Source organism: Engystomops pustulosus, chromosome 8, assembly GCF_040894005.1.
Source record: "Engystomops pustulosus chromosome 8, aEngPut4.maternal, whole genome shotgun sequence".
Classification (NCBI taxonomy): Eukaryota; Metazoa; Chordata; class Amphibia; order Anura; family Leptodactylidae; genus Engystomops; species Engystomops pustulosus.
The window spans coordinates 67,161,385-67,305,563 of NC_092418.1; the positions used below are offsets into that span (position 1 = coordinate 67,161,385).

The 144,179-nt window shown below is 41.4% G+C and overlaps 3 protein-coding genes and 1 long non-coding RNA gene across 10 annotated transcripts; 1 reads left to right on the forward strand and 3 right to left on the reverse strand.

Moving 5' to 3' along the window:
* Positions 1–2,109: 2,109 nt before the first annotated feature.
* CCNYL1 (cyclin Y like 1) lies at positions 2,110–40,020 on the reverse strand. Its single transcript, XM_072121042.1, has 10 exons — positions 39,545–40,020; positions 27,864–27,938; positions 22,677–22,711; positions 21,641–21,741; positions 18,656–18,691; positions 17,328–17,379; positions 16,467–16,586; positions 15,151–15,317; positions 3,382–3,544; positions 2,110–2,962 (listed from the first exon to the last, which is right to left on the reverse strand). The coding sequence occupies exons 1-10, from the start codon at positions 39,708–39,710 to the stop codon at positions 2,846–2,848; spliced, it is 1,032 nt and encodes a 343-aa protein (XP_071977143.1). The 5' UTR covers positions 39,711–40,020; the 3' UTR covers positions 2,110–2,845.
* A 131-nt stretch (positions 40,021–40,151) lies between these two features.
* METTL21A (methyltransferase 21A, HSPA lysine) lies at positions 40,152–52,455 on the forward strand. Of its 5 annotated transcripts, none has more exons than XM_072121048.1 (4): positions 40,152–40,313; positions 50,652–50,823; positions 50,971–51,082; positions 51,896–52,455. In XM_072121048.1, the coding sequence occupies exons 2-4, from the start codon at positions 50,677–50,679 to the stop codon at positions 52,282–52,284; spliced, it is 648 nt and encodes a 215-aa protein (XP_071977149.1). In that variant the 5' UTR covers positions 40,152–40,313; positions 50,652–50,676; the 3' UTR covers positions 52,285–52,455. The 5 variants fall into 5 exon arrangements, with proteins under 5 accessions (XP_071977149.1, XP_071977145.1, XP_071977148.1 ...); XM_072121044.1 differs by lacking the exon at positions 40,152–40,313 and adding an exon at positions 40,565–40,767; XM_072121047.1 differs by lacking the exon at positions 40,152–40,313 and adding an exon at positions 42,003–42,070.
* On the reverse strand, positions 43,233–70,472 carry LOC140075331 (uncharacterized). Of its 2 annotated transcripts, none has more exons than XR_011849394.1 (3): positions 67,998–70,472; positions 51,228–51,309; positions 43,233–43,441 (listed from the first exon to the last, which is right to left on the reverse strand). It is a non-coding gene; the product is annotated as an uncharacterized lncRNA (long non-coding RNA). The 2 variants fall into 2 exon arrangements; XR_011849393.1 differs by having other exon boundaries at positions 67,993–70,472.
* An 832-nt stretch (positions 70,473–71,304) lies between these two features.
* On the reverse strand, positions 71,305–117,699 carry CREB1 (cAMP responsive element binding protein 1). 2 transcript variants are annotated; one of them, XM_072121049.1, is made up of 8 exons: positions 117,522–117,698; positions 89,750–89,871; positions 88,014–88,160; positions 79,897–79,997; positions 79,279–79,421; positions 78,841–79,017; positions 74,581–74,731; positions 71,305–72,636 (listed from the first exon to the last, which is right to left on the reverse strand). In XM_072121049.1, exons 2-8 carry the CDS (start codon positions 89,861–89,863, stop codon positions 72,492–72,494), a joined length of 978 nt encoding a protein of 325 aa, XP_071977150.1. In that variant the 5' UTR covers positions 89,864–89,871; positions 117,522–117,698; the 3' UTR covers positions 71,305–72,491. The 2 variants fall into 2 exon arrangements, with proteins under 2 accessions (XP_071977150.1, XP_071977151.1); XM_072121050.1 differs by lacking the exon at positions 89,750–89,871 and having other exon boundaries at positions 117,522–117,699.
* Between the last annotated feature and the right edge of the window lie 26,480 nt (positions 117,700–144,179).

Genomic DNA, 144,179 nt, shown 5'->3' on the forward strand with positions numbered 1-144,179 from the left:
CTAAGGCTGTTACACTTGCCCCTACATCCATGTGCTTGTGCTATCTCAAGACATGCTCCTTGCAAAAGTGTAAGCCTGTGAAGATACAGTAACACCCCCAAAGCCCTTCTGGCTCATTTGGATAGTTATAAAAGATGATTTTAGAAGGAAGGAGGCCATAAAGAAATTACCAGGGCATGGTGCCTGGATCTACGAGTACTGGTTCCTGGTTTATCATAATGGATTTTGATTTCCTTTAAAACTGTATTTAAGACCACCACGAGGCACATTTATAAACCCCCTCAGTTTTTCTTTCCCTCATATTGAGTGGAAGATGGCACAAGAATATGGTTGCCATCTCTGAAACAACTTTAACCTCTAGCTTTCTTTTTTATAGCATTCTTAAGATGTACACCATATCGTTTACACCAAAAAAGGTGTAAAATAGTAACCAATACTTTATAGAAAGGGTACTGTAAAGTGCATTATATGCACCAATATCACATTCATCAGTAAGACACATTTAGAAACTTTGGTAGATATTGGAACTTTTTTACAAAAAGACAAAAGAAAAAAAAGTGTCTGTGTGTGTGTGTGTGGGGAGGGGGGGGGGGGAGACTTGTCTTTTTAAAGTTACACATTTATAAATGAGCCCCTACATTTATTAACACTGACAAGTGGCAAGTGCAAAAGTATTAAAGTAGACCAAGCCCTTTGAAAACCAGGACTAAATATACAGCGTTAGGCCTCTTGCCCACAAGAGAGACTGATGCTTCAAACTTACATCCCAAGCTTGATGGAACATCTGGTCAGACAGAAAGAAACCGGAACTGAAATGACATGCGGAGTTCAGTTGCGATGAGAGTTTGATGCATCAAGAAATAAAATCTTAAAGATCACTTTGCTCAGACAGACAAACGAGGACCTGTCACCCAAAAAAAAAAACAAAAAAAAAACAACACACTAATAGCTGTGTTAGACTGCTAGCTTTATTGGAACCTTCAGTTAAAGCTAGCAAACACATCACTGCCATAGCCTCAGAATATTCATGAGTACACCGGATCGCTGTAAGCTTGGTCCAGTGTTCTGAGGCTATGGCCGTGCAGTATTAAACTGCCATTACTGAGGTAGGGCTAGGAGCTGCTTACTCTAGCAAGCAGCTCCTATAGTTTTTTTTTTTCTTTAGGGCAACAGGTCTCCTTTAAGATGAGATGCAGAAAGTGTGCATCTTGCTTGTATGGACAGCAAGAAAGCAGCATCCAAAAAAGGATCCTAGTGTTTTATTAAATCCCCAATCCAAAAGAAAACAAAAAGTAGGAACTGAGCATATAACACTGGCCATAGATTATGCTTTTTAGGATTAAATGACGAAGCAGTTCCTTATTTTGGCTTTTCAGCGGATTTAAAAGGGAATCAGTCATCAGTTCTGACCACAAACTGTAGACTGTGCTAGGTATAGGCCCTCGTGAGCTGTGAAACAATAACTAAGTAGTAAATAGCAGCAGGAATGTGAAAAGTGAACGTTTACTCCAGGTTCGCAGCTCCTGCAAGTGCTCTGGATGGGTCTTTCTCCCCTATGCAATAAGATGTTCCATGGCCCCTCCCTTTTAAGAGTATCCAAACAAAATCCTGATTCAGCTCGTATTCTTACAAGAGAGGGGTTACGGAGCACCACAATGCAGACAGCTCGCTAGAGCTCCAGACCAGAAGTATAACTTTACTTTTCACAGTGCTGTTAATTACTAACATACACAAAGGTATGGCTACACAGTGCTCTAAGGCCCAAGGTCTTATTTGGCAGATCTGATCATACGATTTACGATAATGAAATTTAAATATTCTTTTTGCACATTTTGTTCACATATCATACTTTTTCCATATGCTTTTCTTGAAATTTTAAGGACATTTAGAAACAATTATGCTACAGATTTGGAGTCCATACCAATAGGATTAGGACCTGAGAACATACAGCTTAACTTACAGTAGGGAGGGGGGGGGGACAGAAAATAAAAACATTTAGAGATCTGCTGAAATCTGTAGACTTTACACAAAGGTGAATGTATTCCCAGGAAAGCTCATCAGTAGTGGGATTGGAGTGCATTTTAATATCACTATAAGCTGAGGCAATGGTGTAAAAACATAATAGAATTCCAAATTTATTTAACTTTCTTGCATCATTTCTGGAGGAGCACCAAGAATTACAATAGTACACACCAGATCCACTTTCACATGAAAATGCACATTCTTCTTTGGGCAGTCTCCATCCTAATCAAACCATTATGTAGTTGCTGTGCAGGTAGATACATTGCACTGGCCTATTACAGTTTGGAACAGAGGACATGACCGCCTCTGCGTACACCCAGTCATTACTAAGGTGTGGTGTAGTGTGGTTAGGAAAGAACTGCATTAACACTTAGGGATAATTGTAGCAAACAATAATAATAAAAAAAAATGGGTAAGGGAACCAAAAAGACAATAAAATTGAAATTAATTGCGATTAGTGTTTTAGATTCTAAAATGTCAAACTAAATAGTGTTAAAAAGTCTGAGTTCACAGCTATAGGCCTACATAGTAAGCATACAAATGTAGGTGGTAGAGGGATATCAGAGAAGGACTTTACTTGTGATGCATCACCGACTGTGCTGCTCTGTTACCGCCTCTTCTCTGGATTCATGATGTACGCCCCTTAGTCATGAAGGGCTTTCAGCGTCCCTAGAGTCGCAATCCCTTGCCCCCCACAACCCTCATGCTGGAAGACACTGCTGGCTTGAAATAGTGTGTAAGAGTGTGTGGGAAGCTTGGTAGTGCCTGGGGATCCGTGTCGCTGATACACTGATCATATGCAAGCTGCTCCTGCTGCACTCTCTCAGGAAATGATGGCATTAGAGCGCCGAATGCCCACTAGGTTATCAGCACTGATGGAGCGTCTCATAGCAGCTTTAGAAAGGTCCTTGTACTTATCTTCACAAAGCCTGGAAATAGCCTGCGCAAAAGAAAAAGAAATCACATTATTAGGCCCATTTACAATCCTTATATGACCAATTATTACCAAATTTACATTCCAGTCAATGATTTTAGAATAAATTAGCAACAATGAGCACTCCACTATAGTGGATAGAAACAATGGATATAAAAAGTCTACATAACCCTGTTAGAAAGGCAGTTTCTGTCTGGTAAGAAAAATATTCATACCAAGACAAATTTCCACCTTCAGTCTGACCCAAAATCTGTAAAATTCCATTAAAAATAAATGTGAAATACATGTATTTGGTAAGAAATCTGAGCTTGTGTAACCTCGGCCTAAAGCCAACATACATATCATGTACAGGAGACTCAGGTGAAGAAGAATAGGGTACGATCACATATAGGAGAGGCAAACAATAGTCAACGCAAGAACCTTACCTCTAGTTTTTGTGCTCTCTCTTTACTAAGTGGTTCTAGCAAAAAACTGAGATTGTTGTCATCCGCTAGAGAACGCAGATCAAAGTAGTATTTGGCATATACACTGGCGGGAACATTAATGTTAAACTGCAGCAACTCCAGAAAATGTCTCTCCATTTCATTCCTAAAAAGAATTCAACACATGTTAAAAAGGGACTCTCCAGCCAGTCTAGCATCTGTTCTTTTTGATTGCTGTTCCTACAGGAGTAATATTAGCACACACCTTCTAATCTCAAGTCTATGGACATCTATGTGTCACCCATCACAGGCATAAGTACTTAAAGGGGTATTCCAGAAATACAAAAACCCAAGACGCTATAAATAAACGATTGTAACAAAACTCATTGTCATTAGTCACAAAACGGAGCTTCATTAGCTTAATTTGATTCACAAAATTTTATGGCCTCTCTAAAGTATTAGGAGTTATCACTATGATGGCCGCCACTGGAAACTACAAGTCCCATGATCCTTTAGTTCTCAGTAACTCCTCCTCCCTCTTAGGCTCCCAGCGATGATCTTAAAGGTTTGCTTGCTGTTACCATAGTAATTATGTGTAACTGCCATTCCTCCACATCACCACAACACGTTGTGCATCATGCTGGATGCACTGCAACCAACTGACTACAGCCAAGCATAGTGGAGATCACATGACCTGCCCAGGCAAGTGCAGCGGCCATCTTCTGTCCCCTCTCTTCTCTGCACGGAGGAAATTAATGGACTGATTAAAGGGCCAGTAGCAGTGTAGGACCACAGCAATTTTATGCTAAGGGGAACAAAATTTTAAATAACTAATTACATATAAGCTTATTTGTAAGGACCCATTTGTATATGAATTATGCCGATTGCTCGAATACCCCTTTAAGTATTTTAATGCCTGGCAATCCAAGCTGAAACATTCAACTAATAGTCCAACAGGTAGAGTAGCTTTATTTCATACATTAAAAATTTACTTTCACACCTGTTTTCCCACCTATTTCACCAGGCTATTTCTTAGTTTTGCCGTCTACAAGATCTTATTTATTTATTTTAGGTCACTATAATTGTATGAGGTCTTTATGTATCCTACTGATTAACTTGTATTAACACTTTCTATAAAAGTTTTATTTAAAAACAATTTGCATTTCTCTTATTTTTTAATTACCTTCATTTGCATAATGTAATTCTTTTGGGGATTGGGCAAGGGCTAATTTTTTGTTTTATGATTTTTTTTTCTATCTGTTGTTCGACAGAAAAAAATACTACAAGAGCTTTCTAACTAGGTACAGTTGTGGAAGTACAAAATGTGTGCGATTTTACCTTTAACCCCACAGCTCATTCTCACCTTTAGGACACAGCATGATTTTTCACATCTACAGTTAAAATTTTGGAACGCTTTATCTTAAAGAGGTTATTTTCTGACTTTTTAACGACTTGTTGTACTTCACATTAATACTATATTTTAGTTGAAATTTCTTTGCACTAATTAAAAAAAAAAAAAAAAAGGAAAGTGGTGAAAATGTGGGCAGTTAAACCAACATTAACCATATACCTGCTTTATGCTGACCATTTAATTTTTTATTTTATTAGGAATTTTAGGTGGCTTACAGTTTGAACAGCGATTTTTCAAATTATGTAAATTTCAGATCCAATTTTTGAGGACAATTCATTTTCATAAGGGTTTTCAAAGTTATATTTATTAGAATAGAAACTCCACACAAACTGCACCACTCAAACTATTCAAAACTGTCTTTGTGAGATGCTTTAATCCCTTAGCGCTCAGCGTCCGATATATCGGACGCAGAGCTGATTCCGCTTCAGCCCAAGATCTGAACCGACCCGGCATCGGGAAACACGGGTTGCTGGCTGTAACATATAGCCGACACCCAAGTGTAAAACCCGCGGTTGGAGTGCCGCGGTCAGTGCAACAGCGGCATTTAACTTGACTTTGGGGGGGTTCTTTTCCCCACAATCCCCCCCCCCCCACACTCCCCGTGCAGTTTTCAGGGGCGCCGATCGTTGCTATGGCAACTCTGGGGTCCGATAAGGACCCCAGAGTTGCCTGTAAGAACTGCCTGAAAGATTACGTCTGACGTCCTCTTAAAAGGCACAGTGTCAGCCTAAGCAGAGTATTACCATGAACATGCAATCAGATGAATGCTTGTTCATGTCCCATGGTGGAACTAGCAAGTAAAGTTAAAAAAAAAAGTTCTTCAATAAAAAAAAAAGTAAGAAATCAATAAAAATTGCCCATATAAAGAGATCTATAATGCAAAAAAAAGTCTAAATCATAACACAAACCCCACACAAATAGTATCACCGCGTCCGTAACAACCTGTAGAATAACTGTAAATAATTATTGAACCCACATGATGAACGCCGTTAAAAACAACTGTTATAAACCCTCCAAAAATTATGAAAAAGTTCCCAAATTTTCAACAATAGGAGATACCAACCTCAAAATGGTAACACTGGAAAAAGCATCTCATCCCGCAAAAAAAAAAAAAAAAAAAAAAAAGGCCGTCACATGGTCCCAATAACAAGAAAGCTAAAATGTTATAGCCTACAAAAGGGGCCAATGAGGAAACTAAAATCCTGGCAGCTGCAGGGTGCTCCTTCCCTTCTGCGCCTTGCTGTGCACCCATAAAACAAGTAACAGCCACATGGATGGGGTGGGCGTCTCTGTACTCGGGAGATATTACAGAACAAATTGTACGATGGGTTTTCTTTTGGAAACGTGTAAATTTTAGGGCAAAATGAACATATAACCGTCTAAATATGACCTCCATTTTGATTCAATTACAAACAATCTTCCTAAAAGCCGTTTTGGATAGTTTGAGGGGTGCAGATTTGAAAATGGGTCGATTATATAGGTAGTCTTGATGTTAAATATGTAAAATTTTCATTCAAAACTGTATTTATCCCCAAAATAGTCAATTCTGAAAATCCCGAAAGGCGATATTCGATTTGTAAGCCGTGTGACATCAAAATAAATTATCCAGACATTTCAAAAATTATGAAAATGTAAAGTAGACAAATGGGAAATCTTATTCAGCAACTTATTTAGGTGGTAAATCTATTTGCCTGAAAACGCAAAGATTTCAAACATTGCAAATTTTTAAAAAAATTATCCTTTTTTCTTTTTTTTTGTAAATAAAACAAAACGTATCAGCCAACATTTGGCACTAAAATTAAGAACAACATGTGGGGGAAAAAACAAATCTTAGAATCACTTTGATAAGTGTTTAAAAGTTATAACCATATAAAGTGACGCAAGTCAGAATCAAAAAGATGGGGCTGAGCCTTAAGCTACAAAATTTTGGTCCTGCTAGTCAATGAAATGTATTCTTATGGGATGAGACAGTCTCTTCTTCCCTCTCAAGCCGGCGCTCTACACTGCAGCAGATGAAAGGAATGATACTTGCTGTTTATTAGCTACGATGAACTCGGCAACATTTTCGCGAGATTGATAACAGGAAAGGGCTCTTTTTTATTATTACTAAAGTACAGACGTATCAACAAAAGTGGTGGGCACATCACCAAGGCAACAAATGGATGAGCGCAGAGCCGAAGCTATTATCTCGGTGAAAAAGGGCTCTTGAAGCAATGTGGACTCATCGCATAATAAATAAATAAATGGCACTACTATGGAACAAGGAATTCCCCTGCCCCCTTCCTGCTCGCTCCTCAAATATACAAAAGACAAACTCATCCAAGTTCAGGATCAATAAACAGCAAACAATGGACAACAAAAATAAGACAAGCGTCATATCTTCTGTTCTCTGCTCCACCACTTCCATACACTGTAATATTGTTGTATTTTTTAACCTTTTCACCAAGTCTCCTTGCAACAGAAATCTCAGCATATTCTCAGTTTAGGAGTCCAGAGAACAGTGTTGCCGATGTATACATAGGAAAAGCAGTTACCCCAGTAACAACGCCCACTGGACTCCCAGAGTAAACAGATAAATCACATAATTTTGTGGAGACCTTTGCCACAAAACTATACATCAATCTTCTTATATCCAGGGGCGGACTGGATAGAACTTTAAAAGTGGACTCATTCTATGGGCGGAGTCAAAACAAGTAGGCATGGTCATGTGATGTGGTTGGAGTTACTAAACTCCACACAAACTGTTGATAGATGCTCTAAATCAACATGTACAGCGCAGAGAAAAAGACTCATACTGCCTCGCTTATACAGGAATAAAGCTTCTATTTTTAATATTTTTTTTAATAAGAAAAATTGTAAAAAACAAATATGACAAAAACACATAATCCTGAATGTTCAAGATCCATGGGGCATTTACAGACCGAACTTAAGTAGGTAGCAGGAATGCTGGATCGCTTCTTGATTTAAATAACTGAAGACCGATTAATAGGAGGGGACTGCAGCAGGAGATCATGACTCCGCCTGCTCCCTCCTCCCTGGCTGGCAGTGAGATGGATTGTGAGTGTAAGAGGCACAGTGAGTGAAACATAACGTGCAAAAATTGATAATTATAATATAAAGTGGTATTTTGTCATTATTAATGGAATACTATTGGATTTTGTTCAACTTACTAGTACATAGCAGGGGATAATAAATATTGATACTACTAGGAAACAAAAAAAAAAAACTAATCACAAAAAGGGTCATTGGTGACAAGTGGTGAAAATAAATCTACCACCTTCTGTAAATAGTTTAACTATTGATGTTCAATAGGAGTTCCGGGGAGGAGTGTTATAGCCAAAGCCACCACAGCTTAGAGGGTGGAATGAATGAGGGAGCTGATTTCTCTTCAGTGAATGACACAGACAGCATCTCGATCAACTCATTCACCCCTTCAGAGAGTCACTCAGACGCTACACCTTTTTGATTTTCTTTTAAAATTTCAACATTTCAGTTATCAATTATGGTATGAGAAATCACATTTAAAAAAACCCCCTTCACAAATATAGTTGAAGACATACTACACAATAGAATACCCGCAAATGTAAGGTTTGTCTGATGTGTAATTGGAGAACGTCATAGCTAAAATTAATTTCCTTTCTGTGCTTGGTACACAGGTCTATAGAGATGGAAATCAGCTGCTTGGGCTCTAATGAAATCACTTTCTGCTTTTGTTCCTGTTGTCCTAATACAATTTAAATGCACATTAACAAAAAGCTTCAAGGACCAACACCGGATCACTAGGATGCTAAAAATGCTGCCTAGATAATGAAGGTGCGACCCCATGAGCGGCATGTCACTGGGCAAATAGAATAATGATAGAGGCAGAGAATAAAGTGAGAAGACCTGGAAAAGACCCCTTCATCAATGGAATACAATTTGTGAATTGCGGAGGTGATTGTTTATGTCACTACATTTAGGTGTCCCTGCAATAAAAACAATATTATTTACATCACAATGATATCCTCTAGTTTTTCATGTATATACTTTGTGTAATATTGCAATATGCATGTAAAACATTTATATGTAAAACCTATTGTACTATGAACTAACTTTTTGGGGGAGCAATTTAAAGGGATATTCTGGTACTTTTTTAAACTATTTCAGACCCTCTAGGCCAGTGATGGCGAACCTTTTAGAGATTGAGTGCCCAAAAGGAGACCCAAAAAACCTCTCAAAGTGCCAACACGGCAATTTGGGCTGTAACAAACTTATTGATACCAGAATTTTGGAGCTCCAATCCAACCCTGTCCACACATTTTCACTCTTTGGACAAGACCAAGCAGCACAGGATGGGTCACTTTACAATAGCAGGGCACTACTTGGACTGCCTAAGACTGCAGGAAGATTCCATGTCTGGCAAACTCTGTGTGCCTTGGAGACAGCCCGTGTGCCCACAGAGAGGACTCAGAGTGCCATCTCCGGCACCAGTGCCATAGGTTCGCCACCACTGCTCTAGGGTACTCTAACCCTCGTGGGTCTGATCACTACTGCCGATTTCTAATGCCATCGGCAGGCTATTGGAGATCAGTATAGTACATTGTGGTGGGCAAAGGGGTTAAAGAGACTTCCAGAAGCTTTGATCATCCAAAGCTGTAAACAGTTCTAGGCTGCAGCTCTGCAGATTTAATGTAAAAAACTGTTTATATTCTAGAATTGGAAGCTGAACTTCACTCTTGTTGGTTATTAGCCCATTATAGGAGGGGAGGGGCTGGGTAGAAGGTAGAATGCAGAGATCAAAGAAAATAGCAGTGTGAGGTGACTTCCCCAGTGGTCAAAGACCAGCTACAATCCTTGAATAAAAATCAATTGTTCACAGTATGGCGAGGTATGGTTACACAAATTTCCAGGGCCAACAACTAACAGTATCTGCAGCTTTGTATGATCAAAACTGCTAGGAACAATTGATCAGTAGGGGTGGTGGATATCAAACCCCACTAATCTCATGCTGATCTATTCTATGGTTCAATACCATAGGCCAAGAAACTCCCATTTTTACATGTCAGTTCAAGGATACACAAACACTTCAGTCAGTCAAACACTCTCCTTGCAGCCACCTTCTAATCAAATTTTAATTGCAAACCACCTCCAATAAGCAAGGGAAAAGAATCTGAAACATGACTGTCTTTCAGCATGACAATGATCCCAAGCACCAGGGCAACAAAGGAGTGCCTTTATAATAAGCATTCGAGGTCCTGGATTCTCCAGGTCTATCCAGTTTCCAGATCTGAACCCTATAATTCCTAAAACCTTTGGAGAGACTTAAAAGTCCATGTTGCTCAGTGGCATCCCAAAAACATCACAGAGAAGATCTGCCTGGAGGAATGAGTCAAGATACAAACATGCCAAAATCCTCACAAACAAAATAGAGGAACTGGAATTCTTGATGTTGGAGCGGAAATATGATATACTGGGTATCAGCGAGACATGGCTGGACAGTAGCTATGACTGGGATGTTACTATAGATGGTTATAGTCTTTTTAGAAATTATCGTACAAATAAAAAAGGGGGAGGGGTTTGTTTATATGCGAAATCTTGCCTCAAGCCTGTCCTGCGAGCATCAGTAACGCAAATGTGGAGTCCCTGTGGGTGGAGATAAGGGTAGGGAAAAAGAATAATAAAATATTACTAGGGGTTTGTTATAAGGCTCCAAATATAATGGAGGCAGCAGAGGAAATGCTGATAAGTGAAATGGATGCGGCTTCAAAGCATGGTGAAGTACTTATCATGGGGGACTTCAATTACCCAGATATTGACTGGGGGGCAGAAACCTGCAGGTCCTTTAGAGGGAGCAGGTTCTTGTCAACAACAAAAACAATTACCTGTGGTAACTAGTCCTGGAGCCAACAAGTAGGGGGCACTGCTGGACCTTACAGGGTATCAACACTACAGGTTGGGGGAAACCTGGGTAATAGTGATCATAATATCATTGATTTTGTATTACGCTTTACTAAGAGCGTTAGTGTAGGGGCAACAAACACTAAAAATCAGGAGGGCAAATTTTTAGCAGCTAAGGCATATAGGCATTAACTGGGACAATGTTCTCGAAGACAAAACCACCCCCCAAAATATGAAACTTTTAGGCCTTTTTTTTTTTTTTTTTTTAGAATATTTGTGAAAAAACACATACCGTATGGGAAAAAGCATAAGAGAAACAAGAGAAAGCCAATGTGGCTAACTAGTCTTGTAAGGAGAGCAATAAGCGAGAAAGATAAGGTGTTTACAGGATAAGAGACCGCAGATAAAGTTGAAAAAAAATAGAGAAATATTGCCAGTGAGAGCAGAAATAATCAAATTATTTTTCAAATATATAAATGATAAGAAACTAAGAACTGAGCATGTGGGCCCTCTGAAGAATAACATGGGGGTCATGGTGGAAGGAGATGAGAAAAGGGCCAATCTACTAAATGTCACCTTCTCGACTGTCTTTACCCAGAAAATCCCCTGGTGGAAGGCATGATGCGGAACAATTTAAATGGACACAATGTTATTTTTAATATTTGATGATTCCCTGAGGACTGGTTCTATTCCACAGGACTGGCACATAGCAAATGTGGTACCAATATACAAAAAAGGATCAAAAAGTGATCCTGGAAACTACAGATCTGCGAGTCTAACTTCTGTTGTGGGGAAAATATTTGAGGGGTTTGTTAGAGATGCTATCCTGCAGCATCTCAGGCAGCTGCTGCTAAAGAAAATACAATTATCTTGATTATGTATCAAGAGAGGAATAGATTCTCATGATAAAAGACATAGTTTTGCCCTTATACAAATCACTGGTCAGACCATTCGTGGAATATCGTGTACAGTTTTGGGCGCTGGTGACATTACAAAATTTGTGATTATTCAGTTTAGAAAAACACAACTGAGTGAAGACCTCATTACAATATACAAATATCTGAACAGGCAGTTCAAGAGACAGACCATCGCCATAGACATTGGTTCTTTACTGTAAGAGCAGTGAGACTATGGAACTCTGCCGCAGGAGGTTGTTATGGCGGACCCTATGTACATCTTCAAGAGCGGCCTCCATGAGTTTCTGTAGTGCAAATTAGAAATTATATAATATATATTTTCATTTAAAAAAAATGTATTGCATTTTTTTCCCATGTTCAGGGCGAATATTCAACTTAATTTTGGGCACTTGCTTTTAAAGATTCAGGTACATCTTTCACTTCCATTAGTTGTAAAAACATTAAGCATTTTGGAACATTTGCCAACACCAAGGACTAACCTTTTGCTAGTCATGTTTACACTTCATTAGCCTCCTCAGCTGGGGCCAGCATACAGAAGAAAGCAGCGTTCACCCCTTTCCTCTCCATAGAGAAGCGAGTGGCCGGCAGCGTAATACAGCAAAATATATGCCATAGAACAGAGACCATGTGCAATAAGGGACCAACATCCGTCCGCAAACAGATATCAGTCATGTTTGTGTGCAAGTGGTCCTACTTTTTATCTTTCGGTACAAATCTTCTGCAAAGACGTATGCAAATGTACAGAGACGAGTACCATCTAGAGCCTGAAGGGGCATCACTTCATACACCCCTCTCTCTGGCTGTAAACCATAGGAGAAAAGATTTATAGCCTACCAAATTGGGGAGGCGGGGGGGGAGAAAAAGAGGCAACATTGTCCCTTTAAAGTGTAACCTTCCTTCTGAGCAAAAAAACTAAAAAAATTGTGTATTCTGTTCAATCATGAGGCAGGAAATATTACTCATAGTTATGTGACAACCATAATTCAGGCCAGAGACTTGCCAGGTAATTGGAGAAGATTTCTTCACCCACTTATAAATGCAGCTTGCTGTGGGTGTGCCATTTCTCCCATAGAAAATCATTACCCAAGACTGCAAAAATGCCCGTACAAGATGTCACAAAATAAGATGACCATTATAAACACTTGGAAGGTGAATGCGATAAAAGCACTATGGTATGAAGGAGCCCATGAGGCACAGCATAAGACTCTATATAAAGATCTTCAAAGTTAAAGAATTTTGAGGCATCACAGGAAATGGAAAGTTTCCCTTCATCTCGCTTCAAATTGTACGAAAACACATCACCTATTAACTGTGTCATTCCATTGAATGAGTCGTGTTTATTGTGCATCTGATTTTGGCAGAAGCTGCGCATTATCTATATCTATTCCAATTATTGGGAAAGTATCAGGAATTTCTTTGATCCGTTTAACACCTTAAGGATAAGGACTATTTTAGCTAATTTTTGCTAAATTGTTTTTTTTTTTTACATTTTATTCACAGGCATAAGAAGGCTAATTTTTTTTGGAAAGAGTAACATTTTCTAATGGCAATAACTTTTGAGAAAAAGCCTAATTGTAAAAATGCATGAACCCTTTCCCCCAGGAAAGAGAATAAAACACTTACCTTATATACTCGAGTATAAGCCTAGTTTTTCAACACAAAATTTGTGCTCAAAACCCCTAATTCGGCTTATACTCGAGTCAACTAAAAAATAAAGTCGAAACTCACCTTTCTGACATCACCTGTAGGTCCTCTTCTGTCTGAGACAGTCTGAGACAGAAGAGGACCTATGGGGGACGTCGGAAAAATGAGTACAGTGTTATTTTTTTTCCTACTACAGGGGCTGAGCAGGCTGTATGCTACAGGGGCTGGCAGACTATATACTGGGAGGCTGTAACCAATGCATTTCCCACCCTCGGCTTATACTCGAGTCAATAGGTTTTCCCAGTTTTTTGTGTTGAAATTAGGGGTTTCGGCTTATACTCGGGTATATACGGTATTCTTCTACTTGTCTGTTTATTAAACCAATTAAGCTTAACATTTTTTTTTTTTTTTAACAACATGTAAGACCAACTTGATAGAATAAATATTTTAATAAGTGGTAGAATTGTATAAACCTTTATGTAATTAATATGTACAGTGTCAATCGGTAACCATTTTCCAAGTTAGGAGATGGAGGCAGAGGATGCATGTACTTTTGCAAAGTGTCTTCTGCAGCTCCTCCTGCTCTCCGCCTTCAGCTGACAGGCTGGACGGGACTCACTTCAAACCGTTATATCTCCTGAACCATGGCAGCTTGAAACACAATCTGTACCATTTAATAGGAGAATCTTCTATAGGCTTGTGTTTCTATGTGATACAGAACTGGTTATATCCACTCTTAAATATGCAGTTAGGAATCAAGTTCTGTATTTGTGTTTCTAGGTGAAACTGAACTAGAGATCTTCACTATTAAATGGGAGATTTACCTCTTTAATATGACACCAAAATGTATGTTTCTAGGTGATATGGTTCAGGAGATATTTAAAGTTTGACACTGTCAACATCTTTATATATGTATATGTGCAAATAGGAGAAATATAGCCATATGTTAGTCATGAAGGGGTTAAGACTACACCAAATGTGTACAGGTTTTACTATTTTAGCAAATAAATACATTCCTTTTTGCAGAAAACGTACAGCTTCTGATTGAGTATTGAAAAGCATAGCAGATCAAACATTTACTGCAGAACAAAATAATGTTTTAATTGGTATGATTTTGGGGTACATCTGACTTTTTGATCTCTTTTTTTTATCGAGTTATTTTAAGGGGAGCCAGGAAACCCTAAAAAAATGTTTTGAAATAGTTTATTTTTTATACCCTTCACAGTACAGGCGTGTTAATATCTGATCATCCAAAGTCACTATTCACTATAGAGTTACTAATGGGGAAATATTAATTTATTGAAATTATATTATAAAACTGTTTATACAAGTGGCTGCCATGGCAACCCCTCAATATCCTGTGATCGCGTTGCCTGGGGGAGACATATCCGTGCAGGGCAGACACAGCAGGGAGCAGGCCCGTATCCTGCTGCTGATCGGGCGGATACTCTTCACAGTGCCAGCCCGATCATCAGGACAGGTATGCACGTCCCAGTGCGGCAAGTCATTCGAATACTTGTTCTGGACGGCAAGCTGTGAAAAAAACAACTAAAATTGTCAATTTCTGCACTGCTTTGACTCTATAGCAACTAGCATGATGGTCCTGGTGTCACACCTGGTATTATAGCCTCAGGTATCTGTAGCATGAGCAGAATTAGTCCAGCAAGGAGCACCTTGGCTCAAGCACTCTGTACAGGCACCTTTTCACATAATTGAATTACACACCATGAAAAATATGCAGCAAAATTCAAGTGTGAACACATGGAATTGGTTGTGGATTTGCAAAGCTTCAAATAAGCTGCACATTAAAGTGGCCGATTATCTGTGTCATTACATTAATAACAGCAGCAAGCCACCAATATCAGCTGAATGCTTTATACCTTTTCATTGAAGAAACACCAAAGGAAGATTTATACAACTTACATGTCTTCTACTGTAATGTCCTTCAAAATCTGACAGTAGTCCACATTCCACACAGCCTGATCATCCCACACCTTAGACGCCAGCAAGATCGCTCCCAATACAATTCTTTTCCAGTTACTGGGGCAAATATCAATTTCAGCATAAGTCAAAAGTCTTTCCAGATAAACCTACATGTGCAGAAAAGTCACAGCACTTTACTACAGCCAACACGCAGAAAGGGAAAGAACAGAATGACTGCACAGACAGGACAACACTGACATCTAGTGGCCAAACTGTACAAACACAGGAGAAAGATTTAACACAAAGCCTTTATAACTTTCCATTGTGGAAAGGAAAAACACCACAATACGTAGAGGCTATAGTGGAAAGGCTGGAAATTCCTACTATGTTTAAAAATGTGCTAATATGACACCTGTGATGAGGCCTGGATTAAGTTCCAATACTATTTTAATGCTTGTATGTCAATATAAATGGTGCCAAGGAAAAGAGCTGTAACCCAAGTTGCAAAAAACTAAAAATACACCAAAATGTTAGTGTACACAAGGGAAACTAATAGGTGGTGTAAACTTCAACTAGGTAATCACTAAGTGCACACATGCTTTCACCAAACTTGGGCTTATATATACACACGAGGAGCTTGATGATCATTACATTTTAAGTTGGATTTTCCAGTCTGGATCTGAGGTTTGCTCTCCTCTACAAGCTGCTGGATGGAGACCTACCACTGCCCACCCGCAAAGTTCCATGTCCATAAAGCTTTTATGTAATCCAACACTGTGGGGGGTGATAAGAGTCAAAGGAAGCAGAGAAAGTAGGTCTCTGATAAGATAAGTTCCAAAGTATCTTGAGATAAGTTGTTCTGATTAATTTATGCCAAGTTTGCAGTTATTTCTATGGCAAACGGTTATGGCTACATGTTAATTTTTACTGGACTCAACTAGGTTTTCTACTTGGGAAGAATTTAAAAACAACTATTCAGCAAAGGTTGCTCCAATGCTTAATGTCAACCTACCATTAAAATCCAGCATGATGAACCAGGGACTGACTGTGGTAATACTGTGGATACGTTACCAGAGCCCCTTCACAGCAGGAGCACTTCCCCCCACTGTGTGAGATTACAAAATGTAGAGGAGGGGGAGGGGGGGGGGGGGGGGAGTTAAGAGTGCTTGTGCACTTCCTTCTAAAATTTTAAAAGTTGATTTTAGAACGACGGAAGCCATAGATAACACATAATAATATTATAAGTCTCATTTGATGGTAAATTATTTAATACAGTTAATAAATTTCCATAAAAGCCTCTCCATCTTAATACTTACTAAAGTGACAATCGCACACTCGGCTGTCAGTTGAGCAGCACTGAAAAGGGTCCTCACGAAACGGTAGATGTGCTTATGATCAGGATCATGCTTAAAGTAATCATCAGACACTTCTTCACGCTGCAGAACGATAAAGAATTAGAAGTAGTGGAACCAAAGCAAGGTGGGGGACGAAACCGATGGAGAGAGAATGGGGGCATAAAGAGAATAGTGGAATGATTGATAAATAGGGGGAAAGGGGCTGGAGCGCAGAGAGATAACAAAATGCAACAGAGAAATTATAACCATTAGGATTAGGGGAAGGAAACCTAGAGAGATTAGAACCATACTGCAGATGATTTTTGTAATCCTTGTTTCTCCATCTGAGTGTGTGCGTGCTTTATATCTAGAATCTAGATGATTGGCACTTTGCAAGTGATACCACTAGGTGGCACTGTAGAATACATGAAGTTAACATGACCACTGGTTCACCATCGCTCTGTAGTGATGTCACTACGATGATGTGGCCCATTGTAGTGACAGGTACAGGCAGCAGCCTTGTTCCCGGGTGATGGGCGGTTGAAAAGGTTACATGGCTGAGAAAGTGGCAATTTCCTATAAATGTTACCATGTTGTCCCAGATACGACCAACACCGCTCCCTGGTAGCGGTGGCCAGACATACGCTATTGAGCACTGTCTGACCACCTAGGACGGCTGTGGGACATGCAGAAACACCCAGACATTTCAAATGCAAAAACTATAAGTTACTTAGTGTAATCACTTGAGCAGGGGTGGCCATATCCAAGGACAACCATCTTGATTCTAAGGGACAACATGACTACACAAAACTAAAGCTCATCAATCGCTGGAAAGTATCTTACCGTTAAAGGATGCAATTTTTCATCAAATATGTCCAAGGATCTGTCTGAATCTCTGGAAAACAGTAAAGCAAGGCTTAGATTTGTATAAAACTAAATGTAATTTGTGGAAATATTTTGGAGCAAATATTAAAGAAACATTATACAGATTTTCATATATAGGTCAAGTGTTCTACATATACAGGGAGATCTTGGTCTTCTTATCTGTTCCCTGTATTGTTTAAAGAAATCTACCATCACAATCCATCATGATAAACCAGTGAATCAAGGTAATCTTCTTATATTTGTTATCAATGGCTTCCTTCCTTCTAAAATCAACTTCTACAATTGTTCTAATGAGCCAGAAGGGATGTGTGGCCTAACAAGAATCTGCTTGCTGTAGCTTCACAGGCTGTTACAAACATTATATATAGATACAGTATATCTGATGGTAATGTCCTTTTAAACGTCTTTCCCATAGAGTCTTAAACTAATAGAAAGCAAAGATAAAGCTCACACTTATATAGGTTTATATTCCTGTTATCTTTGTTTTTTGTCATCTTCCAGGAAACCTTTATTTTTTATTTATTTAATTTATTTTTTAAAGCAAGACTTCTACCCACAAACTTCACGCTCAGTGGTCAGGGTGGCATACCCTATTATCAGGCGGTGAAGCAAGAGGCGATGTAGACCAGAGAGCCTCTGGCTCATTTGAACATTTTTAGAAAGTCTTTTTAAAAGGCATAAGGCTGTTTCTGGAGAGAACAAAACTGAGGTCACCCCCTGACATCTTGAGCAAGTAAGTTTTACCCTCAGTAAATTTGGTATCCTTTAACGTTAAAATATTAAATCTGTTCATAGTGCCATCAAATAGAAATCATTGCTCCTATAAAATTCCTTTTTCTAATCCTTTGCTGGATCAGAAACAAGAGTGGATTCACATTGTCCGTGATCACAGAATGTGAAAAGGTGCTTCATGGACTGACCACACTGCCGGAGAAATGATGCAGTACCTGTACTGCAGTAAAGTACCTGTTTCTCCGATATGCAGCAGAGGAGACACAGTAGGCTCAGCTGCAAATTGCGGAAATCAGGACATTGATGCACAGCGTTCTGTCCCTGGCAATGTGGTCACTTTGTGATGCCGCGCTTTTCATGTTCCAGGATCACGGACAATATGAAGACACCCTTCTTGAAAACAATTAATATGCATCATTAAAATATGTACAGGCGTAAATAGACCCTTAATGGCAACTAAATGTAACAGTATCAGAATAGTTAAATTTATAGATATTTCAAAATAAACATTGTCAGCAAGGCCTTTAAAGTTAAAATAATTGCTTCTTCCATACCTGTTTTTTATGTGGTAATATATTGCTAAGGTAACACTGAAAACAAAAAGACAGAAAGAATTAAACAGGGTCAAAATACATTCTATGTATTACACAAATACATTCTACAGGAAAGCTAAATTATTCGCCAGTCCAAGAACACGGTTAATGTGGGGGCTGCATTTTGCAGAGTGCCCCAGACAGTGTGGACTGCTCACCGATTGATGGTTAGAACCGCTGTGCACCTTTATGGCACCAGTAGCATGTGGGATCAGTATAATAGCTCCCAAAGCTCAATGCAGTGGAATGAATGAGTGATTCACAAGGCCGCGGTGGCTCTAGGAAATTGGAAACAAACAGACTTCAAGCACACGGGTGTAGTATGAGCGAGCCGGAGCAATCCTCTCCCTAACCCTCTCCATAGGGAGTCGTGCCATATTTCCAGCATGGATGTGCACGCCGTGCACAATGCACTTCTATGGCGGTCATACGCTAGTGGCCATTCATACGGCTGCTATGTACATTTGCGTGCGTGGGGCCTGAGTCAGCTGTTACACTGCTGTCTTCAGTCCGTGAATCATTGAACAAGCAGGGTCCAAACACAGTACAGAGGACAGAACTCCATGCATCATAGTGATACATGATGTGATTATACAAAGAGTCCCTCCTTCCCTGCTGACCTAACTACAGTTCAGCGCTGCTGCTCTGCTGCCAAATAGGTACTCCATGCATCATATATAACTGTATATCACCATGTTCTGTAAAGGAAGCCGATGGGTCTTAACCCCTTCGTGACTGTGGGGGTCAATGGTGCCTTACAGTCCAGGTCAACTATTGCATTTATGTTTTGCTCTTCTTTAAAAGATGCTACAGCTTTAAATATCATACATATAACTTAACCTTTTTCCCCCACATGACCAGCTCCATTTTATTCATAAAATATATATATTATATATATTTTGTAAACAAGTAACGAAAAATGAAAAAAATATGCTGTCATTCTTCCCATTACTTTTGTGCTCCGTGCCCACATGCTGAGGAAGTAGCATATTCACCATTTTAATCGCAAATTTGTGCACATTTTAATCACAGGAATTTGTGATTATCTCACTGCTTCTACATCAGAAAAATGGCGTAGAAGAAGTGATTAATCTCCCCCAGAGGTTGCATATATAAGTTTGGCAAGTCTTCTTGAGCTCTTTCACCATTCTACCTACAGCTGATAGAAGAGACTCCCTTCAAACTGTCATATCCTGAACCCTGGCACCTGCAAATACAATTCTCCCCTTTATTATAAAAATATCAGATTAGGAATCAGAACCAGAGATAACAACTGTTAATAAGTTAGTTGGGAATAGAGATCTGCATTTAAAAATGGTGGGTTTTTTTACTGTATTTTAAACAGTGTATTTCTCTGGTTCTCTTTTACCTAGGAACAGAATCTTTATATTAAAGGGGATCTATAGGTGCCAAAGTTTAGGATATACTACAGTTTAAAGTTTGGCACGGTCATAACATGTATATATGTGCGATCTGCACGGGTCATGTGCAAACAGCATGTATATAGTCGCATGGCAGTTATGATGGGGGTAAAACAGGACAATGTACAGTCTGATTCACAGACTGGTCACAGTAGCTGTTGAGTGTCCCTAAAATAATCAGGATAATGATGGCTTATACCAAAGGATAAATTATGAGTCTCGCATTGGAGGGGGGCCTGACTTTTAGCATCTGCTCTGGTCAGTTATTTGAAAGGACAATAGAACTTGGGCAAGTATTGCAACCCTTTTCCATGCTTACCTTGTATTTGAATGCATGTTTTCAGAGGAAAAAGGCTGTAAACTGAACCAAGATAAAGCCGACAAAACCAACACTAAATGTGGACCACTGGCATGTAAGACATTATGAGAATGCAGATGGCAGTTACTGAAGGAGGCACTTAGTGAACACAGATGATAAAATGGCTCCATTTCATTATGCCGATTCTGGCGCTGAAGGTCAACACCAAATATCAACAACACATTCTACAAATAGGTTTAATCAATATAAATGCAGTGGAAAATGTATTGAGGGAATGTCCAAACTGATACATTTTTTTGGGGAGAGAATACAGAAGTCTCATATTAATTTTTAAGGTAGTACAGATGATGTGTTTTTATGACCTAGTTCATACAAAACATGGCCATGTCATCTTTTCTTTGGTTTCTACTTTGGTGATCACACGTTAACAAGCTCCACTGGATGAGGCCAATAGCTATGTGGGCCAATGGTTTTAAACACTGGCGAAAACGACCATTTGTTTGTTTGGGTTTATAAAATCAAATAAAAATTTATCTGATTTAAAAAAAATAAATAAATAAACACTGGCGAAAACTAAAGGCTCAGCTTTTGGGTTGAGATGAGTTTTTCCAACAAAAAACAACAAATGTGAGTACATCCTTATGAATTGCACTATAAGGGTATCATCCTATGCTTGACTGGTGGCCAAGAACTGAATATTTTTTTACTATTTGTGTGGCCAGGTTTACCAAAAATGCTGTGTTAACCAAAATCACTGCATTATGGTATGCAAAGTACTGAATGGGGTGGGGGGTTACTATACTAACAGCATAAATTGATGTGGGACCAGAATTGTAGCTCCAATTCACTATAATACAGTGATCGTGGTTCCTAAGGCCTTGGTCAATCTTTAAGGCCAGGAAGAGCTCGGACAGGTTTTTTTCAGTTCCCATTTCTAAGCAAACAGAGCTGTTATTGCCTGGCCCAAGGCCAGGACTACCCTCTACATATTAGAGAGCCTAAAATGGATGCCCACTGCTCAAAAATAATGGGGGTGCAAAAAAAAAAAAATATTCCAACTTTAACTGCAAATCATGAGATTAAAGGATTCAGAGGGTGGGTTCTAGAGTGGTCTTGTATCAGATAAAGTGGTCTAAGTATCTAAAACTGCAGCAAATAAATACAATTTCTTAAAGTTTGGAAGCAGATGCAGTTTAATCCACTCACCACTTTATTGTGCTTCTGAGGTTAGGCTGACTGACTGTGCTGTCATCTAAAAATATGGTGGAACATGAACTGTACTTCTTTGTAAGTTGCCCAGGAGAGACCTGTATAAAATACAAAACTGCTTATACACAGTATCTCAGGATAAAAGAAAAAAATACTTTAAAAATCACCTGTCACCAGATTTTGACCACCCTGACTAACAATGCCTGATGAGAAAGGGTTGCAGGTCCTTACCGTATCACCTAAAATTAGCTGCCACTGGAGTCCTGTACCGTAATTACAGATGGTTTTGTGAGATGCAAATTAGCTCTTCTGACTCAAGTCTGGTACTGGACTCTTCTCTCTCAGGTTGGCAGTGAACCACGCCCCATTATTTTGACTGATAGCTCTGCCTCCTTGTACTAAGGGACCGTCTACTAACTTTCAACTACAGACAAAGCTCTAAATACAGGTGGGAAATAGTGCAAAAAATTTTTTACATTGTGCCTTGTGTTACATTCATGACGCGACAAGAGTGACATTGTTGCAGGTCTTTTAGCCTACTGTACACCATGCATGTGATTACATGAAATCACAGCAGCCTGCATGGAAGATGAGAGGAGTAGAAATCCATGGAGGCTGCTGTGACTTCATGTGGTCAGATACAGTACAGTTTGCTATTGTTAAGAGGCTAAAAGGACCTGTGACCAGTAAGGCATGGGGAGGATTAGATGGGACGGGCTGCATGTGCAGGACACGCCCCCCTCTGATGCCAGGTAATACAAGATAAAAGGTGACTAATGTGTATGCAAGTGAAAACTATTTTTAGCTAAAAGAAGTGTGGCAGTAAGAGAATAGGGCTCTTTAGGAACCAGTGACTGGCTGTATATGTGCAAATGTGGTGACAGGTTCCCTTTAAACACAAATAAAAAGGAGTGCTACAATTAGCAGACAGATAGCGCTAGAGTACAAAGAATCCAATAATGGCACTAGGAAGACAATGAGGAACAAATAGATCATTGAGGTGTCAATATATCACTAGGTTAGATTTACTTACATGATTTATATGGTTACTCTTCCTCTTTTCTCTCACTGTGGATAAACAAACACATATTACAAATCTTGCTGTAAAACAAAACTTCAGAACATGGCCACAGCTCCAATCAGTGAGATTCACAACTCCTTGATATTTTACATGGATGTAGCATTCATCAGAGTAGCCATTGCTCTATTCAATTGCTTCAGCCTTATGCCATTTCCTTGTATGGCCAGGGAGTAGCATACAGCCATGATGTATGACTACAGATCAAACCATATACAGGCAGTCCCCAAGTTACGTATGTGATGACGCATGTTTTTTTTTGTAGTACTGTTTTTCTGTAACTCTGGTTGTAGTACATTAGTTTCCTGGTTTGGTAAACTGTGTGAATGAGTGTGAATGAATTCTTATTCTACTTCTCTCATTAGGCCGGCCACCTAATGCTCTATTCTCTTCTGTCTAGTATTACCACCTGGGAGCCATGTACCAAAACCAGGGAAAGTGCCAAGAAGCCGACATTGGCCAAGTAGAATGGGCCTTCAGATTTGTAGGAACCTCTTTCACTTGTTCCACATAGAAAGTGGCGATAGCAGTTCTCAGCCATCTTGCTATTAATGTTTTGAACGCCTTCTTCCCTTTATTCTTCCCCTGAAACTGAATAAATAGATTATGGTCTATACGCCAAGAGTCTGTGGCCTGTAGATAGGCCAAGACAGCACACTTTACATCTAGAGAATGCCACAAGGATTCTCTGTCCGAAAAGAGGCTTCTCGTAGATGGATGGGTGATCTCCTTTTCCTTGTGGAACTTAGATCCAAGTTTCACCCCCAAAGTCGTGTCTTAGGTGATAATGATCCGGTCAGACAGTATCCGCATACATGGTTCTTTAATGGAGATAGCCTGAAGCTCCACCAATCTCCTAGCTGAAGTCACAGCTATCAGGAATGTAATCTTTAGAGTTAGATTTTTAATACTTACTAGCGCCTTCCAAGGATTCAAAGGGAGACTTGGAGAGGGCATCTAGTACTAAGGTAAGATCCCAGGATGGAACCCACTTGAGGATCTGAGGTCGGATCCTAGAAGCGGCCATGATAAACCTTTTGACCCACCTGTGATCCACGGGGGGATGGTCAAAAAAGGCGCTGAGAGCGGAAACCTGGACCTTCAGGGTGCTGGTAGATAATCCAAGTTGCAGGCCTTTCTGCAGGAAGTCCAGAACCTGAAAGATATTTGGGTTCGCCTGAGGTGGAGGGGTTTGCCCCGCAAAAAGTCACAATCCTTTTCCATATTTTATGGTATGTGGCGAAGGTAACCCTTTTCCTACTTGCCTTGAGAGTAGAAACTACTCTCTGGAGAGACCCTGAGATCTCAGGAATTCGGACTCAGGATCCACACAGAAAGTTAAAGTTTCCCCAGGTCTGGATGAAGGATGGGACCCTGGTACAGTAGATCCTTCAGTAAGGGAAGAATTATTGGCTACTGCAGAGACCAGGATGTTAGAAGGCTACCAGCTCTTCTTTAGCCAGTTTGGGTAGATAAGGAACACCTTTGCCTGATCGAGAAGGATCTTTTTGAGGAACCTCGCGATTAAGGGAATAGGGGGAAGGTGTAGGAGAGTGGCTCTTTCCATGGGTGACTGAAGGCATCCAGGTGTTCTCTGGTCTCATAAGACTAAGGAGAAGTACAGACGACTCTTTGAATTTCCACTTGTGTCAATTCGAGGATTGCCCCAGATGCTGGTTAGCTGAAGAAAGACCTCCTGATTGAGGCATCACTTGTTGGTAGGAAATCTCTCCTGCTGAGGTAGTCTGCCTCCCTGTTTAGAACACCCCTAAGGTGGGTGGCCGAGATGGAGAGGATGTTTGCTGCTGGCCAGGAGAATATGGTACGGGCTAAGTTGGAGAGGAACGGGGATTTTGTTCCAGCCCTTAACTCCAGGTAATTTGAAGGCCTTTTGGATTGGGATGGGGGTGAATTGAGAAGGGAAGACACCTCCCCAACCCGTACTGCTTGCGTTGGTCATTACAGTGACACGGACTCCAAGGGACTCCTTTTCCCAGATTTTCTGACTTCAGTGATAAGTCTGATTTCTGTGTGTTGACTAACCACCCTAGGTCTGAGAGTTTTTCCAGGGTAAGCGCTTTTGCAGCTGTTAGACCTGGTTTGTTCTTCCCTACTCTAAGGAGATCGTCCAAGTAGGGGACAATAAAGACATTCTGCAGCATTAAGAAGGCCACCACCTCTACCATGATTTTGGTAAAACTCTTGGAGCTGAAGAAATGCCAAAAAGAAGGGCACGAAATAGGAAATGAAGAACAGGGCCCTCCGGAGAGAAGACAGAAAATCTGAGATTTTTTTTGAAAAGAGGGGTGAATTGGGACATGATAGTAGGCATCCCGGAGATCTATAGTGCAAAAACAGTAATTGGAGCGAAGTTGGGTGGCAGATCTTATGGACTCCGTACAAAATTTCCGTTAGGTGATGATAAATCTAAAGGTGCTGAACAACTTCATCAGCAGATTTGAACCATTGGGCTTCTTGAACAGGAACAGAGGAGAATAGAATCCCGACTTCTCTTGTTCTTGGGGACTGGAACCACCACACCCGAATCGATGAGATGAGACTTCCTGCCAGATAAGAGAGTGAGTGGAGGGGGAACAAACCTGGATGATGTTCAGGACCCATGGGTTAATCGTTTTAGAGGACCACTGGTATGCAAGTCCGAGGAGTCGCATACCCCCCCCCCCCCACCCCCAACACACTGGCATCACTGCTTCTTCCCGGGACCCTCAGGTGGGTTAGCAAAGAAGAAGCCCCTTCCTCTTCCTCCCCGTTTACCTTTCCCACGAAAGGAGTCCTTGGGGTCCTTAAAGGGACAAAAGGAAGCCTTCTTAGAAACTTCCTTGTTCTTTTTGTCAGATGCCTTCTCCAGGATGGCGTCTAATTCAGGACCAAATACAAAAGTTCCAGACAAGGGGACACTGCAGAGCTTGGTTTTTTGGATCAAATATCACCGCCCCATTGCTTTTGCCAAAGAGCCCGTCTTGTAGCATTAGTTAGGGTACCCTCTTTGGCTGCAAATCGAATACCTTCAGCTGCTGTATCCGCCAGGAAGACAGTGACATACTTCTAAAAAGCGTGCCTTTGTTGAAGAGCATCCCTATGGGTGCCTTCCCTGATGTGGGACTTGAGCTCTTTTAACTAGATGAGTGTTCTTGCCACAGATGTAGCAAAAAGATTTGACTTTAGGCTGAGCATGGAGGTTTCCCAGTGTTTCTTCAGGAGAGCGTCAGACTTCCTATACATAGGATCCTTTAGCTGCGCAGAATCCTCAAAGGGGAGGTCTGTCTTCTTAACCACCTTAGTCACCTGAACATCCAACTTGGAGAATGAATCCCAATGCTTGGAAACCTGTAGATCAAAGACGAGACATGTTCTGAAAATTTTGGAAATTACAATCTTTTTCTCTGGGTCCTTCCACTTCTCCATGATCAACCCCATCAAGGTATCGTTTACAGGAAACACGCGTTGCTTTTTGGCTTTAATACCGCCAAACAGCCCGTCTTCCCGAGACACAGTGGGAACCTCATACATTTTTAGAGTCTCCCACATGAGTCACAATCCTCATCATCCGAGGAGGAATCTAAAACAAGTCTGGCCTTTTTCTGATGGAGGATCTTTTGGCGTGGCAGAGGCAACAGAAGAGACCACCTTTTTCTTCAATAAAGGACTTTAGCTCATCCATAAAGGAAGTCTTCTTCTCCCATATGAAGTTCTCAATAAAAGACCTGCAGATAGGTTTCTTATACGAGTCCGGCACGGAATGGAGACACATGTTGCCTCTTCAAGCAGTGACCTTACACTTCACAGACTTGCTAGATTTCTCAGATCTTTCCAATCTATCTTCTCTACCTTTCCCCTTAAACCCTTGATCCTTCTCCTAGGGAGGGGGAAACATTAAAGGAGAACTTGGGGTTCTAATAGAACATGCCATACAGCACCAATTACATGACCAGGAGGCTGGAGTAGGCCCAAGTCTGCCTCATCAGCCATAATGTCTGGGCAGGCAAGGAACACAGGATACTGTGTATATAGGAAGAACACTGGCAGGAGAATGCGGGTGGGAGGCATTTAGACTCTTTTTGCTGTCCCTAGTGAGGTTAAGGGGCATCCTCCAAGTGGGCCGTCATGGAAATAGTTTTTGTTATTACATTTGATCATTTTAATGGGAGGTGGGTTAAACCCTAACAAAGTATGGAACAGTTTTTCAATTTTTTACTGCAAGCAGGGTTTGGGTGAAATAGCTCAGGTTGATCTGAAGAAATTTTTGTTCAAATTTCAGGCTAAGCTCACTCCATATTCCTGTTTTGAGTACTCAGTTTCCCTAACTAGGGAAATCTGATTTTAGGGGATGCCATTGTTCTTGTGTATCCATGTAGCTTTGGTCTGGAGCAGTTATGGTCACAGGCTATGTGACTAGAGAATTTTTGGGCTTCATCCAGGATAGGTGTCTGGCCTCAATCTACCAGTTTGTTTTTGTAGAAGGGTTTAAGAAAGCACCAAAATTCTCTCAAAGAACTTTTATGTCAGTATAGCCCTATAAGTTCTGTATTTTGTTCTTCATTCTTCACCCCATCACCAATACTTCCAACATTGTAGCTTAAAGTGAACTGTAAAAGTAAAAAAAAAAAAAAAAAACTTTTACCTTGCTCTGCACCAAGCCAAAATAATAAATCCTCTAATTTGCACTCATTAGCCATCTGCAGCCATTTGTCAGCTAACAGACAGGAAGGTAGCAGTACCTTATCCCTGACTGTTTGGTTGTCATATGAAATTTTTGTCAAAGGTTCTCTCGAGCTGTGCTATTTTTTGTCAAGTAAATTTACAGTTATGTTTTAAAGGAAATCTACCATGAAAATCAAGCAAGATAAACCAGGGTACCGTGATTGTGGTAATCTCATATTTGTTATCCATGGCCTCCGCCCTTATAAACTTTTAAAATTATTCTGATGAGGCAGAAGGGCAACCATAGCCTGCTGTGATTTGCCTTTACAGACTATTACATGGGGTCAGCCTTTAAAGCCAGATCACAGAGTAGATTTCCTTTAAGAGTTCTTGCTACCAGGACATCTCCAGCTGTGTTTAGAGCAATAATAAATAGGACCAGATACTACAGAAATTCATGGAAGGATATGTATAACTCACCATCAGTCTGGGATTTACTGAGGAATATTGTGCTTGCTCTTGCGTGATCAGACGGGTTAGATTGAGAAGCCAAGTCTAAAATTGAAAAAAAAAAAAAAAAAAAATTGAGGGTTGTAAAATAATCAGAAAATGTATTATATACATAGAAATTCTACAAGGATTTTACTACATGCTGCAAATCTCCTTTAAGTCAATGACATTCCTGTCCTCTCCTTATAGGTATATATTCACCTTGTGATAACAATGTGTACAGTAGTACATATCAGTTACCACTGCAAACATGGCCTGGCATATACAAGCAAAATAAGGCACATATTGCACAGAGAAACTACATTACACAACGCTTTACAAACCTACAGCAAGCAGACACACCCTAGTACCAAAAGTCAAATGGGTGAAAAAAAAAAAAAAAAAAAATGGGGGCTCCATTTTCTACTCATTTTCGCACTTCATTCATCACAAAAGCAGCAAAATGCCAAGCTCTCCAGAAAAGCTTTTAGGACAGGGAATTTTACAGGCGTCAAATGCATTATGGGGCATTTACAACAGACAATAACCTTAGTCTCCAGTCCAGTGTAACCAAATCATTTATGTTAATGGAATGTTTGATGGACAAACAGAAGGAAAAATAAAATGCAAAAAATAAAAAAATAAATATTACCAGGTAATTCCCCTCTGTGACGGAATCTTGAAGTCACAGTGTCAGCCTATGCATGTATGCAACAGTATATTGAACCCACGCGATGTTAAAGGTGTACAAAAAAAATAAAAAAAAATAAATAAAAAATTTGGTCGGAACAGTGCAGGGAGTGCTGGACTCAACGCACTCGAGTCAATGTGGGGATTTTCTTTTGTAATTAGGGTGGAGTAATATGTTATTTTTATTATTGTTTGTGACACTTGGGTGCTGGGTATTCATCAGCTCTTATGGGATCCTTCTGAATTTCATTGATAAATATGTACACCTTGTGCTTAGCTGGTGACAGACCACCAGCTCATCTATAAGTAACATACGAAGGTTTAAGAGTAACGTTAACGCTGAATCATGTTGATTATTTTGTATGCTTTTATCGATTGTATGATCTGTGCTATCGAATAAAGCTGGAATCTATTGAAGTGGAGCGTAATGCTGGATTTCCTTCCATGCAATACCATGTAAGAATAACTTTGCCATATACTTGTGTCATTTTACTTCTGAATACTGTGCTGTACTTTCCCAAGCTGTAGATGGGGATAACCTTAGCGAAGGTTATCACCAGTCACATGTTCTTGGTATTTGATAAATTACACATTTTGTCACAATTTTCACCTGTCCTTCACATCCCAGTCATGGTGACATTTTATTTGCTCAGTGCAGCTTGTGTGGGACCATAGTGGAAAAAAAAATACATGGGTACAGACAGGTACATTGTTGAGCAGCTGCATACAGGATACAAAGAATCTTACATGACACGTTTAAGGTTTTTTTTTTTTATACACTTGGGTTTGTCTAGTTTCAGCAAATATTATTATTGATCTATTGAATAGTACCACCATAGTTTTAATATACTTTCAGTGCAAGTTATTGATGCTCTGTCTTAGGCCTCATGCAGATGTGGCCAAATCACGGCACCCATAGAGGTCTATAGCACCCACTCACAGTGCAGTGAGCATGTGGTGTCGACACACAGTGAGTACCTACACAGCAAAATATAGAACGTGTTCTATATTTTGACGTTTTTCTGGCACAGCCCATCCTCCCTCATGCAACGCCTGTATGTCCACCCTGGGTGAGCGTATGTTTGTGTGCATGATGTCTGAAGCCTTCTGCATACAAATGTTGTTCTTGGATGTGTACTACTGGTTGTCTCAACAGTTAACACACATCCCCATTTCTTAATATGAGCTCATACACATGGCTGCGGTTTTCAAAGTGCCATGTGTGCCATTTTTAAGCTTCAAAGTAAAAATGTTTACATGTGTTTGGATGAGATCACACAGTATGGGCACTTAATGTCTTGGGGTAAATAGCCTTTGCCAGCAATCACAGAAAAGGAAATCCTGAAGATTCCAGCCCATTACAAACCTCTTGAGGAACAAATCCTGTACTGTCCAAGAGCATATTCACATACCATAATATACTCTAGTATAAGCCCACCAGAGTATAAGCAGAGGCACCTAATTTTACCATGAGAGTCTGGGATAATGTATTGACTAGAGTCGACTATAAGCCCAAGGTGGGAAATGTAGACGCAACTCTCGAAAAAAATGTCCAGTAGCCTTCCCCCCCCCCCCCCTCCATCAATAAAATGTCCAGTAGAGAGACTCCTTAAAAATACACTTATACTAATGGGGGCACTTCCCAAAGCAGAGTGGTGCTTTTTCAGCACAAAAGCGGCTTCTATGGGGTCCTGGAGTTGCAGGGGGGCCACAGCACAATCAATGTCTGACAATCTGCCTAATGTCACCTCCGCAGTGCCCCCGTACTACAATCCTGGCCTGGGCCCTGGCACCTGCTATACAGCGCAACAGGGGCCACGCTGGGCTTAAACAACCATTCCTTCCCCTCTGTCCCCCCTCCAAATTCCCATCACTACCCTCCGGAGTGCGAGAAGGAGAGAATAGACAGGGAAGACCCGATCTCTACTTACGTTTATATATAGGTTTATCATGTGTAAAAGGGAGGCCGCTGCTGGACATGTTATCAGTGAGGGGAGGCCACTGTTGGATATTTTATTTGTAAAAGATGAACAGTTACTTCCTGGGTAAAAGTTTGCTATGGGGCCCACTCATTCCTAGTTACGCCACTGATCTGCATTCAACATCTGTATTCGTCAAAGATGTCTTACACCTGTGGCTTACATCTTTTTAAGTGGTGTCCAAAATGTAATTGTTATAACCTTGTTGTCGCGGAGCTATGGCACTTCTCTGTAGGCACATGGACTGTTGCCCCAGCACAGAGTTTGCCAGACAGGACTCAAGACCTCCTCTGGTCATCCCACCACCCCAAATGGTGTCACTCACCACTATTTTAATGTGCCATTTCCTGGGATGCCTGGGAAGAATGACACTGTGGACAGGGTCAGGTCATCATTGTAGAAGTTAGAGCTGCATCTCTATAGACCCAGTGATAAGGCAGGGTTCACATGTTTTGTGCCATAGGTTGTCCTAATCCCCCTGACGTGTCCTCATAATGTATGACAGACGTATCCCACCATATTCTGATACACCGGGTTACGTCGCCTGGCGACGACTCCTGCCCCCTGTATGCAGGGGAAAGAGTGCAAAACGGCAGCAGCCAGCGTTCCCCCAGTGCTGTTGCATCCGCTCCCTATAGGCTACCATTTCCTTCGCTAAACGTTTATGTTGCTCAGCAGGAGGGAGCAGGATGAGAAGACTTATCTTACTACAGCTTTCAATCTTGCCTTTTTGAGTGGAAGTGACGTATACATAAGGAGCTTTCATGACAAATCAAGATTTGAACCCAGCCCAAGGCTTTTAAATTGCAGTTTGAGCACTTAGTCTCTAAAAGATGTCAACACACTTATGACCAATTTTGAGGATGGTGGGAGACCGATTGCTGGGACCCCCAGACTCAAGAGGGCAGGTGTCAATACCTGAAGGAGTTTCATGTCAAAGCCCCAGATACAGTGGAGTGTTACGTGCTAAACAGCAGTGAAAAGAAATCTAACATCAAAATCCATCAAGAAAAACCTTCTAAAAATCAACTTTTGCTAATGAGCCTGAAGTGCTATGGGGGAGTTACTGGAGCCCCTCAGTAATGTATCTTCACAGGCTGTTAAAATGAGCAGAGCGTGGCTTACAAGGGTAATTTTAAAAGATGATTTTAGAAGGAAAGAGGCCATGGATAACAAATATAGCAAGACTACCACAGTCACTGGTGCCTGGATCCATGAGTAAGGCTCCCGGATTTACCATGACAGATTTTGATGGTAGATTTTGTTTAATACATTGGCCATTTTGAATGCAAAATATCCAATAGGTTTATGACACTGTTTGCAATACTGAATATATAGTATTCTACCTCCTAAAAATATTTCTCAAAGATAGCAGGAAAATATTGTAGGGTGACCTCTGACATACAAGTTTCTACAACAAGACCTTCAAACCCAACAACAAGCAAGTGTGAATTCCGTCTTGAAACAGCATATCAAAAACCACAGTGTGAACTAGGTGCAACAAGCTTTTGATGGCTCCTCCACATGTAAAACTGAAGTATAGATTTTAGGGGTTGTCCAAGGTCATCTCACTCAGGCTAAGCATCCTGTTCATCAACTAGTGCGGAATAAAACCCATTGTGAAGGCAATCTATAAATCAGCTGGATTATTTATATTTTTATGCAGCCCACCTATTTTTTTACTTCGTTTGAAGTTGTCAAACCAACCTTATCTGCTTCTACGAAGAGGTGAGCAGGTGCCTGGATGGAGGAGCAGCTGTGGATATTGTGTTCTTGGACTTTGCAAAGGCATTTGACACTGTCCCTCAGATGCCTGATGGGTAAAATTAACCTGAGTGAAGTTGCCCCCCCCCCCCCTCCTTGTTCAAATCAAACAAAATTGGTGTCAAACGTTTGTGCCGCTATCGTTTTTAATGAAAGTTTCCGGAGGTCAACCAGCCCCCCCACATTGCCCAAACCAAACAAAGCTGATGCCAATCAATTCTGCTACGTTTGTGCTGCTCAAATTTTTGCTTGTGCTGCTTTTGTTTTGAATACGTGAACAAAAAATGACTGGTCTCAAATATTAGTGCCATGTTTGTGCAGCAAAAATTTTCGTTTGTGCCGCTATCATTTTTAATATATTCCTACTTTTTTTTTCCAGAAGTCATCAGAGTTCATTTCTTCCAAAGTACAATGTGTTTGCTAGCTCTCCCTGGTGATCAAACAAGGGAAGTGTCACTAGGTTTTTTTTTTTTTTACCAGTTCATCCTAAACACCTTTAACCTATGTAAACACCTGAACATACCTTAAAAATGATAGCGGCACAAATGAAAATTTTTGCTGCACAAACCATCGCAAACGTAGCACTAAGTTTGACACCAGATTTGTTTGATACGGTTAATGTGGGGGGGCTAGATGAACTTTTGACCTTTAATTTTTTGTTCATTTATTCAAAACAAAAGTAGCACAAACTAAAATTTGAGCAGCACAAACTTAGCAGAATTGTTCGGCACCAGTTTGGTTTGGGCAATGTGGAGGGGCTGGTTGACCTCTGGAAACTTTCATGAATATCTTAAAAACAATAGCGGCACAAATGAAAATTTCTGCTGCACAAACGTTTGACACCAATTTTGTTTGATTTGGACAAGGTGGGGGGGGGGGGCCCAACTTCACTATAAAATTAGGGCTATTGGTTTGGAAGAAATCATTTGCAATTGGATTAAGAACTGGCTGAAGGATCGTATCCAGAGAGTTGTGGTCAATGATTCCTACTCTGAATGGTCACCAGTTAGAAGTGGTGTACCCCAGGGTTCTGTGCTTGGCCCACTACTATTTAATATACTGTATATACTTTAGTATAAGCCGACCCAAGTATAAGCCGAGGCCCCTAATTTTACCACAAAAACTTGGTAAAACCTACATTTTTTTTTACTCGAGTATAAGTCAAGTTTGGGTTTTCAGCACATTTTTTTGTGCTGAAAAACTAGGCTTATACTCGAGTACCTAGAGGTAGGAGTTAATAGCACTGTGTATTTTTGCAGATGACACCAAACTGTGTAGTGTAGTACAGTCTATGGAGGATGTTCATAGGCTGCAGGGTGACTTGGACAAACTGAATGTTTGGTCATCCACTTGGCAAATTAGGTTTAATGTGGATAAATGTAAGGTTATGCACCTGGGGGCCAATAATCCAAAGGCAAATTATATCCTTGGGGGAGTAAATCTGGGAGAGTCCCTTGTTGAGAAGGACTTGGGGGTACTAGTAAATCATAAATTGAATAACAGCATGCAATGTCAAGCAGCTGCCTCTAAAGCTAGAAGGATCTTGTCATGTATCAAAAGTGGTATGGACTCTCGTGATAGGGATGTAATATTACCACTGTACAAGGCATTGGTTCGGCCTCACCTGGAATATGCTGTTCTGGGCACCAGTCCATAAAAAGGATGCCTTGGAGTTGGAGAGGGTCTTGGTTATGAGGAAAGATTACAACAACCAGATTTATTTAGTCTGGAAAAGAGACGACTACGAGGGGACATGATTAATTTATATAAATATATGAATGGTCCATACAAAAAAATATGGTGGTACGTTGTTTCAGATTAAATCAAAAGACGAAGGGGCACTGTCTCCGTTTGGAGAAAACAAGGTTTAATCACCGGAGGCGACAGGACTTTTTTACTATGCGAACTGTCAATCTGTGGAATAGCCTGCCTCAGGCGCTGGTCACAGCAGGGACAGTGGAGAGCTTCAAGAAGGTTCTAGATGCCTTTTTACACCTAAAAAACATTGATAGTTATGTTATATAGAATAGTTTCCCCTAAACCCTTCCTCATCCAATTCCTTCCCTTCCTTGGTTGAACTTGATGGACAAGTGTCTTTATTCAACCGTATAAACTATGAAATATGATTTTACGGTACAAGAGCTCTGAATATTGGCCAAAATCCAATGCAGTCCTTAGCCTTCTGCAGATTCTCGCAACCTGGTCATATCCACATATTAGCAGATTTCTTCTTTTTCTGCTGGCTTCCTCCCATGAGCTAGCCGGAATTCCAGCACATCCCTAGCTGTAACATCTGCATGCGGATATGAAGTAATGGCATAGTGTGCTTTGCATGGTAAAAACCTAACACACTGTGGTAATTCATACAGATTATGACTTGAGGTAACCTATATTTGTATTCCATCATACACAACACTTTAAAAGGACTAAAATTGTAATCTTACATATTTAGTTATAATATGATTTCGCTGTGTGTAGAGACAATCGCTCAGTGGTCCGCAATTTTAACCACCCAGCTGACGTCTATGAACTAAAGGAATACAATTTTTATCCAGATATCTCCTGAACGCCTGCAAGTTATTCAAGGCCAAACAGCAGTTACATGGGTGAGAAATAAAATCTCCAAATTATAGGCTTTACTAAAAAGTTCCCATAGTGGTTTAAAATTTTTCTTTATTAAAAACAAAAACTACTCCTGACTTTTTAGTAAATAAACTAATGACAGTCCTCTAGAATCAATGACTTTCAGGGGTCCAGCACCATTGGATGATAGAAGATGCTTTGGCTACTGACCAGAAATAACATAACCTGGCCACCGTGCAGTGGCCTGCCTGGAATGATACAATGGTACAAATTACCATTACATTGCTACTTCTCCCGCATCTAGCCCAGTGACGTGAGAAGTTCTGTCCTTAGCCTGACCTGCACAAGGTGCCCAGTGCTGCTGGAGATGAAGTCTATAGTAACACACAAGTTATATTAGGCTTCTTTGACAAGGTAATGAGTGGAAAACTATATACCACATGCCATTTGTTTGTTGACCAGTTCCCTTTAAATGAGGTTCTCCTAAGACTAGAAGATATAACACATACGAGGTCAGCTATAAACTACATTATTGATGGAGAACCAAAGGTTTGGTGACCTCGCCCTGCAGCTGTCTCAGAAAATGAATAGCAGGGGAAGTAACGCATTCTTCATGCTCAGGGCCACCTTCCTGTTTAACGCTGTTCCTGGGAAAATATAACAAAGGGTGTGTGCCTGGACATCCAGGACAGCCAAAAGTTTAGCATACTGCGGTACTAACCAGCTCCACTTTCCTACACTTTGTCTATTGAACGGCTGCCTTGAAGGACAAATGAATGCGGCAATTGATAATTCAGCAGTGAGCCGGGCAACACAAGTCACAGGAGTCTGATCAGATTACCTCTATTATAATCCTGTCCTCTAATGAGTCTGAATGTGATGCCGGCACTCATCTACACAGCACATGAATGCTTGACCAAGAGGTCTACAAAATAGGAACATCTGCTGGTTGTGCTTCATGTTCCAAAACTCAAATAGAAACCAGAAATCCACAAATGTAGTGGTCAAACCACTGAAAATTGCAATAAGGATATAATACAATAAAAAAATCTTCTGAATTATTCTACGAAACGAGGACCACATATTAGAGGTGTACAGAATAACATGGCCAAGTACGATGTAGCTCACAGACTTGGAGTATGAAGAGTTCTCTGGAGGCATGCAAGACGTCAATGGAGGAGTGACTGGAAAAGCTGGATTCAGCAGGGATGTCTGTTACATCTAGATAAGGCTTTTATACCTATCATGTCATGGATACGTTTGTAGCAAACCCATACATACATAAGTGCTTTGATATTCACTCTGGTATCTGGAATTAAAGACCACTTCTTGAAAATGCTCAGCTTTTCTCATGTCACCGATCCTTTGCATCCTTTACATTGTCTATCAGGCCAATCACTAACTGAGGCAAGTGACTACAGCAACCAACTATTGTATCACAGGGTACCAGGAAGTACAGCCAGGAGCGTTGGGAGGTCCTTGAGGAAAGAACCAAGGAACCATGTCTGTTTTGTATTTCAGTTCTATTCATTATAAAATTGGCAAATTAAATCATTTTTTTAAATAAAAAATAAAACTTAAAGATACGCAAGAATATAACAGCCAGGAAAAAAGCCCAGTCCCCAAGGCAAGCATGAGACTCCTGTCCAGTAATAGAGACCCACATTTTGACCCAATTATTACAGTCTTGCCCATGTTGTACAGATGTCACCAGATGCAGAGTCATGTATATTATACACCAAAAAGTAGTCAAACTGGTATGACATATGGCATACATCACATTACCATCAGCTTGCACTGCATAAATAACACTGGGAACAAAGTGACACAGACCCAGAATATGTACATTGGCTTGAGGCCTAAAGGAAACAACGCATTGGAAATCACCCTATGGGGGGTGGGGGGGATCGAACTCTTACAAATAGTGATCCAGTAAATAACAATGAGGCATACAGATAGAAGCTACTCCGATAGAACAGAAGACATTCTGAAGAAATGTCTTCTCTGGTGTAGCAAGATGGTGTATGCCTGAACTTGTGACTTCACAACCAGAAACCGATGTAAAATATGTAACGGAACTCCTCCCCATCTCACCAAATCCATTTATAACTTTAAACACATCTATTTAAGGCCTTGTTCACACGAACATAATGCCAACCCATATGCGGCCACATATTGGTCCCCAACGATGTCTATGGCACCCTGTCACTGTGAAATACAGGACATGTCCTTCATCTCCAGCGTGGTGACGTTCCCACTGTATAGGATACTGTAGAAGATATCTAATCTTCAAAGCGCTTCTCACTGGTTGGAATTTATTTGATGCTAGTTTGGTCATATATTGTAAAGGAAAATTCTCCAATTATTGACACTATGCTCTCCCGGTTCAAAATATAACTTTGCTCTATACTTTTAATATGCCAATTTGAAAAAAAAAAAAATTTGAAGGGGTCTATGAGCATAGCGTACCTAATTTTTTACTGGTGCTAGCAAAAGAAAAACATTTGAGATTCACCACAGGCTTGCTGGTGGAGATGTTTTCATGACATGGTGCATAGGAAATAAATGAGGAGGCAGCAAAGAGACAGAGGCTGGTGTGCGAAATGTTATTTTCACAAATGTCCCCAAGGAGGTTCGGCCAACATATTATCAGAGCATTGCTCGTACAAACCATGACTGCATGTGAAAGGCCTACAGTGCAAAAAAACAAAAACAAAACACTACAAACAAACAGAAGTTTTCAAAAAGTTGTAATCTTTGCACAAGTCAAATGAAAAAGCCAATGGTGAAATAACTTTTTTTCCTTCTGTTTTTCAATTTACATCAAAGGAGGATCTATAATAAAACGTAAATCTTTCCCTGCTCTTCCATTTCTGGTGCCGGCATTGTTCCCGCTAAGTTTACTTTGCCCCAATGCCTGTCTAGGGAACGCTCACTTTAGGCCCGGTTATTGCTCCAGCAAATCGTAAACCTAAGAGATGACCACACTGCATAAAGCTTGTGACTAGTTTAAATTTTATGCCCATTTCAACAACCCTTTTCTTAAAGCTAATAAGATACATGCACCCAAAACAATCCCACTGAAAAGTACACCTCATCTTGCAAAAAGTAAACCCTCATGAATTAAAAATTATGGCTGCTATAATACTTTATTGAAAAAATATATAAAACGCAGCTTAGTCTCTGTAATAAGAAAATAGTGTTCCAGTTTTCTATTCAAGATGCACAGTAATTTTGCCTAAATCTACCATCAAAACCCAGGGACTGTGGTAAACTTCTTATATTTTGTATCCATGTCCTCCTTCCTTCTAAAATCAACTTTTAAAATTATGCTTATGAGCCAGAGGGCTCTGGGGATATTACCTGATCCCCTCCATCCTGCAGCTTCACAGGCTGTCACTGGCTTCCCAATCCCTTTGCCTGATTTAATTTCACAGCAGGGGAGGAGGTCTCAGCACACAGTGTGGGGAGACTGGGAAGGCTCCTACACAGCATAACAGCCTGTGAAGCTACAGCACTGACTGACTCTAATTACACCTCCAGTAGCCCCACAATTTTAAGAGTTGATTGCAGAAGGGAGGGGGCCATGAATAACAAATATAAGATTACCATAGTAATGGTGCCTGGATCTATGAGCAAGTGTCCCTGGTTTATCAGGCCCAATTTTGATGGTAGATTTCCTGTAAGGCTTATTTTACATATATCACTTACCAAGATATTGTGGTAAACCGTTCTGTACAGATTTGCATCTGGTGTAATCAGAAGCAGTATATATAGTAAATATATGCAAACTAGCTTATCTGTGCACCGTCAGATTCATGATAGAAGGTGCACCAGTTTTCTTCAGTAAGGGTGCTAATACACTGTGCACTATGACACTGCCAGACGCATCAAATTAACATATTAGGGGACAGTGTCCTTACCTCCGCCTGCTTGGTTTCCACCTAGCTGTTGGTAAAGAGGTACATATTTAATATTTGTGTCTCTGGGACACTTTTCTATCCCAAGCGCCAGATTCTATGCTGGCAGAACACTCTTCAGAGTGGAGTCAGATGATGCGGGAAATCAAATATTTATTCTGATGCCGACCACTAATAAATGGGTCAAAACAGAGAAAAGGCAATGGGAACACCACAAAAATGGCGCAGTTTGTACAAAATTATTAGTGACTGCTTTAAGAACACCAAAGTGTCACTAAAAAAATCATTTTGCAAAGAATTATCTGCACAATGTGTTAAATGTATGCGATTGGCCACACTGTTACCACCCAATCAGTTATTGTGAGGCAGATACAGATTATTCAAGGACTTGCCACTGTCCTGCATCACAGTAACCGATGCAAATGTGAACTGGCCCTATGGCAGCTATTCCTTGCTACTCCCCATACATAAGACATGTAGAGGCAAGAGATTTATCCACAATATTTACAATGAATTAGAAACATGTGACATGGCCATTAATAGACAATTACAACCATGAATAAGAAGTGTCCTCTACATGGGCAGGTCCTGTCTTTCCTACTTATGGGGGGGGGGGGGCATTTACACATGGTGACCCTCCCTGTACCGCACAGAGGAGCTCTGGTGACATGGTCCAGTGCATGGTACATCACTACAGCAGGCATGTGCCACCCATGGCCCGTGCCGCGGCTCTTACCATCCGGGAACTCCCGGTCGCTGATGTGCTGTAGATTAGGCCCGGGCTCGGTTTTCTCCAGCTCCACTTCCACCTGGTACGGATCCGCCCGCTCCAGCACTCCGCGGGCACGGCCCGGCTTAGGACTGGCGTCCGGGGACACACAACAAGTCACCGTATTGCCCATGCTGGCTTCCCGGAGCGGCGGCAGAGAGCGGCAGCTGGACCGGGCAGACTCCCCTCCTAGTGCAGGGAGGCCTCCTGCTATCCGTCAGGGCCAGTCACAGCACACACATGGAGAGCCGGCACAGCACACTACAGGGAGAGCCGGGCCGGACACCGCATCCTCTTCTCCCAGCCGGTCCCACGGGAGCTGAGGGCGGCAGTGACTCCGTGACGCAGCGCACACCCCTCCGCCGACGTCACGCCTTCCTCACTACCTCCGGAGCTACTTTCCGCTATCTCCACATTCCACCAATAGTAGCCACAGTGGGCGGAGACATCAAGCGAGATTTGGATTCCAGTACAGCCAATCACAGGGCAGTTTTCGGCTGGGATGGGCGTGTCGCTGTATGTAATGTAGTGTGAGTTTTCGCCTCCCCGCAGGTGTCGGCGCTTCTTTTCCAAGGCTGTAAAACTCACCAATAAGCGTAGGCCTGGGCGGGGCTTCTTCAGAGCGAGGCTCGGAACGCGTGACTTCCTGTCATTTCACGTTCTGTGGTTGTAATGCGTTTTGTGAATGAGAGAGAACTAGCGCTTACTACTGCCACAGCCACGAGAGCGCAGCCCGGTAACTACAGGGGGTGGTCTGGGGCGGGGCTGCTGGGAGGACCTCCACCTATATTGTTTATGGCAGTAACCATATAGTAAAGGACATCTACCATCACTGTGACTGATCCTGTACTTATTATGTCCGGGAACAGCGCAATATTAAAGAAAAAGAGGTTTTAAAATATGTAAATTAGTGTGAGGCGCTCAGGAAGACGTCACACAAGCGCCTCTCGGCACCGCTGTATCCTAATTTATGCACGCCCACACTGTCATAGTCCCGGCTGCTCTCGCCCAAAGAGCTTGCAGAAAATGCACTCCGGATCTCTCCAAGCTCTTTGGGTGGGAGCAGGTGGGACTATGATGCTACACCCCCAACTTTCTGTACATTTTTTAAAACTCTTTTTCTTGAATATTGCGCGGTTTCTGAACATTGTAAGAACACTTCCAGGACCAGCGAAAAAGATGACAAGCATGTGAGTTTACATATCCACCATCAGTCCAACTAATGGTATATGTCCTTTAACCCCTTAAAGGGAACCTCTTAGCAGCAATGGACCTAATAAACCACGACCAGTATGTTGTCAAGCAGCTGAACACCATCTAGATTGTTTCTTTCATGGTCCAGTGTGGTGGCATCATCCAGGAAATCAACTTTGACTTTATACAACCAATTCATACAATCAACTTCAATGAGTCAATAACACTGAAGTCAAGCTCTCTCTCTCTCTCTCTCTCAGAAAGCCCTCTACACTGTAATTGATGGCCTTGCATCCAGAGACATCACTAACCAGATCTCCTGAAGTCTGATGCATGATGTCAATTACACAGGAGGAGGCGTTCAGAGCTTCCCACCTTGACTTCAGTGTCAAACTCTCCACCTCCTTGACTTCATACAACCAATTTACATCTCACTTCAAAGTTGATTTCTAGATGATGTCATCACACTGCACCATGAAAGAAACAAAAACTAGAAGGTGTTACACTGTTTGACAATATACTGGTAGTGGTTTATTAGGCCAATTGCTGAAGACAGATCCCCTTTAATGCATTATGACGTACATGTACGGTGTAAAGTGTTAAGGATGTATGAAGAGGGCTCAAGGGCTGCATTATGCATCCAACACCCACCCCTGACGTACGCAGTCTGTGCGAAAAATGTGGGTTAAACATTGACTTGCCATTGCCAGCAACATTTACCTGCCATCTTTGGTTGAATCATCACTCACTGTGACATCATTGAGGAGCGAAGATCCGTTCCCATGTCTGTATGAGACTCCAGGACCTGTCATTGAGCTGGATCTTTAACAGTGTGCGGAAGCCACAGTGTTGTAGATCCCTTGCAAATTGCTTGGTTCTTAAAGGGGTTGTCCGATAGTTTTTAAAATTTTGGTGGTGGGCTGGGGAGTAATTAAAAAAAAAAAATGATGCTGTACTCCTCTCCTCCGGGTGTGCCGCACCGTTGTTTAGCCGTTCCATGCCACTAAAAACAAAGAGCTTCCGGACATGAGATATGAGGACAACTTTCATAATTTTCACAAAATGTTATGGGCTTTCTAAAGTAGGTGGACTTATCACCAAGATGGGGCCACTCCCATTTCCCATGATCCTTTAGTTCTCAGTAACCCCTCCAAGTGATGATCTAACAGACTGCCCTGGTCTGTTACCATAGTAATGATGTGTATAACTGCCATCACAGCACATTTCCCCACTAAGATGGGTCTCACCACAACACTGGCCATACTGGATGCGCTGCAACCGACTACAGCCAAACACCAGGCAGGTGCAGGACATGTGATGTGGACATGTGACCAGCGGCCATCTTCTGTCCTGTGTCACAGCCTCCCAGTGTATAGCCAGCCCCCTGAAGTAGTAGCCAGCCAGCCCCCCCCCCCCCCTGCTAGACCTCTGTGGGGTATAGCTTGCTAGTTAAATAAACTGACTACTCGGCATTCCGAAGGTCCGTGCAGCGCCTCTTCTTTCTTCACGTGGGCTGGCAGCGGCTGACACCACAGTTGTGCACCGGCCGTGTCATGCGCACGGAGCTGTCACAGATCTGCAGCTTGCATGAAGAAAGAAGAGGCGTTGCCCACATAGCTGTCGAGGACCTGCGAGTATAAGCCGAGTAGGGAATTTTCAGCACAAAAATTGTGCTTAAAAACTCGGCTTATACTCGAGTGTATACGGTACATAAATTGGCAGTCAAACCTAGCAATAATGCAAGGACGAAAGTTGTGAAATGAAATTATTTTTTTGACACTAAATTTTGCACATCAACACGGGTGCCTCCATCAGGAGTACGTATTCATCAGAAAACATGGGTTTGAGCGGGAAAATACCATAAGCAGGAAGTCTAATGGAAGCCAGTGATAGCAGGTACATGCTGTGATTGGCACCCCCTGTTGTTACCCCACACTGGGTCTCTGCAGCATGTCACTGCAGTGAGGCTGTTTTATTTCAGCTATGTGCATTAGCGCTTTTGATGTGTCCCGGCTCTTTCGTGTGAACCAAAGGAGTCGGCTCCATGCAGTGAGTAGATGGCGCACTTAACCAAACCCCTAATCAGGTAATCATATCCCCTTTAACACTATAAAAGCGTATTAAAAGTTGATTGGGGAGAGGTGATTCACTGCACTGAGGGGCCCATCATACATAATATAGGGAGCCATTCAAGAGCCAGAAGAGACGGCTCTTTTTAGTGAGTGGAGCCTAATAATCTAGATCACAAAAAAACAGCCGGACTTACCATCACTAATAAGGACTCCTGTTCAGCCGGTTCTATCCAAGTGTAATGATACAGTGTTAGGTGAGCCGGTTTTCTCTGCTAGCTTTTTTTTTCTACTAAAAGCCCAATTATCTCAGGTATAAGGAGCATAGATGTCATCCACTAGCGATAGACAGGGCATTAGTATTAGCTATTATGCTATGTGGATCATCCAGAGATCAGTGTTCACACTGGGAAGGAGCAGCAGCTATGCTTTCATTACAATTTATTGATGTGGGATGTACTTAGTATTTCACATTTTGTGGCTCTTCCATTTTGGCATTATTTTATCTATAGAAGGACCTGGTGGAATCTGTTGTAGTTACCTAATGCATATGGTGTCAGCTTGGGGGCCAGTGAAGGCGGAGGCCTGTCCTAATAGATGCCTATTAGAAGAGATATAATGCATCACATTACATAAGTAACAATATCTCTTTAGTGTAAAAAAAAAACCTATGCCAGAATTTACTTTTTTTTCTAATCATCCATCACACAAAAAAATTATATTAATTGCAAGAAGACTTTATTTGTAAAACCATACATTTTAAGCAGGGTGGGAGGTATCATCATATTTTTAGAGGTTTTATGTTCAGGACCCGTTTTTTTTTTTTTTAAGTTGATATTATTTATGCAGATAATACTATTTATCTTTATTTTTTTGTCGGTGACATCTCAGTCTCCTTCCAGTGTCATCTTGTTCATGTTCTTGGTTGGCACGCTGACTGTGACAATAGTGCAATAGTTCCCTAGTGAATGAGGCCTTTTCATTTCATAACAGGGTGCTGGTCTGAGTAGAGATGTTAGGAAATTCTACTTTCTTTGCCAATATCAGAAAATTTGATTACTGTGCAGATCTATAAATGCCTACATTTATGTATTATTTCCTCCAAATATTTAACTTCAAACAAAGGCATTGTGAAGAAAATATAATCCCATTCTCATAATAATATATGGTTTATACTTGAGTATTAGTCGACCTGAGTATAAGACGAGGGCCCTAATTTTACCACAAATAGCTGGGAAAACTTATTGACTCCAATATAAGCCTAGGGTGAAAAATGCATTGATCCCAGCCTCCGTGAGTAATGTGATGCCCAACAGCCTACCCCAGTAATGAAATGCCCCATGCAACCCCCCCCCCCCCTTAATAATAAAATGCCCAGCATCAGCCCCCCCAAATTTATGAAATGCCCGATATAGACCCCAAGTAATAAAGTGCCCCGCAGCCGCCTATTAATGAAACTCCCTGCAGCCCGCCCATTATTGAAATGCCCTGAACCTCCGTGGTGTATAGAAAAAAGATAAACTTACATACTCACCTTCCGGCGCTCCCGTGCCCCCTCTTCCCTCGTAGCAGCGTGGACAGAGAAGCGTCCATGCGCTCTGCCTGCCCGCTTACACTATGATCCGGCGTAGTTGCCGCAGATGACTTCATAGTGTGAGCTGGAGGGCAGAGAGCATGGACCCCTCTCTCCCTGCTCTGCTGCGAGTGAAGAGAAGAAGGAAGGGAAGCCGTATTATTATTTTATTCTATAGAATAAATTATTATTCTTTTGTAAAATTGAGCTATTACTGTGTTGATCTTCTTAGAATCTTTTGAATAAATTGCCAACTGGGTGTTACCGTTACCCTGTGTGTCAAGGTAGTGCCTGACACTGAGTACTGGTTGGAGAGTGATAGAATGTGCAGGAACACACCGCAACTGGTATTGTCTAGCTATCACTTCATATAGCATGTGCACACAGTACGTAAAAAAGTAGCTTTCTATCCTCTACAGTATATACATATATTACTGTAACTTGCTTGTTTTGGCACATCCTGCTCTTGTTCTCTATCCCTCCCAGAATGTCTACCCCATAGAGAGTATTTATTATCATTATATTGATGTAGAACAAAAAACATTTTCAATAAGAATGTGCAACTTTGTACCTTAGGCAGGTCTTCAAAGCCAGACAAATGTACTATTGTCTATGGGGCTTAGATGGAGAGTGTTTTACTTTTTACAGTGGTCACCCATTGGCATCCCGCACTTATGATCACGGGGTGGTGATGGTGTCGCAGTGTAGCTTGGGGTCCAATGAAGGACTCCATGACTGCCTGTGATAATTATCTATTAGGCCATGTTGGAGACCTAATAGATACTTCTTAGGAGAGATATGTTGCATCACATTACAGAAGTAACAATCTCATTTTAGTGTCACTTTGTGGTTTATCCAATGCAGCATCTGGGGAGGTCGGCTGCCTCGGTCTGGTCTGTTGGGTGGAGGCAGCCTTGGAGCTTGTCAGCTATAGTCTAGGGATATCAGATAAACTCAGTGGGGCAGATTTGCTTACCCGGCCCATTCGCGATCCAGCAGCGCGTTCTGTGCGGTGGATTTGGGTCTTCCGGCGATTCACTAAGGCAGTTCCTCCGACGTCCACCAGATGTCGCTGCTGCGCTGAAGTCCGCCGAGGCCCGCCAGAGTGCTCCATCCTATACTTGGTGAAGGTAAGCGCATATCCCACGACACTTTTTTTTCTTTAAATGCGGCGGTTTCTCCGAATCCGACGGGTTTTCGTTCGGCCACGCCCCCCGATTTCTGTCGTGTGCATGCCGGCGCCTATGCGCCACAATCCGATCGCGTGCACCAAAAACCTGGGGCAATACAGGGGAAATCGGCGCAAATCGGAAATATTCGGGTAACACGTCGGGAAACCGCGAATTGGGCCCTTAGTAAACGACCCCCAGTATGTTGAAGTTTCTGAAGAGGTGATAAAAGGTTGTCCCTACAGTGCTAAAGGTTTAAAAAATATGTATGCCACAAATAGCTATTATATCTTAATATACAACACTATCATGCTGCTGCAGTCTACTTACCCATAATCTGCTGCGGAAACATATGGGGGCACATCTACTTACCTGCTCCAGTCGTGATCCCGCGTTGTGTTGTCCGACGCTGATTCGAGTCTGCCGGGATTCACTAAGGTCATGCGCTCGATATCCAGCACGTGTCGCTGCTGCGCTGAGGTCTGCCGGAGTTCACCTTCTTCTTCCCAGTGCATGTAACTGCTGATCTTGCAACACAATTCTTTTTTTAAATTCCGCAGTCTTTCCGAATCCGTCGGGTTGTCCGACGGCCACGCCCCTTCCAATTTCTGTCACGTGAAAGCCGACGCTGATGCGACATATTCCGATCGCGTGCGCCAAAATCCTGGGGCATTACGGCGCAAATCGGAAATATTTGGGAAACCTGACGAAAGTGCGGCGTTCGGACCTTTAGTAAATGAGCCCCATGGTGTTCATCACCGCTTCCAGCAGCTACAAACACATGTCTTCCAGTCAATGTGCTGTTACTATTTATAAAAGAAGGTAGAACCCGCTGGCAAGCAGTGTCTCGTCAGGTGACCTATTAGAGGAATATGCAATAATTGTCATTTTTCAGTTTAAAAATATATCTATATAATTTGCTGTATCTATTCCCTTGTCTTTGCTTCTCTCTGTTTCCCATTCCTTCCCCCACTGCTTTCCATAGATTGCTGTAGGGAGCTATATTTTAATGCTTCAGTGTGGACAATTCAGGGTGTCCCAAGGTGGATTTAGTAGATTTCCGAATGAATGTCGGTTTAGGTTAACGGCTGGATAAGTGGAGAAAGAGGCTAGTGACTGTTTAAAGGAAATCTAGCATCAAAATGAAGCATGATAAACCAGGAACTCTTATTTATGGATCCAGGCATTGTTACTCGGGTAGTCTTCTTATATTTGTTATCCCTATCTCCTTCTTTCTAATATCAAATTTTAAAATGATGCAAATGAGCCAGAAGGGCTCTGGGGGCATTATCATAGACCCACACATTGTGAGATTATAGAAGGCAAAGGGAGGGAGAAATGGCAAGGGACCAGGTGGGAGGGTGACAGTGTAACAGCCTGTGAAGCAGCAGCACGGCGAGCATTTTAGAATAAAGAAGCCATAAATAACATGTATAAGAAGATTACCACAGTCACAGTGCCTGGATATACGAGTAGGTGTCCCTGGTTTATCATTGTTTATTTGCATGAGGTAAGGTACTTTTCTATAAACATAAAAGTAGATATCCTGCTCCCCCATCTGTGCGTCCCTCTCACACACTTAGGCTGCATTCACACAAACGTATGGGGGTGTATTTACACCACAAATTTTCAAATGGATATATATGTCTCCCATAGTAGTCTATGGCACTCGGGCTCACCGTACCGTGATGTGGCGCAAAAAAGATAGAACATGCTCTATGTTTGGCCGAAACAGCGGCAATGTGGCTCTATCTTCTATGGAGTGGGAGGGGTGAGCAGCTCTCATCCCTCCTCTCCAGCGCACCCGACATGTGCCCGCCCGGCTGTAGCCATGTGGACACACGTTCACGTAAATGCAGCCTTCCACATAGAGCATGCAGGGTACAGTAATTGCCTCTCTCCTCCTATCTCTCCCTTCTCCATAAACAGTTTCCCTCAAAGTAAATTTAAAGGAAACCTACCACTTGTAGTGGCAGGTTTCCGATAGCAATACCGGGCACCAGCTCAGGGTGAGCTGGTGCCGGAGCTTATTTTAGTTAGTGTTTTAAACCGCGGTATCGCGGTTTAAAACACTTTTTAAACGTTATAGCCGGCGCAGGCAGGTACGTGCTCGGCGCTTACCATGCACGCGGCTACATAGGAAGTGAATGAGAGCCGCGCGCATGGTAAGCGCCGAGCGCGTACCTCCCTGCGCCGGCTATAACGTTTAAAAAGTGTTTTAAACCGCGATACCGCGGTTTAAAACACTAACTAAAATAAGCTCCGGCACCAGCTCACCCTGAGCTGGTGCCCGGTATTTCCATCAGAAACCTGCCACTACAAGTGGTAGGTTTCCTTTAAATCCATCTCACTTTTCCTCCAGGACAGACTTTAGCACTGAATCGAGAAGGGGGGTGATAGGAGGAGGAGAGTCATAGCAAAGTTTCTTATCTTTAGTTTGTATTATTCATTTATGCAAAGTTTGTTGATAAGTGTGAGTCTTGGAAAATCAATCCCCTAAGCCTGAATCATTCTTTTATCATTATTTTAACAAATAACGTTCTCATGTATTTATGGCAAAGTGTCTATCTTCAGGTATAGAGTGCTATATACCTATATTTATGACAGCTGTATTATGTAAATATATACAGACACCTGTGTTGTTCTTTAGGTAAAGGAATAAGCATAATTCATATACAAATGTGTCATTAAAATATAAGCTTATATGTAATTAGTTGTCATTTAAAAATTTTGCTCTCCTCAGCAGAAAAATGCTGTGGACATGCATTTTAATTCTCCATCATAATGTTACTGGCCCTTTAATCAGTCTATTGATTTTCTCCATACGGAGCAGACACAGGACAGAAGATGGCCACTGGTCACATGTCCACATCGTGTCCTGCACCTGCCTGGGCAGGGTCATGTGATCACTACTCTTTTGGCTGTAGTCGGTTGGTAGCAGTGCATCCAGTATGGCCAGTGTTGTGGTGTGATGTCATCTCAGTGAGGTGATGTGCAGTGATGGCAGTAACACATCATTACTATGGTAACAGAGCAGGACAGTCTGTTACATCATCCCTGGGACCAGAGCATTAGAGGGAGGAGGAGTTACTGAGAACTAAAGGATCGTGGGTCTTACAGTTTCCAGTGGCAGCCAATTTGGTGATAACTCCACTTACTAAAATCAAACTATTTAAGCTATTGCTGCCCACAGGGAAAAGATAAGACACGTGCTATCCTTTCCTCATGCACAGCCGTGCGCATGTATCTCTAAGGAGGGGTCACCCCTACTCCTCTCCAGTGCGCTAGATGTAGCTGGCGGGCACACATTTGTGTGAATGTAGCCTAATACAATTATGAATCTGTGCAGGCGGAACCTGAGAAACATTGTTAAATTCCCTGAATTGTACTTTATGTTAGTTGCTTATACTCGAGTCAATAAGTTTTGCCATTTTTTGTGGTAATATTAGGGGCCTCAGCTTATAATCGGGTCGGCTTATACTCGAGTATATTCGGTAGTTAAGAAAAAGATTGGAAGTTTGGCGAAATTATGGAAAATTATGCCATTTTCAAATTCAAGGTTTGTTACTGTTAAGACATATAGTTATACCACCCTAATTACTTTATAATAAATTTTTTAAATATGTCAGCTTTATGATGACAATATTTTAAAACATACTTTCATATTTTTTAAAGGTTATAAAATTGGGAACTATCATCAAAACATTACTTTTTGATGGATCAGTTCAAGAAGAAGTGAATTTGAGATGCTTATGTAATAGAAGAATAGAAGACTATAGTGGCAATTTTGACCCCACAAAGGCTGGTGAAAATTAAAAATGACACTTTAAAAAAAAAAAATATCAATATGTTGAGACTAGCACATGCTCCTATGAAAAATCATTTTTCTAGTACGGTATTTATTCTGTGTTTATGGATTTAATAAACACGCTATGAATGCACAGTGGCTTGTGCCAATACACCATGTTATTTCTCAATATGTTGTACCCACCTTATGCCAATGTGTACAGTCAACTCTCTGCTACTGTGCAGAGTTTCCAGATTTACCCCTAATTGTGGCCCTAATCATATGTCTGTAAATAAAAAGGGATCAGAAATAAAAGACCAATAATACCAACATGATGCCTTGAGGTTAGATCATTAGACCCGAAGCCGGGTCGGAATTAACTGCTAGCTATATGCTAGGGGGCTGGCTGGCTATATACTGGTGGGCAGAGGCTGGCTGCCGTTCGACTAGGGACTTGTTGGTTGAGGGAATGGCTGGCTATATACTAGGGGGCTTTGGCTGTCTATATAGTGAGGGCATGGATTGGCAATATACTAGGGGGCATGGGCTGGCTATATACTAGGAACAAGAGGCAGGCTATATACTTTAGGCACTGGCTGGCCATCTATATACTGGTGGGGGCAGGGCAGAAGGATAGCTAGCTATATATTGGGGGGGTTGGGCTGGCACCAATGCACTTCAAACCCTAGGCTTATACTTTAGTCCAGCGATGGTGAACCTTTTAGCCACCGAGTGCCCAAAAAGCAACCCAAACCCCCCCTTATTTTTCGCGAGGTACCAACCAAAACTTAAAGCAGTAACTTATTGCTCCCTGCTCTTCAACTTTCTATCATATTGCCCTTCTGAGGACAGCAACACAGTGGAAAGATGGAAAATTTTAGCTTCTTTCCAGTGTCCCTCTGTACACAGAGAAAATCGTGGAGCCAGCAGATAATAATAAAGATAATTTTGCCCTGTCTATTCATTCTCCCTATTCCTACAGTCCCAAGTAGCGAAGTAAGTTTCAAAATATGACAGAAAGCAGCATCTTTTAAGTTGCTTGGAACTGCAGGAAGATTCTTTGAGTCTTGTCTGGTGCGCTGAGGTGATGGCCCGGGTGCCCACAGAAAGGGCTCCGAGTGCCGCCTCTGGCACCAGTGCCATAGGTTCGCCACCACTGCTTTAGTCAATAGGTTTTCCCAGTTTTTTGTGGCAAAATTAGGTGCCTAGGCTTATAATCGGGTCAGCTTATACTCAAGTATATATGGTAATTAATTCAAGCTGATAATATGCTGTTTTGTAGGTCACTTTTATATGAATTTACCAAAATGGCTTTGGTACCTTATGATGGCCAAGTACTGAGCGGCCTTAAGAGATTTCACAATTCCAGCACCACTTACACCTTCTCCAACCACACCATAAGGATCAAACAGGACTGGAAAGAGCTGGGAGTGGCAGCAGTCGTCTGGGATGCAGTATGTACCAATGCAAAAACAATTCTCTCTCTTTTAAACTACATAATATCAGGGCTTATTTCTCTTTTCATCTACATTAATATTAATAGCTGAACACAATATTATTAACACTGTAAACAACATTAATATTCTGCCTTCTGATTCCAGGCCGTTGTTCTTTGTATGTACCTAGAGGCTGGCGGAGTTAACTTGCAGGGACGTTCTGTAATTGAGTTGGGTGCAGGGACCGGATTGGTGGGAATTGTGGCTGCATTACTAGGTAAGTGTTAGTTAATTAAGTGTTTATTAATCTAAGTATTATGGTGAGAGCATTCAGATGCATGATTTTATAGCCAAATGCATTTATTGAGAATATCTCCCACATCACTAGGTCCTATTTACTTCTGATACCTCCAAATCTTTACCTTATATATATGATAGAAGCATAACGTAAATGGCTGGGTAGATGTCCAAGAGATATTCTAACAATCCACCTCTCCAGATTTTCTTTAAAAAAAAAAAAAGAAACATTTATCGCAGATTTATTTGAAACTTAGGAATGCTTGTCAGACTCCATTCTATTTATTTAGTTGTTCAACAATTAACTTATTTTTCCCCAACAACACACATCTGTACACAGTACATAAAAAAAACAAAAAAAAAACAACGTATATACTTATAGAGTGTAAGCCGAGTTTATCAGCACAATTTTTCACTGGAAAATCCCCACTCGGCTTATACTCGAGTGTGTGTATATAAATATATATAAAATAAAGTTAAAGCTACGTGCACACTGACGTAAGCCAGTTCGGCTACGGCTTGGTGGGCATACGTCAGCCGCGATGGAGAGAAGGAGGGCTGACCCCTCCCCTCTCCATAGCGATTCATTGAGCACAGCCCGTAACACAGGGAAAGATTGGACATGTCCTATCTTTTTCCAGTGTACGAAGCGGTACAGTGCCACAATATAGTATATTCCCAATTATTATACAGTTGTAGGGATTTTGGAGTGCCTAGGTGTAGATGGAATTTGGTTTTGTTCAGAGGATGTTCTTCCTCTGCTGACTCACATCAGATATTATTTCTTTCATAGGTGGCGATGTAACTGTGACTGATCGAGACATGGCAATGGAATTTCTCAAATCAAATGTTTACGATAACCTTCCCAAAGAACTAGAGCATAGAATGTCTGTGAAACCACTGAACTGGGGAGTTGGACTTGAGAATTATTCTCCTTTTGATGTGATTCTGGGAGCAGATATAATTTATCTTGAAGAAACATTCCAAGACCTTTTGAAGACATTGATCCACTTGAGTTCAGAGCACACAGTGATTTTGTTGTCATGTAGACTCCGTTACCAGCGTGACCACAATTTTTTAGATATGATGAGAAAACATTTTACTGTAGATCAAGTCCATTATGACAAAAATCTAGATGTCTACATCTTCAAGGCTTGGAAGCGTCTGAGAGAAGAGTTTTAAAAGACAACAGGGTTACTAACCGCGATGTGCACCATGACATTACGGTATGCTGTGGTCCCCGTTATCAAAATGTACCATGATGTACCGTCATGCCAGGGTGTCACAGTGTTAATTTCTACAAAAAAATTATTCTTTTTTGTGTTTACGTTCAAATAAAGTATTACAGTTGTTTTTTGCTTTGATCATTTTGTTACATAATGGGGAACATTTACTTACCCGGTCCGCAAAGTTCCCCGAAAGTGCATTGTCCAACCGGAATGCACTGTGCCGCGATTCACTAAGATTGTGCGCCCGATATCCTGCACGTGTCGCTTCCCCGCTCACCTTCTTCTTCCTGGTGTATGTAAGTGCTTGATCTTGCGACACAATTTGAATCTCAAATCCCGCACTCAGTCCAAAACAGTCAGAGCGTCCGATGGCCCGACACCCCCCCCCCCCATTTTAGTCGCACGAAAGCCAGCGCAGCTGCGCCACAATCTGATTGCGTGTGGCACAACCCCCAGTTAAATACCTGTTCCAGCGGCGCAAATCCCGAAAAACATCGGAAAAAACTACGAAAGTACGTCTGCGCTCTCCAGCACCCTCTAGGTTCACACCCTTACAGTACCTATATACACAATGTGGGTACAGTATGGCTGTATTTTCCCTGTGGTTACAACATGGATGGAGAGCACCCTCCTATTTTGTATCTGACAGTTCAGTAGCTATAAGCCAAACTACCTCATGGTCACTGCTGACACACAGACATAAGAGGACTAGCTTGGCTACTGCACTCAGCCTTAGGCCTCATGCATACGTTTATTTGCATCTTGTTGGCTGAAAATGGGCTGCTAGCCATAGCTTGCAGCCCATTTGACATTGGCAGATGAGCCCCACTCACCCTGGTGATGTCTATTGGAAATGATTGATGGTATCATAGTTTATACCAGTGGTGGCGAACCTATGGCACGCGTGCCAGACTGGGCACACAGAGCCCTCTCTGCTGGCACGCACGCCATCGTCCTCCACCGCGTGTGTTTTATTAATGGAGCTTCGGCCAGGCTACAAGCTGCTGCTACATGCCGGTGCTCTGCTACACACAGCAGCCCTCCGGAGACCAGCTACACATTGCAGGCTGCAGCTGACCTGTTCTGATGGGTCACTGCCTCCCTCTTTGCTCCCTCCTCCTGAATGACCTTTAGCCTGGGAAGACAGAAGAGACGGAGCAGACTGCAGGCCAGGAGTGCACAGCAGCTAGCTGTCTGCCTAATGAAGATAAGAGGATGCAGTCCCTCACTACGGGGAGGGAAAGTCAGGTACTTTATTATAGGCAGCAGCTAAAGTGTTAAACAGTTGCCTTTAGTGTTTTAGTTTGCCCTCCACCCCACAACACCCACTTTGCCCCAGATCTTGCCAAACAGGATTCCCCAATCCCTTCAGTGCCCTGCTACTTTGTTTTATTTTACCAGATGTGACATAGACCTCATTTAATCACCTTTCTTGTCACATTCAGTCCCTGCCCCTGTTTCCCTCTCCCACTGCTCCCCTGCAGCGCGGCTTTCACCTACTATATCTCCTAAATTAAACCTAAATTCTTGTGATCGAGAATAATCACCACATGTTTGACATATAAACAACGGAAAACATGTGCTGTTCATTCATGGATGTAGTGTTGAGGGCGTGTTCACACGTAGCAGTAACGCATGTGTTTGTTAATGCTGCGTTAACACATGCATTGCTGCATGCATTTTGTAAATGCATTGTTAACAGCTATGCTAATCTCCACTTCTCAGCTGTTCTGATGCGTTTGAAAACGCATGTGTTATTGCCACAATAGAACACACTCTGAGGTCCAATGGTGCAGTCGCATGTACAGCTTTGATTTAGTTTAGAAACAGAATAAAAGTGCCTGGGAAGCGCCACGGCTCTATTGTATATGAGCAGCAGCAGAATTGGTATCTCTTACGTTATGCCACAAATATTTATAACTATATGGCAATAATGTTCAATATTAGCAATAAAATCAATTACTGTATGGTGGTATTATTAAGCATGATGTTGTTGTAATAGTGGTGGTAAACATGTGGCAGTATTATTTGGCCATGTTGGCACTTTGCGGTAAATAAGTGGGTTTTCGTTTGCAGTTTGGGCACTCGATCTCTAAAAGGTTCACTGGTTTATACGGTTGAAAAAAGACATGTCCATTAAGTTCAACAAAGGAAGGGAAGGGATTGGATGAGGAAGAGATTTAGAGGAAACAATTCCATATAACTTAACTGTCAATGTTATTTAGAAGTAAAAAGGCATCTAGACCCTTCTTGAAGCTCTCTGCTGTCCCTGCTGTGACCAGCGCCTGAGGCAGGCTACTCCACAGATTAAGAAACTTGTATTCAAATATTTAAAGAACATGAGTGGAACACCACAGCAAATTTGGATGAAATAAAATGTCTTCTATTATTGCATGTTTATTAAAATTCGTTCTGAAAGACATCACAGAGGTGAAACACAAGGCAGGCATTGCCTGACATAACACGTGACAAAACACACACATTTATAAAACCAAATAGCCTATCAGGAGACACCCTGGTGCTGACATGACATCTTAATAATTAAATAAAAAAAAAAAGAGGAAGGGAATGAATCATTGTATTCATCCTAAAAGAACAAGTAATCGTCATATTTAGCAAAGATCCCAAATATTGTATTTGAGGGGTTCCGAATCATGTTTATTTTTTTTACCATTATGACATGTAAATAATTTGTACAAATTGTATCGTATTTCAGTAAATATAAGCTAAATCCTTTTTTTCAAATTAATCCATTAGGGCAGCGATGGCGAACCTTTTGGAGACCGAGTGCCCAAACTACAGCCAAAATCCACTTATTCACTGTGAAGTGCAACAGGTCATTTTTAGCAGTAACTACCTGTTCCTTCCTCATCTTTCAATCGTATCGGCCCCCTAAGGCCACCAACGAGAGCAACAACTCTTAAGTTGCCTGGGACTGCAGTTGGATTTTGTCCTATTTGGTGAACTCTGTACTGGAGTGCCCACAAAAATGGCTCTGAGTGCCACCTCTGGCACCAGTGCCATAGGTTCGCCACCACTGCATTAGGGTGCCGGGTATTTAATTTAAAGATCCAGTGCGCCTCACGCATCAGCGGATCTTTTTTGCGATCACCTCCCCTGCTATGATGAGAGATTTTTTTTTCCAATGCAGCGTTTTTGTTGTGTATATCAATAAAGTGTTTCACAACCCACAATTCCACAGATTGACAGATCTCATAGTAAAAAAAAAAACCCTGTCGTCTCTTGTTTTCTCCAAACGGAGACAGTGCCCCATCTTCTTTTGATTTGATTTAATCTGAAACAATTTACCACCATATTTTTTGTATGGACCATTCATATATTTATATAAATTAATCATGTCCCCTCTTAGTCGTCTCTTTTCCAGACTAAATAAATTTAGTTGTTTTAATCTTTCCTCATCACTAAGACCCTCCATACTTATTTTTGTGGCTCTACGTTGAACCTTCTCCAGGTCCAGGGCATCCTTTTTATGGACTGGTGCCCAGAACTGGAAAGCATATTCCAGATGAGGCCGAACCAATGCCTTGTACATTGGTAATGTGACATCCCTATCCCGAGAGTCCATACCACTTCTGATACATGACAAGATCCTACTGGCTTTAGAGGCAGCTGATTGACATTGCATGCTGTTATTCAATTTATGATCAACTAGTACGCCCCGTCCTTCTCAACAAAAGACTCCCCTGAGGACGTATGTTGCATGTGGATTATTAGTCCCAGGTGCATAACTTTTTATTTATCCACATTGAACCTCATTTGCCAAGCGGACGACCAAACACTCAAGTTTGTCCAAGTAAGCTATAAATATTCTCCATAGACTGTATTACTCTACACAGCTTGGTGTCATCTGCAAAAATAGACACAGTGCTATTAATTCATACCTCTATATCATTAATAAATAAATTAAATAGTAGTGGGCCAAGCACAGAACCCTGGGGTACACCACTTCTAACTGGTGACCATTCCGAGTAGGAATCATTGACCACAACTCTCTGGATACGATCCTTCAGCCAGTTTTCAATCTGGCCAAACCAATAGACCATTCCTGCCAAACTAATAGACCTTATTTTACCCATCAGGTGTCTATGAGAGACAGTGTCAAATGCCTTTGCAAAGTCCATGAACATAATGGGGCACATTTACTTACCCGGTCTGGTCGTGATCCTCGCTGTGCGTTGTCCGCGGACCCTTAGTAAATGAGCTCCAATATCCACAGCGGCTCCTCTATTCAGGCATCTGCTCACCTCCCCTTCACAGAAGCAGATCAGGTTAGTCTATCCTCAGTAAACCCAAGCTGGATGGCTGGAATAGGACCTCTATAATTTGCAGCTAATTGGCACATTCACAATGGGGTGAGACACAGTGCATGAACTTAAATGTTCATTTTTATTTAGTTTCTCATGTTTATGCAGTCCATGGGAACTCCATAAGATAAAACCAATGCGTTTTTGCCCAAGTGTCCTTCTTTTAAGGTGACCACAAAATTGTACTTCAAAACCTACACAAGGTTCATGACCAACCAACCATATGACTTTTAGCCTAGGTTATCAAGTAGTTTCAAAAGGGGATATTTATCAGGACTTCTACACCAGAAAACGGACATGGAAGCCCTGAAAAATCACAATGCCTTGCGAACCACAAAGACATTGTGATCATTATCGCCTTTATACCGGCTTTGCTTCAACACTCCACGGGTGTTGCCAGAAGAGTGGGCTGGTGCGGGGCATTCTTGTCCTGTATCTGTGCACTACTTAGACCATACAAAATGTTCACTTTGACACAGACTACATTAACACCAGGGACTACAGTCAAAGCTTTGTCTGAGTGTCCTGAAACTCAGCTCGGAGACACATAGACCTGACTATTAAACAATAGTCTACTGGCGGATGTGGTGTGCTTAGCAGACCTAAAACAAGAAATTGAGTCATTCTTTCAATCGGCTGATCACACCCTTTACACCCCCCTTTATACTGGGAAGCACTTAGATGTGACCTTAGGGGGTGTTTTATCAATCCCTGGAGGCCCAACAAAAAAAATTCTCATTCTCCTGGGGTTCTGGCAGACATGAAACTGGCTATAGACTATAGAAATTAATTAATGGATCAATAAATTAGATTTAAGAATCACTTATATGGACATTCAGAAAAATATGGACGGCCTTTGCCAAGTCGTCTTCTCTGACAAGATAGTATAACATATATCCCTCAATTCAAAACTCAGACCGGTAATGATACTTAGATTCCTGCTGAAATCGGCACAGGCTTTTAAGCCTATTACTTTGAATTGTATAATATCCGAAGCCAGTTTTTAGATCTACACCCTGACTCCTTAGCGGAGTGTATGGGCTAATATATAGCACATGACTTGGAGATAAGTTAGACACAGAGTCCATTAAAAAGTAAGATCCCCAGCCCAGATTTATACAAGCTCTTTCGCAATCGCTAGAAGCACACATTCACGTCATACTACAACCTGACAAGGACCGCTTGGTCTCATAATTTTATAGGCGCATCTCCAATTTAAACATGTTCCTAAAGTGATCAGTAATGACCAGCTGGACCCGTCCGGTGGAAGGGTAGGCGTTCTGTGACGCTTTTGTTCTGTCAAGCAAGTTTGATGTTCAATATATTATCATTTAGTTCATGAATAAAGTCTGTACATTCTTGTTCCGAACCCTTGTTGAAAAGAAAGTAATTATGGCTCAATGCAAATTCCAGAAGCTGCAAGATGAATGAATCATGTATGTGATTTGAATTAGGCTGTCCATCCTAGAAGTATGCTACAACAGATATACCGATCTCATGGGCCATATTGGTATATAACTATTCGACATCCATCATAACCAAAATGATCCTGGGTTCACGTCTAGATACTCCAACTGTTCAATTCGATGGCAAGAGTCCAAATTGACAACAAAAGGCTGGTGGCGATTCCAGACTTGTGAACACAGATTTCAAACGATCCAGTGGAATTTCTGGATTTAAAACTCAGTATGGTGCACAACAAAATTAAGACATCTTAATACCGGAAAAAAAATGCAAAAATAATATTTTATATTTTGATAGCTTTCCTCCTAAACATCTAAAAAAAGAATACCTTCTGGACAGTTCCTCAGATTGAAAAAGAACTGTAATGTTCTGCAAGATTTCAAAACACATGCTGGAGAAGTTATAACTAGATTGAAAGCAAAAGGTTACCCTAGAAAAATAATCTCTCAAGCCTATATGAGGGTCACACATCACAATCGTAAAACAATTGTGGTCCCAAAAAGATAACTGAGACCCAATAATCATGTTAGATTGAAAACCACCTACAACAACCAATGGACAGACTTATATAGAATTATGAATAAGAACTGGATTATACTTTTGAGTGAGCCAAAATTGGAGGTGTTCATCCATAACCGACCTACACTGACAGCAAGAAAGATCAGCTTACACCTAGCCATTTTGTACACCTCAGTTTAGGTACAACAGGAGGACATTGGATCATTGGCACCCTTGCATGTGGTGAATGCAATGTGTGCCAATACATGACAAACAGTTATACTTTCAGAAATCCCTGGAACAGCAAAAGTTACAAATTGAGAAACTATACCAACTGTAAACCCCCAAATGCCATTCAATGTCCTTGCTCAAAGGTTTATGTTGGACAGATGAGCCAACAACTTAGGAAACGTATACAACAGCACATGTCCACAGTAGGGACGGCACGCCAACACTACAAACAAGAGAAAAGCTTAACTTCTGTGGCACAGTTAAAGTGGATTGAAGGTCACGACTCTGGAAAAAGTCACTATGAACATACGAGGAGGCAATATAGTACCCAAGCTTCTGCACAAGGAATCCAGATGGATTTATGAATTACAAGCGATGGCTCCAAAAGGATTAAATGGTGAACTATATTATTTATAGGTTTCTACAGCACCCTGTATATTTGATTCACACTGGATATTTCACTTGAATACATTCTTTGGAGAAAATCACTGATCCATATTCCCATGCGATACAAATGGTGGACACCAGACATACAATTCAATTTTTAGGAGCCAGGGATCACAAATTATTATTATTTTTTTTTTTTTAAAGAAATCGACACTGACACTCTGGACATTGTCAGGTTCTAGCTATACCAGGTCATAATAGGAAAGGGGTAGTTCAGTAACCATTGAATATTTAGGCACATATATACTTTGGTGTTCTGAACGAATATGTACACTTGTTTGTGTTTTACGTGATATTAACAACTTTTGATATTTAGTATATGGATTTAAATAAAGATACATGAACTTCTTACATGTCATGGCATTCATTGGGACCTTTGCATATTACACTGTTGCTTTTCTATAGTGAATGTGTTTTTTGAAGTGTGGTCCATTATTCGGTCGCGTTTTTACATCATAGATTTATATATACCACATCATATAAGCGCTTATCCTGTCAAATATTATTTATTTTTAATTAACAGACTACATTGGGGCAAAATGCAAAAATTACATAAAAATTCAAAATTTCTACTAAAATTTGTACAGATCCAGGCTACTTATATAAAGAAAAAATAAAGTTTCCTAAAAACAGCAAGATGTGAGAAGTTCATACATACCGCACACTAACTATTCACCAAAATATGCAGCAAGGGGAACTTAAAATCCACAGGTTGTGCCAAACAACTTTTGCACGCCCCCTGCACATATCATTTATACCTCTTTATGTGTGTATTGTACTGTATATAGGGATTTTCCTCATCATTCATTACAATGTGAAACCGACCCATGGCAGAACCTAGGCTGCCAAGGCAACCAATTGCCCCCCTCCCCCTGTTGACCTCACAGGGAGCGGTGATCATATCTAAACCTTGGCAGGATTGGCAGCTTTGCCACAGGCATTTACAGGGTTAACACCCACGATTGGTGCAAGCACAGACTCCAGGTAATAAGCAGCAAATGCTCACCTTGTATGCAGAGGGCTCAGCCCGCAGCCGGCATGTGTTGTGGCAGTAGGGGTTAAAAAGTGACAGTGGAAATATGCTCTGAATGGTGTACCTTCCCTTAAGTGCCATGGGGTGTGCGCACTTATTGTTATACTCAGGAGAAATTGGGTAACAATTTTTATCTACTGAGAATGTGTATTTTTTTTTTTAAAAAATACATTCAATTAGCAAAAAAAAAAAAATTTTATTTCAAAATTGTACCCGGTTTTGTTTCAAAACAATTAGAGGCTAAACAGACTTAATCAAAGTTGTTTTACATACATTGAGGGGTTGTAGGTTGTGTTTTTTTCCTATGTCACTATCAATAATTAATCATTGAATTATAACTCTGGAAAGCATGCTTAATAATAGACCGATTCTGGAGGGGATTTTGGTGCAACAGTTGCAATATCCCCCCACAGGGACATAGCATTTTAGGCTTGGGGGCAGCTGGATTCCCTTTGTTACTTGAGTGGCTGGCAGAGAGGAACAGGCCTCATCCACGCTGGGTAGGTATGGGGAAGGTAGACTTGCAAGGAAGGAGGGAGATGCTGCAAATATTCAATATTTCCCCCTGGGCACTCCCGGTATAGGCATAGGGATCCTATGATGTCCTTGATGTTATGCAGCTTTAATAAGGGATCACATGGAGACAAGGGATGACAACCACCAAACTCACAGTTTGTTTATTCTGGAACACGGCTACTGGTGTAAGGTTCCTGGTTAGATGGTGTCCGGCAGAGGTTGCCCACAGCTTGGTATAGGTAGTTTCAGGCTAGAGGTGAGTGGCTGCTTCAACAGCAGAATAATGCAGACTCTTGAAGGTGGAGGATCTGTAGAGGCCTGATATCCACGCAGGCCATGTGTTGAGATGTGTGCTCTTCCTCAGCACTCCCAGAAAGAGCCCATAACTTCCACTCCAAGGGTTTTTATAACCTTCCCTTGGGAGTGTCACATTCATTATCCAACCAGCACCTTTCTTACATAGGCGATTAACAATAGATTTTATTGGTCAATAACAACATTCCTTCCCAGGCAGATATTTACCAGTTACATTACCATTTATAGACACTTGAAGTCTCACTGAGGTGATAAGACTCATTGATTACATCTATGGGATTTTAGTTTGGTAAAATACACTGCATTGGCAGGGGTGCTGCACAGTCACTTCATTTACATCACAATCAAAACTAGTAGAGGAAATAATGATGTTTTCTATAGTATTGCAATACTACTAATACAGATAGCCCCCGGGTTACGTAGGTTTGTTCTTTGGTGGAATTTGTATGCAAGTCAGAACTGTATATTTTATGATTGTAACCAAAGCCAAATTTTTCTGACAATTGGATTTTAAAAATGTTACATTTTCATAACAACCAAGATTAACAATAAAGCTTAATTGCAGACAACTGTTATAGTTATTTATTGTAGCCTAGGGCTAAAGTACAGTAAATTACCAATATCCAGAGGTCCGTTTGTAACTAAGGGTGGTCTGTAAGTCTGGTGTTCTTAAGTACGGGACCGCCTGTACATGTCTTGTCTCAGCTTATCTACTGTTATCTGCACAGATCCTTGGAAAACTGACCCTCAACCTTGCACAGAGTTACCTTCAGTCTATTGCTGCCTATGGCCATGAGGCTGTTGTAAGGCTGCATACATACTGCCGTAATCTGGCCGTACGAATTGTGCCCAGTTAACGCACACCATTGTAGTCAATGGTTGCCAGATACTGTACGGTGAGAACATTGTGTCTCATGACGCAGTGTCCAAGTCAGGTGGACATGCCGCAAAAGATAAAGCAGCACCCATTCCTGCCCTGTTTTGGGGCACAACCACTCAGTTTCCTATAGAGGGAAGGGGGTAAGCAGTGGCCTCTCCTCGCGGCTTTCTAGCCTTAGGCACAACACAAAATGCTGTTACGAGAGCCACTTGTCAGCTGTGATTATCATAGGTAGAAGGAAAAAAAAATAAAAAAATCATAGTACAGGAAACAAACATTTCCCGAATAACCACTAAATTAAATCCTTATTTGGCCAAAGAAATAAAAGATTTCCAAAAGGTAAAGATAGAAGTTAAAAAGTAAAACTTGGGGCGCTGCTGTATTATATAATGGTGACAATTTACTTTATGAAGGTAAAATATCACTTGATATACTGAGAGTTATTTAAATGTAGTTACGGTATATACAATAGCTTCTAACTCCAAACAATGTAACAATCCTACTGATGCTCTACATACACGTAACTCCGAGCGCTGAAGGATGCTCCAGACTCCTGATATATGTGATTAATATTGGATTTTAAAAGACCAATGTATTACAGCGCGTTTCGGTCCGGTACTCGGACCTTCGTCAGGCAATCCATTACGTGTATGTAGAGCATCAGTAGGATTGTTGCGTTGGAAAACCTTCCCCGGGGGACCCTGGAACACGGAGGACGGGACATTCACACACGTCGAGCTGCCGACAATCGTGATTTTAATTCTATATGCTGACACTGATCATCGAGTCCTACTGGACAAAAATCCTCTTGTTATACCAAGTGTCGTTGTTAATGCACTAGGAGAGCGTTCCCCTTTGTTTTCTCTCTGTCTCTTTACTATTCACTCTGGAGGAAGATTGCACTACTGTGCATCACTTCCTCCAATCCCAGGTCTTTTATTTATAACTCCAAACAATGGGTTCAGTCTTTACCTTCTACAAAGGTTTTATTTTTTAGCCAAGGGTTTAATTTAGTGGATTATTCATAAAATGTTTGTTAAAAAGTAAAACTTGGGGGGCTGCTGTATTATAAAATGGTGACACTTTAATACTTTATTAATTACACCTACAATGGTTGTTCCTAGATCAATACAACATACATTACCAGTCTGTAGCTGTAAATGTATATTGAGTGGAAGATCCAAACAATCTGTTATTGATATTACACTGTAGAGAAACTTGTATTTAATGAGAACTTGTCACCAGGGATCTCATTTTCACAGGTTCACATGACCATTACAGCTGGATTGCAAAAATGACTTTCTGCCTTTTCAGTGCATTTGCATTACAATATAATTGTGTGTTTTAAGTTACCTTGAACCATGTCAGAATTCTGTTCCTGTCCCCAGTTTACTTTGGATAGAATGCATTTAAGGAAAAAAAAAAAAAACATGCGACTTCTCTGTGCTGCTCAATCCCTCCTCAGCTCTCAGCCCTCACCTTTGTGCTCTTGTACAACTCCTCCCTCCCCCATTGGGAGTTCAGCTCTGTCCCTGCGTGGGTGAAAGAGCAGGAGGCGCTTCTACAGGAGCAGAAAGGTGAGAGCTGAGGAGTGAGTGAGCAGCACAAGTCAAACAAACCTACGACTCAGAACAGAACAAGGGAAGTTTTATTGTAAACATTTTGACAAATCCAGCTTTAACCCCTTAACGCCGAAGCCACTTTTCACATTCCTGACACGGCCCATTTTTTCAAATCTGCCCTGTGTCACTATAAGTGGTTATAACTAGAGATAGCATACTCGGACCGGCTCGTTACTCGGACGAGTATCTCGCCGGCTCGAGATCGAGCATTAAATTAAGTGAAGAACAGTATTTTTATTACATAATAAAATAACCCAGAAGTTTACTGATGTTTTGCTTGTAAGAACACATTGAAATAACACTATTCTTCACTTTCCAGGTGTTCGCGCGTGTCTCCCGCTAAGTTCGGAGATGTTCGGAACATCTGGAATGTGAAGAATAGTGTTCTTTCAATGTGTCCTGCACTTAAATGTTCGTGTTTTCACTGTTTTTAATGTTTTAATTCTATTCTTCACTTTGCAGCTGTGCGCGCGTATCTCCGAACCTATCGGGAGACACGCGCGCACACCTGCAAAATAGAATTAAAACATTCTACTGCAGAATAGAATTAAAACATTAAAAACAGTGAAAACACGAACATTTAAGGGCAGAACACATTTAAATAACACTATTCTTCACTTTGCAGCTGTGCGCGCGTATCTCCGACATTATCGGAAGACACGCGCTAACATCTGCAAAGTGAAGAATAGAATTAAAACATTAAAAACAGTGAACACAGGACCATTTAAGTGCAGAACACATTGAAAGAACACTATTTTTCATGTTCCAGATGTTCTGAACATCTCCTAACTTAGCGGGAGACACGCGCGAACACCTGGATAGTGAAGAATAGTGTTATTTAATTTTTTTCTTACAAGTAAAACATCAGTAAACATCTGGGATATTTTATTATGCACTGTTCTTTTAATGTTCTCTTTTACTAAAAAAATGCTCGAGTCTCCCATTGACTTCAATGGGGTTCGTTATTCGATACGAGCACCCGAGCATCGGGAAAAGCTTGTATCGAATAACGAGCACCCGAGCATTTTAGTGCTCGCTCATCTCTAGTTGTAACTTCATAACACTTTAACTTAGCCAAGTGATTTTAACCCCATAGCGCAATAAGACTTACCCTTACGTCTTGCTGCGCATGGGGGAGTATGAAGAGGGCTCACGGGCTGAGCCCTCTTCATACTCACCGGGCATTTGCTTCATAATGAAGCAAACGCCCGTCTGCAAGCACCGATCGCGGGTGTTAACCCTTTGATTGCCGCCGGCAAAGCCACCATCTTGGATCCGATCGTTACTCCCCGTGACGTCACCGGGGAGCGGCGATCCGTTGTCATGACAGCCTCGGATCACATAAAGATCCGAGGCTATCATGATCTAGGCCATCTATTACAATGTACGATCTGCACATTGTAATAGATGGTATGCAAAATCCCCATATATTGCCATACTGTAGTATGGCAGTATATGATAGGATCAATCAGACAACCTGGGGTTAAAGTACCCTAGGGAGTCTGAAAAATAGTAAAAATTGTAAAAAAAAAAAAAATTATATTAAAAAAACATAAAAATTCAAATCACCCCCCTTTCCCTAGAACTGATATAAATACAATTAAACAGTAAAAATCCTAAACACATTAGATATTGCCGCGTCCGAAAATGCCCGATCTATCAAAATATAATAACAGTTTTTCACTGCGTTTTACCCTGTAGCGGAAAATAGCGCCCAAAGTCGCAAATTGCTTTTTTTTGCCATTTTGAAAAATAGAAAAAATTCTATAAAAAGTGATCAAAAGGTCGCACAGTCCTAAAAATTAAAGGGTTGAAAACGTCATCAGAAGTTGCAAAAAATGACACCACCCACAGCTCTGTACACTAAAGTATGAAAAACTTATTAGCGCAAGAACACTGTAAAATGAAGAATTTTTCTGTACAGGAGGTTTTAATTTTTGTAAATGTATGAAAACATTATAAAACCTATACAAATTTGGTATCCATGTAATCGTATTGAATGAAAGAAGTAGACCTGTCATTTGCGGTGCACAGTGAAAGCTGTAAAAACCAAGCCCACAAGAAATGGCGCAAAAACGAAAAAGGGTCCTGGTCCTTAAGGGGTTAAAATTGTTTTCTCGTGACACATTGTACTTCATTTTAGTTGAAAAATTTTGGTGGTATATTTTGCATTTATTTATGAGAAAATTAGATATTTGGTGAAAATTTGGAAAAATCCTTGATTTTAGAACTTCAAAATGTTCTACTTTTTCCACACATAGTCATAACAGCAGGTGCGATTTTTCACATTTTCATAAAAACCGCGAAAACCTGCTCACTTTGAGAGGCCTAAATAAAAGAAAAACCCCATAAATTACCCCATTATAGAAACTACACCCCTCAATGTATGTAAAACAACTTTTATGAAGTTTGTTAACCCTTTAATTGTTTTACAGGGGTTAAAACAAAATCAGATACAATTTTGAAAGTACATTTTTTTGGCTAAATTAATGTGTTTTTAAAAAAATGTACAAATTCTCAGTGGATAAAATACCAAAACGCTCCACAAAATTTGATACCCAATCCCTCCCTCGTATAACAATACCCCACATGTGGTGGTAACCTGCTGTATGGGCACACGCCAGGGCATTGAGGGGAAGCTGCGCCATTCAGAGCAGATTATGCATTGTCACTTTTTATTAGCTATACAATCTTTATTTTTTTGGCAATTTGGACATATAAGGGCTTATTTTTTGCGACATGAGATGCACTTTACAAATACTTCATTTTCGTGGGTCATTAGCTTATTGATGAGATTTTATTAACTCTTGAATGTATGGGTGAAAAGAAAATTGTCAATTTTGGTTTCTTTTTGGGGGTCGTACACCTTACACTAAAAATACTATATTATCTTTATTCTATAGGTCACTACAATTACGGTGATACCTCATTTATATAGTTTTTCATTAATTTTTACAATTTTACTGGACAAAAACTAATATAGAGGAAATCTCATTTGTTTTTGCATCGCCATCTTTTCGGAGACGTAACTTTAATATTTTTTGCTTGACAGAGCTGGTTTAGGGCTTATTTTTTACATGTGGAGTTCTTTCCAGTGGTACCATTTTGGCGCACATAACTTTTTTTGATCACATTTTAGAACATTTTTGTGAAGAGATTTTATGAAAAATTAACATTTTTGTCAAGTTTTTCAGGTTTTTTTTACGGCGTTCACCAAGCGGGTCCAATAATGTTTCTGAGTTATTGTAAAGATTGTTACAGACACGACAATACCAAATGTGTTTTTTTTTGGCGATTTTGTGTTTTTTTCACTTTATTGCAGGTGTATAGGGAATATTTGTGTTTAGGGGACTTTATTTAATTCTTTTTATTAAAAAATGTTTTAATGAAATGTTTTTAACTGTTGTTTATGACTTTTACAGGTTAGCTTGAACAAGTGATCCACTGATCGCTTGTTCAAGCTATTCTTCACATTACACAGTGTAATACAGATGTAATGTAACACACTGAGCATGCTGCGCCAGAAGGCAGGGACCCGGCACCCGGAAGGAGATCGCGCAGCCCCGGCCACTGGCAGTCCCGGGGCGCTTACGGGGGGGGGGGTTTAGGGTTAATGTGCTTCTGCAAGCCATCTTTAGTGTAAATGAGGTCCCTGGTGACAGGCTCCCGTTCAATCAAGCATGAAAAACAAAGAACAATTCCTCATAGATTCAGGCATTTTCTTATATTTATTATCCATGGTCTAATTCCTTCTAAAATAATGCTAATAATTAGCCTGTATTACACTTGTTGACACTTGCCTTTAAAGGGGTATACTGAGAATACGAATATTTGATACAAAAACTCATAATGCTATAAATGAATCAAATCCTGATGTCATTAACCCCTTCCCATCAGGGCCCTTTTTCATTTTTGCGTTTTCATTTTTCACTCCCCCACCTTCAAAAATCTATAACTTTTTTATATTTCCATGTAAAGAGCTCTGTGACAGCTTGTTTTCTGCGTAACAAATTGCACGTCATAGTGATAATATTCCATGCCTTGTACTGGGAAGAGGGAAAAAATTCCATGAGCCCTCTCCATTCACCCACAGCCGTTGAGTGACGTACTATTACATCACGCGTCGGTAAGGGGTTAATCACATAAAAGAAATTAAATAGATTGATTTTATGGGCTTTCTAAAGTAGGTGCATTTATCTCCAACTTGTCCACCACTTACAACTCCCCTCAGTAACTCCTCCTCCATCTTATGCTCTGCTCCTAGTGATGATTTAACAGTCCTGCGCTGTTACCATAGTAATGATGTGTAACTGCCATCAGTGCACATTACCTCACCTACAGCCGGCTCCTCATTGCTCCTGCACTCTTCTCTAGGACCCAGGTGTCGCCACCCTCGTTCCTTGGGCGACGACGCCTGGGTCATAGAGAGGATTGGACACTAGTGTTCACTCCTCTCTATGACCCAGGCGGCGTCACCTAAGCAACAATAGCGGCGGATAGGTCGCACAAAGGATACAGCCAGTGATAATATTGCTATCTGTGGTCGGTCATCAGCGCCGAGTACGTCTTAGACGCACACAGCGCCAAAAGTTATTAAACCCTCAAAAGAGCTTGATAAAGACACACAATACGATCAAACGTTGCATCTGGATGGAATAAAGCACTCCTTGTGAGTTTAACTGTTCCTGTGCTGCAATGCTTTTTATTTGGCCATCAAAAGAGCTATTTCTAGTTTGTGAACCATAGGAGCTAAGGGGAGCAAATTTTTAAATAACTAATTACATATTAGATTATGTTTTAATATCTATTTCAATAGGAATTATGCTTATTCCTGCAATACTCCTTTCACTACAATAACTGGTGCTGCACAAAGGGGACACCATCTTGGAATGCCGATTTGAGACCCCTGTGACGTCATTCATTGAAGGGCGCCTCTGCAGTGATCAGCAGTAAATTTACAAAACACTGCAATACAGTTGTACTGCTGTATATTGTAATAACTATCAGACACTTTAGGGCAGTGATGGAGAACATTTTAGAGACAAAATGTGCCAAAATTACAACCAACACAGTAATTTAAGCAGTAACTCCTTGCTCCCTGTTCTTCCACAGCTTTCAATCATATCGGCCAACACAATCATAAAGGACACCAACACAGACTAAAGGAAGGGGCAAATTTTAAATATCATTGTAGTTTCTCTCCAGGGTCCCCCACGTACAAGAAGAATCATGGGGCCAGCAAGAGGACCTCCAAAAGATAATCCGGCCTTGTACACACATTTGCACTCATCCTGCAGCGTCATGTAACCAATGTGTTGTTTTAAAATAACATTAAAATACATATAATAAAACACATTAGATGACTGACCCAAACAATGGTAGGTTGTCATTTTAAATGCACAGTGAAAGCTGTAAAAACAGAGCGCAAAAGAAAATTTGTTCTTTTGTCAATTTCATCACATTTAGATTTTTTTTCCAGCTTCCCAGTACAAAGCATTTAATATTAAATGCTGGCACTAGGAAGTACAATTGTTACTTGGAACTGCAGCTGAGCCGATAAGAGACCCTTCCTCTTTATCCATCACCAAAAACAAGCCGCTTTCTTTATCGCAATGTGATTCACCTGCACATTAACTATTATATGGAAACGTTATCTATATCAGCCTTTAGAACCACTTACTAGAGCTCTGGTGTCAATTCAAACAGCTCTCACTGTTATGTAGCACATCAATATTGTAACTGAAAGTATTGTATTGTATTGTAAAGTATTGTAAGACAACATGTACCACGCTGTGCTCCGCACATGGAGAATTGTGACTGTTTTGTCTCCTAGGCTTCCTGTTTCAATATAGAAGCATCTACAGCAAAGCCTCTATTATAGGAGCCCAGTGCGAGGCTGCTGTAATGAACACAGGAACCTAAACAATAGTAGCTGCTCATCTCCTTGTCTTTATTTAATGTGCGGTGCACAGAAAGGACACAAGCAGGACCTTCCCAACAAGAAGGATGCGGTTAGACACTTTTTGGACAAACTGCAGTCCTGCAAGATATAAGTGTGTTACTGAAGAAACTTCATCCAATACACTCAAAATAGTAAAGATTACAGATTATTCTGTATTAAAATTCCATTTCAGCAATGAAGTTAAATAGAATTTTTTGTCCAGGTTTTATTTATTTCCGGTTTAAGGCTACATTCACACAGCTGTATGGGGGACGTATATACGCCCCATAGATGGCAATGGGCACAAGGCGCCTTATGGGAGCTCGGAGAAAGATAGGACATGTCCCATCTTTCCTCATAATAAGGCGCCGTGCGCCAAACATCGCAGTGAAGGAGGGTGGGTGTGAGCAGCACCCTCCTCCTCTCCCGGGCACCACCATGCTACGGTATGGTGGGCACATCGTCGTGTGAATGTAGCCTTAGGGCGAATGCACAAGTCCGTAAGTAGACAGCAGCTAGTTCACAGCCGCCATAGATGTCACTTGGTATCTCACAGCATTGTGTCTGAGCTGTGCGCATCTGCACGGCTCTGTAAGGAAAATAGAGGGGTGAGGTGCGCCAACCCCTCCCCTCTCGGCTTACTACTGCAGACATGTGCATGTAGACGTATATAGGATAATTAGGTGGCAGCCCAGTCATTTCCTTTGTTAACTGTGTCCGTATTCCCTAAATAAATTACATTAGTTATCTTGCTTTTGCGGGTTGAATCATGTCTCATGGCAAGTGTGGATGTCATGTCTTACAGTCATCTCAATGAGGTTACCGTCTACCACAGGGGCCACAACCCGGGCGTAGCACATAGTCAAGTGCAGAAGAATGGGGGGGGGGGGGGGGGGGGGGGGGGGGGGGAGAGGAGGAAAAACTTCTCACCCTTTCCCTCTCCATAGAAAGCTGAGAAAATATAGGACATACACTACCAAAAAAGAAATATAATGAGCATATAGTACTAAAAAATACAAAGTTTATTGAGTACACTTAAAAATAGAACATTAGACAAACAAAGGTGATTTCATGGCAGAACTATACAGGTGCCCGGCAGCGAGCACATAAAGAAGGGATATAATACATAGTTTTATAAAGTGCATAGTGCAAAGCCTAAAGTGCAACACATCAATGAATAAGGCGCACACATATTATAAAGTAACAGAATATACCAGAAGACAGGATGTGATGAGGCGCATGGAGGGGGGCGCTGCCCAGCAGCTTCACGACTCGTGTTTTGTTATTTTTGACTTTTCTATGAAGTGTTGCACTTTAGGCTTTGCAGTATGCACTTTATAAAACTATGCCTATTTTATGTGCTCGCTGCCGGGCACCTGTATGGTTCTGCCAAGAAACCACCTTTGTTTGTCTAATGTTCTATTTTTAACTGTACTCAATAAACTTTTTATTTTTTAGTACTATATTGGTGCCCTGCCCAACTCGAGCACTTTGCTCATACAATTCTTACTTTTTGGCTCATTTTTTAAATAGGATTTAAATATAGGACATATCCATGTATGAATTTTTAGAAATTCAATTTATATAGTAATATATGTGTGTAAAAAGTTAAAATATAGAGTATATACAATAGCACATAAGCACAAAGAATTTTTGCACACACAAAGTAAAAAAAAAAATTCTGATGCAAACAATACATCATAAGTTTTAAAATACAAAATGTATTTCAAATAGTACATGATAACTCTACTCAACATAAAATATTTTACAAGACCAACAAATCCCAAAACACAAAGTAAGCGGATTTCAAATGCTGCAATGAGCAGAGGCTAACAGTAAACCAATGGGGTGCTGCCCAATGTATACATTTCTTTTTTGTAATTTTTTTTCTCCAAAATTGGGCACAGGGATGGACTGAAAAAAAAAAATCCAATTCATAAATACAAATGTGGCGTCAAATATCCCACAATAGGTTGCTGGTGATAGGGATTTGAGTTTAGAGGTACAGTACATAAAGAAATGATTGCAGGTTTAAAATTGCCCAGAGTGTTGCCGTTCAATGAATTTTTAGACATTTTCTTTTCTGTCTGTGACAAGGTGTGGAAAATCGTAACAATAGTTTTAATATTTCTTTGTGCACTGAGGAGTGCTTTTTTTTTTAAATGTCCTTTAAAACTTATCGAATCAATGTACCTAATGTGCTTAGAACAAACCTTTCTTTAGTGCTTTGCACGGTTGCTTGAAGAGTAGTATGCGTTAACGTGACAAACAATTGGTGTGGCTGTCTAACCTGCCGGTCCAATTGTCCCCAGGGTGCAATGCATCTACTCCACAGGACTGTAACATGGTTCTCTTCCACGTGTGGTCAGCTGGACACATCAATGATTAAATCTTGTCATATATGCTTGGGCCAGGCGTAGTGGAGTAAGTACATGGGCGAAGCAAGGCAGTGTCTGTAATCAGCTCCGATAATACAGTATATAATTGTACTAAGAGCCACATCAGTCATAGACGCCTGAATGCGTTGTATATATACAGAAACCTTCCCTGCACTAACAATATGGAGCAAACACAGGAAGGGCAAAGCAGAAATGCAGTTGAACAAAATCTGGTAAAAAAAAATAAAAATAAAATAAGTCTTTTTCTTGATCTTGAAAGATGTTAACTCTGTTTTGGAGGCAGGAGTTAGGAGCATTCACAGTTTAATGCAAAAAGCACAGATGAATGAAATCCTGTAGTTGCTGTCAGGCAGTTTTGCGCAAAAGGGGGATATAGAAAATGAAATTCATTTAAAAAAAGAACAAAAAAAACAAACAAAAACATAACACAGTTCCTCTGGTTACATGTAACCAGTCTCTCCTCATTAAACCTAGAAAAATCTGTCCTGCTTAGTCAGATTTGTGGCAATAGAGGTCCTTAAGTGCTTTCAGTTCTTCGATCAAAGTCTTGTTTTGATTTTCGAGGACAGCTACTCTGTTCTCTAGGCATTTTACATATTCTTTCTTTTTCCGGCGACACTCCCGGGCAGCTTCCCTGCAATGGCAAAAGCAGGTTATTGTCATTTGTCTAATAAATTCGCATTGCACATAAAAATTACATGTTCACGACTACACAAAGCTTCATGGGGGGTTATTTTGTATTATTGAATCATTGAATCACTAAAAGTTTAGCGCAACAAAACTTTCAGCAAAATTGCACTAACGCATAACTGTATTATATATTTTTATATAGCTGCAGTAGTAGAAAACTAACATATTTCCAATATTCATTCATTACTTTATTGCATTTGTGTTCTCAGGCCCTCTCTATTCAGCCCTGCAATCTGGTTGACATGATGAAACCATACTGTGCTACAGGAGATGCAAACTACGGACTACATGATCACCAAAGAATGGAAAGGGAATCTGCTAACCAGCCTTGCATCTATCTTAGGGTGCGGTCACACGTCGCGTTTAACGCATGCGTTTAAAAACGCATTGCAATAGCTGGAGAGTGATTTGCCTAATTAAACAGCTGCTAACACCTGTGTTTACAAAACACAACCGTTAACACATTGTTAACGCATGCGTTAACATCGCGGTTAACACATGCGGTTGTTAACACATGCGTTAACATCGCGGTTAACGCATGCGTTTTGTAAACACAAGTGTTAATAGGTGTTTAATTAGGCAAATCACTCTTCAGCTATTCCAATGCGTTTTTAAACGCATGTGTTAAACGCGAAGTGTGACTGCACCCTTAGTAGGTAGTGCTAGTCACAAGGCTGTATGAGATTATAGGTTTGTCTGTCACTTTATTAGGTACACCTGTCCAACTGCTCGTTAACACTTAATTTCTAATCAGCCAATCACATGGCGGCAACTCTATGTAGACATGGTCAAGACAATCTCCTGCAGTTCAAACCAAGCATCAGTATGGGGAAGAGAGGTGATTTGAGTGCCTTTGAACGTGGCATGGTTGTTGATGCCAGAAGGGCTGGTCTGAGTATTTCAGAAACTGCTGATCTACTGGGATTTTCACGCACAACCATCTCTAGGGTTTACAGAGAATGGTCCGAAAAAGAAACAACGTCCAGTGAGTGGCAGTTCTGTGGACGGAAATGCCTTGTTGATGCCAGAGGTCAGAGGAGAATAGGCAGACCGGTTCGAGCTGATAGAAAGGCAACAGTGACTCAAATCGCCATCCGTTACAACCAAGGTAGGCAGAAGAGCATCTCTGAACGCACAGTACGTCGAACTTTGAGGCAGATGGGCTACAGCAGCAGAAGACCACACCGGGTGCCACTCCTTTCAGGTAAGAACAGGAAACTGAGGCTACAATTTGCACAAGCTCATCGAAATTGGACAGTAGAAGATTGGAAAAACGTTGCCTGGTCTGATGAGTCTCGATTTCTGCTGCAACATTCGGATGGTAGGGTCAGAATTTGGCGTCAACAACATGAAAGCATGGATCCATCCTGCCTTGTATCAACGATTCAGGCTGGTGGTGGTGGTGTCATGGTGTGGGGAATATTTTCTTGGCAGTCTTTGGGCCCCTTGGTACCAATTGAGCATCGTTCCAATGCCACAGCCTACCTGAGTATTGTTGCTGACCATGTTCATCCCTTTATGACCACAATGAAAATGGCCCAAAACGCTTTCCTTTAACTCTATATCAGAACTATGGAACCAGCTGAAAATATGAATCCTCATCTGCTCATTTTCATGTGACTTTGGATATTTATTTTTATAGGTAAATAGGCGAAATTTCACATAAAAGTTGCAATGCTAGAGAGGGTATTTCATCCCCTACCTGAGGGGGATTCAAGTTTTATGTGGAAGAAGCTGGTGTCAGGTTCCCTCTAATATTTTCTATCCCTTGATGTAGTAATGCAACAATATTATGAATGTTTTTTAACTGCAACAGTCAATGGTTATTGGCAATTAGTGTAAACATTAATGATAGAAACTTATGTGCTAATCTATGAAGGAATCATACCTGTTTTTCATAAGTCGGACTTCCCTCTTCCGCGCAGCTTCCTCAGCCGGCTGTGCAGGGATTGCCGGGGAAGATGCCATGACCACTCCTGGTGCAATCGTGCTTGTGGGAGCTGTCCGTATCTGATAAGTCTGTACATCCCCTGAGGCAGCTATAAGCAAAAAATAGTCTTTCATTAGATCTCCCCCCAAATAAAATTATCTTTTTTTGAGTGGATGAGGCTTAAAAAAACCTTGATAGATGTATCTGTACTCTAAGCCATTGCATCTTTCAGAGCTAAATAAAGGGCAGCACGTTATAACAGGGTGTTAGCTGCAGAAAGTTAACCAAGGGGTTAAGAGTAATACTAGTTATCAAAAATGGCATCAGCGTTGGCAAGTTCCCCATACCTATAATGAATGAATGAACTGTTAATGCATAAATTGTTACATTTTCTGTGCTCACATTACCCCATTCTTCTGAAGCAGCTAAACATCTGGGATGGAGGTGGAACTTAAAGAGGACCTGTCACCCATAAAATGGACCTGTCACCCGCAAGCAGCTCCTAGCACTATCTCAGATGGAGCAGTATTACACAGCTAGCATTATCGGAACCTTCCGATAACTCTAGCAGACACTGCTGCGAAGTACAATAGGGACTCAGGATCGCGCTCAAAAGGGGAGCAGTCCGAGGCTCTTCCCCGGTCCGCCCACTCCATAGGCCGGTGGTGACTGTTGAGCTTCCTAGCCCCGCCCCTTCATGAATACGACGGACCACTTTGAGCGTGGACCGGCGTTTCTATTGTACTCTGCAGCAGTGTCTGCTAGCGTTATTGGAGGTTTGCGATAACGCTAGCAGTGTACCACTGTTGCATCGGAGGTAGTGCAAGGAGCTGCTTACTTTAGTAAACAGCTCACAGTGATATTTATTTTAACCCTAGAATGCATGACCATAGAAATCTACACTATTACATACCTGGGGCCTTTTAGGCCCGTGTGCAAATAACATGGAATAACTCAAATAAAAATACTTTGCATTTTTAAAATAAACTTTAAAAAGTAAGGATGCATTCCCACTAGCGCTGGTGTCTGCCAGGAGGGGATCTGTAATGGATCTGACCTCCTGGTGTCCCCAGCTAAGGCTGGTAGAATCCGGACATTCTGGGCTTAAAACGCCCAATATACTCATTCAATATAACTCTTTATAATAACGACCATACGGGGGACATATATACTGCCGACGTATATACACGTCCGATACACGGCAATGGGCGCATGGCGCCCTACGGGAGCGGTACAGCGCAGCACACATGCGGCACCGTACCGCTCCGTACCCGGGAAAAAGATAGGACATGTCCTATCTTTTCCCGTAATACGCCGCCGTGCGCCATGTATCCCTATGAGAGGGGCACGGGTGAGCTGCGCTCACCTCCTCCTCATCTCCCCGCGTCCTGCCGTTGCCTGCTACGGTACGGCGGGCAACGGCAGTGTGAATGCAGCCTAAGTCACAGTTTTCCCCAGCAACAGAAAAGACAAAAAGACTTAGGATCACATGTAAACCTAGTACGGGCCTAAAAGGCCCCAGGTATGTAGATATGGGGTATTCACAAAAAAGAGTTATTATACCGAAATGCCTGTAACATAAAAATATATGAACAACTGGGAATGACTAACAACTATATAATCGAGGAATACCTAGAGTTTCAGAATTCTAACTAATGTAATCTTGCAGTAAAAAGAAAAAAAAAAATCAACAGAGCGGGCCTGCGAGGCCCCAGGTATGCATTCTAGGGTTAATGGGTGACAGGTCCTCTTAAAATCACAAAGCACATATACTGATCCTTAGCATCCTCATGCCCTCTTCCTCCAAAATCCATACCATTTGGCTCAGGATGATCACCTAAAAGCAAAGGGCTGTAAATCACAAATAATAAATACCTACAAAAAATACCCACCAAAAAAATACAACGGAAGCAGTACAAATTCACTACAAATATGTATATTTTATAATGTATACAAACAATTGAATTGTCATCATGACTTATAAACACCCATTAAAAACAGTATCTCAAAAGGTGGTAAAGACAAGGTGGTGCACAACATGATCCAACATAGAGTCAAAGTATCTACTATCCACATAAATCATCTACATAAATATCATCGGCTGATCACTCCAAAATAACACAGTATCAAATATATAAATGCATGTACATATTCAAAAAGCATACCAACCAGACTGCATTCTGTATTGGACCAGAGGTGCCACCTGTGGATATAATATTTTAAGAGACACACTGCACAAACTCATAACTACATCCTTGCTTGTTAACCATCCCATCAACTATATAATTAACCCCTTCTGGTCCAAGCCATTTTAGGGCCTCAGGATCAGGCCTGATTTTTTAAAATTTGCCCTGTGTCATTATAGGAGGTCATAACTGTGTAAAGCTGTACATTTTTTTTCTCATTACACATTCCACTTCAAAAGTATCGTATATCCTCAAATATAAGCTGAGGCCCCTAATTTTACCACCAAAAACTGGGACAACCTATTGACTCGAGTATAAGCAGAGGGTGGGAAATGCATGGGTCCCAGCCATCAGTAGTAGCCAGCCAACCAGCCGCCAGTTTGCTCAGTACATAAAAAAATATGCTTAGATATGTCATCAGCTGCAACACGCCGCATCATAGTGTGCGGCGGTCCTGTTACAGCGGACAGAAGAGGAGTGGTGTTGACGGAGCATCGCGGAGAAGACAGAAGAGGGGCCGCTGGAAGGAGAGTATGCAAGGTTTTTTTTTTTTTTTTTTTAATTGACTCGTGTATAAGCTGAGGTGAGGTTTTTCAGCACATGTTTTGTGCTGAAAAACTCGGCTTGATGATATCTTTTGTATTTAGTTATGAAAAAATTTGGCAAAAATTTAGAAAAATTAATCATTTTCAAAGTTTTAAATTTTCTGTTTTTCAGGCATTTGGCATTTTACAAATGTCTGCTTTATATCGGTGTGGATTTTTATGCATTTTATGGTTAACTTGTTTTGCAGAATATAGAACTTATATAGAACAAAATTTGCTTCTTTTTGCATTGCCATGTAACAATGGGCATAGCATTTTTTTTTTTTGTTTACAGAGCTGTTTTCAAACTTGTTTTTTGAGGGACAAGCTGTACTTTTTCTTTGGTATCATGTCGGGGTAAATGTTACTTTTTGATTTCTTTTTAACCCTTTAGAGATTTGGCCCTTTTTTGTTTTTTTCATTTCCATTTTTTCAGTCCCCACAATCAAAAATCCATAACTTTTTTTTATTTTTTACTACACATAAAGAGGTCTGTGGTGGCTTGTTTTCTGCATAACAAATTGCACTTAATAGTGATGGTATTTATTATCCCATGCCACATACTGGGAAGAAAAATTCCAAATGCAGTGAAATTGGTGGAAAAACGCATTTGTGCCGTTATCTTGTGGGCTTGGATTTTACGGCTTTCACTGTGCGCCACAAATGACAAGTCTACTTTAATCTTTGTATCACAGGGATACCACATTTGTATAGGTTTTATAAAGTTTTCATACATTTACAAAAATTAAAACCTCCTGTACAATTTTATTTTTGGATTTTGCCATCTTCTGGTGTAATAACTTTGTAGGAAATACTTTGATGTAGGAGCTGTAGAAGGTGTCATTTTATGTAACAGTTGATGAAGTTTTCAATGCTACAAGTTTTAGGACTGTACAACCTTTGATCACTTTTTATTGAATTTTTTTTACATTTGTGAAAACGGCAAAAAAGTGCCATTTTCAAATCGGGCGCTATTTTTGATTATGGGGTGAAACGCAGTAAAAAAAAGGGTTATTATATTTTGATAGATTGGGCATTTTCAGACGCGGCGATACCTTATGTGCTTGTGATTTACTATTTATATCAGTCCCTTTCCTACTATTTTTCACACCCCCTAGGGTACCTTAAGCCCAGGTTGTCTAAGTGATCCTACCATATACTGCCATACTGCAGTATGGCAGTATATAGGTTTTTCCTCCTCATTCATTACAATGTGCGAATCGCACATTGTTATCAATGGGTTAAAACGAGGCAGTCGTTTTCGGAAGACCTGAGGCTGTCATGACAACCAATCGTTGCTCGCCGATGACGTTACAGGGAGCGGCAATCTCCAACAAGATGGCGGCATCCGTGCGTGTTGACACCCGTGATTAGGTCACACTGCAAGAAGTGGTTAAAAGAGAAGTCAAAACAACACTTAACCACTTTCTCAACATTCTTTCTCTTACCTTGTACGACAACTTGGTTACTTGGGACAAGTATCTGTTGTCCGTCTGTCGTCTGTGCATACTGTAAGATGGTGGGCTGTGTGGCAGCTGTGTTGGCCATTGTTAATGTCTGAAGCCCTTGGACTCCATCTGTACCGTTGTTTGCTAGCTGTATGGCTCCTCCCTGAGTGATGGCAACTAAACAAGAGATATACAGCAAAGTAGAATTGTGACGAAAAGGTACAAAAATACAAGTCCGACAACCGTCAGAATGAGAATAATTATTCAATACTAAGTATGCCATGAGGTAAATGGTGCACAATTAAATAACAAAAGGACTAAACTTCAGGGGTTCATGAGCTAAAAGTATGTAATCCTTGTAACGCAGGACTCACATTACTGAATTAAGGCTCCAAAATATATTGCATTTGTACATTGTATAAGTAACATAAGCCTTACTATACTGGCCGCTGCTGGTTTGATAGATGGGTGTCGGTACAGTCACTGTTGTTATGGCTGGAGCAGAGGTTTCCTCTTCAGACTTTTCTTCTTCAATTCTTGGTACACCAGGGGCATCTGAAGATAGATCATTTAGGATTTTTCTGTGGAAACAAATACAACAATTTTCTCTACAATGTTCCATAGATAGAAAAACGATCTATAAATCTATAAATATTGAAAATATTTTGTTGGGAACAAGTAATTATGTGCATGACTTTCTGCCCTGAAGAGTTCTCAGTATAACCAGCGTTACGTGAAGAGTGCAAGTTTCAGACAGGCAGAGCATCAGCTGCTGAGGCAAATGTGAGGGTGCAGAATGAGGCAAAATTTTGACAACTTCTCCTGAACAGCCTAGCTTGCTGCAGCCATTCTCCAATTCTCTGTTGGCGATTTTCCAATATGCTCTGTGCTTTTAAAAGTCCATTTATGGTGAAATTAATTAATTTTGGGTTAGAAACAAAATATTGAGAACGGAACGACTTAGCGGAATGAGAAGAATTTTGCAGCTTGCTATGTTTTGTACTACACATTATTCAAAAGCTTTCCCCAGACTTTATTAAAACATTACTTTCACACCTGTATGAAGGTCGCCTTGACAAAATTTCTCTGCGCTTCTGGGAGTCTGTAACACTGTCTACGGATTCTTGCGAGTCTTCGCTTTCTGCAATAGTGGATATCTTATAAAAGAAAGATAACATGTCGTAAATGTTGGTTATTTGTTCAGTACAATGACATTCTTTTTAGTGCTTTATTTGTGTACAGTGTGTTCTATTTTAATACAGCAATGGTCAGTGACAGATACATGCAAGCGTACAGGCAAGTCTGGAGCATAACCCCCCCCCCCCCCCCCAAAAAAAAAAAAATAAAATAAAAAATTCTAACAACCCCTTACTGCCAAAGCCAGTTTGCACCTTGACACAGCCCATTTTTCCCTGATGTCTTATTTTTGTAGGATGTAGGAAAATGTTCACATTTTCATTAAAAAATGCTAAATCAGGCTTTTGAGGGGGGACCTGCTCAGTTTTCAAGTCACTTTGAGAGGCCTAAATAATAGTTAAACCCCATAAATTACCCCATTATAGAAACTACACCTCTCAACATGTGCAAAAGAACTTTTATCATATTTGTTGACCCTTTCATTGCTTTTCAGGGGTTAAACAAAATGTGCAATATTGAAATGTCTAATTTTTTGTCTAAATTAATGTGTTCTTCACAAAAATTTTTACACATTCTTGGTGGATAAAATACCAAAACGCTCCAAAGTTTGATACCCAATCTCTTCAGATTATAAAAATACCCCACATGTGGTGGTAAACGGCTGTATGGGCACTTTTTAATGGCTGTAGAATCTTTATTTTTTTGGCCATTTGGACACTTATTTTCTTTGATATTAGATGTACTTTACAAATACGGAACTTCATTTTAGTGGGTCTTTAGATTACTGATAAGATTTTATTAACTCTTGAATACAGGTGGTCCCCTACTTAAGAACACATGACTTACAGACATTCCCTAGTTACAAACAGAGCTCTGGATGTTGGTAACTTACTGTACTTACAATAAACAGCTATAACAGTCATCACAGGTGTCTGCAATTAAGATTTGTTGTTAATCCTGGTTCTGATGACAACCCAACATTTTTAAAATCTAATTGTTACAGAGTCAAAAAAAAAAAAAAAAAGTCTGGGGTTACAATTATAAACTATAAAGTTCCGACTTCAACTGAAGAACAAACCTACAGAACCTTGTACGTAACCCAGGGACTGCCTGTATATAGAGTAAAGAAAATCGTCAATATTTCGCCTTTTTCGCCTTTCTTGTTGTATTTTTTGTAGCTGTACCATAAAAATATATTATCTTTATTCTATTAATATAGTGATCCCATTTATATAGTTTTTAAAATTATTTTTACAATTTTACTGAAGAAAAACTAATATAGAGAAAATATCATTTGTTTTCTTATCGCCATCTTTTATGAAACTTTAATATTTTTTGGTTGACTGAGCTGGTTTAGGGCTAATTTTTTAAGATTTTCGGGTTTTGTTTTTACGGCGTTCACCTAGCTGGTGAAATAATGTTATTGATTTATTGTACGGATGTGGCAATACAAAATATGTGGGTTTTTTCATGATTTTTTTGTACTTTATAAAAATGTGAATAGATAATGTTAGTTATGGGACTTTTAGTATATTTAATAAAAATCATTAAAAGGGTATTCCGGGAATATAAACGTCTGAGTTTTGTTGTATTCATTTATTAATATCATCGTTTTTTTTTATCAATGTCATTAGTCACAAAATAGAGCTTAAATACTTTGATTTTATGATTCACAAAATGTTATGGGCTCTCTAAAGTAGGTGGACTTATCACCAAGATGGCCAACGCTCAAAACTACAAGCCCCATGATCCTTTAGTTCTCAGTACTCCTCCTCCCTCTTATGCTCTACTCCCAGTGATGATATAACAAACTTTCTTGCTCTGTTACCATGTAACTGCCATCACTACACATCACGACAGCACAGGCCATACTGGATGCGCTGCAACCAACCAACTACAGCCAAACATTGGGGATCACATGACCTGCCCAGGCAGGTGCAGGACATGATGTGGACATGTGACCAGCAGCCATCTTCTATCGGACTGATTAAAGGGCCAGTAGCATTTTAATTCGTCATTATAGTGTATGACTGCATTTTTATGCTAAGGGGAGCAAAATTTTAATTAACAACTAATTACATATTTGCTTATATTTTAAGGACCCATTTGTTTATGAATTATGCCGATTCCTGGAATACCCCTTTAAAATAAAAGTATTTTAACTTTTTTTTTCTTTTACAGGTTGGCTTAAACAAGCAATGCTCTGATAACTAGTTCAAGCTCCTATTCATATTACACGGTGTTGTGTAACACACTGAGCATGGTGGCAGAGAAGATCACGCAGCCGCAGGGCACTGGCCGACCCTGGGGCTGCCAGCGGAGCAAAATGTCTTTACATGCCCCTTACATTCCACGGTGTAAGGAGTTAACACCGGTTGTTAGAGGCGGATGTCAGCTGTAATATACAGCTGACACCCAGTTTCTGGCAGTGGCTCTGTTCGGCAGCCGGTGCCAGAAGCGGGACATAGTAGTGCGTCACAATGTAGCAAGTCCCGGCTTCCCGTGACGTACTACTACGTCAAATGTCGGGACGGGGTTAAGGTGGTTATCCAAAAATGGAAAAAGGTACAACATTTTAAAGCTGAGAATGGATGAAAACTTAAATGCGATACTCGCCTTACCAAACCACTTTAACAAAATCACCACTTCTCCACAGGTGCCTACTTTATTTGGAAATTATGGTGGAAAAAAAGCAATTGGTCAATAACAAAACTTCCTCTCAGAGCTTTGTTTTCTTTAAGTCTTCATTAGGTTGGCACAGACTGTTGCTGGTTTGTTGGCCCATTCCTCCATCCAGATCTCCTCTAAAGCAGTGATGTTTTGGGGCTGTCACTGGGAATTAACTCCCTTCAAAGGCCTTCTATGGTGTTGAGATCTAGAGGCTGGCTAAACCACTCAAGGCCCTCGAAATGCTTCTTACGAACCCTATTTGTTCGTTGCCCTCGTAGTGTGCTTGGGAATGTTGTCACGCTGAAAGACCCAGCCACGTTTCATCTCAATGCCCTTGCTGACGGAAGGAGGTTTGCACTCAAAGTGTCGATCACCACAGTCCCTTTGTGGAGAAATAGACCCTCATCACGATGCTCCCACCCCCATGCTTTACAGTAGGTATGGTGTTCTATGGATGCAACTCAGCATTCACTCTCCTCCAAACACAACAATTTGTGTTTTTAACAAACAGTTCTACTTTGGTTTTATCTGACCAAACGTCATTTTCCAAAACTCTTCTGGAACATCCAAATACTCTTTAGCAAACTTCAGACGTACAGATACGTACTGGCTTAAAGAAAATCTGTCGAGCAAATTAATCACCCAAAACTAAATATATTTTCATAAAGTGCTATTAGAAGGCATTGCCCCTATCCTTACATTGTCCCTCGACATGCCTGTAATCTCAAACTATCAGGTCCTGAAGCTGTATGCAAGTGACCTGAGACGGGTCCAATGAATCATTAGCCTATTCAGCAGTCCAGCTATTCATGAGTGTGAGGCACACCCCCAGTGCTTGACTGACAGTCTGTATAATGATGTGACCCTCCGGATGCTGGCTCCTCTCTATACTTCCTGGGACACGCCCCCTGCAGCCTGTGTGTGTATGAGATACTCCTATACACATGACTGACAGCATGTAGCAGTTGTAACAGCCTGACATGCTGTTACTCCTATACACTACTTGTGTAGCTGATGTCTGTGTACATTGCATGCAGCAGATAAAGCACTAGAAATGCCTTACTATACACACAGACATGAGCAGGGGGAGGAGAGGAGGGGTAACAAGAGTGACATCACTTTCTCTCTCCATGTGCCCCAGCTCACTTACATAACAAAAGAAAAGATGATTTTAGAATGATGAATGTATGAATTAACTAGATAAAGGCTGGGATAAATCCTGGTGAGCTGTTCTAACAGGCAGTGGTAACAGAAATAGTTACAGAGACCTGATGATAGGTGTTCTTTAAGCAGGGGGGACAAGTTTAACACTGCAGGAGCCGAGACCCTGGCAGCATAGTGTGTTACTGACCGCAGCCTTTATTACGGTGGTCTTTCTGCAGGTCATTCACTTGGTACCCTGCGTGGCTCTGGGAATTTTGCTCACTGTTCTTGTGTTTATTTTGAGATCTTGCATGGAGCCCCTAATCGAGGGAGATTATCAGTGGTCTTGTAGGTCTTCCATTTTCTCATTATTGCACCCACACTTGATTTCTTCACATCAAGCTGCTTTCCTACTGCAGATTCAATTTTCCTAGCCTGGTGCAGGACTAGAATTTTGTTTCTTTTGTCCTTCAACAGCTTTTTGGTCCTCACAATAGTAGAGTTTGGAGCCCCATACTTGAGGTCTACCTGTGATGTCAATTACAGGTCTCTCTGATCTTTTTAAGTGGGAGAACCTACACAATTAGTTGGAAAAAAAAATGTAGTCAGGCACTGACATGCAGAGATACGGACACATCGACATGGCATGTGGCGCCACTCTTGCCACTGGTAATTAACCCCAACCTTCTCACTCCACATAATTCAGTATCATCCTTATGTTCCCTCCAGCGCGCCGGCTGATAACTCTGTAAACACGATGACAGTTTTCTTTTTGCATCCTAGGTACGAGCCGACTGTCTCTTTCCCCTCCGATGTAAATCTGCAATACTACCGTATTTTTCAGCCTATAAGGCGCACCGGAGTATAAGGCGCACCTCTAATAAATGCCTGCTAAGACATCTAGATTCATATATAAGGCGCACTGGCGTATAAGGCGCAGGATCAAATGCTGTACCTAAAAATGACCAGCAGGTGGCAGACCTGTGCACAGTTCAAGCCAGCTACACTTCCTGGGAAACATGTCTTCAGCGTGTCAGAGAGCTCCGATCTCAGAGGTATGGGCTGCTGGGGGTTAATGCAGGGTGATGCAGCAGGGGTTAAGCCCCTTCTCCTTCCCTCCTCAGCCAGGGTGTTATTCCTCTGGGGTTCCCTGTGGCTCCCTCTCTTTCCCCTGTTACAGGGCTGTCAGGTATGGGGGATTTCTTACTGATGATGATGATTGCCTCGTGGTCGGCACTATGGCAGCTCCGGTCTCTCCGTGCTAGGGGAGGGCAGGATGGGCACAATGTTAGTTGTGGTGCCAGGGCACTTCAGGAGCTAGGGACCCTGTATACTGTGTGGGAAGGTGCAGGACATTTCTGGGGTTGGAGCTATTAAACACTGGTAAATGTACAGTACATCTTGTCTGTAGTACATTTCTGTATAAGTTCATATATAAGGCGCACCTTTGATTTCTGAGAAAATTAAAGGATTTTTGGTGCGCCTTATAGGCCGAAAAATACGGTACTCCTTGTGTTGTACACTTCCCCAATTATACACCTGTCCAGTCTATCATGAGTTATAATGAATCTCCCCTTGAGAACATATTCTCCCACAAGTTACATTGTTACAATTTTCTTCCTGCCATGATTAGCTACCTCTACCAATTGTAATATAAACATACAGTTGCACAAACCCCACAAGAATATATCAGCTTCTGTTGATTTTTATCCTTTTTTTATTTTATATTTCTGCTGGCTATATACTAGGAATATGTTTCAGAATATGTTATTGAATATATAGGTGTACGTGTACAGATACATAATTTATTTTCTTATTCAAAATGACAAGCATTAAAAGGAGAGGAAGTAGTGTCAGGACTTTGGTAGGTGACACACAGCACCAATAGCAGATTCCTGCTGTTCTGGGGATCAGTATGTGCAGGAACTATTTGAGCACAGCAGGAGGTAGGAGATTCTGAAGGCCGAGCGCTCTGTAGTGCTGAGGTGAGGCCAATGAGTTGTGGAATAACTGCCTCTGTCAGTGCTGTGCATGTTGATTCATTCATCAATTTGTTTATGTATGTTTTAATCCAAAACATCTAATACATTACTGATTATTTATAGTTTATACTGCTAATCGCTTATCTACTACAACCCTGTACTTATTTTACTATCTTTAGGTTACTGACATTACCTAATTTTATTATTGGTTTCTGTTTTTCTTATCCTTATATACACAGTTCTTGTGTGGTGGACCTAATGAAGATGCCGATTCGGCGTTTAATCGTGTTGTCCTATAATCAATAAAGCTTTCAATTAATTCAATACTGTCTTCATTGAATGTCGTTTTCCCAACTGTGTATACATAGATAAATTGAAGGTTTTCCTAAGGCAAAGTCCCACACAAACCCATACTAGCAAGTCTCTGAGAATTAGCTTATAATCCATAGCAAGCTTTCTCAGCTTTTTTGGGAAGCTTAGAATTTACATGTGTGGGCAGTGTATACCGGCAGAATAACTTCTGTCAGCAAAAAGCCATCCTTGCTCCATAGCAGATCCTGTCCAGAAGTTCAAGGATCAAATTATCCTAAAACAGGAGAGCTAAAGGATTATGGGATTTCCCCTCCTGACCTGCTTCATACTCCCTCACCGCTGTAGAGTAGGACAACAAAGGTAAAGTCAAAAATCAATGGGCGTAACAGATCATCCCAACCTGGCATACACATCCACCTTAGAAATGATACCTTGGTGGAAATACACTAACAGGATGGTTTGGAGATTGACGGACCATTCCACCAAGAACAGCCCCCTCAGTGAACATTGTCGCTATAAACAGCTGGATCGGTTGGCTGAGTAGCTATGAAGTAGCTATGAAATAAAAGTATTTATTTATACTAGAAGCAACAATGATGTTCTGTATTCTCCTGTCCTGATCCTTTAATATTTGTTTTGTTTTTAACATTAACCCCTTAACGCTCTGCGCCGTAGCTCCGTGCGCCAAAGTATGAAAGTTATTAGCGTCAGAAGATGGCTAATTTTTTTTTTCTTTTTTGTACACATTCGTTTAATTTTTGAAAATGTATTAAAACACAATAAAACCTATATAAATTTGGTATCACCATGATCGCACCGAACCAAAGAATAAAGTAGGCGTGTTATTTGGAGCGAAGAGTGAAAGTCGTAAAAACTGAGCCCACAAGAACGTTTTTTTTTTTCAGTTTTTCCACATTTGGAATTTTTTTTCAGCTTCGCAGTACACGGCATGTTAAAATAAATAACATTAGGGGAAAGTAAAATTTGTTACGCACAAAATAAGCCCTCACACAGGTCTGTACATGTAAAAATGAAAAAAAGTTATGGATTTTTGAAGTTGGAGAGCGAGAAATGAGCCGAAAAACCCTGCGTCCTTAAGGGGTTAAATAGAGTTAAATAACAATGCATTATTTGAACAGCCTCCTGTAGAGCCTGTATAGCTACAATTTATAAAGACAACAAAACAACTTTAAGAAGCGCTTTTAAGGCTATATTCACACACACGTGCCCGCAGTACCGTAGCACGGCGGGCACATGTCGGCGCCGGGGAGAGCTACTCACCCCCGCCCCTCTCCATAGAGAAACCTGATGCACGGCACTGTATCTCGGGGAAAGATAGGACACTTCCTATCTTTCTACCGGCTACGGAACAGTGCCAGACCATAGCCCTCCCGTAAGCCCATTGCCGTATATGGGGGACGTACATATGGTGTATATACTTCACCATTACGGCCGTGTGAATGTAGCCTAACCGACAATATTGCACATTACATAGGACAGGCTGTATGAAAAGTGGCAGGAGAAATATTAAGGGGGTGTGATGGAAATGTCCAAATCCTGGGGGGCTTAAAGGGGTATTCCCAGTTCGGCAAATTAATGTCGTTGTTTACTTCCAGTGGGCAGAAATCAAGAGAGTGATCAGAGCTGTGTGATATAATGAGCGGTGCACCTGTGTGACCATGGTCAGATTTCTGTCCACTGGAAATAAACAATTAAGCTTCCAATAGAATGACAGTAAGCAGAGATCTAGAAAGCAGTGAGGAATTAATACAGAAAGTATATTGGAAAACTGCATGACTTTTCATTATTCAAACAAAAACATTTATTTGCTGAACACCCTTTTAACTAATGGGGACTTGCCCAAATAATTATACTGTAAGATGAATCAAAGAAATATAGTTTAAAAAGTAGTGAAAAGAATTGACTCACTTGCACCGTCTGCACTTGTGGAGACTGGATGACAGATGGCTGTGCTGCTTGGATGACCCCGTGTACCTGTACCGTCTGTCCATTTGGAAGTTGGACTAATGTAACAGTCGGAGCGGACGATGTTGCGTGTGCAGCTGCCATTGAAACCTAACATAAGAGCAAGAAAATCTATTAAGGTAAAACATAACATTTCAAATAACCTGTATATATATATCAATCATATCTCTTCAGACTTTACATTTTATTAGTGATGAAAAAAAAAAAAAAACAAATTTCAGCAAAGAATCAAATAATTGTACTGATGATTACGAGCTATTGTAGTAAAATGTATGAGAAATGCAGACAAAATACACCTGTATTTTATTGTAGTAAAATCTATATCCCTGTATTTTGTATACATTTTACAATGGTGTAAAATACTGTGGGCTCTTACTAATGCAACATTAGTCTCTGCACTACTTAGTAGTTTTCATCGTAGAAACCTAACAGCTCAGGACAGAAAAGCGAGGATAACCAGGAAGAAGCAGGGAATTGGTGAGGGAAATATGTTCTTATAACTGCTGAGCAGAGTCCCAGGGCCCAAACCTGCCATGCACAAATGAGGCCTTCAGTCTTGGGATTCGGTATATGCATCCAAAACTTCTCAGGCAACAAAAAAAAGTTATTGAACCATAGCATCTGGGGCTGGAAGAGAGATATTATCCCCGGCAGCACAATAAGACATTGCTTAGTCTAGCAGGTGCTGCTAAGGTACAGTATTTTTTCACAGTACTGCCTAGACACAAATGTATTTGGTTCTCTGCTGAGAGCGTGACTAGATGTGTAGTTTCCATCCTTTTTCATGTAAACCGTACCCAATCACATTCACAGCAAATGCAGAAGAACTGAAACAATGCATCATTAAAGAACTGCCTCACTTCCGGTTTATACAAATTTTAGCATTAAGCTTACACAAGAAAAAACCTTTCCATAAGAGAAGATGGGTTGGAAAGAATTGGTTTTGCTTTGATTATGTTCATTGTTAGCTATCGGAAGGGAATGACAGGTGAGGTAGCGGCTCTGGAGGGCGTTATCATATCTTTCTTTGTGTTAGAAGCAGTAGGACTGTGAAAATATATTCATACTCCAGGACTGTAGCTAGACTTGTAACGACTCCTGTGTGACATCTTACAGACCAGTTCATCCTCTGCTGTGACCAAGAGTAGCAGCAGGCTTATGGCAGGATATTACAGAAGTACAAGGAGACTCCCTCAGTGCTCAGTCCAGCTACAATCCTGGAATATAATGTTTCACAATCCTAATTCTAACATGAAACACAGGTATGATTTAACAGATCTCCAGAAGCAATATCTAATGCTGTCCAGTGCTATGTAGTGTCAAACTTTCTGGAAGACCAGCATTAAAGACTAATTCAGAGGGGCATGTCAGTTCAATGTCAGTTTTAAAAGAGTCTGTGTGCAGTCAGTTTTGTATCCGCATTTGTTAGAAATGGATTATAACCTACTTCCTGCCCAGACCAGTTAATTGGCAAGCAAAAAAAAAAAAAAAAAAAAAAACAGACCGCATATGGATGTCATCCGTGTGCCGTCTAAATTTATATTTGTTTTTGGACCCACTGGTTGGTACATCCTTGGGGAAAAACTGGACATGTGAACACACCCATAGAAATGAATGGGTCCGTATTCTACATACAAAACAACTGAATGAGCCCTAAGGAAGCCTCAATTAGGCTTTACCTGTGCTAACGTTGCAATCTGAGGCTGGGTTTGAATAGTCATCTGTTGGGCTTCTGCCTCCGTCACAGCTGCATCTCCACTCTGCTGCGTCTCTGCTCCAGCTTCCATGGTCATTTAGTTACCTAAGAGTAGATAACAGCCAAAAATATTTACAAAAAAAAATGTAAAAAATTACGTCTTTGATGCACTGAAATTTGTAATTTTGTTACATTTTTCCTGCACCTGGGTTGTAAGCACTAAAGTCAAACGCAATACAAGTAAAAAAATAAATAAAAATAAATAACTTAAAAAAAAAATCACTTTATAAGGATTCCTTTTTCAAAAGAACTGACACTTTAGAGAAAAGTCTGGTTTTATATTTATGCACATGAGCTTCTTGATGCATGGAGGATGTGGCCATGCCTCCCTATGTGGTCTAGCCACCACTAGTGCCACTCTTTTGCAGTGACTAATATCCCATATTTAAATCGAAAGAATCCTTTACAACCCTTAACATTTATTGTTTTGCTTGTGCAACACCTGCAGGATTCAAAAGTCTTAGGGCACTCCCCCCCCTCACACACACATAGCATATTACAGAAGCAGGGTAGCGTATGGCATTTATCCAATTCTTATAAACACTGATCTACAGGATGGACGCAGCCATTTTAAAGGGAACCTACCACCACAAATCTACCTATAAAGGTAGATCGGGTAGTAGGTGGATCAATGGGACGTGAGGATAACCCTTTTAAGGGCTAAACCTCACGTCCCTGCACTTTTTTGTTAACTTTTATGCAAATTTACTTATGCGGCTACTGGGGCGTGGAGTAGCCACATCTGAGGTTACACGAGGCGGCTACTCCACGCCCCGGTAGCTGCGCGCCCCCGTCTGGCGACCTGCCGTCTGCGCATGCGCAGAAGGCAGGATCGCCGGACGAGGGCGCGCAGCTACGCGCCGAAGATGGTGAGTAGGAGGGGAAAGAGGCTACCGGGGCGTGGAGTAGCCGCCTCGTGTAACCTCAGATGCGGCTACTCCATGCCCCAGTAGCCGCATAAGTAAATGTGCATAAAAGTCTAATAAAAGTCAACTAAAAAGTGTGGGGACGTGAGGATTAGCCCTTAAAAGGACTATCCTCACGTCCCATTGATCCACCTTCATAGGTAGATTTGTGGTGGTAGGTTCCCTTTAAAATGGCTGCGTCCATCCTGTAGATCAGGTAGGTTCCCTTTAAAGTTTAAAGCTCAGCCCTATTTTTTGTATTCTGACATGCATCTCTTTATATGGTTATAACTTTTGAACTCTGTTACTTATCAAAAGTATTCTGAGATAGTTTTTTTCCCCCACATGTTGTACGAAATCATTGCATTTTCAAGCAGATAGATTTACCACCTAAATAAGTTGCCGAATAACATTTCCCATATGTCTACTTTACATTTTCATAATTTTTGAAATGTCTCGATAATTTATTTTGAAGTCACCCGGCTTACAAATCGAATATCGGTTTTCCGTATTTTCAGGATTGACTGCTTTGGGAATAATAATTTGGAATGAAATTTTACATATTTAACATAAAAAAAACCTTATATAATCAACCCATTTTCAAATCTGCACCCCTCAAACTATCAGAAACAGCTTTTAGGAAGATTGTTAACCCCTTGTGATCTTCGTAGTAATTGAATCAAAATGGCGGTGAATTTTAGAATGGTCAAATTGTGTCGGTTATACGTTCATTTAGCCCTAAAATTTACACATTTCTCAAAGATAAAAAGAGAAAGAGAAAAATCCATCATACAATTTGTTCTGCAATTTCTCCCAAGTACAGAGACCGTGGCCGTGATTTGTTTTATGGGTGCACAGCGAGGCGCAGAAGGGAAGGAGCACCCTGCAGCTGCCAGGATTTTAGTTTCCTCACTGGCCCCTTTTGTAGGCTATAAAATTTTCAGCTCTTTCGTTATTGGGGCCATGTGACTGCTTTTTTTGGCGGGATGAGATGCTCTTTCCAGTGTTACCATTTTGGGGTTGGTATCCCCTATTGTTGAAAATTTAGGAACTTTTTAGGAGATCAGAAACAGAAAAGCATCAATTCTATACTGGGCTTTTTACTTTTTTTTTTTTCGTGTTCACCGTATAGCCTAATAATCATGGTATTTTATTCTATAGGTCGATACGATTACGGGGATACCAGACATGAATATTTTTTCTTATGTTTTACTAAATTTGCCAAATAAAACCCTAATGTGGGAAAAATCTATCATTTGTGCATGGCGCCTTCCAAGTAGCATAACATTTTTACTTTTTTGGCTACAAAGCTGGTTGATGCCTTGTTTTTTTGCAGGACATGTTGTACTTTGTACCAGTATCATTCTAGAGTACATATGTTTTTTTGTTCACTTTTTATTGCATTTTTTGTGGGACTCAATAGGTAAAAAAAAAAAAAATAATTTTTGTCGGGATTTTAACAGTTTTTTTTTTTAGCGGTGTTCACTGTGCGGGTTCAATAATTATTTACTTTTATTCTACGGGTTGTTACAGATGTGATACTATATATGTGGGGTTTGTGTTATGATTTAGACTTTTTTTTGCGTTATTTTTTTAAAATATGTTATGGGGATTATGGGCATTTTATTGATTATTATTTTTTATTGAAAAACATTTTTAACTTTTTTACTATTTCCATTATGGCATATGAAGAAGCAATCATCTGATTGCTTGTTCATGATAATACTCTGCAATACTGTTGTATTGCAGGATATCAGTAGTGTCAGCCTATGCACATGCATTTAGCGGGTTTCTAAATACACCCAACTGCGGATGTTACACTGGGATGTCGGCTGTTAGCTACAGCCAGCTGTATCCCGATATATCTGCCTCTGAGCACTAAGTCACTGCGGCGTACTCTCGTGGAGTCCGTTTTTATGGATTTCATTCTGAGCTCCAAATGACACTTCCTCTTTATTCTTTGGGTTGATACGAGCACAGGGATACCAAATTTATATAGGTGTTACTAGTTTTTAGTAGATTTTAAAATATTTAAAGACTAACTGTAAAGGTTTTTTGGGTTTCGACAAATCGACAGCTTTTGCGATGTAAAACAACTTTGCCCATTATCTTTATCACCTATATACAGCGGTTTTCTTGCTATCCCCCTCAGATTACTGTAGTGCTGCAATGGCTGCCTCCTCTCCATGTGCTGATAAGCCCTGGAATCCATCAGAGAAGCAAAGTGTAAACAAATTATGGATTCATGGGAGGGGAGGGCTGCTGCTCCCTGCTCAAAGAGGAGGACATGTGACAGTGAATGCAGAGCTGGATGTGTGCTGAACAACAAATGTTTTCTGTACAGAATGAGGTACAAGATCTTCCTGTTCCCCATCACTCCCTCCATCCCAGTCTGTAATTCTACAGAACTTTCTTTGTCTCCGCTATTTCATTGCTCACTTTCCCCACCTTTTGGTATTTTATCCACTGTATTTTCAAAATTGTATCCGATTTTGTTTTAACCCTTGTAAAACAATTAAAGGGTTAAAAAACGTCATAAAAGTTGTTTTACATACATTGAGGGGTGTAGTTTCTATAATGGGGTAATTTATGGGGTTTTACATTAATTTAGGCCTCTCAAAGTGATTTGAAACATGAGCAGGTCCTTCAATAGCAGTATTTTGCGGTTTTTATGTGAAAAATCGCACCTAATGTCCTACAAAAATAAGAGTATGCATAAAAAACCATGTCCACATAAATTAGACATTTGGTTAATGTTAGTTATTACGTTTTTTTGCTGTTATGACTATGTGTGGAAAAAGTAGAACATTTTGAAGTTCTAAAATTGAGAATTTTTCCAAATTTTCACAAAATATCTGATTTTCGCATAAATAAATGCAAAATATATCACCAAAATTTTTCAACTAACATGAAGTACAATGTGTCACGAGAAAACAATTTTAAAATCACTTGGCTAAGTTAAAGTGTTATGAAGTTATAACCACTTAGTGACACAAGGCAGATTTGAAAAAATGGGCCGTGTCAGGAAGGTGAAAAGCTGGATTGCAAAAACGTCTTTCTGTGTTTTCGTTGACATTACAATAAAACTTCCCTTGTTCTGTTCTGAGTCGTAGGTTTGTTTGACTTGTGCTGCTCACTCACTCCTCAGCTCTCACCTTTCTGCTCCTGTAGAAGCGCCTCCTGCTCTTTCACCCACGCAGGGACAGAGCTGAACTCTCAATGGGGGAGGGAGGAGTTGTACAAGAGCACAAAGGTGAGGGCTGAGAGCTGAGGAGGGATTGAGCAGCACAGAGAAGTCGCATGTTTTTTTTTTTTTTTTTCCTTAAATGCATCCTATCCAAAATAAACTGGGGACAGGAACAGAATTCTGACATGGTTCAAGGTAACTTAAAACACACAATTATATTGTAATGCAAATGCACTGAAAAGGCAGAAAGTCATTTTTGCAATCCAGCTGTAATGGTCATGTGAACCTGTGAAAATGAGATCCCTGGTGACAAGTTCTCATTAAATACAAGTTTCTCTACAGTGTAATATCAATAACAGATTGTTTGGATCTTCCACTCAATATACATTTACAGCTACAGACTGGTAATGTATGTTGTATTGATCTAGGAACAACCATTGTAGGTGTAATTAATAAAGTATTAAAGTGTCACCATTTTATAATACAGCAGCCCCCCAAGTTTTACTTTTTAACAAACATTTTATGAATAATCCACTAAATTAAACCCTTGGCTAAAAAATAAAACCTTTGGAGAAGGTAAAGACTGAACCCATTGTTTGGAGTTAGAAGCTATTGTATATACCGTAACTACATTTAAATAACTCTCAGTAAATCAAGTGATATTTTACCTTCATAAAGTAAATTGTCACCATTATATAATACAGCAGCGCCCCAAGTTTTACTTTTTAACTTCTATCTTTACCTTTTGGAAATCTTTTATTTCTTTGGCCAAATAAGGATTTAATTTAGGGGTTATTCGGGAGATGTTTGTTTTCTGTACTATGCAACACAAAATGGAAATGTGTGGATTGATTTTTTTCTTCTGCCCATGATAATCACAGCTGACAAGTGGCTCTCGTAACAGCATTTTGTGTTGTGCCTAAGGCTAGCAAGCCGCGAGGAGAGGGCACTGCTTACCCCCTTCCCTCTATAGGAAACTGAGTGGTTGTGCCACAAAACAGGGCAGGAATGGGTGCTGCTTTATCTTTTGCGGCATGTCCACCTGACTTGGACACTGCGTCATGAGACACAATGTTCTCACCGTACAGTATCTGGCAACCATTGACTACAATGGTGTGCGTTAACTGGGAGTGGAAGTTCTGGGCTCTTTCTGGGAGTGCTGAGGAAGAGCACACATCTCAACACATGGCCTGTGTGGATATCAGGCCTCTACAGATCCTCCACCTTCAAGAGTCTGCATTATTCTGCTGTTGAAGCAGCCACTCACCTCTAGCCTGAAACTACCTATACCAAGCTGTGGGCAACCTCTGCCGGACACCATCTAACCAGGAACCTTCCACCAGTAGCCGTGTTCCAGAATAAACAAACTGTGAGTTTGGTGGTTGTCATCCCCAATTTTCAAATCACTAGGCTATGTTATAGCGTTTCAAAGTTATAACCACTTACAGTGACACAGGGCAGATTTGAAAAAAATGGGCCATGTCAGGTAGGTGAAAAGTGGCTTTGGCGTTAAGGGGTTAATAAACCCCAAACAGCACCTCATAGAATACTGTAAAGGTCTCAATGCTTCTAATGTGGTTCTTCTAGGTACCAGCTGTTCATTATAAACCACTTTACAGGCAGTCCCCGGGTTACGTACAAGATAGGGTCCGGAGGTTTGTTCTTAAGTTGAATTTGTATGCAAGTCGAAACTGTATATTTTATAATTGTAGATCCAGACAAAACTAATTTTGGCCCCAGTGACAATTGGAGTTTAAACATTTTTTGCTGTAATGGGACCAAGGATTATCAATAAAGCTTCATTACAGACACCTTACAGCTGATCATTGCAATCTGGCACTATAGTAAAGCATTCAGAAAGCTTCACCAGAGGTCAGGGGGTCTGTCTTTAACTATGGGTTGTCTGTAAGTCGGGTGTCCTTAAGTAGGGGACAGCCTGTATTTCCCTCTCATTTCTTCCAGGGATCCAGTCAAGCTCCCCCGCTTCCTCAGGTCCACTTCGCCGAGCTACACGTCCACACACTACTATTTGATATTCCCATGCATGTGCAGTGCCCAATTCCGTGCCATCCTGTTCCACAGGTGCACCACGCTTGCAACAGTAATGTGCGCAGTGCCAATTTGAGTACAAGCTAGCCAACTTAGAAGCACAAGCAGCTAGCTCTTACTCACACCTCAGGTTTCCTTTTTTATTCCCCACTTATCCTTAAGATTGGACATCAAGCTAGTCAGAATGGTAGGGATGTGAAACCACCAAACATCAGCTGTCTGAAGTAGTCTCAGCATTCCAGTGAGCACCACCTTGAGGTTAGATCAAATGGCCTGCTGTAGTGTAGTCCAAGTCAACTGAAACACAGGCTCCTGTACATTGTATAAATGTGTGTAATATCCAATGTCAATATCATAAATTGTATGGTAAAAGTTGGAATACCATTTTTAAAATAAACGGCAGATACACTTGTCCCATCTTTTGTTCATATGCAGGATTTTTCTCATCTTCCTCCAAGAAAGTCTTGTAGGAATGCTTTGCACAATACAGGGGCAAAAAGTATAAGAGGAAGTCAACCTGCTATACTATACTATGGTTTACACGGAGGAGAGGTGGGAAGCTTTTCACATGTTTCTCATTTAAATCTGGGGCCCTATAAAATCATTTTCTAACGGGACATTAACCCCTTACTGACATGTGACGTATTACATCACATGCCGGGTGCATGGAGAGGGCAGCAAAGGCTTACCGGTAACACCCGCGATCGGTGCCAGCGGCTTCAAAAAGATGGCGGTGCATGGCAGTATATGACAGACAACCTAGGGTTAAGGGACCAAGGGAGTCTGAAAAATGGTAAAAATGTTTTTAAAAACAATTATAAAATAAACCCTAAAAACTCAAATCCCCCCCTTTCCCTAGAATTGATATAAATAAACAGTAATAATTATAAACATATTAGGTATCGCCGCGTCCGAAAATGCCTGATCAAAATATAATAACGGTTTTTCATTGCGTATAACCCAGTAACGGAAAATTGCACCCAAAGTCCCAAACGGCACTTTGCCATTTAAAAAAATAAATAAATTGTAAAACGCAAAAAAAGACACCACCCACAGCTCCGTACACCAAAGTAAAAAAAAATTATCAGCGCCAGAAGATGGCAAAATCCCCCCAAAAATTTTAGTACAAGAGGTTTTCATTTTTGTAAATGTATGAAAACATTAACCTATACAAATTTGTTATCCCCGTAATCGTACCGACTCAAAGAATAAAGTAGACCTGTCATTTGGGGAGTACAGTGAAATCCGTAAAATCCAAGCCCACAAGGATACGGCACAAATGCTGTTTCTTTTACCAATTTCACTGCATTTGGAATTTTTTCCCGTTTCCCAGTACACGGCATGGTATATTAACCCCTTAACGACTTGGCCTTTTTTAGTTTTTTCACTTCCATTTTTCACTCACCAACTTCAAAAATCTATAACTTTTTTATTTTTCCACATAAAGAGCTGTGTTATGGCTTATTTTCTGCGTAACAAATTGCACTTCATAGTGACGGTATTTAATATTCCATGGCAATTCCAAATGTAGTGAAAATGGTGAAAAACCACATTTGTGACGTTTTCTTGTGGGCTTGGATTTTACAGCTTTCACTCTGCGTCCCAAATGACATGTCTACTTTATTCTTTGGGTCGGTACGATCACGTGGATACCAAATTTGTATAGATTTTATAATGTTTTCATACATTTAAAAAAATTAAAACCTCCTGTACAAAATATTTTTTTTTTATTTTGCCATCTTCTGGCGCCAATAACTTTTTCATACTTTGGTGTACGGAGCTGTGGATAGTGTCATTTTGATGGCGTTTTCATTACTATAATTTTTGGGACTGTGCGACCTTTTGATCACTTTTTATTAATTTTTTTATATTTTTCAAAATGGCAAAAAAATGCCATTTTCGAATTTGGACGCTATTTTCCGTTACGGGGTTAAACATAGTGAAAAACCGTTATCATATTTTGATAGATCGGGCATTTTCGGACGCGGCGATACCTAATGTGTTTATGATTTTTACTGTTTATTTATTTTTATATCAGTTCTAGGGAAAGGGGGGTGATTTGAATTTTTAGGTTTTTTTATTATAATTTTTTTTTTAAACTTTTTTTTATTTTTACTTTTACTATTTTTCAGACTCCCTAGGGTACTCTAACCCTAGGTAGTCTGATCGATCCTATCATATACTGCCATACTACAGTATGGCAGTATATGTGGATTTTACTCCCCATGCATTACAATATGCAATTAGCACATTGTAATGCATGGGTTAAAACGAAGTAGCCTTGGGTATTCGGAACACCCGAGGTTACCATGGCGACGGATCGCCGCTCCCCGTGACGTCATCGGGGAGCAGCGATCCACATCAAGATGGCGGCGCCATCTCTTTGAAGCCGCCGGCAGCATTGCCGGCGGCAATCGAGGTGAGAACACCCGCGATCGGTGCTAGCACCGATTGCGGGTGTTACCGGTAAGACTTTGCTGCAATATGCAGCAAAGACTTACCGGCTATGGAGAGGGCTCGGCCCGCGAGCCCTCTCCATGCACCGGGACCTGGCGCGCGCCGTACTAGTACGGCACGCGTCGGGAAGGGGTTAAATACCACCATTTTGAAGTGTAATTTTTTACGCAGAAAATAATCCATAACACAGCTCTGTACATGGAAAAATAAAAACGTTATAGATTTTTGAAGGTGGGGAGTGAAAAATGAAAAAGAAAAAATGTAAAAGGGCTGCAGCGTTAAGGGGTTAAAAGGTAAAAAATGATACAACATAACCTGTAACATACACGTGTCAAGCCTATATAAACCAAAATAGTGAATATACATACACAGAATATGAATTTGTTATTAGGTTAGCATTCACTCCAATGATTCATCAGATGATCACCTGACCAGGTTTAGGAAAAGTGCTAGAAAGGATTAAGTTCTTATAAAGATTAGGAAAATTCTCTCCTCAGCCTATGACAGTGAATATGTAAAGAAGAAGCCAACAGAATACTAAAGGTTATTCTAACCATGACTTTTGCAGATCAGTGCATTGTTCTTGTATAGATGCCCCGGGCAGTATGCTGCTATATGTGAAGCAGGTAGAAGAAACCTGCAGTTTATTCTTTATATATCTTTCCCTAAAAAACTGATTTCAGTGGGGGTCATTTATAGTGAGATCTTTGTTGTTTCTTTCAATGTTTTCTATTTGGTTTCATTTATCATAAGGTGTTCTTGCCATGTTAAACGTGTTAAAAATTAAACCAAACAGTCTGAAGTTCACCTAATTTGCATTTTTTTTAATGGAAAAGTCCTCTGATCAGACACCAAATTTGCTCCTTTTTCTTCCTTTCATAAAGGAACCTTGCCAACACCAAGGTTTTGCTGATACAGATTTGCGCTCCAAAGAATGGTACAAAAACAAGCACATCAGCTCTGCTCAGATAAATTATTATTGGAATAGGCGTTAAAAAGGCAGCAGTAATCCCATGGCCATTCCACAAGCTGCAATAAGCTTCTTTCTAATGTTTATAATGCTGCAACTCTGCACCATGATAACATGTGCAGCCACTGGCTCATTGTAACGAATCTGCAGCTGCCAGATAGCCTCGTGTCAAAAGAAGACACGAGGCTACCATGGCAACCGATCGCCGCCCCCCGATGACGTTCGGGGGCGTGGCGATCGAAAAAAAGATGGCGGCGCCCGCGCGCCGCCGTCTTTTAAATGCCGCCGGCGACTTTGTGCTAGCACCGACCGCGGTTATTAGCGGTGGGGGTTGTATGCATTTTGCAAAAACACCCACCTTTGTATGAAGAGGACTCAGCCCGTGAGCCCTCTTCATACATCCCTTATACCTCTGCGCCGTAGAGCTACGGCGCAGAGCGTTAAGGGGTTAAAATCGTTAATAAAATCTCGGACCCGCCATCTATATCTATACATTGTATCTCATCCCGCAAATAATAAGCCCTCATATGTTCGCATTACCAAAAAAAATTTATTTTATAGATTCTACAATGTGACAATACAAATCTGCTGTGAATGGTGCCTCCTTCCCTTCTATGCCCGGCCGTGCGCCCATAAAGCAGTTTACCACCTCATATCGGGTATCCGTGTACTCGGGAGAAATTGGTCATCAAATGTTGCAGAGCGTTTAATCATTTAATTTATTATGAAAACATCAGTTTTGACCTAAATGAATTTATTTTCCCAAAAAAATATCAAAAGTTTCTAAATCGCAGGTTCATATTGTTTTAACCCATGTGAAACAAAGGGTTAATAGACCTAAGAATAGAAGTTGTTTTACATGGAGTAATTTATGGTGTTACTATTATTTAGGCCTTTCAAAGTCACTTGAAAGCTGAGTTGTCCCTAAAAATGTGAGTTTTGGGGATCTTCATGAAAATGAGAATAATCGCACCTAAAGTTCTGCACCTCATATTATCCTAGAAAAATGAGTTTTACTTCCTGTCTGGAAAGCAGAACATTTCAAACTTGGAAATTGAAGATTTTTTACGAACTTTTGCCAAATTTTCACTTTTTTTCAGGCAGAAACGCAAAACTTATCACTTACATCTTTTACAACTAACATGAAGTACAATTCCTCATAAGAAAACATTCTCAAAATCACCTGGATATGTTAAAGTGTTCCGAAGTTATAACCAATTATCGTGACACAGGGCAGATTTGAAAAATCGAGTCTGGTCATTGAGCTGAAAACTAGTGTAGGTGATAAGGGGTTAATGGGACACTCTCAGAGTGGGATGACGTTACCATTGGGGACACTTTTTAATATTTTTATTAATGACCTTGTTAGTGGGTTTACACAGTAAAGTTTCAATATACACAGAGGATACTAAGCTATGTAAAGTAAAATACTGAGGTCGATAGTCATAGACGCATGATAAGGCGCCATTACTCCCAGAATAATTGACATGTGTAAAAGTACGCTTGCCAATTATTCCCTGGGAAGTGCTTGATAAAAAGTCCAAGGCGCGAAAGTATCACTGGGATCGCAGCACGCGGGCACTGCTCAGCACATGATGCAATGTCCATAAGACCAATAACAAAGCTCCTTTCACGCTGCAAGTATCAATCAGCATGTAAACGGCTTTGTTGTTGGCTGTAAAATCGCCGGTAGATTGATCGAGTCTGTGTATCCCCCTGCAGCATAGTGTCTTGGATGGATTAGTTTTGCCATGGGAGCCCCACTACTTCCAACCAGTAAGTGTAAATCCAGGGTGTATGAGGAGAGTGCGATGGGGCCAGGCAGGGGGGAATCCTCCCAGGGTCCAAAGATCAGTGTGTGGTGTCTGGTCTGGACATTACTTTTTGATGTCGCCATATAATGTTCTACCCCGTGTACATAAAGCTTATTATTATACTGGAAAAAAAAATTCCAGTCAAACAAAAAACACTTTGCTGTTTTGCCATGTTCTGACACCAACATAATTTTCATATAACTTATACAAGGTGTCATTTTTTCTGTTGGATTAATTGACATTTTAATCTATATCAATTTGAGACCTTTTGATCACCATTTATTCAAAATACGCTCATATACGGTGCCCATTGTCCTCACTGTTAGGTTAAAGGGGACCTGTAATCAGCAACTGGCCTAATCAACAACTACCAGCGTAGCACCTTCTAGCTTTTGTTTCTTGCATGGTCCAGTGCGGTGGCATCATCCAGAAAATCAACTTTGAAGTGAGATGTAAATTGGTTTTATCAAGGAGGTGGAGAGTTTGACACTGAAGTCAAGTCACTGAAGCTCTGAACGCCTCCTCTGTGATTGACATCATGCATCAGACTTCAAGAGATCTGTTTAGTAATGTCTCTGGATGCAGGAAAATCAATCACAGTGAAGAGGGCTTTCTGAGGAGGAGAGAGCAAATCTTTGCTTCCTTGACTTTAAACAACAAAGTTACAGCTCACTTCAAGGTAGATTTTCCGAATTATGCCACCACACCAGGCCATGAAAGAGACACGCTATTGAAGTTGTTCAGCTGCTTGACAACATACAGCTAGTGTCTCATGCCAAATTCTGATGACATATTCCCTTTAAGTGCCTCCATCAGTGCCAGCACTAGTGCAATACAGCCGACGCGCCTTGTATGGAGAGAGTTCAGCCCTTGAGACCTCACCAGCAATATGATGAAATTTGCCGATTTTAAAAGGTAACCACAAGGCTAAGTCGACTACTGTAATATGCCCCCTAAGAATAAAAGAAGTTTTACCAACTTGACACCCACATCAAATTTAATTCATTTCCCATATACCATATTGTATGGACTAGAAGAACTAAAACAGTCCTGCTAAAAAAAGGGCTTTCTTCTCACAGTATAAAGGTCAGGAGGATCCAGCACTGCCAGACTCTACTGACCACTCTGATGTGCTGATATCTGATAGAACAGAAGCTCTGCACCACGCTCTCCTCTTCCTGGTGTCCGAACTGTAACAGACAAGGATCTTATGTGACACCATCATGTCAGGTGACTCAAGTAACATGAGCCTGAAGCAGAGGCTCTTGCTGCATACAAAAAGTTGCCTCTGCTCCAGAGTAACATGGAGTTAAAGGGGTTTGTCCATGAAAATTTCTCAAATTTCAATCACCTAGTGAAGTTTAGACAAAAATTATTTTTAACCACCTTACTTTACAAATTTACTTTCTAGTTTCATTGCAGTTTTAGCTCCTATAACTCCATGATAGTCAATATAAAATTCAGGTACCCTCTAAGCAGACATATTGTGATCCCTCTGTGCTATGAGATGCTTTGTAGTCAAAGTGTGGTCAGATTAGCAGAGTACAGGTTTATTTACACTTTAATTTAGCCTCTGAACACTAGTATCTGACACATAGAAAAAGAGAGATGAGATCCATATTACACGTGACATTCTTAGCTCTGCTATAACAGCCATAACATACACATAGCTCTGCTATATGCCTCCCTTCCCTGAATAAAGATCTTATCTGCCTGTAGCGTGTAGATTTACTCTCCTCAGGAAGTTGTCACTTGCTGGCAGGAAGTCTGTGTGAGCTTGTCCTGGAATGCAAAGGTGGGGGCTGGAGGCAGAGTGCAGCTCAGTGCAGCGTCAGACAGGAGAACTATATGTCCTCCCGTCCCAATAGTCAGATGACTCAGAGGCAACAGATATTGTGTACACCAGGACTGATAGAGACAGGTTGGTATTATATCTGTGAAATACTGTATTTCTGTTAATAACATTGAATCATAGGATGCATTATTTTATTATCCTGAGAATATTTAAGAATCTTGTCTTTGTGGGAATACCCCTTTAAGTACCTCTGAAGCTGGAAGGGGTTGTGTTATTCTGAGGGGATTGGAAGGCAGATTGTATAAATAACTGATGGAGGTATTAATTAAAAAGGGTTGAGAGTTGATGGTGTATTTAATAAATATGGTGAAAACTGAGCTGAAAGTATGGTGGCGCACATGTGGCATAGATGTTTGTTAACACAGCAGAGCAATTTCAGAGATGTGTGTGTCTGCCAGCGAATTTTTAAGATGTGTCAAATATATTTTTCCATTTTCTTGATGTCCAAATCTGGGGTGTTTCACAAAGTCAAGATGGTGGAGAGTTTAAAGGCAATCTGTCATCAGAAATTGGCCTAATAAACCAATGCTATTATGATGTCAAGCTGTGGAACAGGTTCTAGATCATGTTTCTTTTATGGTCCAGCTTGGTAGCATCATCCAGAAAATCAACTTTGAAGTGAGATGTGAATTGGTTGTATAATGTCAGAGAGTTTGACACAGAAGTCAAGCTTACCCGCCTCTGAGAACCTACTCCCTTGTGATTGACATAATGCACCAGACTTCCCTGGCTGCGGAACCATAAATACAGTGAAGGGGGCAATCTATGGCAGGGAAAGCTTGACTCTGTTTTAAACTCTCCGCCTCCTTGACTTCATGAAACGAATTTGCATCTCACTTCAAAATTGATTTTTAGGATGATGCCACTGCACCAGAAAATGAAAGGAACCGCATGTAGAAGCTGCTGAGCTGCTTGACAACATACAGCTAATGATTCCCTTTAACCCCTTAAGGACGCAGCCATTTTGCAGGTTAAGGCTCAGCCCGATTTTTTGGATTCTGACCTGCGTCGCTTTATATGGTTATAACTTTTGAACACTGTTACTTATCAAAACGATTCTGAGATTGTTTTTTCCCCACATGTTGTACTTCATTTTAGTGGTAAATTTTGGCAGATAAGTTTTGCGTTTATTTACAAAAAAAAAAAGAAAATATGATACATTTTTTGAAAAATTTGCCATTTTCGAAATTCAAAATCATTGCGTTTCCAGGCAGATAGATTTACCACCTAAATAAGTTGCTGAATAACATTTCCCATTTGTCTACTTTACATTTTCATAATTTCTGAAATGTCTGGATAATTTATTTTGATGTCACGCGGCTTACAAAAAGAATATCGCTTTTCCGGATTTTCAGAATTGACTATTTTGGGGATAAATACAGTTTTGAATGAAATTTTACATATTTAGCATCAAAACCCCCTATATAACCAACCCATTTTCAAATCTGCACCCCTCAAGCTATCAGAAACCGCTTTTACGAAGATTGTTAACCCCTTGAGATCTTCATAGTAATTGAATCAAAATGGAGGTGAAATTTAGAATGGTCAAATTGTTCCCTTACACGTTCATTTAGCCCTAAAATTTATACATTTCCAAAAGATAAAAAGAGAAAACTCACCATACAATTTGTTCTGCAATTTCTCCTGAGTACAAAGACCCCCCACATGTGGCTGTGACTTGTGTTATGGGGGCACAGCGAGGCGCAGAAGGGAAGGAGGGCCCTGCAGCTGCCAGGATTTTAGTTTCCTCATTGGCCCCTTTTGAAGGCTATAAAATTTTTGCTTTTTCGTTATTGTGGCCATGTGATGCCATTTTTTTTGCGCGATGAGATGCTTTTTCCATTGTTACCATTTTGGGGCTAGTATCACCTATTGTTGAAAATTTAGGAACTTTTTTTGAGGGCAGGAGTAGAAAAGCATCAATTCTCTACTGGTTTTTTTACTCTTTTTTTTTTTTGGTGTTCACCGTATAGACTAATAATCATATTATCTTCATTCTATGGGTCGATACGATTACGGGGATACCAGACTTGAATATATTTTCTTACGTTTTACTAAATTTGTCAAACAAAACCCTAATGTGGGGAAAAATCTATCATTTATGTATTGCCATCTTCCAAGTGGCATAACATTGTTACTTTTTTGGCTACGGAGCTGGTTGATGGCTTGTTTTTTGCGGTACATGTTGTGCTTTGCACCAGTATCATGTCGGAGTACACATGGTTTTTTGATCGCATTTTTTTGCATTTTTTGTGGGATTGAATAGCTAAAAATCATAATTTTTGGAAGGTTTATAGCAGTTTTTTTTTACGGCGTTTATTGTGGGGGTTCAATAATGATTTACTTTTATTCTACGGGTTGTTACGGACGCAGTGATACTATATATGTGGGGTTTGTGTTATGATTTAGACTTTTTTTTTAGTTATATGTCTCTTTATATGTTTTGGGGGTTTTGGGCATTTTTAGTGATTTATTACTTTATTTTTTTATTGAATAACATTTTTTTTTTTACTTTTTCACTTTTATACCATGGGACATGAACAAGAAATCCTCTGATTGCTTGTTCATGATAATATTCTGCAATACTCATGTATTGCAGAGTATTATCAGTGTCAGCCTATACACTTGCATAGGCTGGCACTGTGCCAGTAAGATGACGTCACTTACCGGCAATTCTTGCAGGTAACTCTGGGGTCCAGATCGGACCCCAGAGTTGCTATGGCAACGATCGGCGCCCCCCGAAAACGGTTCGGGGGGGCCGATCGTGGGGGAAAGAACCCCCAGAGGCATGTTAGATGCCGCGGTCGCGCTGACCGCGGCATTTAACGGGTTAAGCACCCGCGATCGGAGACAACTCCGATCGCGGGTGTTACACTGGGGTGCCGGCTATCAGTCACAGCCGGCACCCCGTGTTTCCCGATGCCGGTTCGGCTCAGATCTTGAGCTGAACCGGCATGGGCTCAGCGTCCGATATATCGGACGCTGAGCGCTAAGTCATTGAGCTCAGCGTCCGATATATCGGACGCTGAGCGTTAACGGGTTAATAGTGAAGTCAAGCTCTCCCTGCCTCTGAACATCTCCTGCAACAACTACTCCATCATGCACCAGACATCAGGAGATCTGGTAAGCGAGGTCTCTGCGTTCAGAACCATCAATTACAAGTAAAGGGGAATTTCTGAGACAGGCAAAGCTTGAATTCAGTGTAAATCTCTCCACCTCCTTGACTTGATACCATAAATTTACATTCACTTCAAAGTTGATCATACTGGTAGTGGTTTACTAGGTATATTTCTGCCTTTAAGGTCTCAGCACGCGACCATATGGTCTTTTTCTGTATATATGGCTTTACATGCGGGACATATGACATCGTATGGCACCATATAAAATACAGTGGGCTGGCAAATGATGGATGTCTGAATATTGGCCGGCAGACAGCATGCACCTACCACAGGTACTGGATACTGCACGTATATACGGTAGAATACGTTGCACAGGCGTATGCAGCATATATTTTATATGTTCCCACTGACTTCTATGGAACGGAAATACAAAGGAAAATAATACATGCTCTATATTTTTATACATCCCGCTACAGTACACAATAGGACCATGTACATGGATGGCTGTAGTGCCCATTAAAAAGTATGGGGCCCTATGCCGACCGTATATATAGCTGTTTTAATAGCTTCTCAACACGTTTGTGTGCATGGAGCCTCACGTGGGTCGCATTAATGACTATACAATCATCATAGATGGTTCTTAAAACATTTTCATCCATTAAAAATAAGTGCCCTGTGGGTCTAAACCTGCATAAACTTCTCCCTGTACCTGGGGATCAATGAGGACAGTGGCATCACATCTCCTTAAGCATATAAGTGACATATGTGTAAGACACTGCTGGTCAGGATGACTATGTATGGAAATACACACAGGCTGCAAAACTAGATGGATGGGGCTGCCAAGATGGAAGCGTGGCCACATGAGATCATGGCAACTGTGGGCACAGTGGCTATAGTGAGTAGTCAAATCAGTGTGAGAGAGCGATAGATGTAAATACACACAATCTGCTTCTAATGTATATACACTGTGACAAGCGTAATACACTGGCATATAGAGATCTCTTTTTAATATATATTTTCATTAAATTTATCTATTAAAACAAAATAAATTATACATTTTATATTAACCGCTTAAAGGGGTATTCTCGTCTGGGCAGTCAAATTCAGTTTCACCAATCTTCCATATATAAACATTTCTTCAATTGGATGTTATTAAAAAAAAATGTACCTGTGTGAAGATAATTTCTCATAAATGTAGCCATGTTGTCCCTTAGAAACGAGATGGCTTCCTCGGTTACGACCACGTCAGATTTTGGTAGCGGTGGCCAGACATGCGCTATAAAGCCCTGCCGGACCTCCTGGCTTCAGAAATCATTACCACAGGACAGCTGCGGTGTTATGAAGTAACTCTCGGAAATTTCATATACAAAAACTTTTGTTTCTTTGTGCAATCCCTCCAGCAGAGGTGGCCGTATCCGAGGAAGCTATCTTGTTTCTAAGGGACCATATCACTACATTTATGAGAAATTATCTTCACACAGGAACATTTTTTTTTTAATAACATCTAATTGAAGAAATGTTTATGTATGGCAGATTTATCAAACTGAATGTGAATGCCCAGATGAGAAAACCCCTTTAAGGGTGCAGGTTTTTTTTCACTCATTTCTCGCTCTCCACCTTCAAAAATCCGTAACGTTTAAATTTTTCCGTGTACAGAGCTGTGTGAGGGCTTATTTTGTGCATAACAGATTTTATTTCACCATCACATTAATTATTATTCCATGCCGTGTACTGGGAAGCTGGGAGTTCTTGTGGGCTCTGTTTTTACGACCCTCGACATGTGCTCCAAATAACATCTCTACTTTATTCTTTGGTTCGGTGCGATCACGGTAATACCAAATTTATATAGGTTTTATTGTGTTTTAACACAATTTTCAAAAGTTAAACCATTGTGTACAAAAAAAAGAAAAAAATCTGACGCTAATAACTTTCATGCTTTGGTGTACGGTGTTCTTTTATGGAAAATTGCCGACATTTTCATTGCTACCATTCTGAAGTCTGTGCAACATTTTGATGACTTTTTATTCCATTTTTTATGTGATGTATGTGGGCGCTATTTTCCGTTATTGGGTTGTCACTGCAGACAATAACAGTTTTTTTCATATTTTGAAAGATCGGGCATTTTGGGATATGACGACACCAATTGCATCTGTGATTTTCACTGTTTATTATGTTTTATATCAATTCTAGGGAAAGGGGGATGATTTGTTCTTTAGGTTTTTTTTTACTTTTTAAAATTATTTTTGAAAAACTTTTTTTTACCATTTTTTAGACCCTCTAGGGTACATTAACCCTAGAGGGTCTGATAGTTCCTGCCATATAGAGCAATACTACTGTATTGCAGTATATGGCATTTCTGCACTGTATACATTACAATGAGCCACTGGCTCACTGTAATGAAGCTGCAGAAACCATGCAGCCTCGGGTCTGACGAAGACCGATTGCTCTGGGGTGTTCTGCACATTCTGGGGAGCGACGATCGGATCCAAGATGGGTTTTCAAATGCTGCCGGCATTTGAGGAGTTAATAGCCGCGATAGTGGCAAGCACCGACTGCTAGCGGTGGGGTTTTGCTGCAATATGCAACAAACCCCACCGCTGTATGAAGAGGGCGCAGCCCGTGAGCCCTCTTCATACACCCCCCCCCCCGCACCTCTGCGCCGTACAGCTACGGCGCATAGCGTCAAGGGGTTAAGAACTCCATGGGAGTATAAATAGAAAAACCATGCTTACCTGAGGAGGAGTCTGATAAGCCACATGGAATGCATCTCCCTACTCCCCACGACTGTGAAGTGATTGCATGTGCACCATAACTACTGCACATGCGCAGTAAAGCACAGAGGGCAAGAAATCCAGACAAATTGTGTTTTTTTTTTTTTTTTTGCAGGCATGGACAGGAAAAGCTGAAAGAGGGGGCAGTGGGAGGCTTAGTGATGCAAATCCACCTGAAAGGTGTCCTTTAACCCTTTCAGGACCTGGCCCTTTTTTGTTTTTTCATTTTTTACTCCCCATGATCAAAAATCCATAACTTTTTTATTTTCCCATGTACAGAGCTGTGTGACGGCTTATTTTCTGCGTAACAAATTGCACTTCATAGTGATGGTATTGAATATTCCATGCCGTGTACTAGGAAGCGGGAAAAAAATTCCAAATGCAGTGAAATTGGTTAAAAAAAACGCATTTGTGCTGTCTTCTTGTGGGCTTGGATCTTACGGATTTCACTGTGCGCCCCAAATGACATGTCTACTTTATTCTTTGGGTCTGTGCGATTACGGGGATACCAAATTTGTATAGGTTTTATAATGTTTTCATACATTTAAAAAAATGTTAAAAAATTTTTGGGGGGGATTTTGCCATCTTCTGGCGCTAATAACTTTTTTATACTTTGGTGTACTGAGCTGTGGGTGGTGTCATTTTTTGCGGATTTTGATGACGTTTACAATGTTATCAATTTTAGGACTGTTCGACCTGGTGATCACTTTTTCTAGAATTATTTTAAATGACAAAAAAGTGCCATTTTTGACTTTGGGCGCGATTTTCCGTTACGGGATTAAACGCAGTGAAAAACCGTTATCATATTTTGATAGATCGGGCATTTTCGGACGCATCGATACCTAATGTGTTTATGATTTTTACTGTTTATTTATATTTATATCAGTTCTAGGGAAAGGGGGGTGATTTGAGTTTTTAGGGTTTTATTATTATAATTTTTTTTCTAACCTTTTTTTATTTTTAGTACTTTTCAGACTCCCTAGGGTACTTTAACCCTAGGGCATGGGTGGCGAACCTATGGCACGCGTGCCAGAGAGGACACGCCGAGCCCTCTCTGTGGGCACGCGGACCATCTCCCCTGCTGTCTATATATAAATCATTAGAACTCCCGGCAGGCAGGAAAAGCTGCTGATCGCCGAGAGCTCCAGTGATCTCTTTCACTGAAGGCTGCGTCTGACCTGCTCTGTGCTCATTAGTGCTGCCTAGAGACACAGCAGCAGGTCAGTGCCTGCCCCTCCACTCCCTCCCCCTCCCCCTTCAGCCCGGGAACAGGAGGAGAGTGAGAGGGAACTGCCGGAGCTTACAGCAGCCGGTGCCCGGTGAGTACAGAGGAGTGCAGCAGGAGCTGCTCTGTGTGTATTACACAGGCAGCAGGCAGGCAGCTTTGGGGCACTAAACAACTGTAGGTGCTTATTGTTTAGTGTCCCAAACTGCCCTGTATGACACATGTCTGTGGCCACATATATTCTGCCCCTGGTCCAGTTCTCCTGTCACTGTGCTATGCTGCCAGTGACCCTGGGGTGCGCTATACTGCCCTCACTGACAGCATGGCACAGGTGCCCAGAGCTCCAGACCAAGGGCAGTATATATATGTATATACGTATATGTGTGTGGCCACAGACATGTGTCATGTGGTGATTTGATGATAAATTCACCTGCCTGATTGCATGTAGATTTGCTGTTCAGTGCACCCACCCTCCACCCTACAACATACACATTACCCTACACACCCCATGCCGAATTCAACAATCCTTCATATTGCCACTGGATGGGGGTAGTGCTCCTCACTGGATGGGGGTAGTGCTCCTCACTGGATGGGGGTAGTGCTCCTCACTGGATGGGGGTAGTGCTCCTCACTGGATGGGGGTAGTGTTCCTCACTAGATGGGGGTAGTGTTCTCCGCTGTACTTGCTCCTGCTTTGTGATATAATTGGTGATGTTGGACTTTCTTTAGTGGTCTGTTTATTATCAGTATGGTGGTATGTATCTTGTTGTACTGGTAATGGTCATCATGTAGCAGTATTATATGTCCCTTATAGAGTGGTATGGTGTGATTTTAGGCTAAATAGACGTGTTGGCACTTTGCAATGATTACATGGACTTTGGTTTGGAGTTTGGGCACTCGGTCTCTAAAAGGTTCGCCATCACTGCCCTAGGGTGTCTGCACGATCCTATCATATACTGCCATACTACAGTATGGCAGTATATGGGGATTTTACTACTCATACATTACAATGTGCTGATAGCACATTGTAATGCATGGGTTAACCCAAAGTAGCCTCGGGTCTTCGTGAGACCCGAGGTTACCATGGCGACAGATCGCCGCTCCCCGATGACGTCATGGGGAGCGGCGATCCTCGAAAAGATGGCGGCGCCCACGCAATATGCAGCAAAGACTTACCGGCTATGGAGAGGGCTCAGCGCGTGAGCCCTCTCCATGCACCCGCGGCCGACCCGACGGGTCGTGAACGGGTTAAGGCTAGTTCCCCCAAATAAGACAACCTGCCAAACAAGTTAGAAGAATTAGTCCTCAACAACATGCTCACCACTATGGTGTACATAACGGCAGAGACAAGCTATAGCTGCAGTATTAAATCTGCCATATTTAATAGAAAGTAAATGCTGGCAATTTCTTAGGAACTTTGAAAGGATGATTGGTTGGTCAGTCTATGAGGGTGCGGTCACACGTGGCGTTAATGCATGTGTTTTTAAACGCATCACAACAGCTAAGAGCAGATTTACCTGATTGCATTTACAAAATGCATGTGTTACACAAGGTTTACATATTATGAGCAATGTAATCAGGTAAATCTCTTCTTCTCAGCTGTTGTAATGTGCTTCAAAACACATGCATTAATGTCACGTGTGAATGCACTCTCATAGTAGTCAAATTTAACAACCAATTAATCTTAGAAGCCAAGTGGGTCTTCCATCATCAGGACACAGATCTACTGTGTCAAAAGATCATCTTTGTAATCTATGTTACCTGACGACAACTAGAAAAAGATACTTTTTCATAAGGATTCACCAAATGTCATGCTTGTGCGTGTTATAAGACGGTACCAAACTCAGTTGGCCCATTAGGCCATCCAAAATTGGTGTAGAGCCAGCAAGTTCAAAAAAGAAAAAAACAATCTACAGAACGCTTTTACATTTAAAATAAACCATGACTACTCTTGATACTGTATTACTGTTGAGTCTCCACTATATCATTAAAAGGGCATTCCGATTTAATTTAATCTCTCTCATTAGATGCATTTCTTAAATTGTAAGCTATTAAAAATATTTTTTTTACCTGTGTGAAGATAATTTCCCATGAATTTAGCCATGTCCCTGAGACAAGATTTTTGTAAATAATACGACCACCTTGGCCGCACAAACAAATAGTTTTTGCATATAAACAGCTGGGAGTTGCTTAGTGTCCCACAGCCATCCTGTAATATTGAATACTGAATCCAGGTGGAAAGACCGAACTAAAAAGCGAATACCTGACCATGAAGGGAAAAGTGTGGTGGTGGTCGTATTGAAGGACAACACACCTGCATTTAAGGAAAATTATCGTCACCGAGGAACAGGATTTTAATAGCATGATATTGAAGAAATATAATATTATATATAACAGACAAATTAAATGAAAGTTTAATACTCCCTTAAAAAGACATGTCATCAGGTCTGTCACCTCTACCTGTTGGAGCAGCTCACAAGGATCCATCACAGCCTTTATCTAGTCAATTGATACATTAACCATTCTAAAATCATATTTTCTTTATTATGTAAATGAGGCTGGTCACATGAAGAGAAAAAGTGATGTCACCCGTTACCCCTCCCCTCTTATCCCCCTGCTCATGTCTTTGTGTAATGTATAGTAGAGCATTGCTAGTGTCTGTGCTTTATCTGCTGACATGCTGTGTTCTGCTATACACGTGTGAGACACAGACATGTTACACAAGTACCTGCCATGTTTCTAATGGCATTTTGGGTGCAGACACACGTCTCGTTTAAAAAGGGTATTCCCATCTGGGCATTCACGTTACCCCCTTAATTACGCAGGCTTTTTCAACTCATTTCTTGCTCTCCAACTTCAAAAAACCATAACTTTTTCATTTTCCAGTGATGTTATTTATTTTTCCATGCAGTGTACTGGGAAGCAGGAAAAAAAATTCCAAAAAACTTGTCTTATTTATTTTTTGGTTTGGTACAATCGCAGTGATAACAAATTTATACAGGTTTTATTGCGTTTCAATACATTTTCAAAAATTAAACGAATGTGCACGAAAAAGAAAATTTTTTTTGCCATCTTCGGACGCTAGTAACTTTTACATACTTTGGTGTACGGAGCTGTGTGATGTGTCATTTTTGGCTAAATGACCGGGCGTTTTCATTGCTATCATTTTGAGGATTGTGCAACATTTTGATCACTTTTTATAACATTTTTATGTCATGTACAAAGGTGTAAAAGTTGCATTTCGGACATTTGGGTGCCAGTTTTGGAGGTCACTGTCAGCAATAACCGTTTTTTTTTTATAACTAATGTGTTTGTGATTTTTACTGTTTATTATGTTTTACATCAGTTCTAGAGAAAGGAGGGGGATTTGAATTTTTAACCCCCCCCCACCACCACTATTTCTTAGACCCTCTAGAGTACATTAACCCTAGATGGTCAGATCGTTCCTACCATATACTTCAAAACTACTGTATTGCAGTATAAGGCGTTTTTGCATATGAGCCTGTGGCTAATCCCCTGATGACGCGACGACCTGAAGAAACATGGAGGCGCCCATGCGCTGCCACATTTTAAGTGCAGGCGGCAGAGAAAAGGTTAACCTCCACAAATGGTGCAAGCACCGACTGCGGGTAATAGCAGTGGGTCTTTGATGCAATATGCAGCAAAGCCCATCTCGGTATGAAGAGGGCTCAGCCCGTGAGCCCTCTTCATAGCTCTGCGGCAGATATATCCGTTGCAGAGCGTAAAGGGGTTAATTAATTCATTTGCAATATGTAAACATTTCTTCAATAGGATGTTATTAAAGAAAAATGTTCCTGTGTGAAGATAATTTCTCATTAATATAGCCATGTTGTCCCTTAGAAAGGAGATGGCTTCCTCAGATACGACCACCTCACATTTTGGCAGCGGTGGCCAGATATGCGCTGTTGAGCCCTGCCTGGCCACATGGATTCAATGTTCGTTATTACAAGACGGCTGGACCAGGAGTAAGTCCTCAGACATTTAATATTCAGAAACTTTTTGTTTCCTTGTGCTATCACTCCAGCAGAGGTGGCCGTAACCAAGGACACAGTCTCGTTTCTAAGGGACCATGTGACTACATTTATGAGAAATTTTCTTCACACAGGAACTTTTTTTAAATAACATCTAATTGAAGAAATTTATATATTTGGCAGATTAATGAAACTGAATGTGAATGTCCAGAAGAGAATACCCCTTTAACGCATGCGTTTAAAAAGGCATTGCAACAGTTGAAGGATTTGTCTAATTAAACAGCTGTTAACACTTGCGTTTACAAAACGCAAAACCGCTCGAGTTAACATTGTGTTAACACATACGTTAATGCAAGGTTGACACATGCGTGAACGGTTGTGATTTGTATATTCAAGTGTTAACAGCTGTTTAACTGCGCATGCGGCTGCACCCTTTATGAAATTATATTTGTGTGTTAGTTTAGGGGGTTAATTTGTCCTACAGGTTCTCTTTAAATACAGGAGTCCTTGTTGTACATTATTGTACAAAGCAGGCATACATTTGGGAAAGGCAAGTGGGGCATGGCAGTGAGTAAGGAGTTAAATCACAAATCCTGTCTCTTCCGTAATTGCATTACTACTACACGTAAAATAAATATCAAGTAACAAAAGCTGTGTGCTTGTACAAGTGTATACACAAGTTTTCAATGAAAACAAGAGCGGGATGTGTTTTATTTATCTGCGCTAGCTGGAATTTTCAAGACCTTATAAAAACCCTAAAGAAAATACAGTTTTTTTTTGGCAGAAAACATATCAGAGCTACAGAATACACACATCCTGCTTGTAAGTAACAGTCTGAGAGGAGAAAGAATCATGTGTGTGGAATTTCTGGAACACCTCTAATCCATGTAATTTGGAGAACGTCATACTTTCAACCCACAAAAATACTTCTCCCGCCTAAAAGGAAGTAATACACAGATACAGAAATAAAACCAGAACTTGGGTTGTTTTGAACTTTATTTTGATTTAACTAAAACTATTATATTAGAAAAACTATAGACGGGAAAGTAAATAAATAATAAGGCGCAAAAAGCCCAATTAAAAGTATGTAAAAGAAAAGCTGCTAGAACCTAGTAACCTGTCAGAATTTAACGTTTATTTTTCTGCTTTAGCACTGTGAAAACTGCTTTGTGATTGTGTTGCCCATAGGATCCAGTTTCTCTTTCACTTTTGGTCAGGCAATTGCTAGAGCACCGTTGTATACGTTTCAATTACATGGATTATAGCAGCTCTAGGTTAAAAAGATCTAAAAATATAACAACAATTATCACACTATTAAGGGAGGGGTGAGCCTTTGCTCTCTTTACTTCTAAGTGGATGCATAAAGACATCTTGGGATATTTTGTTTATGATTAATGCTTTTTTTTTTCATTCAGTGCAGTAAACATAAGTGTGGAAACCATTGTTGGAAATCCATTGTTTTCAATTGGAGAACAGGGTAAATACTGAAAATGCACACAAACATACTGCATGTCAAGATATCCACACAACAAATACAAAGATGTTTCTGATGCATACATTTTGGCTGTGAAAGTAGTTTAGCGTAATGATAGGAAATATTTGGCGCACCAGTTTGAGCCAGGTAATGCATAGAAGGACCTCAAACTCTCCGATTCACAACACATGCACACCAAGCAAAAAAGATATGTGGAGGTAAAGCTGTCAGCTCAATGTTGACAACTCAAGTGTACCGACAGCCTTAGGCTACCAGCACATGAACCAAGAAGGCTCAGTTCTTCGTACGGGCATTGCTTTTCTGCTGCTTTACCAGCCCACACACATTGGACCTTGTGTACACGGTCATAGAGATACATGGGGCTGTGTGCTACTTGTTGAATGAACAGTGGTCCAAAACATGTTCATGTGCAGGAAGCCGTTCAAAGATGAGAGAATATATTCAACAACTAGGACACTGCATACACGAAGTGATCAGCTGACCTGAACCTCCCTAACTTCAACATCCATAATTCAACATTTATGACCAAGCAATAAGTCTATTTAATGATTAATAATCAAATATATTGAAAGAAGGAAATAAAAACTAAGATAACTTACAAAAGGTACAATTATAGAGGTGTCAAGCTTGTGTTTTGGAGAGGTGAAACCATCCCTTACTCAGGGCTCAAGCACACAGCAAGTCTATGGGGCAGAAGTATGTATTACAATTAAAGAATATTTGTCTGTTCTGCTTTTTTTTCTTTGATATAACAAATGCTATACTTGTGTTCCTTCTTCTTTGGATCCCTTGTCCAGTGTTCTCTCTGTAGAGAACAACAAATGGAACACTCAAAAAACTGGCTGATGAATATTTATGCTCTGATCATGGATATACTGATCCGTTTTTCACAGATGAAAAATAAACTGATGTGCGAAAGTAGCCCAAAGATTGCCTTTATTAATTTCTCAGTCTACACAATCTAAGGGGCAAGCACTGTCAGCTGTAACCTGTGGGAGATCTGACACTGTCGCACAAGAATCGCACACCAGAAACGGACGCGGCAGTGCAAGGTATTTATTGATGTCTATGGGAGGCAGCTCTATAGCCACAAGCACAAGGCTGAACATGTGTAACATCTGACATGTGTTCTTTCTATACAGCAGATGACATCACTGACACTTGGAGAAGGGCAGATCACCAGGGACAGATTCTAGTGAATTCTGATTTTACATTCTGATCGTACAACACAAAAAAAAGCAAAAATGCAAAACCAGAAATGACCAAACCTTGCCCTGGCAATAGTGCAGGGGCTGACACTCACTACATGTTCCCGGGGCTGGCGGCATGTACATGGCGGGAGAGCAGGGCACACACGGGCTCTGAGGAATGACAGAAGCTGCACAAAATTCTACAACCGCATGAAAAAAAAAAAACACCTAGCAGCCCCTCTGCCTGCACCGCACGGAGGGGCAGACGCCTGGCAGGGGCTCTCCTCCATATGCGGGGGGCTCCGGCCTGGCTTTCCCCCGCTTCCAGTGACCCCCATGTCTGCCGCGTCCACCCCCGGCTCAGGGCGCCAGCGCCGGCTGCCTCACAGCGGCCGCCATTATCCTTTGTTTCGCGGCTTTCCCTCCCTGGGTCTCCTCCTGAGGCCGGCGCGGCGGGAGCCCCGTGTTAGCGCTCTGCACGCTCAGCCATGGACACGTAACGCATCGGAGCAGCTAAATAGTGAAAATGACAAATGTGGGGAAATTGCTCGCTCCAAGCCCCGAGCCCAGTGTGAGTGCGCCCCTGAGTGTGAGGGGAGAGCCCGGTGCTGCGGCCTGCTCCATGTCTCTCCTCCAGCCTCTCCCTCTCCTCCTCCTTCCTCTTACCGGGTTACACTGCCTCTCCTCCGTCACTGCTTTCGTTCGCGGCTGGGATCTCGCTGGGCTTTTTTTATTCTCTTCCCCACCACGTAACACACCGCGTCAAACTACACCTCCGCCGCGTCACTGTGCTGCTCGCTCCTCTCTCTCCTTCCTCTGCTGTTGGGCGGTTTCTTTTTTTTTTTTTTTTTTTTTCCTCTATTTTTTTTTCCCTCTCAGTTTAGATCGGGCGCGGCATAGCGCGGCGGGCTGTAATCTGACAGGACGCTAGCCCTGTCTCAGCAGCGCCCACAGCCAATCACCGAGGAGGGGCGGGGTTTAGGTTGCCTCTTTGCGCATGCGGCTCGGATTAGAGGGGGCCGGAAGTAGAGCAATGTTGGAGCTTTTAGCTCGCAGTCTCTGAGGGATTTATGTCGCCATGATCTCGGCTTCTTGTGGTGTTTGCCGCTTGTACGGGATTTGTGTTAGACTAAAGAATCTGAGGGTAACCGGCTGCACAGTCTGAAAGCCCCGGTAGTCGCAGGGGCTTTGTGACGGGCTAATAATAACTGTCCTTGGACCGACCTTCCCCTGGAGAAAGAGATTTACAGGTTCCATTAACCTTGCTTTAGGATTTATCACATAAGACTTAGGGGCTCCTGTCAGAATTCTGTCACTTTTCCTTAAGCTCCCTTTTTTTTTTCATTCTCGTGAACCTGACTGGAAGGATTCTTGACCTAGACCTACAATGGACGTCTACCTGTCCAGCAAATAGTGACACCTTAAAGGGAACCTGTCATCAGAAATTGACCTTATTAAAGGATACCTGCCATTTGATGCATATGAAGCAAACATACCTTGAGAGTGCTGTAGCTACACGGATGCAAGATCATATCTTGGTTAATCCCTGAGCTGAGTGGTTTTGCTGATAAAGCAATTAAAACATTATGATAATGAAGCTGACTTGCTTTTGTCACTGCCTCAGTGCTTCTCCTAATATATCAGTTATTCACTGCTTCACAGGATGATGTAATGCCTAAAGGTGGAATAATCAATTGCTGCAACATCCCCCAGCTGCTGTGTATGAGTGATCCAGCTCAGGTTGATTAGTCCTGTCTTGACTAAGTTCCGTTCAGAAAATCTACTTTGAAGTGAAATGTAAATTGGTTGTATAAAGTCATGGTTCAGCATTGAAGTCAAGCTCTCCCCACATCAGAATGCCGGAGACCTGCTTGGTGATGTCTGGATGCAGGACCATTAATTACAATGATGGTCTTTCTAAAGTGATGAAAGCTTGACTTTAGTGTTAAAGGACATCTGTCATCAGGTCTCTGTCACTAGACCTGTCACCTCTACCTGCTGGAGCAGCTCACAAGGATTTATCCCAGCTTTTATCTAGTCTATTCATACATTAATCATTCTAAAATAATCTTTTCTTTATTATGTAAATCAGGATGGTCACATGGTCAGAGGCTGGGATTTCATCCGTTACCCCTCCCCTCTTCTCCCCCTGCTCATGTCTGTGTGGAATGTATAATAAAGCATTGCTAGTGTCTGTGCTTTATCTGCTGACATGCTCTCCCTCTAATGGACATCTGTGAGACACAGACATCAGCTACACATGAATCTGATATGTTCTGCTATAACATGGCTGCCTGGAGATGCTATGTCCCTTAAATACATACATAGGCTGCAGAGGGTGTGGCCGCCAGCACCAGGAAGCACAAGGAGGAGCTATTACACCATTATACCTCACACTTTTATGTAGGTTGTCAGTCAAGCACTGGGGGGTGTGGCTGTGCCTCCCACTCATGAATAAGCTGGACAGCATGAATATGATAATGACTCATTGGACATCTCACAGGTCATTTGCATACCGATTTAGGACCTCATTGCTTAAAGGGAACCAGTGCCCACAGAGCATAGTACATACACTGCCAAAGTGTTTTTGTATAAAAAAAAATTTGTTTTACAGAAAAAAAGATATGTTATATTGTACCTTTCATTAGCATCTGCTGTGTGACTCGGCAGTTGCCAAAAGGGAAAGGGGGCCCAGTTCTAAGGATAGGGGGCTGATTTGAACTTTTAATATTTTTTACATTTTTTAAACTTTTTTTTTTTCACTATTTCTTAGACCATCCAGGGTACATTAAAGGGGTTGTCCGAGTTCTTGAAAAAAAGCTAAAAGTGGCCGGGAAAGGGCTGCTTAAAAAAAATAAAGATGTACTTACCTTCCGGTGCCCTCCGGTATCCAGCGCTGCTGTCACTCCGGTCCAGGCGCCATGTAAACAAACATGGCCGCCGGAGCAGCGCTGGATTCATTTCCGGCCGGACCCGACAACCTTCCGGCCCCCATACACAATGCTGTGTATAGGGACGGATAGGCGTGCACGGCCGGCCGGAAGCTGAATCGAGCGCTGCGCCGGCGGCCATGTTTGTTTACATGGCGCCCGGACCGGAGCGACAGCAGCGCTGGATACCGGAGGGCACCGGAAGGTAAGTACATCTTTATTTTTTTTAAGCAGCGCTGTCCCGGCCACTTTTAGCTTTTTTTCAAGAACTCGGACAACCCCTTTAACCCTAGATGGTCAGATCATTCCTACCATATACTGCAATACAACTGTATTGCAGTATATGGCATTTCTGCACACTATACATTACAATGAGCCACTGTCTCATTGTAATGAATAGACAAGCCATTCAGCCTCGGGTCAAACGAAGACCTGAGGCTACCATGGCAACCGATTGCCGCCCCCCAATGACTTTTGGGGGAGTGACGATTGGAGGAAACATGGCGGTGCCCATGTGCCGCCATACTTTCAGTGCCGCTGGCGGCAAACAACAGGTTAACACCCACGATCGGTGCAAGTCCGTGAGCCCTCTTCATACACCCTTCATAGCACCGTAGCGGATATATCCGTCACGGAGAATGAAGGGGTTAAAAAAAATACAGCATTTCATAGATATAAGTCCAACTTGTCTCTATCAGTCCTGGTGTATACAATTTTGATTGCCCCAGGACCCGACCGTGAATCTTCTGACTTTAGGGTCGGGTAGGCATTATGGGATGCATTCTCTGCGGTGGCTTCGGGTCCGGCCGTGCGCCAAAATCCCGGGGCAATACAGGGAAAAATCGGCGCAAATCGGAAATATTCGGGTAACACGTCAAGAAAACGCGAATCGGGCCCTTAGTAAATGACCCCCATTGTTCTGCACTGAGCTGCACTCCAGCTCCCACAATCGCATTCGGAGACAAGCTCACACAGAGACTTCCTGCGGGCAAGCAACACGTTGTGAGGAGAGTAAAGCTATAGCCAGATAAGGTCCAGGAGAGAGGGAGGCACAGCAGATCTGACCGTATATTGTGGCTGAGATTTAGCAGAGCTGAGAATGTAATTGTATGTTTTATGGATCTCCCCATCTCTGATCGGTCTCATCTTTCTATATGTAAGATGTACAATCAGTGGCGTAACTAGAAGAGGCTGGGCCCCATGACGAACTTCTTTATGGGGCCCCCCTTCCCCTTAGGGCGAATTCACGCGGCGTACGGGACAGGAGGAGGGGGTGAGCGCTGCATGGCGCACAGCGCCGTATTAAGTGAAAAGATAGGATATGTCCTATCTTTTCCCCGTGCGCCCTTTGCCGGCTAATGGGGAACGTATATAATGGCCGTGTGAATGTAAAAAAAATATACATACATATTTCTACACGTTTATATATTTACACACATTTCTATACTTTTACACGCATACATGTATACACTTATACCCACACATTTATGTAGACACGTACATATAGCATATACACACATACAGTATATACAGACATGCTGCATACACATCAAACAAATACACATACGTACAGTATATACAGCATAAACACACACAGCACATACACTCACACAGCACATTCATACACTCACAGAGCACCCACCACATTCACACACTCACAGGGCGCACACACTATACACAAACAGCATATACACTCACCCAGCACATACATTCACACAGCATATACACAGCTCATATACCATATACACTCACACAGCATATACACAGCTCATACACCATATACATTCACACAGCACATACTCTCACACAGCACATACACTCACACAGCTCATACACAAACAGCACATACATACAAACAGAATATTCATACACAACACAGCACATACACTCACAGGACATGCACACCATATACACAACACAGCACATGCACACACACACACAGCACATACACACACACAGCACTTACATAGAGGGACTTACATCGGAGGAGTGGAGGATCGGAGAGGAGTGGAGGATCGGAGAGGAGCGGATTATCGGAGAGGAGCAGAGGATCGGAGGAGCAGAGAGAAGCGGAGGAGCGGAGAGGACCGGAGGAGCTGTGGGTCGGAGGGGCGGGCTGGCAGGTGCTCTGGAGTCCAGGAGGCTGTCGGCCTGAGCAGTGGGGGCGGAAGTGTCAGCTGCCGATGCATGACGGGGGGGCCAGGGCATTAGTGACAGCCCCAGCCCGGGCCCCCCCTTCTGATGGGCCCGGTCTCAACTGCACCCCCTGCGACCGCGGTACGTACGCCACTGTGTACAATGATCAAAAGCTAAATGAAAGTGTAAATAAGCCTGTACCATGATAACCACATTGTCAGCACACAGAATCTCGGAGCACTAGATCAGATAATCCTTTATTAGTACCACAGTGGGGAAATTCACGACGTTACAGCAGCAGAGAGAGTGCATTACGAACAATGACAGAACAATAATATTACAAAAAGAACAAAAAGAAAAAGGGATAAAAAGACAAGAAAAAGAAGACAAGCAATGATCAGCAATTTGATATTCAGTCTGTGGATGGAACCTGCTGGGACTAGTTAGGTGGGGGGCACAGGTTACTTCTGTTTGGGCCTTGTTTATTGAACAGCCTGATGGCAGCGGGGAGGAATGACTTACTATAACGCTCCCCCTCACTTTGGATGAAGCAGTCGGTCACTGAAGGTAAACCCCAATGCCACCACGGTCTCGTGCATGAGATGGGAGCTATTCTCCAGCATAGATTTCAACTTACATAGTGTCCTCCTCTCAGCTACCACCTGCACTGTGTCAAGAGTACCCCACCCCCAAGGACAGAACTGGCTTTCCAAATCAGCTTGTCCAGTCTGCTTCTCTCCCTAGCTGAGATGCTGCTTCCCCAACACACTGCACCAAAGAATGCCTTCAGCCTCCTCAGCAGGTATAGCCTGCTGTGTCCCTTTCTCTGAAGTGCATTTATGTTCTCTGCCAACTCTAGTTTGTTGTTGAGGAGGACACCCAAGTACTTATAGGACTCCACTGCCTCAATGTCCGTCCTTTGGATAACCACTGGTTAAGAAGGAGGACTGTGCTTACGGAAGCCAACACCATTTCCTTAGTCTTTCCGGCATTAAAACTAAGGTGGTTTTGCTGGCACCAGTCCACAAATTTCCAGATCAGTTCTTTGATGGATCATAATGTGTCTGCTTTGAGAGTCCCTGCCCACACTCTGGAATTTTACACTGACCAACCTAGGGAGTGATAGGAGCTAAAACAGCAATAAAACTGACTAAAATGGTAAAGTGAGGGGTTAAAAATGATCTTTATTGTGTAAACATAACTAGGGGATTAAACCCTTAGAGCTCTGTGTCCTAAATATAGGATGCAGAGTGCAGTGACTTAGCTCTTAGTCCGATATATCGGACGCAGAGCTGATGCCATTTCAGCTAAAGATCTGAGCCGAATCGGGATACACGGGGTGCTGGCTGTAACACCCACGGTCGGAGTGGGCTCCGATACCGCGTGTTTAACACGTTAAATGCAGCGGACACCTTTGGGGGAATCTTTCCCCAACGATCGTCCCCTGAGCCAAACCCCCTGCGCGTGCTGTTTTCGGGGCGGCACCGATCGGTTCCATTGCAGCCCTGTGATCAGGACCCCGGAGCTGTCTGTAGACACTGCCTGAAAGATGGCATCTGTGACGTCATCTTAAAGGTAGTGTCAGCCTATACATTTGCATAGGCTGACACTGCTAATACCCTGCAATACATTAGATGATTGATTGTTCATGTCCCATGGTGGAAATGGTAAAAAAGAAAAAATGTTATTCAATAAAAAATAAAGTATAAAAATGCTCATAAGCCCCATACCATATAAAGAGACATATAACCCAAAAAACTCTCTAAATCATAACACAAATCCCACATATATAGTATCACCGCATTTGTAACAACCCTTAGAATAAAAGAAAATAATTATTGAACCCGCACGATGAACGCAATTAAAAAAAAAATGTTAAAAACACGCAAAAAATTATGATTTTTACCTATACTATCCCACAAAAAAATGCAAGTGATCAAAACAACATATGTACTCTAGAATGATGCTGTTGCAAAGTACAACATGTCCTGCAATAAACAAGCTATCAACCAGCATAGCCACAAAATTAAAAATGTTATGCCATTGCTAGACAGCAATGCAAAAATGATAGATTTTTCCCACATTAGTGTTTTATTTGACAAATTTAGTAAAACATAAGAAAAAATATTCATGCATGGCATCCCCGTAATCGTATTGAACCATAGAATAAAGATAACATGATTCTTAGGCTATACGGTGAACACCAAAAAAAAAAAAAAGGGAAAAAAACAGTACAGAATCGATGCTTTTCTACACCTAGCCTCAAAAAAGTTCCTAAATTTTCAACAATGGGGATGGCTACCCTAAAATGGTAACACTGGAAAAAGCATCTCGTCCCGCAAAAAAAAAAAAGCCATCACATGGCCCCAATAACGATAAAGCAAAAATTGTATAGCTTATAAAAGGGACCAATGGAAAAACTAAAATCCTGGCAGCTGCAGGGCGCTCCTTCCCTTCTGCATCTCACTGTGCGCCCATAAAACAAGTAATGGCAACATGTGGGGGATCTCTGTACTCGGGAGGAACTGGAGAACAAATTGTTAGATGTTTTTTATCTTTTTATCTTTTAGATATGTGTAAATTTTAGGGCTAAATGAACGTATAACCAACAAAATTTGACCATTCTAAATTTCACATCCATTTTTATTTGATTACTATGAAGATCTCAAGGTCTATGAAGATCTCAACAATCTTCCTATAAGCTGTTTCTGATAGTTTGAGGCTCGCAGATTTGAAAAGGTGTTGATTATATAGGGGGTTTTGATGTTAACCCCTTAACGACTTGGCCTTTTTTAGTTTTTTCACTTCCATTTTTCACTCACGAACTTCAAAAATCTATAACTTTTTTATTTTTCCACATAAAGAGCTGTGTTATGGCTTATTTTCTGCGTAACAAATTGCACTTCATAGTGACGGTATTTAATATTCCATGGCGTGTACTGGGAAGCGGGAAAAAAATTCCAAATGCAGTGAAAATGGTGAAAAACCAAATTTGTGACGTTTTCTTGTGGGCTTGGATTTTACAGCTTTCACTCTGCGTCCCAAATGACATGTCTACTTTATTCTTTGGGTCGGTGCGATCACGTGGATACCAAATTTGTATAGGTTTTATAATGTTTTCATACATTTAAAAAAATTAAAACCTCCTGTACAAAATATTTTTTTTTTATTTTGCCATCTTCTGGGGCCAATAACTTTTTCATACTTTTGTGTACGGAGCTGTGGATGGTGTCATTTTTTGTGAATTTTGATGGCGTTTTCATTACAATAATTTTTGGGCCTGCGCGACCTTTTGATCACTTTTTATAAATTTTTTTATATTTTTCAAAATGCCAAAAAAATGCCATTTTCGACTTTGGACGCTATTTTCCGTTACGGGGTTAAACGTAGTGAAAAAACATTATCATATTTTGATAGATCGGGCATTTTCGGACGCGGCGATACCTAATGTGTTTATGATTTTTACTGTTTATTTATTTTTATATCAGTTCTAGGGAAAGGGGGGTGATTTGGATTTTTAGGTTTTTTTATTATAATTTTTTTTTTAACTTTTTTTTATTTTTACTTTTACTATTTTTCAGACTCCCTAGGGTACTCTAACCCTAGGTAGTCTGATCGATCCTATCATATACTGCCATACTACAGTATGGCAGTATATGTGGATTTTACTCCTCATGCATTACAATGTGCAATTAGCACATTGTAATGCATGGGTTAAAACGAAGTAGCCTCGGGTATTCGGTACACCCGAGGTTACCATGGCGACGGATCGCCACTCCCCGTGACGTCATCGAGGAGCAGCGATCCACAACAAGATGGCGGATCTCTTTGAAGCCGCCGGCAGCATTGCTAGCACCGATTGCGGGTGTTACCGGTAAGCCTTTGCTGCAATATGTGAGCCCTCTCCATGCACCGGGACCCGGCGCGCGCCGTACTAGTACGGCGCGCGTCGGGAAGGGGTTAAATATGTAAAATTTCATTCAAAATGGTATTTATCCCCAAAATAGTCATTTCTGAAAATACAAAAAATTAATATTCGATTTGTTAGCCGCGTGACATCAAAATAAACTATCCAGACATTTTAAAAATTCGGAAAATGTAAAGTAGACAAATGGGGAATGTTATTCAGCAACTTATTTAGGTGGTATCTGCCTTAAAATGCAATGATTTCAAATTTCGAAAATGTGAAATTTTTCAAAAAATTTATAATTTTTTTTGTAAATAAACGCAAACCTTATCAGCCAAAATTTACCACTAAAATGAAGTACAACATGTGGGGTAAAAAACAATCTCAGAATCGCTTTGATAAGTAACAGTATTCAAAAGTTAACCATTTAAAGCGACACAAGTCAGAATCCAAAAAATGGGGCTGAGCCTTAAACTATAAAAAGGCTGCGTCCTTAGGGGGTTAAAATTAGAGAATTTTCTTTTTTTGTGGGAGAATTTTTTGTGGGAGAATTTTGTCATCATGGAAATACCCCTTACCCACTGAACCTACGTTCCCATGTTCCGTTTTTCAGATTCAGTTTTTGATGTCCAAACCAAGAGTGGACTAAACAAAACTTTTCTCAATGATATGTTGTTTCCCATTATCATCCACTGCTTTTGGGTTTAAAAGCTGCATCTTAAAAAGTCAATGTGCGCATTTCCCCTGAAGTATGAAAAAGTTTGGTCATTTCAGTTTTCTTTAAAAAATACATGGAAAAACACAGATGAAAATTAACCCCTTCACAAAGTGGCCCTTTTTTGTTTTTGTAAATTCAAAATGGTGAAGAGAAGTAATCATAAAACCTAACTCTTTACATAAAACCTAAATCCAAATTAGCAAACCAAGAAAGGGAAGTTTGAACTCATGTATTCGGTAAAACGTAAACCAATATTGTTTTGATTAAGGGAGGTCATGAAGTCAAAGAACTCTTCTTTGGATCTACTCCAGACATTATTGAAGATGTCATCCATATACTGTGCCCACATCTCTATACCCTCTGTACTCCCCTGGTCCATATCTCAAATACAACACTACCTCCCCAGGATCATTGGCCCACCCATTGCAGTGCTGAGCTGGTAGTGAAATTTACCATCAAACAGGAAGAAGGTGTGAGGGAGAACTCAAGGAGATGGAGGATAAACTCGTTGTGGGGACAGTTTTGTTCCCCCCTTGTCTTTCTTTGTGAGGGATAAAGGAGTACAAGTCCTCCACGTCAATACTTGCTAAATAACAACCAGCACCAATTGTTACTCCTTATAGTCTCTTGAGTAGATCAAGTGTGTCACTGGTATACAACGGCAAAGAAAGAACAAATCTCAGGTAATCTTGTCCCAATATCTTGCCTCACCATTTCTAAACATGCCTGCATATTCAAATCAGATCTGCAACGTCCTCCGACTGAGGCCTGACCTAATGGCATGGGATCAGCTGAATTCCCCTGGCACCTGAGTGGCTATCTCTAGCGTGGACTAGCTCTAGCGTGGACTAGCTCTGGACTGGTCACGGTTGCTTGGTCCAGGTGGAACAGCCCTTGTGCAAGGGGGGCAGGTCCGGCAAGTGGATTCCAAGAAGAAGGAGAAGCTGCAGTGAGGTGAAAGTCGTTGTCCCTGAGGCACTCCTGGTGTATGCATGTGTTAGGAATCCTAAATTAGAGGGAAGGCTCATGATGTAAGCGGCATCCATGGATAACACGTGGGTAGTATTAATAAACTTCCCTGTGCATCCAACATTAACAAACCTGGAGGCAGATCAGAACTGAAATTAATAGCACAAAAGTTTTGATTGGTTAACAATCAAACCCTCACTTCCCAGGAAGAAATTGTACATCTGCATTAACAGATATAAATAGTAGATGGTGTACAGAGGTGATCAGACTCAATTTAACATACACAATCTAATAGGTTTGATATATTTCATGATTACTGCATTGTATAGGAAAGGCGAACAGGGAGAGACCAAAAAGCGCTCATAGAGTAGTAGTTTGTACAACAATGGACAAATTCAGATGGAGGAGGAAAGAATGAGGCTCACCAGATAGAGTTGTGCAAGTTCCAGGCACAACACTAGTGGAAGGCTTGAACTGAGTACCAATCAGGTGCTGCCTGTTGACGGGAACATCAGAGCGCAGTAGCCACACCGGTCTGGATCAGATGCGTGGGATGATGGGGTGATTGTCACTATGGCGCACACTGATAGTCAAAAGTGATTCGGAGAGTACTTCACAACAAATCTGTTTATTGGTGTCTCGGTAACAACGCATTTCGGAATCAGCGGCGATTCCTTTTTCAAGTGAGGAGAGACTAAAAGAACATATAGGTACAATGTGTGTCGACACAAAGGACAAGAAAATAAATTGAAAATAAAAAAAAGAAATCCGTATAAAAATGCCAATGGAGTGTTAGGGCGATGTATGCAATTTTATGTTGGCTTACCCATTAATACTTGTTATGTATGTTTTTTGTTACTTTATACCATGCTATGATATCATGCAATGTTTTATCTACATCGCCCTAACACTCTATTGGCATTTTTATACGGATTGCTTTGATTTTTTATTTTCAATTTATTTTCTTGTCCTTTATCGACACACACTGTACCTAAATGTTCTTTTAGTCTCTCCTCACTTGAAAAAGGAATCGCAGCTGATTCCGAAACGCGTTGTGTTACCGAGACACCAATAAACAGTTCTGTTGTGAAGTACTCTCCGATTCACTTTTGACTACCAGTGTGCGCCATAGTGGCAATCACCCCATCATCCCATGATTACTGCATTGGCAGGGCCATTACATTTATAAATGAACAAGCCGCACACGGCTTGGCTATGGACCTGTTGGGAATTAAACAAGCTGGTAAGCATAGACACATCCCATAGGAGGTCCAAGCGTTCTGCAAACCTGGAAAGATATATAAAATGTATAAAGGAGCCTTTAGTTAAGTGGCAAGGCAGCAGATTGGGTGGTGCACACCTTGTGTGTTAAACAAGCCACCCCAAGGTCCTGTCTTTAGGAACCGGGGTTGGTATTTGAATAAAATGACATTACATAAAGCACAAGTACAGTTATTTGCCATTAAACCAACTGTTTTCTTAGGCAAGGCATGGTGTCATGTCCTTTATTACACTCCTTGCACCAAGGGCCTGAAAATTTGCCCATAGGCACTTCCACTATGTGTATTTCATATACACATATGAAATACAATACTTAGTATACCTGATATCTTGTTGTCTTACCCTAGTGTGCGACGACTAGGTGTAAATCATTATACACCCCCAGCCATCTAGAGGGATGCTGACAGAGGCCACGCGAATACTGAGCTCAAATTTAGGCTTTAAACGTCCCCTACGCAAATACTTGAAGAGTAGTAGTCAGAGTCAATCATAGGATCGATTGTTCTAACCAACCTGTAAAAATAAAGAAAAAAGTTGAAAACATAAAATAAACACACTTTTTAATAAAATCACCAAAACCCCCACATATTTAGTATCGCCGCGTCCGTAACAATCTGTACAATAAGTCATAAATATTATTGGACCTTGTGGAGATCTCTCATTCAGCGCTCCATTTTATCCAGACCATTCAGCCCCCTTACCCCACTCTTTAGAAATCCTGATTTTCCCCCGGCTTTCCTCAGGACTACCTTCTTGGGGCGCTCAGTACATGAGGACTTACGCATGCGGGACATAGTGGGTGAGGCCCCGATTCCAAATATGCAGGAAATATCAGCTCATTCCTCTTCTGCCCAACTCTCTTGGCTAGAAGCCTCTCAATTAGGATCCTTTCTTAAACAACCAGGTCCAAAGGCTGCATTTAATAAACCCGTCCGGCCCTTTGAGAATCTCTTCTGCTCAGCATCCCCTCCAGAACACTGTATTTCCCAAATATATAGCCTCTTGATAAAAGAGTCAGACACATCAGTTTTACCTTTTATTACTAAATGGGAGACTGACTTGGGAACCTCCATTTCTCCAGAAGACTGGGATAAGTCATTTCTGTATACACATAAACTCTCGGTAGCATGCTCCTCCCAAGAGAGGAATTACAAGATTCTCGCTAGATGGTACAGGGTTCCCACCATGCTTCACTTAATCTATCCCTCAATCCCAGACACGTGCTGGAGATGTGGTTTGGCCAAGGGAGACATGTTTCATATATGGTGGACATGTCCAGACATTACGGACTTCTGGGACCAAACCTTTAAAGTCACCAATGACCTCATTAGCTCAGAGGCCCCCCAAGACTCCGGAGGTGGCTCTTCTATTGGTCCTTCCCGGACCCATTAAGAAACAAAAAAACAGCCTGTTGAGGTTTTCCCTCACGGCAGCCCAGACCGTCATTGCTGGACTCCTCAAGACCGCCATCCATTTCCGACTGGGCCCAAGAAATGATACAGCTCAATCGCATGGAGGAGGTCCTCGCTGACACCTCTGGAATGACAGAAAAATTTTTAAAACTCTGGAAGCCGTGGATAGTCCTCTTGGACTCACAACACTTCAAGGATATTTTAACTAGGGCTCCGGGTGCTAGGAGTCCCAGTCCCCCAATTGGCTCTTAAACGAATGCCTCTGATCCAGGTATCCCCCCATCACTAGGGCCTTTTCCGTACCCCTCCCCCAACCTTCCTCTTGTTCTTTTCCACTATGTCTCCCAATGTCTTTTCCACACCCTTCTATGTGTATGAATGTTAAGTGAAGTCCGATACTTTGCTCATGGTTCGTATTGTCTCTGATCGTTTAAGCTATCACACTAAGACTATCTCCTCTCCCTGCTGGAGAGTGGTTTCTAAAATTGTCATCATACTAGAAGCGGGAGGAGGTGTAATAGTTGGAATGTTTTACCGGCAGTTTATTTCACAATCCACTGCCGTACCTACAATTGGTGATGCATCACCTCTGCTCCAGAACTTCGGGAGACAGACTCGGACACTTCAATACATGCCATGACCTCATGGACTTTGTGAGCTTCTACTCCCCCCTGTAAACTCCCCCCCCTTATTTTATATTGTTTTGATGAATATTTTATTTTGTAAACTTTGTTTGAAAATGTTTAATAAAATGATTGAACATAAATATTATTGGACCTGTACAGTGAACGCCGTAAAAACAAAACCTGAACTCCCCAAAAATATACATTTTTCATTCACAAAAAGTGATCAAAAAAAGTTATGTATGCCAAAATGGTACCACTGAAAAGGACAACTCAGCACGTAAAAAATAAGCCCTAAACCAGCTCAGTCAACCAAAAAATATTAAAGTTATATCTCCGAAAAGATGGCGATGCAAAAATAAATGAGATTTTCTTTATTTTCGTTTTTTTCCCAGTAAAATTGTAAAAATATATAGAAAAAACTATAAATGAGGTATCATCGTAATCGTATTGATCTATAGAATAAAGATAATATAGTATTTTTTTACAACCCCCAGAAGATACAAAAAAAAAAAAAAAACAAAATTGACAATTTTCTTTTCCTCCATACATTAAAGAGCTAATAAAATCTCATCAAAAAGCTACAGACCCACTAAAATGAAGTATTCGTAAAGTGCATCTCATGTTGCAAAAAATAAGCCCAAAAAAATGATAGCCAATAAAAAGTGACAATGAATAATCTGCTCTGAATGGCGCAGCTTCCCTTCGATGCTCTGGCGTGTGCCCATACACTTTGTGGAGCGTTTTGGTATTTTATCTACTGAGAATTTGTAGATTTTATGAAAAACACATTCATTTAGCCAAAAAAATTGTAATTTTGAAATTGCATCTGATTTTGTTTTAACCCCTGTAAAACAATTAAACAGTTAACAAACTTCATAAAAGTTGTCTTACGTACGTTGAGGGGTGTAGTTTTTATAATGGGGTAATTTATGTGATTTTACTTTTATTAAGGCTTCTAAAAGTGACTTGAAACCTGAGCAGGTCCCTCAATAGCGTGATTTTGCGTTTTTCATGAAAATGTGAAAAATTGCACCTGGCGTTTAACCCCTTCCCGAAGCGCGCTGTACTAGTACGGTGCACGCCAGGTCCCGGTGCCTGGAGAGGGCTCACGGGCCGTATGGCAGTACATGATAGGATGAATCAGACTACCTAGGGTTAGAGCACCCTAGGGAGTCTGAAAAATAGTAAAAGTAAAAAAAAAAAAAGTAAAAAAAAAAAATTATAATAAAAAAACCTAAAAATTCAAATTGCCCCCCTTTCCCTAGAACTGATATAAAAATAAATAAACAGTAAAAATCATAAACTTATTAGGTATCGCCGCGTCCAAAAATACCTGATATATCAAAATATAATAAAGTTTTTTCACTGCGTTTAACCCCGTAAAGGAAAATAGCGTCCAAAGTCGAAAATGGCTTTTTTTTTGCAATTTTGAAAAATATAAAAAAAAACCATAAAAAGTGATAAAAAGGTTGCACAGTCCCAAAAATTATAGTAATGAAAACGCCATCAAAATTCGCAAAAAATGACACTATCCATAGCTCCGTACACCAAAGTATGAAAAAGTTATTGGCGCCAGAAGATGGCAAAATAAAAAATAAATATTTTGTACAGGAGGTTTTAAATTTTTTTTAAATGTATGAAAACATTATAAAACCTATACAAATTTGGTATCCACGTGATCGTACCAACCCAAAGAATAAAGTAGACATGTCATTTGGGATGCAGAGTGAAAGCTGTAAAATCCAAGCCCACAAGAAAACATCGCAAATGTGGTTTTTCACCATTTTCACTGCATTTGGAATTTTTTTCCCGCTTCCCAGTACGCGCCATGGAATATTAAATACCGTCACTATGAAGTGCAATTTGCTACGCAGAAAATAAGCCATAACACAGCTCTTTATGTGGAAAAATAAAAAAGTTATAGATTTTTGAAGTTGGTGAGTGAAAAATGGAAGTGAAAAAACTAAAAAAAGGCCAAGTCGTTAAGGGGTTAAAGCCCGTAACATCTTACAAAAATGAGAGTATGTATAAAAAAACACAGAAGCATAAAGTAGACATTCGGTGAATGTTAGTTATTATGTATTTTTGCTGTTATGACTATGTGTGGAAAAAGTAGAACATTTTGAATTGCAAATTGTCACCAAATATCTGATTTTCTCATAAATAAATGCAAAACATACCACCAAAATGTTTTAACACCTTCACGCTCCGTGACGGATATATCCGCCATGGAGCTGTGAAGGTTGAGCCTTCTTCATACAGAGATGGGCTTTGCTGCATATCGCAGCAAAGACCCATCGCTATCACCCGCGGTCGGTGCTTGCACCGATCGCGGGTGTTAACCTTCTCTTTGCCGCCGGTCATCGGGGGGCGGCGATCGGTCGCCATGGTAGCCTCGGGTCTTTGTTTGACCCGAGGATACATGGCTTCTGCATATCCATTACAATGAGCCTGTGTATAGTGAGCAGGCTCATGTATAGTGAGCAGAAATGCCATATACTGCGATACAGTAGTATTGCAGTATATGGCAGGAGCGATCAGACCATCTAGGGTTAATGTACCCTAGAGGGTCTAAGAAATAGTGGGAAAAAAAAGAAAAAAAAAAAGTTTAAAAAATGTAAAAAAATAATAACATATTAAAAGTTCAAATCACCCCCCTTTCCCTAGAACTGATAAAATATAATAAATAGTAAAAAACACAGACACATTAGGTATCGCCGCGTCCCAAAATGGCCGATCTATCAAAATATAAAAACGGTTATTGACGGCGGTGACCTCCTGAATGGCAAATGGCGCACAAATGTCCAAAACGCGACTTTTACACCTTTTTAGATGACATAAAAAATGTAATAAAAAATGATCAAAATGTCGCACAGTCCTCAAAACGGTAGCAATGAGAACGTCGGCTCATTTCACAAAAAATGACACCTCACAAAGCTCCATGCGCGTCAGAAGATGGCAATTTTTTTTTTTCTTTTTTGTACACATTCGTTTAATTTTTGAAAATGTATTAAAACGTAATAAAACCTGTATAAATTTGGTATCACTGCGATCATACCGAACCAAAGAATAAAGTAGAGGTGTTATTTGGAGCGCAGAGTGAAAGTCGTAAAAACTGAGCCCACAAGAACATGACGCACATGCAGTTTTTTTCAATTTTTCCACATTTGGAATCCGCAAAGTGAACCCCGTCTAAAAAAACCCCACATATCGCTAATTTTTAATTAATACCCTTTAAAAAAATGCTATAAAAAGTGATAAGAAATGTAAAGTACTCTAAATTAAGACCACTAAAATGAGCGATCATTCTAAAAAAAAATAAGCCCTTAACCAGATTTGTCAGCCGAAAAATAAAAAAGCTATGCACATGAAAGTTGATGATGCTAAAATTAACATTTTCGCCAAATTACAACTACTTGAAAACTCGGAATACACTAGATAAGTGCGGGAAGGGAAAACACAAACAGACTGACAAATATAAAACACAAAAGAGTAGTTAACTAGCCAGAGTCACAACGAGAGGGTACGTCAAGAGCAAAATCAGTAAGCAAAAGGGTCAACGTCAAAAACTAGCCGAGATCACAATAATTCAGAACACAGAGCAAGTGATGAAGGGATTTCAAACACTGGCACAGGTGACTAGTGAAGCTGCAATTTATTCAGCCAGAACCCCACCTCCAGAACCTGTAGGAGCTGGACAACTTCTGGGAATTAACCCCTCATGGTGCAGAATAAGCAAGCACAATCACAGGCACCATGCAGAGGTACCACAACTCCAAGCAGTCCAGAATACAACCCCTAAACAGCGCGAGGTCTTAGCAGCCGCTAGAGAACGCTGGTAGCGGACGAGAGGTGGAGTTTGCGCGGAGACACGCCGGAGGTCGGAGAATACTGCTAGCACCACCCAAAGCACCAGAAGTCCCCGCGTTCTCCCCTGCGAACCTGACAGTACCCCTCCCCCTGGTGGGGGGCCTTCGAACCCCTAGATCGGAAAGATGGCTTCCGAGGATAGGCCTGATGAAATAACCTGAGTAACCGTGGAGCATGAACATCTCTAGCCGGAACCCAAGACCTATCCTCCGAACCAAAACCTCCAGGGAGTTTCCTACCCATCTGGAATTCACAACTTTTTACACATCAAACTCCAGATTCCCCTCCACAATGGAGGGGAATGGATGGAGAAGGAGGGTCAGGATGAGGCAAAACTGGCTCAACATACCGCTTCAGAAGACTCTTATGGAAGGTGTTATGAACCTGCCACCCTGCTGGACAATTTGAGTAATAACAAAAGGACCAACAAACCTGGCCGCAAACTTCAAAGAGAGGACCTTCAATTTAAGTTTTTTTGTGGATAACCACAATTTATCCCCCACCACAAATGTATCTGAGTTAGTGCGCCTTTTTTGAGTTTGTTGGACCATAGAATTTTGTGCCCTCTGAATATTTTGCTGAACTTGTGACCAGAGCGTGAGCAAATAAATAGCTTCCGCGCGAGGAATATTAGACACAGTCACAGATGAAAAGGAGAAACGAGGATGAAAAACATAGTTGCAGAAAAAAGGAGAAACCTGAGTGGAAGAAGTGGTTATTAATAGCAAATTCTGCCAACGGATGGAATTTCACCCAGTGATCCTAACTGTTCGAGACAAAGAGTCGCAGATATTGAATCATCTCCTTATCCATTCTCTCGGACTGACCATTAGTCTCACGACAAATTCACTTCCAGTCTAGAACAAAATGCTAGCCAAAACTTTAGCATTTCTAGCTTTATCTGCGAGGTTCGGAATTTAATCAACCCCGCCACTAGAGGGGTAAAATCCGCACCCAATGTAATTTAGCTGCAGCACCTGAATCCAAGAAGGCCCGACCAGTACAGGAAACAGATTGAAACTTAACCGTACAAGGTAAATTAATTCTAGACACAACTGGGAGTACCTGAGCTCCTAAGCAGTCCCCACGTTTACTGCTTAGGAGCGGAAGTTTTCCTGCTGCTGCCTTTTAACAGGTGTTGATCTGATGATCAGGACTTCCACAGTTGAAACAAAGACGGCGTCTTATTCGATGTTGCTTTCGCTGTGCAGGGGAGATGGTATCCAGCTCCATGGATTCCAATTCTGGACGGCCCGGAAACAGACTTGCCACTTGCTGACAGTCAGGGGACACCCGAGGTGATCGCCTGGATCTCAGGCGACAATCAACTCGGATGACCAGAGTTATAGCTTCATCTAATGTCTGAGGCTTGGCATAAGTCCTGTACTCGGTCTGATAGTCCGGACATGAATTGGTCTATTAAGGCACAGCCGTTCAATTGTGAGTCAGTCACATACTGTCTGAAATGGGCACAATAATCTTCCGATGTCTGTTTTCCCTGACACAGAGATCCAAGGTGGGAAACTGCAGGTTCGGCATAAATCTGGTCTAAAGCAGAAAAAAAGCGTCAAGAGAAGAACGGAATGGAGAGTCAGGTGGGAGAGAGAAGGCCCAAAAAGGGAAATAACCAAACTTTTTGTGTCTCTGTGCCCGATGAGCGAGGGCGTAAACAAAAATAAAGTTTACACCCCTCTCGAAATGAAAAAAAATTTCTTGTGGTCACCAAAAAACAATTCAGGGAGAGGAACATTAGGTTCTGGCACCGGTGGCAGTGGAGCCTGTGGTGGTGTCTACTCCGGATCCTGCATAGCTTCCTGAATTTGGAGACAGGCAGTCAGATCCTGAACAAGCTGAGTTAGGGTTAGGACCTCAGCGACCACAGCTGACAAAGGCTCCATGGGAGGAGAGAATGTAACAGGTCGGATATAGGATGCAGACCTATGTGTGGCCAGTGTTTGTGTTAGGGTTGGGTAACAGAGAAGACAGGGGATAGTGTGCCATGAGCTTGCCCCAACCTATATCAGTGCGGGAAGGGAAAACACAAACAGACTCACAAACATAAAACACAAAAGAGTAGTTAACTAGCCAGAGTCACAACGAGTGGGTACGTCAAGAGCAAAATCAGTACTGATAATATACTATTTTTATGGTATGGTTAACAGCCAAAAAAAAAAGCGCCTCCTTCCATTATGCCCGGCCATGCGCCCATACAGCAGGATACCACCACATATGGGGTATCAGTTGTGGGAGATTTAGCCCAGTAGAGACCGTGGTAGCAGTGATTCATGATGCAGTTCAAGACAGTGACACCAAGGTACAGTCCAAAACAGGTCTCGCCTGCATTTATTTTAGCAGCAGGTACAACATAAAAGAGCCTTCACATACAGGCATCAAGGCATAAAACAAAATCCTACCCATCTGGGTGCTAGCTAAACAGAGTTCCCCTAACTCACCACTAAAACATAAAGGATGTCGCTGCTCCAGGCACAGAGGACAGGGCTGTGTGCGCTCTCCAGCCTCCTTTTAGAGCCAACACTCTCAGCTCTACTCAGCAGCTTTATGCAGCCCGATTAGGCTGTTCCCACCACCTGTGTCCAAGGTACTGGACAACACAACCTCCCCATTAAGGCCTTGCATAGTAGGAAAACCCAGGGGAAACATATCTCCCATCTACAGTGTCTCACATTCCCTCCCCCTCTGTTTGACCCTGTGGGGGCGAACACCTTTGGCCATCAGACAGTGGGTATGAGACAGGGCATTGGCATTCCCATGCAGCTTTCCTGCTCTGTGTTCTACCATGAACTTGAAATTTTGTAACATTAGGAACCACCTTGTGACCCTGGCGTTCCTCTCTTTAGCCTGCCTCATCCAGGTGAGGGGAGAGTGATCAGTTACTAACATAAACTGTTGCCCTATTAGGTAATATCTCAGGGATTCGCCAAGCACTCCCTCTCAACCATACTATAGTTCTTCTCAGGGGTAGTGAGCTTGCGGTTAAGGAATGTCACGGGATGTTTCTCACCCTCCACTACTTGGGACAGGACAGCCCCTAAGCCTATGTCAGAAGCGTCAGTCTGCACAATAAGGTCTTGGTGAAGTTAGGGGTGATCAGTACCGGACCCTTGCACAAAACAGTTTTAAGTTGCTGAAACGCCCCCTCAGACTCTTCACTCCAATTTACCATCACAGACCCATTACCCTTGGTCAGGTCAGTCAGGGGTGCCGCTACTGTCGCAAAATCTGGAATAAATCGGCAATAATAGCCCACTATGCCTAGGAAAGCCCTCACTTGCTCCTTACTCACAGGTCGTGGCCACTGCTGTATCACCTCCACTTTATTTGCTTGGGGTTTGATGACACCTCGCGAAATACGGTACCCCAGGTAACGGGCCTCTTCCAGACCAAGTGCACATTTTGGGGGTTCGCCATCAACCCTGCTGCCCTGAGGGAGTCTATCACTGCTTGTACCTTGGCAAGATGACTCTCCCAATCGTTACTATAAACTATGATGTCATCCAGGTAGGCCGAGGCATATCTCCAGTGAGGGTTTAGCGCAAGATCCATTAACCCCTTGAATGTGGTCGGAGCCCCATGTAGCCCAAAGGGGAGTACAACATACTGAAATTGCCCATCAAGAGTAACAAAAGTTGTCTTTTCTTTAGCCATGTCAGTGAGGGGTACCTACCAATACCCTTTTGTCAGGTTAAGGTTGGAGAAGAACCTAGCCTGTCCAAGTCGTTCTATCAACTCGTCAACTATGGGCATAGGGTAGGAATCAAATCTAGATACCGCGTTCAACTTCCTAAAGTCATTGCAGAACCGTAGTGAACCATCAGGCTTGGGAATTAATACAATAGAACTCGACCAGTCACTTTTAGACTCCTCGATAACCCCTAGGTCTAACATCTGCCTGACTTCTTCGGATATTGCTTGTCGGTGCGCTTCAAGGACCTGGTAGGGTTTTAGGTGTACCCGGATGTGGATTTTTGGTTTTGATGTCATGCTTAATGACTGAAGTACGACCTGGTAACATTGGAGAACACATCAACGTTTCGGAGCACAAACTCCTTCGCTTCCTGAATCTGGGCCCTGGAGAGGGACTCTGAGATCCGTACTTCAGACACCTTGGCATTGGGTACACCTACCTCCTGTGTTAGATTCTTGGGGACAGACACTTTTTCTACTCCCACAGAGTAGAAAGTCAGGGACTCTCTTTCCTACCATGGCTTTAGGAGGTTTAAATGGTATATCTGTTCGGGTTTCCTCCTCCCCGGCTGATATACCTTGTAGTTAACCTCCCCCACTTTCTCTATGACCTCTATGACCTCAGATCAGCCATTTCGCCAAGAACTTACTCTCAACGGTGGGCACAAGTACTAACACTCTGTCGCCTGGGTTAAAGGTCTTGAGTCTGGCTGATCTATTGTAGACCCTACACCAGGCCTCTTGCGCCTTTGTCATGTGCTCCTTTATAAGGGGCATCACTGCCGCTATGCGGTCCTGCATAAGGGAGATGTGTTCAATCTCCCTAGCTATGTCCAGGAGCCCATGAGGGGAACGGCCATATAACAGCTCAAAGGGTGAGAAACCTGTGGAAAACTGGGGTACCTCACGTATGGCAAATATCAGATATGGCAACAAACAGTCTCAGTCCTTCCCATCTTTGCTGACCACCCTCTTTAGCATCCCCTTCAAGGTCTTGTTGAACCTCTTGATACAGAGGTGCGGAGCTGTTTAATCTGCAGTAATTTACACATCTCCTTCATTACTCTAGACATGAATGTGTCCCCGGGTCAGTCAAGATTTCCTTGGGTACGCCTGTGCGGGAGAATACCTGGAACAGCTGCCTAGCAATGTTTTTGGAGGAGAAGTTTCTTAACAGAATTGCCACTGGATACCAAAGTCCAGGATAACCAGGATGTACTGGTGCCCCCTTGTGGATTTTACTATGCGGCCAACCAAATCCATTGCAATTAGAGATGAGTAGAGATGAGTGAGCACTAAAATGCTCGGGTACTCGTTATTCGAGACAAACTTTTCCCGATGCTTTTCAAGGGGACCAAGGATCTGCACAGGGAAGCTTGGCCAAGCACCTGGGAACCTCAGAAAAGGATGGAAACACCACGGAAATGGACAGGAAACAGCAGGGGCAGCATGCATGGATGCCTCTGAGGCATCGCACCATTATGCCAAAAGTATGGGCAACAGCATGGCAATGACAGAGTGACCGAATGAGGCTAGATAACATCTAAAACATCCAATAATTGACCCTGACACTATAGGGGACTATGCAGAGGCAGCGGCAGCAGCGGCAGGCTAGAGAGTGTCTTGGCAACATACCCCAAATGGACTCAGGCTTAAAACCAATGGGTGGCAGAGAGGAACCAAAGGAGGTGAGCAAGAAGCGCTCAAATAATATCGGTAAATGATAAAAGTTTGCCAGTATATTTTGTGGATTACACAGCAGGGGACAAAGTTAACAAGTTTGATGAGGAAGCCATGAAAACAACCCAAAATTCTGCCTGACACAGCTCGTTTGATAAGGGGACCATGTATGGAGGCAGTGAACTAGTAGTAGATTAAAGGTGCTGCAGTTAAAACTATGCTAGTTGGATCTTGGGATGGAGCTGGCACTCCGCTGCCAGGCGAGCTTTCCCCAATCCAAGCCCCTGTCTCTAGGCTACTCCCCAAACAGCACTTCTAAGAACCTTTTGTATAAGATCAAGTGTAGTAGCGTTCTTATAAGTTTGGGTTCTGGCGGGTGAGGGGAATGTAAACAGATGCGCAAGAAGCGCTGAAATAATATTGGTAAATGATAAAAGTTTGCCAGTATATTTTGGGGATCACACAGCAGGGTGGCGACAAAGTTAACAAGTTTGATGTGGAAGCCATGAAAACAACCCAAAATTCTGCCTGACACAGCTCGTTTGATAAGGGGACCATGTATGGAGGCAGTGAACTAGTAGTAGATTAAAGGTGCTGCAGTTAAAACTATGTTAGTTGGATCTTGGGATGGAGCTGGCGCTCCGCTGCCAGGCGAGCTTTCGCCAATCCAAGCCCCTGTCTCTAGGCTACTCCCCAAACAGCACTTCTAAGAACCTTTTGTATAAGATCAAGTGTAGCAGCGTTCTTATAAGTTTGGGTTCTGGCGGGTGAGGGGAATGTAAACAGATGCGCAAGAAGCGCTGAAATAATATTGGTAAAAGTTTGCCAGTATATTTTGTGGATTACACAGCAGGGTGGCGACAAAGTTAACATGGAAGCCATGAAAACAATCCAAAATTCTGCCTGACACAGCTCATTTGATAAGGGGACCATGTATGGAGGCAGCTATATGGACTACTTTTGGAGGCAGCTATGGCGATGACGTGTGGAGGTAGCAATGGAGACAACGTGTGAAGGCAGCTAAAAAGACGACGTGTGGAGGCTGCTATGGAGACAATTTAATTTGGATAGTGCCTGTATGTGGCAGTCCAAAAAAGTTTTCAAACCAGAGGAGCAGGTGCTGGACTTCCTGAAATGCGCACAGATGCGGCGCACCTTCGTGAGCAAATCAGACAGATTGGGGTATGTCTTGAGGAAACGCTGAACTATGAGATTTAACACATGGGCCAGGCATGGCACATGTGTCAGTCTGCCGAGTTGCAGAGCTGCCACCAGGTTACGGCCGTTGTCACACACAACCATGCCTGGCTTCAGGTTCAGCGGTGCCAGCCACAGATCAGTCTGCGCCGTGATGCCCTGTAATACCGCTATACCTCCTTTTGCGCTCCAGCGTCTGGGGTATGGAGAGCTGAACGCTGGTGGATGCTGTGGAGGATCGTGGAGGCGAAGATGGGGTTTTCGCACGGGAGGTGTTTGGGCCGGGGTCCTGGGCAGGGGGCTGACTAGCAGATGACACAAGGGAAGGAGCAGTGGTGTGCCCGGCCGGAGGTGAACGGGCTTGGTGCCATTGAGTGGGGTGTTTAGCATTCAGATGCCTGCGCATACTGGTGGTAGTTAAGCTAGTAGTGGTGGAACCCCTGCTGATCCTGGTTTGGCAAAGGTTGCACACCACAGTCCGTCAGTCATCCGGTGTTTCTTTAAAGAACCTCCAGACTTCTGAAAATCTAGCCCTCGCCACGGGAGCTTGACTACGGGCAACATTTGGCACTGATGCACCAGCTCTGGCCCTGCCTCTCCGTCTGGCCCCACCACTGCCTCTTCCAACCTGTTCTGCTATAGGACTCGCCTCCGTCTCAGAAGCACTGTGTTCACCAGGCCTATCAACCCAGCTTGGGTCTGTCACCTCATCATCCTCCGATCCCTCAGTCTGCTCCCCCCTCGGACTTCCTGCCCTGACAACAACTTCACCACTGTCTGACAACCGTGTCTCCTCATCGTCCGACACCTCTTTACACACTTCTTCCACTACGTGAATAATGTCATCATCACCCACAAACTGCGACTGGTGGAAAACCTGGGCATCGGAAAATAGCTCAGCAGCAGCAGGACAAGTGGTTTGTGACTGTGGGAAGGGCCCAGAAAACAGTTCCTCAGAGTATGCCGGTTCAAATGCCAAATTTTGGTGGGAGGGGGCAGACTGGGGGGAAGGAGGCTGAGGTGGAGGAGCTGGAGGAGTGCCGATTTCGGTGACATGGGTGGACTGCGTGGAAGACTGACTGGTGGACAAATGGCTAGAAGCATTGTCTGCAATTCACGACATCACCTGTTCGCACTGTTCTGGCCTCAACAGTGCTCTACCACGAGTCCCAGTAACTTGAGACATGATAAACCTAGGGAGTGTACCTCTGCGGCGTTCCCCTGCTCCCCCATCAGCAGGTGGTGTCTCACCCCGCCCAGGACCACGGCCTCCGACCCCTGCAGTAGTTGGACGCCCACGTCCACGCCCTCGTCCTCTACCCCTAGCCCTCGGGTTAAACATTTTCCAAATTAAAGTGTAAACTTGAAAAAAAAAAAAATTTTGTGTTTATTTTTTTTTCGTTTTTTATTTTTTTTAACAAAACGATGCTATCCTATTGCTATGGCTAGTTTCTAACCTACACTGACAGCACACAACTGGATTTTGTGCTTTGCAAGATGAATTTGAGCTATAAAATGAAATAAAGGTAAAAAAAAAAAATAAATCAGCAGACTCTGCCTAATTCTACTCAAACCGCTAATAAATTGTCCCACTTCGGTGTTTGAGGTGGATATGCGTGTCACTAAGAGCTAAACACAACGGTCGCAGGTCTCCCAGCAAATTCCTCACAGTATGGTACTAGCTGCACTACTAGTGCCAGCAAGCCCAGCCACAAGCAAACAAAAAAAAGGAAAATATAACGCTATTGTAGGCCTAAGTAAGCCGTTGGGGTTCTCCTATGGCTATTTTGTAGCCTACAATGAGAGCACACTGCTTTGCAAGATGAGTTTGAGCTATAAAATGAAATACAGCTAAAAAAAAAATAAATCAGCAGACTCTGCCTAATTCTACTCAAACCCCTAATAAATTGTCCCACTTCGGTGTTTGAGGTGGATATGCGTGTCACTAAGAGCTAAACACAACGGTCGCAGGTCTCCCAGCAAATTACTCACAGTATGGTACTAGCTGCACTACTAGTGCCAGCAAGCCCAGCCACAAGCAAACAAAAAAAATGAAAATATAACGCTATTGTAGGCCTAAGTAAGCCGTTGGGGTTCTCCTATGGCTATTTTGTAGCCTACAATGAGAGCACACTGCTTTGCAAGATGAGTTTGAGCTATAAAATGAAATACAGCTAAAAAAAAAATAAATCAGCAGACTCTGCCTAATTCTACTCAAACCCCTAATAAATTGTCCCACTTCGGTGTTTGAGGTGGATATGCGTGTCACTAAGAGCTAAACACAACGGTCGCAGGTCTCCCAGCAAATTCCTCACAGTATGGTACTAGCTGCACTACTAGTGCCAGCAAGCCCAGCCACAAGCAAACAAAAAAAAGGAAAATATAACGCTATTGTAGGCCTAAGTAAGCCGTTGGGGTTCTCCTATGGCTATTTTGTAGCCTACACTGAAAGCACACTGCTTTGCAAGATGAGTTTGAGCTATAAAATGAAATACAGCTAAAAAAAAAATAAATCAGCAGACTCTGCCTAATACTAATCAAACCCCTAATAAATTGTCCCACTTCGGTGTTTGAGTTGGATATGTGTGTCACTAAGAGCTAAACACAATGGTAGCAAGTCCCCCTGCAAATTCCTCACAATATGGTACTAGCTGCACTACTAGTGCCAGCAAGCCCAGCCACAAGCAAACAAAAAAAAGGAAAATATAACGCTGTTGTAGGCCTAAGTAAGCCGTTGGGGTTCTCCTATGGCTATTTTGTAGCCTACAATGAGAGAACACTGCTTTGTAAGATGAGTTTGAGCTATAAAATGAAATACAGCTAAAAAAAAAAAAAATCAGCAGACTCTGCCTAATTCTACTCAAACCCCTAATAAATTGTCCCACTTCGGTGT

Coding starts and splice junctions, on each gene's coding strand:
- CCNYL1 (XM_072121042.1), bottom strand. CDS start 39,710: ATGGGCAATACGGTGACTTGTTGTGTGTCCCCGGACGCCAGTCCTAAG. Junction 21,742..22,676: donor AGAGTAACCATATAAATCAT/GTAAGTAAATCT, acceptor TATTTTATACAG/GTCTCTCCTGGGCAACTTAC. Junction 3,545..15,150: donor GACATTACAGTAGAAGACAT/GTAAGTTGTATA, acceptor AATTCTTTTTAG/GAATGAAATGGAGAGACATT.
- METTL21A (XM_072121044.1), top strand. CDS start 40,604: ATGCACTCCGGATCTCTCCAAGCTCTTTGGGTGGGAGCAGGTGGGACT. Junction 40,768..50,651: donor GCGAAAAAGATGACAAGCAT/GTGAGTTTACAT, acceptor GCTGTTTTGTAG/GTCACTTTTATATGAATTTA. Junction 51,083..51,895: donor AATTGTGGCTGCATTACTAG/GTAAGTGTTAGT, acceptor TTTCTTTCATAG/GTGGCGATGTAACTGTGACT.
- CREB1 (XM_072121049.1), bottom strand. CDS start 89,863: ATGACCATGGAAGCTGGAGCAGAGACGCAGCAGAGTGGAGATGCAGCT. Junction 88,161..89,749: donor AGATTGCAACGTTAGCACAG/GTAAAGCCTAAT, acceptor CTCTTATGTTAG/GTTTCAATGGCAGCTGCACA. Junction 79,998..88,013: donor CACAAGTGCAGACGGTGCAA/GTGAGTCAATTC, acceptor TTCTTTTATAAG/ATATCCACTATTGCAGAAAG.